Consider the following 121896-nt stretch of genomic DNA (forward strand, 5'->3'; position numbering starts at 1 on the left):
GAAGCACGTAGCTTAGTTGCACCTGCTCAGAACGAGGGTTAACTCCCCTTTTCCTTATCGCCAATCACCTTGCCCCACGCCTCCACGCTCACGCCCCACGCCTCAGCTCATTCCATAAATAGCCCAAGCGTTGGAGGGTGGAGGTTTGCTTGCTTGGGTGTCTCGTGAATAAGCCGTTTCTGTGCTGCAAAGCTCAGCGTCTGGGCGTTTCGCTTGCTGTGCTATGGGCGAACGAGCCTGGTTCCGTGACGCTATGTTTTAATTTTTTCGGGCAGACTGTTTCCCGCAGTGGCTGCACCATTTTACATTCCCACCAGCAAGGTAAGAGGGTTCCAGTTTCTCCATGTCCTTGTCAGCAGTTACTTTTTTTTTTCCGGTCCGCGGGCCTCTCACTGTTGTGGCCTCTCCCGTTGCGGAGCACAGGCTCCGGACGCGCAGGCTCAGCGGCCATGGCTCACGGGCCCAGCCGCTCCGTGGCATGTGGGATCTTCCCAGACCGGGGCAGGAACCCGTGTCCCCTGCATCGGCAGGCGGACCCTCAACCACTGGGCTACCAGGGAAGCCCCAACAGTTACTTTTGTCTTTGTTTTTAATGACGGCCATCCTATTTGGTGTGAAATAATATCTCATTGTGGGTTTGATTTGTATTTCCCTAATGACCGAAAATGTTAAGCAGCTTTTTATGTGGTTGTTGGCCCTTTGTAAACCTTTGGAGGATGTCTATTCGAATCCTTTGCTCATTCTTTAACTCAGTATTCGTCTTTTTGTTGTTCATCTGTAAGAGTTCTTTCCGTGTTTTGGATGCTATACCCTTATCAGATATGATTTTCAAACATTTCCTCCTGTTCTGCGGGTTGTCATTTTCACTTTCTTGTTCATATCTTTGGATGCACAGAGTTTTTCAATTTTGTTGAAGTCCAATTTACCTTTTTTTTTTTTTTTTTTTTGTGGTACGTGGGCCTCTCACTGTTGTGGCCTCTCCCGTTGTGGAGCACAGGCTCCGGACACGCAGGCTCAGCGGCCATGGCTCACGGGCCCAGCCGCTCCGCGGCATGTGGGATCTTCTCAGACCAGGGCATGAACCCGTGTCCCCTGCATCGGCAGGCGGACTCTCAACCACTGCGCCACCAGGGAAGCCCCTACCTGTCTTTTTATTGTTTACTTTGAGTGTCTAAGGAGCATTGCCAAATCCAAGGTCATGAACACATAACATTTATGTTTTCTCCTAAAGAGTTTTATAGCTCTAGTGCTTATACTTAGGTATTTGGTCCATTTTGTGTTTAACTTTTGTATATGGTATGAGGTTGGGGGTCCAGCTTCACTGTTCTGTATGTGGATATTCAGTTGTCCAGCGCTGTTAGTGGAAATGAATGTTCCACTGAAGTCTCTTGGCACCTTTTTGAAGAACCAGTTGACCTACAGGTAAGGGTTTAGTTCTGGCCTCTTTCCTTCCCGTTGATCTGTAGGTGTGTCCCCATGCCAGCACCCCAGTCTTTTACTGTAGGCTTGTAGTCAGTTTGGAAATCAGGAAATGTGGGTCCTCCCGCTTTGTTCTTTTTGAAGATGTCTTGGATATTCTGTATCTCTTACATTTGCATATGAATTTTAGAACTAAATTGTAAATTTCTGCAGAAAAACAAACAGATTTTGATAGGAATTGCATTCACTCTGATCAATTTGGAGAGTATTATCATTTACCAATATTAAGTCTTCTGACCCATTAAAATAGGATGTCCATTTATTTCGGTTTTCTTTAAACTTTTTCAATGAGGTTTTATAGTTTGCAGCTTACAAATCTTGCACTCTTTTTGTTAAATTTATTCCTAAAATATTCTTATGCTATTGACAAGGAATTTTTTCTCAGTTTAATTTACAAATTGTTCATTGCTAGTGTATAGAAATAAGCTGATTTGGGGGTGTTGATTTTTCATTTTATGAAGTTGTTTATTAGCCCTAAGGTTTTTTTGGTGGGTTCTTTAGGCTTTTCAATGTACAAGACAATGTTTTCTGAAAATAGTGTTTTCCTTTCACATGTGGAGGTCGTTTCAGTTTCTCGCCCTGCTGCCCTGGATGTAACGTCCAGTACAGTGTTGAGTAGAAATGGTAAGAGCAGATGCACTTGTTTGGTTCCTGATCTAAGGGGAGAAGCTTTTAGTCTTCCACCATTAAGTATGATGTTGGCTGTGGATTTTTCATAGATACCCTTTATCATGTTAAGTAAGTGCCCTTCTATTTCCAGCTTTTTTAGTGTTTTTTTTAATCATGAAAGGGTGTTGGTCTTGGGATTCATCCTCTTTTATATGCATACTTTTTCTGCATCTATTGAGAGAATCATGAGGTTTCTGTCCTTACTGTATGTGTATCATTAATTGATTTTTTGTACGTTGGACCACCTGTCCATTCCTGGGATAAATCACACTCAGTAATGGTGTATAATGCTTTTCATATGTTGCTATATGCAGTTTGCTAGTAGTTTTTCTGTTTGTTTGCGGTACGCGGGCCTCTCACTGTTGTGGCCTCTCCCATTGCGGAGCACAGGCTCTGGACGTGCAGGCTCAGCGGCCATGGCTCACGGGCCCAGCCACTCCGCGGCATGTGGGATCTTCCCAGACTGGGGCACGAACTCGTGTCCCCTGCCTCGGCAGGCGGACTCTCAACCACTGCGCCACCAGGGAAGCCCAGTTTGCTAGTATTTTGTTGAGAGTTTTTACATCTCTCTTCATAAGGAATATTGGTCTGTAGTTAATTTTACTTGTAATAACTTTATCTGATTTTGGTATCGGAATGAGAAAGTGATCTCTCCCAATTTGTGAAGAATTGGTGTTATTTCTTATTTAAATGTTTGGTAGAACTCAGCAATGAAGCTGTCTGGTTCTGGGCTTTTCTTTTCATGAATTTTTTTTTTAATTTCAACTTCAATATTTTTCTTGTTAAAGTTCTATTCAAATTTGTATTTCTTCCTGCATCAATTTAGATAGTTTGTGTTTTTCTGGAATGTGTCTATTTCATTTGGATTATCTAATTTGCTTGCATACAATTGCTCTTATCATTCCATTTTTTAAAAATTTCTATAATGATGGTAGTAATGTCTCCTCTTCTTCAGTTTAGTAAATTGAGTCTCCTTTCTCTCTCTCTGTCAGTCCAGCTAAAGATTTTTCAGTTTTTTCCTTTTCAAAAGAACCAACTTTTGGTTTTGTTGACTGTATCTGTTTTTCTATTCTCAATTTCATTTATTTCTGCTCTGATATTTATTTCCTTGCTTGATTTGGGTTTATCTTGCTCTTATTTTTCTAGGTTCCTAAGATGAAAGGTTATTAGTTTGAAATCTTTTTAATATATGCAATTATGAGTTTCTCTGTAAGCACTGCTTTTGCTACATTAATTTTGGTATTTTTATTTCATTCATCTCAAAGTATCAGTATTTTCTACTTTCCTTTGTGTTTTCTTCTTGATCCATTAGTTAAGAGTGTGTTGTTTAACTTCCACATATTTGTGAATTTCCCGAATCTCTGTTATTGAATTCTAATTTCATCCCATCATGATTAGAGAACATACTTTGTATGATTTCAAATCTTTAAATTTATTAAGACTTGTTTTCTCATCTAACATATATCTGTCCCAGAGAATGTTCTGCATAGACTTGAGAGGGTGTTGTATTCGGCTGTTATTGTGTGACATGTCCTATATGTTAGACACATCAAGTCTAGTTTGCTTATACTGTTGTTCAAGTCTTCTATCCCTGTTGGCCTCCTATCTAGTTGTTCTGTTATTGAAAGTTAGGCAGTTCAACAAAAATAGAGGCTTTAATACCTATTTCTCTCTCCAGTTGCGTCAGTTTTGCTTCATGTGTTTTGGGGCTCTGTTGTTAAGTGAATATATACCTATAATTGTTATTTCTTGATGGATTAACCCTTTTATTGTCCTAAAATGTCTCTAGCAATAATGTTTATCTTACATGTGCTTGATTTTTCTCCTATTAATGTGTATTTTAGGAAATATTAAACATGTTCCAACCATAGCACAAAACAGAAGGTAATATGAAGTTAAATTTTTGTTTTAGAGTTCATTTATTACTTTTTTCGTTAATGTACATTTGTGCTAGAAATCTGATTCTGCGTCATGTTTTAAAAATTTAGTGCTTATATCTCCCTCTAGTGGACAGCCATGTACACTGACACTTCCTTTAGTTACAGAAACCAGAAGCAACCCACCCTAACTCTTTCTGTTGGAACCATGAACTAGAATCCTAGAAAGCACTGTATAAACCCAACTCATAGAAACAGAGCCCAGTCTTGCACCCCACACTTTGGAGCCACCAGAACCTAGGCTTGTGGAGCCTCCGTTCCGTTGTTATAAGCCAAGGCACTGGTGTTCTCAAAGCAAGGTGGCAAGCCCAGGAAGGTGCAGGACCCTGGAGAAGCTCCGAACCCAGAGACACCAGGACCAGTCCACGTGAGCTTTTCTTTTTTTGTAGCATGCGGACAAAGATGAGAAACCCAGCAGTGGGTCAGGTTGCCAGTCACAGCTGCTGGTTGCCTCATGCTGACCACACGGTTGTTTGGCCAGGCGGTGGTGCTGGATCTCTATGTGATGTGCTTCCCCTGTGACTGTCTTCAAGAATTTTCCCTTAAGTGTGGTTCTCAGCAGTTTGGCAGTGATGTTTATAGGGGTTTGTGTCCTTGAATCTCTGGCTTGTGTTCTTTCATTGACTTTGGAAAATTCTTGCCTGTTGTATCTTCAAGGAGTCTTCTGCCCTGTTCTCTTTTTCTGGGACTCGAATTACATATGTTAGTTTGTTATCCCACAGTTACTCTTTATTTTTTTCTCTTTGTGTTTGTTTGTGTGATTCCTACTGACTTATTTTCAAGTTCATTGATTCTTCTGTAGTTTCCAGGCTGTTAGTAAGCTTATTTAAGAAATTCTTCATCTCTGATCCCATGTTTGTTTCTAGCATTTCCACTTGACTGTTTTATGGTTTCCATCTTTCTAATGAAATCCCTCGTCTGTTAATGCCCACTGTCCATTTATTCCACTAGATCTTTTAACATTTTAATCATCATTATTTTAAATTCCCTGTCAGTTCTAACATCATGGTCATCTCTGAGTCTGGATCTGTTGAATGCTTTATTTCTTGAAGGTGGTTTGATTTTTCTTTTTGTAGAATCCATCTATGATGAGATTTAAGTTATCCATGTTAGGTAGCAGGAAATAAAAACTCACTGTGAGAGAATCTATACTGGGGACTGTGGTTCAGTAGGAAGGCTTGAATGTTTCTGGTCAAGAGCTGACTCTGGTTGAATATATGACTGAGGCAGAAAATGGAAAATCAGAATCGTGAGGGAGAACTGGAATTTCTCTGATTTGTGCAAGCTGGAGCATGCAACCAAGGCACATACAGCCAGGACCCTCAGAAGGCGGCATCCTAAGACAAAGAATTAACAAGAAAAAAGTCGCTTAGACGTTTAAACAAAAATTTTTTTTTTTGTCTAGTATTTTAGGGGTTTTAGTGGAAAGGAGGAATTCAGGTTAGCAGTGAAGTTGCTCTGATACTTGTTGATGTGCTGAGTGCTCCCCAGACGATGGAAGGACGAGAGGTTTTCTTCCCTCACCTGAAACCAAATCAGGGGGTTTCAAAGAACTACTCCGGGAGCTTGTCATGTGCCCCTGGCATTCGGACGACACAGCTAATAGACTTGCTGGAGCCACGAGACTGAGAGGAGAGAGACCTTCATAGGCAGTAGCCTCTACCGCCAGAATTGGGCAGGGAGAGTCTCTAGTTTAGTCATCTTGAAAAGGACACACCCAAAAGGATGGTTCGGGGGAGACGAGGGAGACGGCTCCAGTAGGAAGGGTGCACGTGGGATGAAACTTCAAAAAGCAGGAGCTGAGGGCGGGTTACAAAAAAGGGCTTGCTGGTAGGAGGTCCCCCAAGGACGGGCGCTAAGACTGTACCGAGGGGACCATCGGAGAAAGCACCGAAACAGACGTTGGAGGCCAGATGACAGCCGCTCCAGCTTCTAAGCTCCACCCACAACGCTCCCTGCCTGGAGGGCGGGCGGGGCCAGAGGCTGTACTAAACCTCAGACCTGCAGTGCGGGGGGGCTGGTCAGGGAGGAGACAGAAGACGTGCGAAGCCCCTCCCTTTCTCGCTGCAGGTTTCCAAGCTCAAGGCAGACATTATCAGGTGGAGGGGAGAGGCTTAAACTGCACCTAAAGAAATCAAACTTTGAAAATAATCTGCGCCTAAGACAAGAGGAACTGTGGGATCTGCCCCCAACCCTCGGCTATTCAGGGAAAAAATGAGCTATTTTAAACTATCATCCCTAATAAACAGAGCTGCTTCAATAAGCCAGTTCAGTACATTTCTCTGGGTAATCATTTAATCTAAATTTCCAAGTGTGTGAATAGAGATGTACCTAGTGGGTTTTTATAACATTAAAAATCTCTATGGGGCTTCCCTGGTGGTGCAGTGGTTGAGAGTCTGCCTGCCGATGCAGGGGACACGGGTTCGTGCCCCGGTCCGGGAGGATCCCACATGCCACGGAGCGGCTGGGCCCGTGAGCCATGGCCGCTGAGCCTGTGCGTCCGGAGCCTGTGCTCCGCAACGGGAGAGGCCACAGCAGTGAGAGGCCCGCGTACCGCAAAAAAAAAAAAACAAAAAAAAACTCTATGCCTGTACTTACATCTCTTTCTTGTTTCTACTGTTGTTTATATGTATCTTCTTGATCAGATTTATCTATTTTAGTGAGTTTTTCAAATAACAAACTTCTGATGATATTGGTCAAATCTATGTTTTTGTTTCCTGTTTCATTTCTGCTTTTATATTGATTCCTTCTGTTTTTTGGGGGGTTATTTGATACACTTTGCCTGTCTTCCTGAATTATATGCCTAGTTCGTTTTCAATCTTTCTAGTTTTTTAATGTCTGTTTTTAAGGCTGTATTTTCATTGAATACTATTTTAACACTGTTTTTAAATTCTTAACCAAAGATTGCAGAAACACCCTTTTCCTTTTACAGTGTTCAAGTAAATTTTTTTCATAAGGCAGTGAAATTGAGAATGCCATGAGACAGGCTTCAGATGAAATAGTTTTTCAAGACAGTCCCATTTATTTTTCACTTAAGATCATTAAGAAATTGAATATTCTCTGCCGTGATTTCCCAACCATCTTATATTTAGACTTCTCCAACATCATTTCAGAGTTGTGTACAGTGAAGAAACTTCCCTTTTTATGTCTTTATGTCTTGGGAGAGACACAGAAGAGAGACCTTCACACACCAACTCTGTGAAAGAGCCCGGTCATTGAATCCAGAAATAATTGGCAGCGATAATGTTTAACTTCATAACTTTTCAATTTTTCTCTAGGAGTACCGAAAGACAGGTTTCTTCTGTTTTAGGATGTGGTCCAAGTCAGTAAGCAAGAGTGAATTTCCCTGACTTAGACCAAGCTATAATGATTCAGCAACACATCTCATTTGTTTCCTCCTTTTGCTATAATTTAAACTTCCTCTTGAGAAGGGCGTGGCCTCAAATTGTGTGGAACTCTGCTCTCCTAAGTGACAATTTATTTGGTCTACCCTTTTTCCCAAATGAAGGAAGTACTGTGACATGGCAAATTGCCAAGAAACCTTAGCTGGCGAGACACGATTTCTAAAGATTCCTTAGCCTAGTCTACTTTTCAGCATTTACTGATTGGAAATTGATGGGTGTATTTAGGGCATAATGAATCCTTGCATTTGGCCATTAGCCAAGATGAAGTGCAAGAAAATAGCTGTTATCTGGTTCAGCTGCAACAGTGAAATAATGACACGCAAAGGCAGGACTCTCATGCATGGGTGGCTTTACCCCGCTGCTTAGGGATCACCATCTATGAGTTCTAAACTGGTTACTAATTAGGCAATGTGTCCACCCTGTTTTTAGGTTTGTTTAATGAATAACTTTATGGCCTCTCTATATCGTATTGACTTTTTATACAGCAGTAGATAACATTATTTTATTTTGGTTTAAAGTGATAAAGATGATCTAAATTTTAAGCTGGTGAGCCCAGTGATGTTATTTCTGGCTCTAATAGTTTTGATCCAAACGTCAAATTCTCCTTTTGAGGTGTTTGATTTTCCTTCAGCCGATGAGGAGATATTTCCCATAGCCTCTCAGGCTGTGGCCTTCAAAGCAATATTGATAATTGATAATGACATTAATTGCTTTCAGTAAATCATCGTTCATCCTTCTTTGGATCAATGTAAGAATTGCCCAGCATTTTCCCAAGCAGTAGTGGTACAGTATGGCCCCCACTGTCCCTAAAGCTTAGAGCAAGGCAGATATTTTTCAGAAGATGTGGTGACAGAAATGCCAGAGTTCCCAAACTGAGCCAGTAAAATCTCCTGTAGGATTAGCCATGTAGAAAGGGAAGCCATCAATCACCAGCATAAGTTAAAAATCGAAGACCTCTGGTTAGAAGAAAAATAGAGAACTGGTACTTCTGAGCATGTGGAAACTTCCTGGGCAGATTTCAGATCTTCATATACCGTGAGACTCTGATATCATACCCTAGAACTGGGGCATAGCTTTTATCTCTTATTAGTTACCTGGTTGTTATCAATTCTGCTTCCTGTGTGACATATGTATTTAACATACCGTGACTCATTATGCAACACTACTTTCCAGTTTATCTGAACACGTTTCATCATTCCACAGGTTGTCTGTACCTGGTCCACTATAGCTATTGATTGGGCACAGGTGTTATGCTGGATAACTTAACCCACAAGGATAACTAAATACTGGAAACTCGGACACTACACCGTGAGCTGTGCACAGCTGCACCCCTGCCCAGAGATTCCCACAGTCCCTACCCACCGCACCTCTCCTCACCCACACCCCACCCTCCATCCGACCTCAGTCCCAGCCCATCCATTCCTACAGCCAGGTCAGGGTTTATTCCTTTCTATGCATTCTTATTCCAGGTTTGCATGTTTCTCTAGTCCACAGAATTTTTAAGGATTGGCTGCAATGAAACATTTCCACATGGCATCCCTGTTATATACTACAAATACAAAGTTGAAAAAGAATTTCTTTACTTAGCGAATAGTTTGCCTTGCTGGTAGAAATTTATTTATACTCGTTAACGCATATATGTGGAATCTAGAAAAATGGTGTAACTGAACTTGTTTGCAGAGCAGAAACGGAGACACAGATGTAGAGAACAAACGTACGGATGCCAAGGGGGAAGGGGGGTGGGATGGAGTGGGAGATTGGGATTGACATATATACACTAGTATGTATGAAATGGTTGACCGATGAGAACCTACTGTGTGACACAGGGAACTCTACTCAGTGCACTGTGGTGACCTGGATGGGAAGGAGATCCAAGGAAGAGGGGATATATTGTGTCTGTGTGGCCGATTCACTTTTCTGTACAGCAGAAACTAACACAACATTGTAAAGCAGCTCTACTCCAATTAAAAAAGAAGTTTATGCTCAAATATTGTTGGATATATTCCGGTATACCTTCTCACTGTGTTCACATTGGCAGTCATCCTAGCCATTGCTTTAAAGTGGAATGTGTAGACACCAATTACCAACATGATTTGTTTCAGCACATTGATTCCTCTTATCAGTTACTTCAAAGAAAAGTTTGATCACTTCTTTGCAGGTGGGTTTGTTCCCACACAGCTCAGCCTCTTCCCACAGGTACCTCCTAAACATATTACTGGGCATTTTAATACATAAATAGAGTCCTTGGCTGCTTCTCTGCATAGAGGCCACCGAATAAGGGGAGGCTGGTACACACTCAGTCTTTCCTAAATATAAGGGTGTATCAGATAGTTAAAAAGTCATGCCATCTCTCAGAGAGGGAAGAGTCTCTTCTAGATATGATACATGGAAGTCCAGCCTTGAAGAGTAGCTGCTATTATCAAGAGCAAGAGGATCAGGAAAACATACTGGAAAAGGAAAATAAAGGATCAACTTAAAAGATTGCCAGATCTTAAGTTATGTTTACCATACATTCTTTCATCTTGCATGTTCGGTATTACTTGACCATTAATTTTGCACTTTGTGGCTTAGTTCCTAGATAGTTCATTTGGACAAAGCGAAGTTTCCCTTTTTACCTAAATCTTTTTGGCACATGATAAGTTGTGAATTCTTATTCTGGTTTATTCGGTAGATTGCTATCAAATTGTTTCCCTGGTTTATGTAAACAAAAATGTGTAAGACTAAGCAAGTAAAGTTTGATTCTAATCTGAATAATGAATGATAAACATCAAGTCCATCAACTTTGTTAAAAATGGTTAGTAACTCAGTATTTGGTATGTGTTTTGTTTTTGTTTAATTGATGTAGAAAAATAATACACTAAGTAAATTTAAAACCCTTGTTTCTATTTTTTCTTTACCCAAGAGTTACAGTTGACCCTTGAACAACAGGGTTTGAACTGTGTGGGTTCACCTATATGCAGATTCTTTTCAATAAATATACAAAAATATACATGGAGAACAAAGTGTGTAAGACTTGTATTGAAGTGGATAGCCTATCCTTACATAGGCATAAGGTAAGCAATATTTAATATTTCCTTACTGTTTTATAACTTTGCTTTCAAAGAATTACAGTACAGTATGCCTCTCTGTCATAATTGGAAGAACTGCATGTCAGCCTACCATCACGAGTAAGTGTTCTTTTTTAAAGTGTAACAATATTTCCAATACTGTATTATGAATTTGACTGTAATTCTGTGTGCCATGAGATTTTTATAAAGATTCATTCATTAGTGTACAGGCTGAGCTACTGTGAAGCAATCGTACTGATTTCATGAGGCTACAGTAGAGCAGTCATATTGCTGCTGCTTCGTTATCAGTGCTTGAATCGTTATACTTGTAAATATGAGTATTTTTCTCATATTATAATACAAAACACTGCATGTTATATGTATCATCCAAGACTATTGATATAGGTACTGACAGATGATCATTTTGTAAACAGAGGATGTAAACTTACTGTATCCATAAATACAGTTTAGCACTGTAAGTGTGTTTTCTCTTATGATTTTCTTAACACTTTCTTGTCTCTAGCTTTATTGTAAGAATACAGTATATAATACATATAACACACAAAATATGTATTAATCTACTGTTTATGTTATCGGTAAGGCTCCTGGTCGATAGGAGGCTATTAGTAGTTAAGTTTTGGGGGTGTCAAAAGTTACACGTAGAGTTTTGACTGAGTTGGGGGTCAGCACCACATTGTTCAAGGGTTAACTGTTTAAAAGGATGATTGTAAGTCTTCAAAAGGAAGAGGAGGTGTGTTTTGTTTTGATTTATTATTTTGTTGTGAATTTCCACATTTTCTGCACTGTGGTCAGAAAATGTGATCTTTTATGAATTCTGTTTTTAGGGCTCTGTTTAAATTTTTTCAGTGTGGCCTAATCATCAGTTTGGTGAGTACTCCATGTGGATTTCATAATAAAGTACTATATATTTTTACACATTAAGAGTAAGTTCTGGGCTTCCCTGGTGGTGCAGTGGTTGGGGGTCCGCCTGCCGATGCAGGGGATGCGGGTTCGTGCCCCGGTCTGGGAGGGTCCCACATGCTGCGGAGCGGCTGGGCCCGTGAGCCATGGCCGCTGGGCCCGCTGGGCCTGCGTGTCCGGAGCCTGTGCTCCGTGGCGGGAGAGGCCACAGCAGTGAGAGGCCTGTATACCAAAAAAAAAAAAAAAAAAAAAAAAAAAAAGAGTAGGTTCTATATCTCTTTTAATAAGAATTATTAATTATACTAAATTTTTTAATATCCTTTGATATTTTGATTTCTGAGTTATAATAACCTTTCCTACTGTGGTTGAAGATTTTTCAATTTCTCCTCATCATTCTGTCAATTTTTGGTTGCTGTATATTTGAAGCTGTGTTGATAGGTATATTCAACTAGCCCTCAGTATCCATGGGTTTTGCAACTGTGGAATCAAATAACCTGGATCGAAAATAATTGAAATAAAAATTCCAGAAAGTTCGAAAAGCAAAACTTGAATTTGCATACTGCCATAGCATTTACATTGTATTTATAACTATTTACATATCTTATATTGTATCAGGTATCACAGATAATCTAGAGATGATTTAAAGTATATGGGAGGATGTATGTAGATTATATACAAATACTATGCCATTTTATATGAGACTTGAGCATCTGTGGATTTTGGTATCCATGAGGGGTCCTGGAACCTGTCCCCAGTGGATACCCAGGGACAAATGAATAGGTTCATGATTAAGGAATGACTATCTCATTAATAAAAGCTTTCTGCTGTATAGTCTAATTAGTTTTATATTTATGTTATTAACCTATCTTCTTTATATCAGTGTTTGCCTTGAATATCTTTTCCATGCTTACAATTTATAATTTTTTAATGTGTGGTTTTTAAAGACCAAAGAGCTGAAATTTGGTTTTTATCACAGTACGAATGAGAGCTTCTGTCTTTTAACAGAATGAAACTATCCTTTTCATGTTTATTTTGGTTTCTCATATGTGTCCATTCTTTTTATTTGTCCATCCTATGTTTTATTTTCCAGTTATCACTTTATTTCTTATCCCCTTCCTACTTTTATTGGCTTGAGGGGTTTTTTCCCCTCTATATTTAATTTTCATTCTCTTGTGGCATAGAAGATATGTAGGTATATATGCACATATATGTATTTGAAATTATGTATATTTGAAATAATGTATATATTATTGAAATTATATATAAGGAGAATATAGACATAGAAGCAAACCTCCAGGATTATGTCCTAATAGTTCTGTATTCCAATTCTTACACCTAGAAGCAACCTGCTCTTTCAGATGTTCACTTACTTTTAACAGCTAAGATATCTATCTGTATGTTTATATATTAGCTATTAGGAATTGATGTTTCAGTGTTAGTGATGCTCTCTTGCTTCTTGGATTTACTTACTTGGGCTTGGAGTTGCTGTGAAATGTGCTTGCCTTCATATCAGCTGTTCTGCCTATGTTTTGGGCTAACATTTCCTTCAGGCCTTTTTTCTGGTGGGGCAAGAAGCAGTTCGGCACCTGTGCACGTTGCCTACGTGCTTCTGAGTGTCTCAGAGGGAGGGGTCTGTTCCACTAGGACCTGCTTCAGTGAATTCCCAGCAGCAGACGGCCTGCCAGTTGAGTCACAGGTGGCCATGGGGAGTGGTGTCCAAGGCAGGAAGCTAAACAATCTGTTTTCACAGAGGCCACGTGTGCTAGGGTGGTGTAGTAGCCAGAACAACGACCTCCCAAAGACGTCCACGTTCCAATCCCCAGAACTTGAGAATGTGCATAGGCAACGTGCACAGATGCTGAGCTGCTTTTTTGCCCCACCAGAAAAAAAAGGCCTGAAGGAAATGTTAGCCCAAAACATAGGCAGAACAGCTGATTTGAAGGCAGGAACATTTCACAGCAACTCCAAGCCCAAGTAAGTAAATACAAGAAGCAAGAGAGCAGCACTAACATTGGAAAGGGATTTTGCAGGTGCTGTTAAGTGAATGATCATGAGATGGAAAGCCTATTGCGTAATCCCAGGGTCCTCATAAGAGGGAGGGGACAGGTAGGTGTGGTGGCAGAAGCAGAGTTTAGAGGGATGTACTGAAGACGGAGGAAGGACCCCTGAGCCAAGGGATGCAGGCACCCTCCCGAAGGGGAAGGAAACGACGTCTCCCCCGGAGCCTCCACAAGGGATACAACTCTGCCAGCACCCTGAGTTCAGCCCATAAAACCCATCTCTGACTTCTGACCTCCAGAGCAGCAAGATAATAAATCTGTGCTGTCTTAAGTCACTAAGTTTGTCATACTTTGCTACAGCAGCGACAGGACACTGAGGCAGGTGGCATCTTTCTCCAGTAGTAGTGATCTCTGGGTGTGGGTTACCTGTTCTCCATGCCACCTTCAGTGAAAGGTGGTCCCAGCCAAACCGGCCAGAGCTCTTCAGGTAAACCTGCTTCCTCCTTCCCTGCCCCAGACTCAAGAGAACAGACAGGTGCCAGTCACTGCACAGGTGGGGCAGCGTGGAGGTCTGCGTGCGCTTCCCTGGAGCAGCGCTGTTGCGTCCTATTGGCTGCTGGAAATGCAAAACAGCCCAGGCGTGGAACTGGGGCTGGTGAAAGATGAAATATGGTTCAGAAAGGTGGGGGAAACGCAGCAAGCAAAGAAGGGCCCTCTGCCCTGAGGGACCCATGCCTGCGAGCTGGGAGGAAGGCCTGGTCCTCCTGGCTCCCCCAGGGACTCTTGGCAGTGGGTCTACAGGGGAAGGAAATCTCTAGGATTATGTCTTTCCAGTTCTGCACCCGAGCTCCTACATCTAGAAACAACAGGCTCTTTCAGATGGGTGGGTGCTTCCCAATCACAAGGTGCCTTCTGGAGACTGGGCCCATCCCAGGGCCCGACCTCACAGGGCCCAGATGCACCATCCCTTCACCACTTCTCTCTGACTCAGTATCAGAGCTGGTCCCCCCTCTAACTTTGCAGTAACTCTACTTGATGGGGGGGGCATTTTCTATACCTAGCCCTGAAACTTTATCTAAGTCATCATTTTGATTCTAGAAGACTCCATAACTTCAAATCTTAGAGGATTAGAGTATAGCTTCCTCTCCTCCAAGAAGTCTCTGACTTCTTTAACTGAACTTGAACTGGGTCTTCCTCCTGTGTAAGAAATCTGCTTCAAGATGATTTTTCCGTCCCTGGCTGTGACTGGAAATCAAGTGGCAATCTCTCTATATAAAGAGGAAAGTTAAACAAGTGTGGGTTTTGGTGGTACACCCATGATTGGGCTTAAAATCCTCATCGTGTGACTTACCATGAATTTTTATGACTAACTTTGCACATCATATTCATTATCTCTAGTGACAGCAACCAAGTTTTACTTACCTTTGACAGTTTCTGACATATTAAAAATGCTCAGTACACATTAAATATTTTGAAGTAATACTGTGGCAAAGAATGCCAATTGCCTGTCAAGATGCATTCTCCCTTCTTCTTTAATGTCAAAACCCCAGGAAATGTGCTTGGCTACAAGACGCTATTTCTTAGACCCTTCTGCAACTAGATGTGGCCAATGAGATATAATTTAAGTGGTCTCTGAACTTTCTCAGAAGGCTTCTGTTGGGTAAGTGTGCCTCACATGGCATATTGATTATTTTGAATTCAAGTTACTTAGGAAATGGCCAACACAGGAGGAATACTCTGACCCTCCCTTCTGTCTACCCAAAAGCAGGAAATATACTCTCATGTGAAAGGTGCTCTCCCTGCATATGGAGGTGGAAGGACACGCTTGCCATCCAAGATCTGGATCTCAGGGCTGAGAAGCCTCTGTAAGTAAACCTTGTTACTTCTGTAATTGACGACTGCAAGCCCAAACTGAGTTTACATTCTTCACTAATTGGGCACCCAAATCTAAGCTTATTTGTCCTGTCAATTCCTCACAAATGTATTGTTTATTTGTCTAGAAAGTATAAAAGCTGCCTGCTTTGGCCACTTCTTAGGCCCCATTTCTATGAGGCCTCTGTGTGCACAATGAAAATTTTTCTTTTCCTCCTGTTAATCTGTCTTGTGCCAGTTTTATTGAGTCCAGCCACAAGAACTTGAGAGGGGCGGAGGGGGAAATTTCCCATTCCCCAACACTTCATAAAAAAGGGGGGCTTTTAGGCCCATCTGCTCTTCCTCTTCTTTCTGTCTGGGATGTGGATGTGATGGCTGGAGCACAGCAGGAATTTTGTATTATGAGATGATCTTAGTTCTGAATTTCTTTTATGTGAGAAAAAGTTAATGTCTATCTTAAGCTACTTTATTTTAGGTTTCTGTTTACAGCTGAACACAATACTACTAAAGCCTTTTTTCTTTTTTCTTTTTGGCTTGTAGAGCAAAAAAGAAAAGAAACATGGAGAGAGGATTGAGGAAACAGGATGCAAAAAAACAAACCAAAACAGTGTTAAGATTCTAGGGGTGGTGTTTGCCCTAAAGTCTTTCAAAGGACAATGTATGGTTTGTTCTGCTATCACATGTGTTTTGGGAATGGGAATTAGCTCCTACACAATTGATAAATGCGGGGTGATATCAGTGTAATGATGCTGATATGGGATTTCCAAGAGACTGGGAGCAAACTTTCCTCACAATTAAAAAGCAAGCCATAGGGGCTTCCCTGGTGGCGCAGTGGTTGAGAGTCCGCCTGCCAATGCAGGGGACACGGGTTCGTGCCCCGGTCCCGGAGGATCCCACGTGCCGCGGAGCGGCTGGGCCCGTGAGCCATGGCCGCGGAGCCTGTGTGTCCGGAGCCTGTGCTCCGCAACGGGAGAGGCCACAGCAGTGAGAGGCCTGCGTACAGCAAAAAAAAAAAAAAAAAAAAAAAAAGCAAGCCATAGCAATATGCAAACACCTTAAGAAAGAAATCCTACAGAGGTACCTTCCTTTAGTGAAAGCAAGGACTGGGTTAGTGGTTTCAGGAACTGCTATGCATTTCCCAATGTTAAGTTACCTGGTAAAGCCATGAAGACAGCAGGAAGTTGCAAAAGTGTTTTCCTTTGTGTTTAAAAAAAAAAAAATGAAGGCTCCTAAATCAGATTTCTAATTTTGAGAAATCTGGTCTCTTAGAAACAAATGCCCCTATATCTCAAAGGGGAAAATGCAGGCCCCCAAGTTCAAAGGCTGCATAGGGCAGGCTCTAGTGGAGATCGACTGAGCTTTTTTTCTTTTTCTCTTCTGAATAGTCTGCATAGGGCAGGCTCTAGTGGAGATTGACTGAGCTTTTTTTCTTTTTTTCTTCTGAATAGTTGTTTGTTGTTTTTGTTGGTGCTCGTGTTATAAAGTTGCGTGGTGTGGTCTGCCCCAACCCTGTTTATCCCATGTGCCCTGTTACTTTTAGTGGATGCTTTTGGAGAATGCAAAGCTTTAAATGAATGCACGTATGACTTTATAAAGAACTGGCTGTTCAAAGGAAATAGTAAGAATAGCATCAGAGCAAAGTATAACCAAAAAAAGACTCCTGTCACATCTCAACACTAATTCTTCAGTCAAGGTTGGCTTTCCAAACTGCCACTTCCCATGATTTTATTCTTTTGTCATCGAGAATAAAATCTTGAAAAATGCAAAGCCTTAAACACTTTACCCTTCACACTCCTTTTCTCAGGAAGCTACTGGAGGATGTAGCTCTTCCAAAGCCAGGAGGGTGTGTGAAGGAAGGCGTGCAGGAGGCCGGGATGCAGGAGACCAGGGATGTAAGGACCAGAGCGATGGTGATGGAGAGTCCCCAGAAAACAGCTCTGAGGCTGACAGAGGAGTAAATTACTCAGATGGGGCTTGGGAAGGGAGGTCCCAGGGGAAATGGAGAGGCTGTGCAGATGCGAAAGTCACGCCGTAAGGTCTGTTGCAGCTGGATTGGGGAAACCAGGAAGAGTTAGCTGGAAGACCACTCGGAACCAGTTCCAACTTGATTTAGAAACGAGATAGGATGGTACTTGCGGGTCACACATCCTGCGTCGGCTCTTAGGATTTCAGAATGAAAAAAGCCATGTCATCTTGTCCCTTTTCAAGAGTTCCAGTAACAACCCTGTTCTTCAAATAGGAGATTTACTTGTACTACGCACGTGGAGTATTTCCTGCTGTTGTGCTAGTGGCCAAGCACAGAGTGCGGCTCCGTCTCCCAGAATCCTGGCTGGAGAGCCCCATCTCTGCACCTTCCCACGGGCGTAAAACTCTGATCGTTCCTGTGGCTCTTCCTGAGTATCCTTATCCAGACCTTTGGCTTCAGGTAACAACGGTGCACCTCCTTCGCCCAGTTTCCCAAGTCCAGCCTAGATCTGACACCTCAAAGTGTCCCCTGCTCGTTTGATCCACCTCTTTTACAGATGTTAGGTTTACGGTCACGTATGCCCCCCTTGCAGAGGGTGGGCCTTCTTAGGGTCAATCTCTGGAGAAGAGGCTAATTGGAGGAAACGAGACCCCCTAAAAACTGCCCGGTGTGACGAAAAGGAATTCTGGCCTTTACATTCTCTCTGGCCTTGTTTTGTTGCCTTTAATTGCACAAGCCATCTGCTTCTCCCCTAGTGGTTTTGAGTTACTTCTCTGAGTAATCTTTTTGAAGGCATTTTCAGTGACAACGAGGAATCCAAATTTAAGTTAAAAATGTAACAGTTGGAGTGCTAATAATGCAACTAGGTGACTGTTCACAGGGTTGCCTGTGGAGCTGAAGGGAACACTGAGCTGGCAAAGAAAACTGTCTCAACTTCTCTTCTCCCGGCTGCTGAAATATTCCACTGACATTGATTATTACAGAAATCTGAAGTTCTGAGTTGTTAAAAATGTGGAAAACAATGTGGCTCATAGAACCAGGAAAATACGGTAATTCCAGAACTCCAGAAAACGTTTTTGTTTCTTGGGAATTGTGCCAGGCATCAAAGACGTTTTAAAGCATAGCCCTAGCCCTCAGGAAGTTTCTATAAGATGAAGTAATGATTAATACAGAAGAAACCACAGGGGAGAAAAGCAAAGACCACTGCTGATCACATGTAAAATGTGGTAAGGACTGTAACAAGAACTGCAGGACAAGGGTGAGGTCCAAAGGTCAAGTTAATACAATTGCCCTATTATACACACACACACACACACACACACACACACACACGGAACTAAATGAATGGAAATAGGGTTCAGAAGTTGTGCATTTTCCTGGCTGTGTAAACCCAACTAATATGGTTGATTCTGAACATCTGGAACACTTTTGGCCACGTGTAACTTGGAACAGAACATTTGGCATCCTTTCTAAGGGTGTGTGTATTCACAACTTGGGAAGGAATCTCAACTAGAATTCCACAGTTAAAAGCAAATACAATTTTTAACATACTGAAAGAGAACTATCCTGTGTGGTAGAGAAACACCAGCCAATAAAAGATGGAACCCAGGGCAACACAAATGTCCACGTGGCACATGTCCTGTGGAATGTGGATGTATTCAGAGACTTCAGTGACTTTAAATTCTTAATGGAACCCAGATGCTCTTAAGTATTCCAGATATTATTAAAAATTAAATGGAATAAGAAGTGGCCACAAAATACTGTAGTGTTCCTATAATAATTGTTTTGAACAGTGATGTACAAAGAGCTGCCTCCCTTTACCAACATGGCTGTTTCAAACCTACACTAGTAAAATTTTATGTATTATTGATTACTTTTTTATATTTCCTGTTATAGAAATCCTGTACCAAGGGGGGTAAGATATATTTAAATTTCTTTCCTTCTAGTTATTATCCATTATGGCCAATGCAAGAAGGTAGAAAATAGAACCTTGAAAATGACCCAAATGACAATTGAAGCTCCTTGTTTTTAAAGTCGCATGTTATTTTACCTTTGCTTTAAAATTTTACAGCAGGCCCACAAAATATTTTGTGGTGGAAAGAAATTTCTAAATATCATAAGATTTGTTTTAATTTTTTAAGAAAGCAGAATTCAACATACACCTTTGAAAGGGGAGACAAATGCCATATGGTAAGTTAATTTAACTTATATTTGCAAGTTATGTTTGAACTTAATGGGATGTCAACCAACCATATTTGTATCAAATGTCAGAGACATGGCTCATGACTGTGATGGAATCTTTAGAACAGTAGATCACTTCACTAGGGGCAAAATAATCTCTGATGAAAGAACTTTACAAATAGCTTCGTAAAAATGGTAAATACATGGGGAAATGGTAATTTAGGATGAGAGACTATCATCGTTTACAGAGGAATGTTTCTATTATCAAATAACCAGCTACACTCGATCCAAACTTAAAAAGTAATATTTACTAAGGAATAATTACTTGCCGTTCACAAATGTCTAGGCTGTACAAAATGATTTGCTTCAATGTTCTTTTTAAACAGCGAGCAGGCCTTGTGTATTTAAAAAGTGATCGAGTTGCCAAAATATCATTTACATTTTTTTTTCCAGGAACATATTCCCTTTTAAGTGAGATTCTCTAGAAGGTACATAAATTTGTTCCAGGAAAGTCAGCTGAGGAGTGTTTTGAGTGGCAGTTTCACTTCTGAACAAAGCATTGTTCATAACCTTGTTGATATAAAACCCTGAGGAGGGAAATGTATTCCGGAACAAAGGCTAACGTCATGAGTTTAGGGCAGTCTGGTTTGTCATGTGGCTGAGATTTTTAAAAGGAAGAAGTTACATAATTCAAGTAGATCAAGTGGTCTGCAAGGGTTTGACTATTTTTGGTCTTGATGGTGAAGTTAAATCTTGAGAAATAACAACACTACTAATTAAGATAGTGTTCCTGTTTCAGGAACCTTAAAAAGACAAAATTCTCAGTTCTGAAAATTGAATACAAATGTATTCGCCTCTTTACTCCTTCCCATAGCAACATTATCAACCAGAAAGATATCTAAGAGGCATCCTTTTAAGTAGGAGGCACTGTACTTCAGGTTTCCACTGTACATGGAATATTAAAGAGATGTTAATGTGCAGTAATATCCTTGGGTAGTCATACCCTCCCATGGTAATTGTTAGCATATATTCATATTTGTGGGTCTATTTTTGTATCAGACCACTGAAAGTTCTAAAGAAAGTAACATGTTCTGGAAAATAACTACATTTGAGCTGTAGCTAATGTATTTATCACGGTTTGACTCTAAACCAATAATATTTTGATCTTACTATGTCTACACAAATATTATTCAAAGATGAGTCATGTAGAGTGATATGATTATGTCTTGGTCAGTTTTCCTCACTTGTTTTTTCACTGCTTTGTACTCTAATTTCGTATCATTAATTCACCTCCCCGCTCCCAGAAGCAAGAATCCCTCCCAGCGTGCAAATTATTACTCTTTGGGGAATTCCCTGGTGGTTCAGTGGTTAAGACTCTGCACTGTCACTGCTGAGGGCGCGGGTTCCATCCTTGGTCAGGGAACTAAAATCCTGCAGTCTGTGTGGCATGGCCCCCAAAAAACAAAAACAAGTTATTGCTTTTTCTGGAACATTCCTCTTAGAGGCTTCTATCACCCAGTTTCATGTGGGACTGCATAGCCATCATCCTAGAATCTCCCTTCAACATCGTCCCTTTAACTCTTTGGGCCTCTCTCCAGTGCTCTGGGAACCTTCTCATCCCGTTTCCCTTTACTGTAGTGTTCTAAGTGCAGCAAAGTGTACATTTCCTTTGTCATTTACTTCCTGACAGAGGGAACATGAGAGAGAAGCTTGTTGATTCCTTGGTTGATATCAGTGTCTTCATTCTATCAAACTGGAATGACATAGTTTAGCCCAGTAGAGACTTCCAGGTTAGGCATCACTTTCCCTCATAATTTTGAAGGTATTGCTCCATTGTTTTCTAGCTTCAGGCATTTCTGTTGAGAAGTCCAATCTATTCTGATTCTCAGTCATGGGTATATGGCCTGTTTCTTCTACCTGGGAACTTTTAGGATCTTCTCTCTAATGTTTAAAATTTCACATCTTCAAATTTGCCTTCCTTGAACTCTTAGACTAATTTTTGTTCCCTTGTATCTTTCCATAGTCCCTTGACCTTTTTTGTTTTTTAATTTATTTTACTGAAGTACAGTTGATTTATAATGTTCATTTCTACAGTACAGCAAAGTGATTCAGTTATACATATATCTATTATTTTTCATATTCTTTTCCTTTATCACAGGATATTGAATATAGTTCCCTGTGCTATACAGTAGGACCTTGTTTATCCATTCTCTATATGCCCTTGAGCTTTTTCTTAAACACCCATCACAACTCTATTTGTGTAATTATTATATTTTAAATTACTAGACTTTATTTCTTAGAACAGTTTTAGGTTCACAGAAACATTGAGCAAATAGTACAGAGTTCTCAAGTACTCCCATCTCCCCACAGTTCACCCTTAATCTCTTGTATTAGTGTTGTACATCTGTTACAAATGATGAACCCATATTGATACATTGTTGCACATCAGGGTTCACCCTTGGCATTGTACAGTGTGTTCCATTCCATCAGCAATTCTTTGGCACCACCTGGGTGTCCTACGATTTCATTCAGTCTGGCCCTAGCTACCCAGAGTGAGTGTCAGATCCTACAGGTTAAGGACAAGGTCTCTAACAAGACTGCACCCATATCACACAGGAGCCACAGATGGCATCCTCATGACGTCGGCACTTCTGTCCAGCTTGGTTATGAATTCGGTGATTCCCACAATGCACCTTCACATTGGTGCTTAGAGTGACTCACTGGAAACACTGTACTTTGGATTATGGTTTTATTATAAAGTACACAAAGAGCCAGATGAAGAGATACACAGGGCAAGGTCTGGAAGAGTCCCAAGCGCAGAAGCCTCAGTCTCTTGAGTTGGAGGTGCATCACTCTCCTGGTACACGGATATGTTCACTAATCAGGAAGCTCCATCAAGCACTGGTGTTCAGACTTTTTATTTGGGGTTTCATGACATAGGCGTGATTGAGTACATTACTGGCCCATAGAGGAACTCAGTCTTCAGCACCCTCCCCTTGCTGAAGGTTGGGGAGTGGGGCTGAAAGTACCAACCCTGTAATCTTGTGCTTGGTCTTTCTGGTGACCAGCCTCCATCATGAAGCTTTCTAGGGCCGCTATTCCCCCACTCACATTTCAGCCATGAGCTACCTCCTTAGCATAACAAGGACAAACTGGCACTCATGAAACTCCAAGGGTTTTTGAAAGACTAAATATATATATATATATATATATATATATAAAATTATACCACGTATTGTCTGTAATGTCATGTATCTACCGTTATAGTATCATACAGAATAGCTTCACCATCCTAAAAAAAAAAAATCCCCTGTGCTTCACCTACCTTATCCTTCCCTGTATTTTCCAAACCCCTGGCAACCACTGATCATTTTTTTTTTTTTTAACTGCTGCTATCATTTTGCCTTTTTCCAGAACAGCACATGGTTGGAATCATATAAGAGGTAGCCTTTTCAACTGGTTTCTTTCACACACAATATGCATTTAAGGTTCCTCCATGTCCTCCACGGCTGCAAGTCTTTGAGCAGATACGTATTTTGCAAATATTTTCTCCCAGTTTGTGGCTTGTCTTTTCGTTCTCTAAACAGTGTCTTTCATAAAGAAGAATTTTTAAATTTTAATGAAGTCTAACTTGTCAGTTTTTTCTGTCATAGATTGTGCTTTTGATGTTGTACCTAAAAAGTTATCATCAAACCAGAGGTCACCTAGATTTCCTCCTATATTACCTTCCAGAAATTTTATTGTTTTGAGTTATAAATTTAGGCCTATGATCTATTTCATGTTAATTTTTGTGAAAGTGGTAAGTTCTGTGTCTAGATTCTTTTAAAAATTTTTTTTTTTCTTTTGCATGGGGAGGTCCAGTTGTCCCAGTACCATTTGTTGAAAAGACTACCCTTTGTCTATTGAATACGTTTGCTCCTTTGTCAAAGATTCATTGAATGTATTTGTGAGAGTCTATTTCTGGGCTCTGTATTCTGTTCCATTGATCGATTTTTCTAGTCTTTTGCTGATACCCCACAGTCTTGATTACTGCAGCTTTTTTTTTTTTTTTTTTTTTTTTTTGGCAGGCAGATTCTCAACCACTGCGCCACCAGGGAAGCCCTGCATTGGGTCTTTGTTACTGTGCGCGGGCTTTCTCTAGTTGTGGCGAGCAGGGGCTACTCTTCGTTGCGGTGTGCGGGATTCTCATTGCGGTGGCTTCTCTTGTTGTGGAGCACGGGCTCTAGGTGTGCAGGCTTCAGTAGTTGTGGCTCATGGGCTCTAGGGCGCAGGCTCAGTAGTTGTGGCACACGGGCTCTGCAACATGTGGGATCTTCCCGGACCAGGGCTCAAACCCACGTCCCCTGCATTGGCAGGCAGATTCTTAACTACTGCGCCACCAGGGAAGTCCCTACTGCAGCCTTATAGTAAGTTTGGATGTTGGGCACACACAGGCCCGTGACTTTGTTCTTCTTCTTCCAGTTTGGGTTGGCTCTTCTGGGACTTCTGTCTTTCCATACAAACTTTCGAATCAGTTTGTTGATACCCAAAATATAACTTGCCGGGATTTTGACTGCGATTGTGTCAAATCTATCAGGTTGGGAAAAACTGACATCTTGACAATAACAAGTCTTCCTATTCATGAACATGGACTATCTTTGCATTTATTTGTATCTTTGATTTCTTTCATCAGAATCTTAGTTTTTCTCATAAATTTTGTACATATTTTGTTAGAGTTATACCTAAGTATTGTTTCATTTTTTTGTGCTAATATCAGTGATATTGTGTCCTTAATCTCAAATTCCAATTGTTTATTGCTGTTATATAGGAAAGTGGTTGGCTTTTGTATGTTAACCTTGAATCCTCAACCTTGCTATAATTGCTTATTAGTTTTAGGGGGTTTTTTTTTGGTCAATTCTTTGGGACTTTCTACATAACCATGTCACCTGTGAACAAAACCAGTTTTGTTTCTTCCTTCCCATTGCAATTATTTTTTTTCCATTGCAATTATTTTAAAATGTCTATCAGACCACATTCTCTCTGAGGGCAAAGTTTTCATCTTATTGTCATCTCTTATGCTCAGATTTTAATTTTACCATAGATTAAATTATTATGGCACTAAATAACTTAGCTAGAAATAAAATGCTTCTAAGTTAATGCTATTTTGTCAAGTACTCTGTTACTCCATGGTAAGTACAGAAAACTTAGGCAAACTGTGCCTCAGTGTCTTTGCATGTTAAAGATGATGTTGTATCTGTCTTTGATGTAAGGACCAAATAAGACTGCTCTATACATCAAGTTCTTCGGACAGTGCTTGGAACGTAGTCCTTAAGAAATACAGTTTTTCAGTTTTTGCATTAGGATAAAGCTATTATTTTTGTGCACTACCACACATAACCTTCAACAACCGGCAAACTTCAGCTCAGACGGACAAAGAGTAATAAATGCCAAAAGTTGTAACGCAAAGAAGGCAGGAGTCGAGAAGGGTTAGCGGGAGGAACGTTGCAGAGCCCGTGGGTGTGGTGGAAGTTTAGGGCTGGCTGGGAAATGGGCGAACGGTAGGGTCTCGGGACTCTCGATGTGTCGGAGGTGATGGGGGACTAAGTGACCGTGAGTGCGGATGAACAGCAGTGAGCTGGGGGGCTCCCGGCCTTTAGGCAGGGAACTGTCTGGAGAGCGGAGCAGGTGGGCGGGAGCGGCGGAGCAGGCGCACGCCTCGCCCCGCCCCCGCCCTGTTACCATGGGGAGCGGGTCACCTGACCGAGCGCGGAGACGGAAGGCGTTGGGGGAAGGCGCGGCGCGGGCGGTTCTCGGGCGCGCACTGTCCTCTTCTCTCTGGGTCTCGGAAGTCTGAGCCAGTGACCGGCGGCGGCTGCTGCAGCGCGTGAGTCCCTGTGGCCTCGGTGAGCAGCCCTGGGGGGAACGGGAGACCCTCACGCGGCGTCCCGGGCGTGGGGCCCCGGGCCGCTGGGCGGAGGGCGTCTCGGCGCCGCCTTCCCCTCCGTGGGCTCCGCTCCGTGCCCTTCCCGGCGCCCGGCCGGGCCCGGGGCGAAAGTTTGCGCGAGCGGCGTCCTCCGAGCGCCCACTACCCTGTGGGTTTCGGGGTCCCGTCCGGGGGTGGAGGGCGAGCCTGGGGCCCGGCCGGGGGCGCCGCCCCCAGTCCCCGTCCGCCTCGACCCTTTTTGTTCGTGTCGGGTGAGCTCCTCGGGGCCGGGGAGGGGAGAGTCGCCGGCTGCGGGCCGTCCCGGTGCCGCGTTCCCGGGCTGGGCTGCGTCGCCTTCCTCGGTGGCCGCTTCGGAACGTCGGGACGTGGACGGAGGAAGGTGGTGTTCGTTACGCGGGCGAAGCCTTCCCTTTCGGGAGGGGGAGGGGGAGAGGTGTTCGCGGGGCGCTGGCTTCTGGAGAAGTTGGAGGAAAGGGAGAAACGCCCCCAGCAGGGTGCGCTCAGCAGGAATCCTCCCTCGAGGGTCGCGATTCTCAGCTTTCGTTTCAGGATTCGCTTGTAATACGAGGCAGGCGGAGGCATGTAGATGTGGATAAAGTTTTCCCTTTTTACCAAAATGGATTCATTTAAACAGGGAGTCTCTTAAGGTGCTAGTGTTTAACGGGAGATTTCTAGGTTTACCTGGTCTGTGTATATTATCTGTACAGCTGTTCACGGTTATTTTTAATATTATATACTTCTCTTAGGAAGTACGTTTGGTTTACGAAACTCACAACATCCAGTTGTTTCACAGAAGAAACAGTTGATTAAAAAGGAAAGTTACAGGGGAACGCAGCCGCAGCCTGGTTAGCTTTATCGCCAGTATATACAAATGGTGAAATAAAATGTGTCCATTCTTTTAAGTTTTTCTCTTTGAGGTTGAGGGCAAATGGTAAAAATGTGTTTTGTTTTTTTTTTTTATTTTCTGTTACCAATTTCGTTCTACGAACTTCTGTTCTTTGAACTGTGTGTAAATATAGATTAGTTTGTGCTGCAGAATAAAAATAAGGATATGGACTGTCTTTTTTTTTTACATCTTTATTGGAGTATAATTGCTTTACAATGGCGTTGGAATGTCTTTTAATAGTTTCAGGAAAGAGTCATTCTATTATAATCCACATTTAACTTTGGCACCATTAATTTTTAGTTACGTTTGGGCATTATAAGAAAGGATATGAAAATCGTGACTAAAACAGGAAGCATTTACTAATAGTTGGCGGTTGAGTGTGCTATTCAGTAAACAGTTCCTTTAATTGAGCATGACTCAACTATTTTTTCTTCCCTGTTTTTTTTTCGTATTTAGGTACTTCTTTAGGTAGTAAATGCCATAAGTTTCTAAAAAGAAAGATTCCCCCCACAAAACAACTGTTACATCTAGTCATAGTTATATTCACATTTATTCATTTCTCTCCAAGTGCTGCCAAGATTTTTTGCACATTTATTTAGTTTTTGAGGAGGTAAGCAGTTACAGCGTTCAACATTTAAGCAAAAAAAGGGTATACAGTGTAAATTTTCCTTCCTTCGAGGTCTTCTAGCCAACCGTATTCGCTTCCTGTAGGAGCCAACTGTTCGGCATTCCTTAGGTATCGTTCCAGGGATATTTTATACCTGTACAAACATATAAATATATTTTCCCCCTTCTGTTTTTTTTTTTTACTGTGGTAAAGTACACGTCAATTTTACCATCTTAACCATTGTTAAGTGTACAGTTCAGAGATATTAAATACACTGACATTGCTGTGCAGCCATCACCACCGTCCATCCCCTTGAGTCTTTTCATCTTGTAACACTGGAAGTCTCTGCGCATTAAACAGTAACGCCGCATTCTCTCCTCCCCCCAGCCCCTGGCAACCATCCCTGTACTTTGTGTCTTTGATTTTGATACTGCATGTACCTCATGTAAGTGGGATCACAGTATTTGTCTTGCTTGTGTTTGGCTTATTTCGCTTCGCATGGTGTCCTCAAGGTTCATCCATGTTGTATCAATAGCACATTGCAGAGTTTCCTTCCATTTTTAAGGCAGGATAAAGTTCCATTGTGTGTGTGTGTACGCATATATATGTGTTGACATTTTTTATCCATTCATCTGTCGATAGACACTTGGGTTGCTTCCACGTTTGAGCTGTTGCGAATTATGCTGCTGTGAAGGTAGGTATACAGGGCTTCCCTAGTGGCGCAGTGGTTGAGAGTCTGCCTGCCGGTTCAGGGGACACGGGTTCGTGTCCCGGTCCGGGAAGATCCCACGTGCCGCGGAGCGGCTGGGCCCGTGAGCCATGGCCGCTGAGCCTGCGCGTCCGGAGCCTGTGCTCCGCAACGGGAGAGGCCACAGCAGTGAGTGGCCCGCGTACAGCAAAAAAACAAAAAGAAAACAAAAAAAAAAACTTGTATATATTGTGTTAGGTAAGGGTCCACCTTCATTCTTTTGCATGTGGATATCCAATTTTCCCAGCCCCATTTGTTGAAAAGACTGTCTTACCCATTGAATGGTCTTGGCACCCTTGTCAAAAATCATTTGACCATGTATACGAGGGTTTATTTTAGGCTGTCTCTTCTGTTCCATTGGTCTGTTTGTCTTTATGCTAATACTATACCATTTTGATTGTTTTTTTTTTTAATTTTTTAAATTTTTGGCTGTGTTGGGTCTTTGTTGCTGCACCTGGGCTTTCTCTAGTTGCGGTGAGCGGGGGCTACTCTTCGTTGCGATGCGCGGGCTTCTCATTGCAGTTGGTGGCATCTCGTTGCGGAGCACGGGCTCTAGGCGTGCGGGCTTCAGTAGTTACCATTTTGAATACTCTAGCTTTATAGTAAATTTTGCAGTCAGGAAGTGTGAGTTCTCCAGTTTTGTTTCCAAGATTGTTTTCAATTTCTTTCAGCAGTGTTTTGTGGTTTTCATTGTACAAGTCTTTTACCTTGTTGATTAGATTCGTTACGTAGTTTATTCTTTTTGATGCTATTGTAAATGGATTTGGTTTTGTGTTTTCCTTTTCAGATTGTTTGTTATTTATGTATAAAAATGCAACTGATTTTTGTGCATTGACTGTATCCTGTTACATTGCTGAATTTGTTTTTTAGTTTTAATGCTTTTTTGTGGAGTCTTTAAGGTTTTCTAAACCCTAAACATATAAGGTCATATCTGAAAACAGAGATAATTTTATTTATTTTCCAGTTTGGATGCCTTTTATTTCTTTTTCTTGCTCTGGCTAGAACTTCCAGTACTGTGTTGAAGAGTAGTGTTGAAAGTGGGCATGCTTGCCTTGTTCCTGACCTTAGTGGAAAAATATTCAGTCTTTCACCATTGAGTATGATGTTTGCTGTGGGTTTTGCATATATGGCTTTTATTATGTGGAAGTTGTTTTTTTCTACTCCTGTTATGTTGTGTGTTTTTATCATAAAGCGGTGTTGAATTTTGTCAAATGCTTTCCCTACGTCAATTCAGATAATCTTGTGTTTTTTTCACTTCATTTTGTTGATATGTATTACTTTGAACAATTTTCATATGTTGAACCATCTTTGTATTCCAGAAATAAATCCTATTTGTTAAAAGGTGTCTAATCCTTTTAACATGCTGTTGAATTCTGTTTGCTAGTATTTTGTTGAGGATTGCATCAGTGTTCATAAGGGGTATTGGTCTGTAGTTTTCTTTCTTGTGTCTTTGTCTGGCTTTGGTATCAGGGTAATGCTGTCCTCATAGAATGAAAGTGTCCCCTTTTCAATTTTTTTGCAAAATTTTTGAGAAGGATTGGTATTCTTCTTTAAATGTTTAGTAGAGTTCACCAATGAAGCTATCAGGTTCAGGGCTTTTCCTTGTTGAGAGATTTTTGATTACTGATTTAGTCTCTTTATTAGTTTTGGGTCTATTTAGATTTTCTATTTCTTTCTGAGTTAGTCTTGATAGATTTTGTGTTTCTAGGAATGTGTCCATTTCATCTAGTTTATCCAATTTTTCAGTGTACAGTTGTTTATAGTGCTCTCTTGTAGAGAGACTTAATGTTTTATTTCTATAGAAACTCTGATAGTATTCTCACTTTCATTTTAACATGTTGAGTTTTCTCTTTTTATTTCTTAGTTCATTTAGCTAGCTAAAGGTTTGTCAATTTCATTGATCTTTTTAAAGAACCAAATTTAGTTTTCACTGATTTTTCTTTATTATTTCTATTCTCTATTTTATTTATCTCTGTTCTAATCTCTGTTACTTCCTTACTTCTGCTAGCTTTGGGTTTAGTTTGTGTTTCTTTTTCTGGCTCCTTAAGTTCCCCCTTCCTTTTAACACAAATTTGAGCATACTTTATATACTACACTAAATAATGCTTTGTTTTTTCCAGTTAATGTGATAATATTTTGGACCTCGTTCACTATTTTCTGTATCTAGTACTTCCTCCACTGTTTAAAGAATTTTGCTATTATAGTTGGTGCTTCAGTGAATAAAATTTTACATTTGTTGCTTTTTGTATGTAGGTATATTTATAGACTAAAACCTGAAGTGGTATTGCTGGGTTGGAGGGTATCTGCATATATGATTTTAGTAGATATTGCAAACTCACTCTTTGTGGAAATTACACTACTTTACACTTTGACCAGTAATGTATGAGTGTTTCTCAAAGCCTCATTATCAGAGAGTGTTGTCCAGCCTTGGATTTTTGCTAGTTCAGTAGATGGGAAATGGAATCTTATGGGTAAAAAGAAGTTATACTTAGAGTAGACTTCATATGACCATATTTCTTAATTGCTTATCATCATAGTCTCCTGGGATATTTATTAAAAGAATAATTCCTACGTCCTTCCATGAAATCTGTGTCAGCTTGGTAAAGTATTTTTAATTAGTGCCCAAATAATTCTGATCTGGTGGTGAGCCAAGTTTGAGAAACACTGCCATGAAGACTGTTTAGGACTTTATCAAAGTGTGTTGCTTGACACCATATGTGAATCGTCTGGAATGCTTATGAATCCACAGTGTACTAGAAAACATCATTACTATTTATCCTCTGGGTCCAGTGGATATTTTTATTTTTATTTTTTTTTATTTTTTTATTTTTTTTTATTTTTTTTTGCGGTATGTGGGCCTCTCACTGTTGTGGCCTCTCCCGTTGCGGAGCACAGGCTCCGGATGCGCAGGCCCAGCGGCCATGGCTCACGGGCCCAGCCGCTCCGCGGCATATGGGATCCTCCCGGACCGGGGCACGAACCCGTATCCCCTGCATCGGCAGGCGGACTCTTAACCACTGCGCCACCAGGGAGGCCCGATATTTTTATTTTTTATAATTTAGGTCATTTTATGAATAACTTGCAGAAGTGAAAATAAAGGCATAGGGAAACACGGTTTTACTAGAAACAGAATTTTAATAACAGCTTGAACATGAGAAACCAAAAATTTTATTCTCAGTTTTCCTGGTTTTGAAGGTATATATAGCTGAAACGGGCAACATCTTTGAGTACAACTAATTGCTCATCAACTGTCATCCATACAGTTGGGAGATATCCTTTTTATAAATACTGTTCCAGATTTCAGTTACATCTCTAGTATATCTTAGCTTATCATTACTTTTAGTTTTTTTTCATGCACTTGGTTGTAAAAACACAATACTGATTTTAGATTTCATATCCATCTCTAATAGGTTCTAACATTACTGTTTGGTAATTTTTGTACTTGCGTTGTCAAAATGCAGTATTTTTGCAAACTTTCATGGTTCATGATTTTGCAGGGATGACCATCTAACTTAACATTTGCAAAGAATTTTCATTTATACTTTTATAAATACCAATTAGAATAGTCAGCGCAACAGATTTTTAAAAATTTCCCTACATTGCTGTTTTCATCTGGTCACCTTTGTTTAAATACCTGCCTTCATTTGGCTACTTACAAACCAAATCAAGTAAGTTTTGCTGTAGAGATATAAAAGAGGAAAGAAGATGTTAAATATCCCTTTAAACAGGATCTAGGGACTTGTTTCAAAATATTGCATGATAAAGTGCTTCCTTCGGGATGACTAACTGAAAAATTGTATTTTTAAATTAAGTATAGGCATATTGTTTACTCATTGATCTTTAAGTTTGAGGAATCTCAATTAGGATATTTTCATCTGAAAACTCATAGTCTGAGGTTTGCTTTTGATCAATTCCCTCATCATAAAAGTCTAGAGTACAGCTATTTGTTTCTTTGTATTCATTTCTGATTTGTCTAATAAATGTTTTCCTCCAGTTTAGTCTCTGTGCCATCATGGGTGAAAAATGAAAAATCCCACATTTTCTACTGTGTTCAAAGAATACAGTTTAGAAAAAAGGCTACAGGGCTTCCCTGGTGGCGCAGTGGTTGAGAGTCCACCTGCCGATGCAGGGGACACGGGTTCGTGCCCCTGTCTGGGAAGATCCCACATGCCGTGGAGTGGCTGGGCCCGTGAGCCATGGCCACTGAGCCTGCGCGTCCAGAGCCTGTGCTCCGCAACAGGAGAGGCCACAACAGTGAGAGGCCCGTGTACCGCAAAAAAAAAAAAAAAAAAAAAAAGGCTACAAAGATGGTGTCTCCAGACTTTATACATTTTTGGAAGAGGATGCAGTACTTTGGGCAACACATACTGAAGGATGACATAATGTATTCCTAGAATGAATAAGAATGTTTCTACTTTTTGTTCCTATTGTCATTTTAGTTTTTTTTTTAGCATACTTGGGAATAAGGGATGAATAATGATTAAGTAATCCCTAGATAAAGTAGCAAAACTGTTTCAAGATATGGGAAAAATAAGTTCACTAAGATTCCATAACGGATCTTAGATTTATAAAGGAGTCCAGTTGAACCCTTGTGATAGTTGTAAGGTAGGGTGATTTTACTCTATTTAAAGTTTTTTTTTTTCCAGTTCATCCTTCCCTCCCTTTCTTTTGTCTAAGAAAGAATAAAAGTCGTGAAATAGAACTTCTGAAAAAAGAAACTCAAAATTTAAAATTGTGTCCATTGGACGCTGATGGTACACAAAGGGTTAAAGGGCAGATTTCTGGACTCTATTCCAGACTCACTCTTTTAGTTTCTGGGGCCAGGACTCAAGAATCTGTGTTATTAACAAGATTTCCAGGTTATCCTTATGGACTTGAAGACACGATGTTTTAGGACCTTAAGAAGGTTTTTACTTTACTACCATATGGAAGTACTTTAGGTTTCTTCTCTGATAGAGCATTTCAGTTGTTGCCTGTGCTGTGAGGTGTTATCTCACTGTGGTTTTGATTTGCGTTTCCCTGATGATGTTGAACACCATTTCATGTATCTGTTGACCATCTGTGTGTCTTCTTTGGGAACATGTCTGTTCAGCTCCTCTGCCCTTTGTTTAATTGGATTTTTTATTTTATTTTTTTCGTTGTGGAGTTATATGAGTTCCTTTTTTAGCTTGGCTGTTAATCCTTATCAGATGCGTGATTTGCAAATATTTTCTACCATTTGGTAGGTTGTCTTTTCAATGTATTGTTTCCTTTGCTGTACAGAACCTTTTTAGTTTGATGTAGTACCACTTGTTTATTTTTCTTCTGTTGCCTTTGCTTTGGGTGTTAAATCCAAATAGTCATTACCAAGACTAAGGTCAAGTGGCTTATTGCCAACGTTTCCTTCTAGAAATTTTATGGTTTCAGGTCTTATGTTCAAGTTTTAATACATTTTGAGTTGATATTTGTGTATGGTGTAAGCGAGGGGTCAGATTTCATTCTTTTCCATGTGGTTGTCCAGTTTTCCCACTTACTGAAGAGAATGTACTTTTCCCATTGTATATTTTTGACACCTTTGTCACAAATTAATTGACCATACATGCGTGGGTTTGTTTTGGGGCTCTTTATCCTCTTCTGTTGGTCTATGTGTGTGTGTTTATGCAGTATCATACTGTTTCAATTACTATAGTTCTGTAATATAGTTCGAAGTGAAAGTGTGATGCTTCTAGCTTTGTTTTTTCCCTCAAGTTTGCTTTGACTATTTGGGGGTTTCTATGATTGCATACAAATTTTAGGGTCGTTTATTTTCTTTCTTTTAAAAATGCCTTTGGAACTTTGACAGACATTGCATTAAATCGTTAGATTACTTTGGATAGTATGGACATTTTAACAATATTAATTCCTCCAGTCCAGGAGCATGGAATATCTTTCCATTTATTTGTGTTGTCTTTCATTTCTTTCATCAGTGTGCTATAGTTTCAGTGTACAGGTCTTTCACCTCCTTATTTAAATTAATTTCTCTGATGCAGTTGTAAATGGAATTGTTTTCTTACTTTCTGTTTCTGGTAGTTAATTGTTAGTGTATAGAGAGGCAACAGATTTTTGTGTATTGGTTTTGTATCTTCCAGCTTTACTGAATTTATTAGTTCTAACATTTTTTTGGTGATTCTTTCAGTTTTTCTACATATTAGTAACATTTCACCTGCAAATACTGACAATATTACTTACTCCTTTCCAATTTGGGTGCCTTTTATTTCTTTTTCTTGCCTAGTTGCTCTGGCTGGGACTTCCAAGAGTATGTTGAATAAAAGTGGCAAGGTGGGCATCCTTGTGACTACATTTTTACATCCCCCACCCCCGTTTATACTTTTGATGTCACAGTTTACATCCTTTTATCTGTGTTTTCCTTAACAAATGGTTGTCGTTAGTTGTGTTGTGTTTTGTTTTTAACTTTTGTCTTTTAACCTTTATTCTAGCATTGTGATTAATCCACCATGTTTACAGCTTTAGGTTACTCTGAATTTTTTTTATATATTTACTTTTACCATTGAGATTTATACTTTATGTTTTCCTGTTACTAATTAGCACCTTTTTGTTTCAACTTAAATCTCTATAAAATTTCTTATAAGGCTGGTCTAGTGATGATGAACTCTGTTAGCTTTTGCTTGTCTGAGAAACTCTTTACCTTGCCTTCAAATCTGAAGGTCAACTTTTCTGAGTGGAGTTTTTTTTTTTTTAAAGATTTAATTTATTTTTGGCTGTGTTGGGTCTTCGTTGTGGTACGCAGGCTTCTCCTTGCGGTGGCTTCTCTTGTTGCGGAGCACAGGCTCTAGGCGTGTGGGCTTCAGTAGTTGTGGCACACGGGCTCAGTAGTTGTGGCTCGCGAGCTCTAGAGCGCAGGCTCACTAGTTGTGGTGCACGGGCTTAGTTGCTCCGCGGGATGTGGGACCTTCCCGGACCGGGGCTCAAACCCATGTTCCCTGCATTGGCAGGTGGATTCTTAACCACTGTGCCACCAGGGAAGTCCCCTGAGTGGAGTAGTCCTGGTGGCAGTTTTTTCCTTTCAGCGCTTTGAGTTCTATCCTGCCACTTGCTTCTGACCTGCGGTTTCTGCTGAAAAATCTGCTCAGAGTCTCTTGGGAGTTCTCTTGTACATATTAAGTTGTTTTCTCCTGTCACTTTTTAAGGTTCAATCCTTGTTTTGATATTTTAATTATAATACGTATTGGTGTGGGTATCTTCATCTCTTTTTTGGAACTCCCTGAACTTCCTGGATCTAGATGTCTGTTTCCTTCCCCAAATTAGGGAAATTTTCAGCCATTGTTTCTTATGTGAAGGAAACTTTCTTCACGTAAGTTTTCTGCCTCTTTCTCTCCTTTCCTTCAGAGAACCTTACGATGCAGCTGTTGGTTACATGTTGTCTCCTAAGTCTATTAAGCTATCTTCACTCTTTTTGCTGCTCTGATCAGATGAGTTACGCTGCCCTGTCTTCTGGTTTGTTTCTTCCTTTCTTCAGATTCCTTTCTTCCTTTATTCTGCGTTGTCTAGTCTGCTGTTGAACTCCGTGTTTTTTAGTTAAGTTACTGTATTTTTTAGCCTTATGATTTCTACTTGGTGCCTTCTTGTATTTTCAGTGTCTTCTGAAATTCTTACTTTGTTCATCCATTGTTCTTCCGAGCTTGGTGAGCATCTTTATGACTGTAATTTAAAACTCTTTATCAGGTAAATCACTTTCATTAAGGTCTTTTTTACTGAGCTTTTATCTTGGTCTTTCGTTTGGGTCATATTCTTCTGTTTCTTCATTTTCCTTGACTCTCTTTGTTTAGATAAAACAACCACCTCTCCTAGTCTTCAACGACTGGCCCTCCTATAGCCGAGCCTTCTCGTTGGGCCCTGCACTAGCTCTTGGTTGTATCTCATAAGCTGTCGGCTTTCCCAGCAGCCTACTTTATTGCTTTTGGCTCCCAGTAGTTGAGGGTGTGTCAAGGTCTGTCACTGGCCCAAAGGGGAGGATCGCGGTCGGTCAGCACGTAGATTCAGGCCGTTGGGAAGCCACACTCTCAGGCAGCAGTTTTAAAAGTATGCGAATTTACCTGTTTCAGGGCAATATTGGGAAATAGGCATTTTTGTCTGCTCCCTCTGCACTGAGCCCTGGTAAGACTGCCAGTTAACTGTGGCTTTGTTTGCTACAGTCCTGTTGAACTGGTGAATACAAGCCCCACTGGCCACCAGGGCCAGGCTAGCCAGGGATGTCCCCTGTGGGCGGCAGACGTGTACACGGGCACTAGGTCCTTCCTCAGAGACGCTGGCTGCCTCGGGTGGGACGGAGGGAGAGTGCACAGATGGTACCTGCTGGCGCTCCCAGTTTCTGGAGAGAATTCTAGCCCCTGGGGTGTGTTTAATTACAAGCCTGCTTGCTCTTCAGGCCCCAGCTTTGAAGATAAGGTAATCGACCTCTTTTATAGGGAGTCTGGGGTGCATTTCAGTCTGCTGTCTTTACACTGTGCCCTGGGGGAGAACCTGTTAAGAACTGTTTTCTCGGTAGGCCAGCTGGTGGGGCACCAACTTGTATGGGTTCCACAGTTAGACCATCACTGGGCCGCACCTTTGGGCCGACGGAGCCAGATGATGGTGCCGTTGTCCTCTCCACAGATGCAGCACACTGTTGGCTTGGTGGTGGTGGAGGGGACTCAGGTCGGGTCTTCCTCACACCTGAAGCTGCCTTCGGGGTGAGCGTATCATACAGCTCCAGCCCCTTCCATGCAGCCGTCAGTAGGAGCCCTGTAGTCCTGTGGGACCTGTGAATGTACGCCCTGCTGGCAGCCAGAGCCAGGCGACCAAGGGGTTGTCCCCTGGGCGGCAGCTACAAAGACTGGAGCACCAGATGTGTTGCGCCGTATTTTTTTTTTTTTTAAATCAGTGGTTCTGCAGTCCTGAATTTTCATCATCCCAAGATTTTTTTAAAAACAACTCAGACTAAATAAGCTGAGAAACATTATTTTAACTTGAACGATCGCACCATTTTTAAGAGGGGAGGCCAGTTGTAGTGGGTGGTTTGAGAGAAGGAATGAGTGAGTCGCTGAGAAAATGATGAGGGCTGCCATTTAGGTGACATTAACTGGACATCTTTACGAGCACGTTTTCTACTTTGTTAATCAGAGCATTGCTGCCAGAAAGCAAATTAACTAGTTGTTCCAAAACAACACATACAGTATCTGAATTTCAGAGTTCTTTGGCCTGTGCACATATTTAAGGACTAAGGAAGCTACCCTGACATTGCCCTGAGGAGGTGGAGGGTGAGATGGAAAACTTGATACTGAGGCAGAATAGTCAAAATTGTTTTGTCTTCAGTTGTTCTGGAAGAACCCTGAAACTGTTCTAAGCACTGAGAAATCTCTTAGCAGTAATTGATTTGGGGGGTTATTTTCTAAAGGCCTGAACCCCGGCGTGCAGAGGTGGTCAGTGAGGTGTGAGATGCAAGGCGGTTGCCAGAAGCATAGAGTGGGCCAAGCCTGGGTTTAGGGGTCAGTGAAGAGCACCGGTTCTTTCCAGGAATTAGACCAATGAAACAAAGTTGTTACTGTGTCAGGAATGTTGGGAGCAGACTGTTAGAGTAGCTGGCAAAGGTGCTGTGCCTGCTGATCTCAGGAGCAGCGGGAGCTGTAAGCTCTCCCTTCTCACTGGTTGCTCCGTCAGCTGAAGGGAAGGCCTGCAAAGAGAATTTTGTCTTTAGTTGGTACAGTCATAGTGTTTGATAGAGTTTTAAGTGAGAGTAAGATGGGAATTCTCACGCTGATGTAATGAAATTATTTCAGAGTTCTCTTAAATCTCATTATTGATCATTGTGAAATTCCAAACATAATTGAAAGGCTTTCGAGAGTAGCTTTGTGGTTTTTCAAAAAGGGCTAAGTATTTTTTAAATATTTATTTGTTTATTTGGTTGTATTGGGCCTTAGTTGTGGCAGGCAGGCTCCCCAGTTGCGGCTCATGGGCTCCTAAGCTGCGGCACGCGGTCTTCCCAGTTGTGGCATGCATGTGGGATCTAGTTCCCTGACCAGGGATTGAACCCGGGCCCCCTGCATTGGGAGCGTGGAGTCTTATCCACTGCGCCACCAGGGAAGTCCCCAGGGCTAAGTATTTTTGACACTTAGCTTTAGTTCAAAGGTTTAAATATAGCATACAAGTGAGTTAATGGAGTCCTTCAAGAAAAATAATACAAAAATTTATTATTTTCCTGGAACGCTTTTAACAGTGTTGTTCAAAGTAGTAGATTTCTTGGGAGTTCCCTGGTGGCTTAGTGGTTAGGATTCCAGGCTTTCATGGCCCTGGCCTGGATTTAATCCCTGTTCTGGGAACTGAGCTCCCATAAGCTGCTCGATGTGGCAAAAACAAGCAAAACAAAGCAAAAAAACCCCCCAAAAAACATAAAAAAAACCAAACCCAACCAAGTAGTAGACTTGCAAGGTGAGACAGTTAGAACTTTCCAATAAAAGTTTAACCATATTTTATTTACTGTAATTTTGATACTGTTGGCTAAAATATTTAATAAACATTTGTTTCCTGTCACGATAAGGTATTGTGTTAAATAAAAAATTAAATGTGGGCCTTGATCTCAAGTAGCAGAGTTAAACATAAACTAGCTGTAATGAAAGGCAGAGTGAAACTGCTCAACTGAGAGAAACAAATAATGTCAGACTGAAGTCATCAAAGGTGACCTCACAGAAGTCACTAAGATTTTGATAGAAAAGTCCTGGGAGAATATTCCAGGAAAAAGACAAAGCTTTTATAAAGATGTGGAGACACAGAAACACTTGACCTGGGTAGGAAATGGCAAGTCATTTGTGGCTGGAACGTTGTAATGTTTGGAAAGAAGCTGGATGGAATGAGACCAAGAAATAGTTTGAAGTAAAAACATTGAGGAGTCCTTTGTACTTTAGAAGAATGGTGAGATTTAATTAAGGTCAACATACTTAAAATGAACAAACTAAATTTTTTAAAAAGTATAAGTTGGTGATATTTGTTATTTTTTTTTAAATTCTGGAGAGCCTATTTCTTTTCTTGGCCTGAGTGTGTGGGTATGAGTGACCTCAGAGTTGTTGAGACAACTTCAGTTAATATTAGTTTGAAGAAAAGCTTCTATGGGGAAAAAAATTGAGAAAACTACTCCGTGAGTTTTGAAATGAGCCACTCATCCAGTTCATTTTTCATGAGGAAAAATGGGATCTTGTAGTGACCAGTGGCAGAACCAAAAATAGAAATAGCACCTGGATTACTGGTCAACATTAGTTACAGTGAATTTAAAATGATTGTGTTTATGATGTTGATAAAATGGTTGAAAGTTTAAATAAAATGTGTTTAAGGAGAAAGCTTCTAGGGAAGTGATCTTTTGAGACGCAAAAGGTACTTCATTTTGTTTCCCCGGATTAATAGAGTTAAGCCATGTTTGTGCTTTCTCAAGAACTTGCGTTTTATTCACAAACCTAGGCCCTGTTTTCCTCTTCAAAACTGTATCAGGCTACTGCTATTCAGCATTTTATTGGAGGTTCTACCATCCCAGGGCAATTAGGCAAGAAAAAGAACATGGGCAGAGGATTTAAGTAGACGTTTCTCCAAAGAAGATATAAAATAGCTCCTAGGCACATGGAAGATGCTCACCATTATTAGTCATTAGGGAAATTCAGATCAAAACCTTGATGAGATGCTGCTTCACGTGCAGTAGGATTGCTGTAATAAAAAAAGACGAGAGCGAGTATGTACTATGCCGTTTTATGGAAGGGCCTTGAGCCTTCACAGATTTTAGTGTATGCGGGGCGGGGGGCGGGGGAGAGGAGCTCTTAGAACCAGTGCCCCCTGCAGATGCCGAGAGACAACCGCACTGGCCAAGATCGAGAGAAACTGGAACCTCTCACGCGCTGGTGGGAGTGTAAAGTGGTGCAGTCACTTCAGAAACCAGTTCAGCTCCTCAAAAAGTTAGAGTATGCCCATGTAACCTGGCAGTCTTACTCTTAGCTGTATACCAAGACAGTTAAGCATTATATGTTTACACACACATTTGGATATAAATGCTCATTAGCATTATTAGCAGCATTGTTCATAAGTCAAAGTGTAAAGCCATCCAGCATGTCACCGACCGATACCCAGAAATGTCATATCCATACAGTGGAATATTGTTCAGCCACTGAAAAGGAGTGAAGTATTGGTACCTGCTCCAGCATGAATGGACTTTGGAAGCATGATACTAAGTGAAAGAAGCTAGACACAAAAGGCCACATGTCCTGTGATTCCAAGTTAAATGTCCAGAACAGGCAAGTCGAGAGGCAGAAAGTAGATTCATGCTTGCTGGGAGCTGGAGGGACGGGAGAATGGGTGGGCATGGGGTTTCCTTCTGGGGTGATGGAAATGTTGTAACATTAGACGATAGGGACGGTTGCACAACTCGGAATGTACTAAAAACTGTCAAATCGTATACTTTAAAAGAGTGAATTTTGTGGTATGTGAAGTGTATCAGTTCTAAAAAGAACTGTCATTTAGCATCCAACTAGGAGACAGAAACCATATAGTAATTTGAACAGTGAAAGTTTAGTGTACAGAATTTTTAACGATACCATGATTGAAGAAACAGGGATTGGCCGGTCAGAAGTAAAGAGGACTTTAAAGAATACAGGAAGAGCACATTTAGTGAGTGTCTGCTCACCCCAGGGCTGAGACAGGTGCCCCAGGATGAGCTGTCCTCTTCCTGTATCGGGATCCAGGCTTTGTTGGAGAGAGTGCAGCCGTCACTCAGTGGACGGTGAAGTTGCTGAGATACCAAACTTACTGGATAAGTCTCCTTTTGGGGTGCTGCACCTTGGAACTCGCTTCAAGCCACAGGAAGGGGTGCCAGGGAAAGCTACTCACGGGGGATACCTTGCTGGCGACACCATTGCTGGGAACGTGCTCGACAGAGTATTGGGGACGGTTGGCTGCTGTGCACAGCAGAGGCTGGGTGCTTAGGCTGCTCCACGCTGGCGCCTGGCGGGAGCTGTGCACTGGAACTTAGAGAAGAAAACACCCCTTCTCCTGCGGTGTGCCTCCAGCTTCCTCTGCTGGCGGAGCTCAGCATCTTGCCACCTGGCAGAAGAGCAGATAATTAGAGGGCCCGCCTCCATTTCCATAGAGCAGCCAATCATGGGTGGATTTTGATTGGGAGGTAATAAATTGATATGTCAAACCCTGTACTAGTTTAGAATATATTCTGTTTTGTTGGGTTTAAAGGAAGTGTTCATCTCAAAACAGCTAAACAAAATTTTGGAGTGTATATCCCTGTAATTCTTTTAGAGAATTTTGTTTTAAATTACTACAAAAAGCAATTCATGGTCACTAAAAGTCATTGAACAATATAGGAATGTTTAAAATATAAAAATGTCCCTCTTATCCCTCAGTCCCTTACCATCTATTTCATTCATTTCTCTTAAAGATAGAACTATTGTTAACAGTTGTTGTGTGTTGTTTTTTTACCTATACATGCTTATGTAATATGTATATATATATATTTTCCTAATAATAGAGGTTTTATACATAGATAACACGTATGAGCTGTTGCAGATCTTTGTTAGAAGGATGTAATAATACTGGCCCAGTTGCCAAGCCCTTGTGTAAGCTAGATGAGTCACATAATCGTTCTCTTTGACTTTCTAAACTTCAGAAATGAAGGGGCTTTTTACTAAGGGAAGTTTAAGATCTGTAATGGATGTAGTTTGATCACAGAAGGGAGGGGGAGGTAGTTTGGCAACCATTCATCAGCCAGCAGTTTTTAGTATAGCTACACGCTCATATTTTTCCATGTGTTTTTGCGAATTAAATGTCCCTTGTGTTAAACATTTATACACGTTTATGTGTATGTTGCTGGCTGCATGTACTGTTTAAATTTCAATAAAATCTGAATCATAGAAATTTTTTTATTTTTTCTTTAGGAAAATCCTGCAAAAATGTCTCTGTACCCATCTCTTGAAGACCTGAAGGTAGACAAGGTGATTCAGGTATGTTTAAGACCTTTAAGTACTTTTTTTTTCCATGTACTCTGCCATACGTTCTGGTTATAGGTGAAGTGAAGCAAGAAACTTAAATAGTAGATGTATTTGTCCGTTTTTACACTTTATAAACTTTTCAATTTTTTCTAAAGTTTTTCTAACTAAAAAGTTAGAAAAGCTAGAGATTCTTCTTCATTTTACTGTGGATTAATGCGTACAGGTTATTATTTCTTTGAAACGGGACTTAATCTCTTCAAAGGTAGCTTGCTTTTATAACTAAGGTTTAAATTAAATACATTTTTAAGTTGGTAAAATATACTCCAACTTCTTAGACGTTCATTGTCTTGTTTAAAATTTGTACATTGTTCTTTTGGGTTTTCAGATATGACTAGTCTTTAACATAATTGTCTTCTCTGAAGTTAAAAATCATAGAAATAGGTACATGCTGCTTTAGGAAGAGTAGTAGTGTAAATGCAAAAGTGTAGTGATTTGTTTCTTTTTAAACGTAAGCAGCAGTTTACTTGTTCCTGCTCTAAGTGGCTGTATTAGTACAGTTTTTCTAATTTCATTAAGTCAGAAATTTTTGTATTCCTTTATGTAAGTATTAGTTTTGAAGGTAGATGCTTCTCCTTAAGTGAAAGTTTGCGATTGGGATCAATTCTTGCTGTTCTGTAAATTTTTATTTTTCTTTTTAACTAGAGATAATTATATTTAATGAACCCATTGTGTTTCCAGTTTACTTTCAACTTGTTCTCTCAAAGTCAGAATTTTTTCAGCTGTCGTTTGTTCTTCTAATTTGACAAGATAAATTGAACTCCCGGTTATACTTCTTTATTCCTAAAATCTTTCTGATATGATAAATGTGATGAAACTCTTTCATTTTGAGTTGTTTAGTACTTCAGAGCTTCTTCCCCTAAAGATCATTTTACTTGAGGTCTTGACCTCAGTTTACTCTAAATGAGATTTACTTTTTAACAATTATTTAATGAACATAAAAACGTTTATTAGAAACTTATGAGAATACAAGAATACAAGTATTTTTTAGGCAAAATGTTGGCCCTTTTAGGGTGAAAAACCCCCCCAGCAAAAATGGTAACAAATGTGTAGCTGAAATTGTTAGCCGTGTAGCAGTGATTGGATAAAAAGGTGGGGGGGGAGATCATGAGCACTTGTTTTCCATCATAGCTCGCCTATGGATGTTGATGGGTGGTTTGTAAAAATCTCTGACATCCGTTCAGCTGCAAAGGCTTTGATGCCGGACTGTTTTAAGTGAACTGTTCGGTCATCTGAAATCTCTGGTTTTTTCTTTGGTATTTTGTCATTGTTTTTCTCATGGTTTTTATTTCCACAAAGTTCATCTGAACAGGCACTTTCTTTTTAAAAAGCTTTTATTTGAAATATGTACCCTTCAAGAATAACAGTTAAGCCATTAATGTGATATCAGAGCACTAAGTGATAGGATTTGCAGGTGGGTCTGAGAAAACGACTAATTTCCTTTTCTTCCTTTTTTTTTTTGGTTTTTATGGAATTGAACTTAAAATTAACCATAGTAGACTTTGAGCAGAGGTTTTTTTATTTTGAAAGCAGCAGAAAGAGAAGGAACCAGTTGATACTGGCAAATGTTGGATTGGAAGATAAAGAGGGCTACAGTCTACATCAGGCTGACCTCTTTAAGGAGAAGCAAATTATATGGGTATTTCCATTAGAAGACTTTTTCTGTCCTGAGCAGAAAGCTAGCTGCCTGGAGATGTAACAGCAAGTAAGGAGGGGGACACACGGTTGTTAAATTCTCACTGGATTTAAAAAGATTCCTAACCCAGCCACTGCAGTCTGGGGCTGGTTTTGTTTTATTTTTTTTCTTCATTTTATATGGTAGGTGATACTTGGGTTTTTGCTTTTGAGATGCCCCTGTAAAGGTGGTATTCATTTTCTCATCTTCTGGCCTTCTGTACCACGGCAGAACTAAATTGCAGCAGTGAACTGGCAGTTCCTGTTTTGTAAACTGTTTTACAATAACCATTAGGCTTGTGGCTTTCAGTATCATACAGTCCCTGCACCTCCCTGTCCACCGTGAGTCTTTGACAGGAGCCTGTGGTTGCCACACCTACGCAAAATAAGCTGGTAAGAAACCGTGATTTCATCAGTTTCCTGTCACAGTGAGCAGAGATTGACGCCGCTGGTTCCACGAGCGTGGTGTCGCCACATGCGTTCTGTAATGGCAGAAACAACACGCTCGGGCATAACTGTGCGCTCCGTGGGGACTCCCCTGCTTCCAGACACCATCCCCCTCCCACCCTTTTTTTAAAAATAGTTTGAGATTTCAAGTATGTGTGAAATGATGTGCTACGTTTAGTGGCTTATAATCCTTAAGCCCTTATTGTACCATCTTTCTTTTGTTTTTACTACAGGATATATAGTAAGTATATAACTTTGTTTGCAGAGAGCTTTTTATATGTGTTCTTACTTCAGTATCCCTTGGATGAGAACAATAGCAGTGAAGGAAAGAACAGAAAATAATAGATCGGTGTAAAAAAGGAGTAACTTTTTAAAATTAGTAAATTCTGTTTTTTCAGAGCAGTTTTTAGGTTCACAGCAAAATTGAATGGAAGGCGGTTTCCATGCCAGTGACCCCTCCCATGCACCTCCCCCCACCGACTCCACCTACGCAGTGCATACAGTGCCGCCTTCCCCGCTGCAGCATCCTCACCAGAGCCGTGTATTTGTTACAGTTGATTAACCTGCCCTGACACACTGTTGCCACCCCAAGTCCAGAGTTACACTTGACGTTCACTCTTGAGGTCGTTCGCTCTGTTGGTTTGGACAGGTGTGTGGTGACATACGGCCACTGTTGTAGTGTCGTGTAGAGTATTTTCACTGCCCTCACAGTCCTCTGTGCTCCGTCCATCCCCCCTCGTTTTTTTCAGATTGGTGTCTTTTGCTTAGTGACGTGCATTTAAGGTTCCTGCGTGCCTGTTCACGGCCAGCTCATTTCTTTTCAGTGCTGAACAGTATTTTTTCCTTAGAGATCAGCCAGGAAGCAGTCCACTGGCCACTGGCTCCTTTTAGCTGATAGTTGGTGAAAGAATTTTCGTAATTCAGTATACTTTTGAGTCTGTGGATATGTTTAAAATTATAAAGATTTTCATGCTGCATTTTATTTCAGTTTAGATTGTGACAAATTATGAAACAGTAAATATTAAAGAATGACTCAATAACAAGCATATCAGAACATTTACAGTCCAGAGAGTGAAGCACCTTCAGTGGTTTTGCAGACTTTCCTTATTTAATTAAGCTTCCATCTCTCCAAGCATCTTTGGGACAACTCGTAGCATTAATTTCAGTGCTAGGTTGATATGTAGGTATAAACTTCATTACTTAATCGACATATTTCTGACTAAGTAAAAAATGATATTAGAGATGGATCTTACAACTTACTGCCAACCAATGCCATGTGTCTATTTTAGAAAGTCAGATGTATCTGTAAAGGAAAAAGGAGTTCCTTCAGTGGAACACTTAAAACGACACAGGCTGCAAAGGCAGCCCTGGGAGGAGTTCCTGGCGTGCTTGCGCATGAGTCGTACCGATAAGTGTACGCACTGGCAAAGTTTCTGCAAGTTTGACAGTTATAAATTACATTACTTTACCGTCATTTTTATGTCCGTGATACAGTATGTGTTTTGCATACTTTGTATTATTTATGTATTTAGTATAACATAACCCCTTCTCATACTTGCTAAAATGTAGATAAAGGTTATTTCAGTGGGATATGCTAAAATGGCAAAATAAATATAAGTAACTTAATAAATATTTGAATTTTTAGGTGTTTTTCTGATATATGACGTTTTATATAAATACGGTTAAGCTTTTTTCATATGTAAATAAGATACTTAGACTAATTAGCAAAAGAATAATGAAAACGTAATGTGTGTAACCTTCATTTTATAATGCATTTTGAAAATATTAATTTGCAGTAGCACTGTGAAATATTGATTATATGTAGAATGGTGCTAAGTCACATTTTATACGATAGTGTTAAATATTTATAACATGAAATACATTTTTGATTTGTGGATTTTCTTTGAAAAATATATTGCTGAAAGTGTTTGGAATTAAAATTTCTTGAATAAAACTAAAGTGTTTTTAGTTTCTTTTTGGAATTACTGGATTTAACTTATAAATTATATAAGAAGTTTAAGTATCTGTATAGCATTGGTGTTAGAATTTTCTTCTTTTCTTTTTCAGGCTCAAACTGCCTTTTCTGCAAACCCTGCCAATCCAGCAATTCTATCTGAAGCTTCTGCGCCCATCTCTCAAGATGGAAGTAGGTTTATATTTTGGGTTCATTCTCCTTGAACAGAGATACTTGTTAGGCCTTCTTTTGCTGAAGTAGGGAATCCAAGATTTTTTTTTTTTTTTTTTTAACACAAACGGCATGAAATGGTGGTTAAAGCTCTAATAGTAAGAAGAAAAAAAATGTTCATTTCAAAAAATAACCCTTTAATCAGGAAAGTGAACTGTGAATATGAAGGTGTGTTTTATGACTTAATGAAAATTAAGTTAAATGGAATTCGCTGGCTGAACTGTCCTCTGTCTTTGCAGGGCTCGGGGGTTGGTAGAGTTGAAATTTCCAGCCACCTCCTTTTGAGGGAACTTTCCAAATCCTGGAATCTCTCCCCGGGTTTCATATCCTTCTTCCTGGTCCCTTTTCCTTCTAAGTTCATAGGGATTCAGGACAGAACTCTTAAATAACATGACTTAAGATACAAAAGGAGTGTTAAGTGGGTTTTTATGGCCTGTCATCTTACAACATTGTTTCTTTTAGAAAATTAATTTTAAGTCACAAAGCATGTCAAAAAGAGCTTTTGGAAATAGTACCTGACTTTTACTACTCAGTTAAATACTGTCAGTATTTAAATGTACTGTTTCCAAGATTTCATTGGCATGTGGTTAACATTCTTAAAATTATATGACACTAAATAAATCTACAAGGTTTCAGTTTGTTTTTTTGTAGTTCAGAAGGATCATTTCATAGCTGTGTTTCCTGGATGAATTTAAAAAGTAGCTGACTGGACAGTGTACATTTTGGTCAGTTGTTCTTAAGTGGAGAATCAGTGGTATGTTTACAAAATTCCTAATCAAATAGGTTTAAGAAAAAGAAAAGGCAAGGTAATTTGGAAAAATTATTTCTACTCGAGTATTGTGAAATCTGAGGTTTCAGTTCAAATGTCTTATTTTACTTTCATCTTTAACTTTTTCTGTATTTTCCATTTCTAATTGTCATTACAGAGAGTGGGATTTTCCAAATTGCTAATTTAAATCCATCTTAGATTTTATAAGTTAAATGTAATTTTTTAACACAAGTAAAAGTCCATAATAACAACAGTTTTTGAATATTCTACCAATGTTTTTTCTTTATTCATTTATTCGTTTATATTAGATCTCTATCCTAAATTGTATCCGGAGCTCTCTCAGTACATGGGCCTGAGTTTAAATGAAGAAGAAATACGTGCAAATATGGCCATGGTCCCTGGAGCACCAAGTCAGGGGGTATGTATAGTGTGATTTTGAATTACTTTACACATCGATATAAGCTAACTCAGTCTTTGTGGTTAACTCACAAATTTATAACTTTCGCATTGACCTCTTCTCAGGAATTTTAGATTGCCTTCTGGATATCACTTTTTACATAGTCTACTTATGTGCTATGACCGCTTTTCTAATTTATTAGGAGTGAAAGATTCAGATGCCTCTGACTGGTCCATTCTCCTTCATCTTCTGCATTTAGTCAGTTGAAGACCTAGTGATTCTGTTTCTGCTGTGTTTCTTCTATTCATGTAATCCATTCCAGTCCTGGTATAACCCTATTCAGGGTTTCTGTACTTGTAACCTAGATTATTACAGTAGTCTCTGACTTCTCTAGTAACTTCTTATATCAAACAGTGTTAGGCTGCTGCTGGACTCATCATTCTGAAATATAGGTCTGTCATACCTTCTTTTTGCTCGTAATCATCTAACATTAGTCTAAAGTTCCTTGTAATTAGACACCAAATTCTTGGCTTAAATATAGTGTATCTCAGTCTTTTGTTAAGGTTATTGCGATAAGACCATAGAACTTTATAGCACTTGTTATAATTATAGGTAAATGCTTAACTTCATGAAGATGGGTCCACGTCTGTGTTGTTGCCATGACCCCAGTGCTTAACACAGTATCTGGCTTTTATTTATTCACCAGATGTTTATTAGAAACTTACTTACATCAGTCAGGACAGTTGGGACAATAGAAACCACACTAGATTTTTCAACAGAGATAACTTAAGAAATCACAGACAGGTTGTAGAATTTAAAAAAGCAAAAGTGGAACACAGATGTAATTGCAGAAAGTAGCTGCTTCTCCTAGGGCTGGGGCGCTACACAGGGTGGAGGTTGGAATTACCAGAGCTGACGAGCATGGTGGAAGAGCCCCGTGACCTGGGCCTTGGAGGCGGGGACCCTGGCTGTGGGTACTGGTGCCTCTGAGGGGTGGTACCAGGGAGGCTGGTCCTGGGAGTGTCAATAAAATCTGGAGAATGGAATCAACTGCTGTCGGCAGCATTAAGGGCTAGACCCAGGCAGTGCTGCCAGGGGGCAGGCAGGAGGAACGAGACACTTGCCCTCTTCTGCGTGTGCTGGGGTGCTGACCAGAAACCCCCGCAGAGGAGTATGTCATCTGCACGGTCAGGCCCCAGCCGCACCAGCTAGGGTGGGTTTGGAGCGGACAGTAGCTTATACCTGGTGCTGCCCGCTCCTGTGCCCATTCAGTATATCCACACGCTTCCTTATGGTTTCCCCTTAAAAGATGCAGTTCTTCCTAAGGTTGAGGTTCAGCAAATATTTTCTATTAAGGGAACCATGGTAAGTATTTTAGGCTTTGCTAGCCACATATGTCAGTGCAGAGAACTCGAAGGCCTTCAGGCAGAAGTGAACTTGGCAGACCCGAGAGACAAGGCCTAGGAGATGGGCAGACAAGGCAGAGCGTGGTAGCAGATGGCGTTGGCGGGGTGGGCGTTGGAAGGGTGGCCAGGGCCAGCTGGTCTGCAGCCTCGTAGACCATGGTAAGGGATCGGTCGGGCTCTGAGTTGTGGGAGTGACATAATCGGATTTATTATAAAAGGTTTCTGCGCTTGCTGTGTGGCGAATGAACCGAGGGCAAGATGGAAGCAGGGAGACTATCTGGAAGGTTACGGTAGCTGCCCGTGGCAGGAGCAGGCTGGGGTCACGTGGTAGTGATCGTGTGGTCTCAGTAAGAACACTAGGCAAGTGCTTAACAGAACTTGCTGGAAAGAATGAAGATTGCTAAAGTAAAGCCACTCCAGAGCTGCTCCTTGTCTTGTCCTATATTCCAGCTAAACTAAATAATTCATTTGCTTCTTAAGTTTTTCTTTTTCTATCCTATTACCTCATTTTCCTCTTATAGCTGTAATCATTGACTTCTTGTAACTCTTAAAGTTATATTTTCTGGTATTGTGTTCTAATTTGTAGTATAGCTCTGTGTGTGTTACTCCGATAGACCATCAACTTTAGAATATGGTATCATAATTACCATGAATTCTGAACGAACAAATTTGCAGTCTGTGGTATGTGTGTAACTGAGGTTCCTTCTTTCCCTATCATTGCTGCTCTGAGCATCGCAATTATTAGGTAGATCAGAGCTTTTTATGACAGATTCCAATTAAGAAGCCTTGGTAATAAATAAGCTCTTCCCTCACTGTCTCTGGTAGAGGAAAGGGTCCACTTAAAACAATAAACCGATTTTGGTCAAGAAAACTTGGAAAAAATGAGGAACTTAACAGTGGTACCTGACGGAGTCCCTAGTATAGCTATTCTAGGGCTGTTTGGTGTGTCTGTACAGTTGGTTAATCCATAGATGTTTATCACTGGGGACGACAAATACCATTTGACTGTCTTGTGTGTCCGCACTCGTATAACGTGCGCTTTTCATCCTCACAGTGGAGCTGGGAGCTAAGAAGTTTTCCCCTTTTATAGAAATTCTGAAAGCGTAAGTAGATTGTTGAAGATCAGGCCATATAAAAGAACCCTCTGGAAAATGCTGAGTGAATTTCAAAAGCATGATATGGCCTTTATAACGTACAAAGATAATTTGAGTTGAAGATAAGCCAAAGTACGCATGAAATAAATGCCAGTGAATTCAAGGCAGCAGACAGAGAGAGTCCCTTGGAGACATATATGTGGGAATAAGTTACCTGAAGAATTAGTTTTAAAAAAGTCATTTTTGCAAAAAAATCAAATTTTATCTGAAGGAAATAATTTTCAGATTATATTTTGGGAAACCACAACTGAATATATTCAAGTAAATGATCATTTTAGATATTTTCAGGGAGAATGTTTCTAAATATTGACAGGTTGTGTATGTTTCTGCCAGCAGGTGGTAGCAAGAGCTTCCAGTGTGAACTACATGGTGGCTCCTGTAACTGGTAATGATACTGGACTCCGCAGAGCGGAAATTAAGCAGGGGATTCGGGAGGTCATTTTGTGTAAGGATCAAGATGGAAAACTTGGGCTCAGGCTTAAATCCATAGATAATGTAAGTATTTTTTTTTACTATTTATTTGAATTTGTCTCAATAGTTATTAAGTGATCAACGTTAGAATAATTTAAAATGTAGATGCTTTAACTAGTTTTAATGGTGCTCCGTGATCGAGAATATTTTAAATCTGACTTTCCACTTGGAGATGCCACCCTGTTCTGAGGAGGCAGTTGGCACTTCCAGCTTTACCGTGAATGAAATTGTTTTTTCTTTTTTGAGTCCTTTTCTTGGAATAAAGTTGACTAGTCTGCATGTAAACACAACATAGTTTATACAGGTGGAATTCTGGCACTGAAATAGGGCAACACGTGTGGAAGTTAAGGGAAGACTGACCAGTGGGAATCAGTGGTCTTGTGTGTTTTTCAACTAAATGAAGATCATGTAACTTGTTGTAACATGGTTTTACAGGTCTGTTATTTCCATCCTTCAGTTTGGGTTTAATGAGGCATTTTCTAGGCACCAGTGACTTTCAGAAGTACTTTGGAGTTACTTTTGCCTCTCACCTTACCAGATGGAACCCAGTTACTCTGAGGAAACATTTAGGAATGTTGAGGATGTGCTGAGTCTTTACCCTGATTTGTGGGTTTATGCGTTATTTATTGGATTCCTTTTCAGTCTTTGGTCTTCTTAGCTCAGTGTGACCACCTTTGCACATAGAAGAGGATGGTGTGGCCCATGGCAGAAGGGAGCTGAGGGCATTGTGTTTGTCTTCGCACACTCGTGGCTTGTGCAGGACACATGAACTTGCTGCTCTGGGAAGCTCCGACTTCTCTGCTCTCCCTTCCTGTTCGGTGGATAGAGTACAATGCTGCCCTTTCCTCTGTCCTAAAGGAGGACCACACTCTTCACAGCCCGTCCCCCACAGCAGTTACCCTTGCAGCCGGTTTGTCCACTTGGCCAAAGCTCGTTGGTCCAGCCACTTCGCTGGGTGCCGCCTAGTTTTCAGGCACTGCCCTAAAGTGTAAGACATGCGACATCATGTCTGACCCAGCTTAAGATGAGAGAAAGGATCTAGCCTTATAAATGCTTCCTTTTCCTTTATGCTTACTTATTTATATTGTGCTCAACATCTGAGATTGAGAGTTTACATAAGTAAAAATATCCCTGTGGGTTTAGTTCTCAGTTAATTGTACAGTTTTCTGTATTTACTTCATAGTAGATTCCTTGGAATGGTATTGAATGTGCCCACCTTTTTAGGCTGTTAAATCTAATGGTAGTGATTATGCATCATTTAGCAAGTGGGTAAAGGAATTCTTCAGCTCAAAAGGTAGAGTTCTCACCTTAGACTCTCATTTTTTAAACTGTAAGAGAAATCACATAACTTCTAACACTTCACTCCCTTTCCCCTAAATAATGATCAGGTGCTAATACCTGTTTGGTATTCTATCAAACTCATAGAAGCTTAAATTTATTATAGTCATCTGACCTTATTTTCCTTGGTCTTTTTATTTCAAGATGGAGGGGGTGATGGAGGTTGGTTGGCTGGGTCATGATTTGAGGTAGAAATTACCACTGAGATCTCACTTTTTTACCTATTTCTTAGGGTACTACTGCCTTGATAAAATTTTTAGTTTTGTTCTTGGGGATAATGACACAATACTCATGTAATTTTTTTTTTAATAGGGTAGATTCCTAACCAGTTGGTTCCTAATTTTCCAGCATTTTTAAACATGCAGCAGTGGTAAATGACCAGTGATTTTCCTCTTCTCTAGGGTGTATTTGTTCAGCTAGTCCAGGCAAATTCTCCGTCCTCGCTGGTTGGTCTGCGATTCGGGGACCAGGTGCTCCAGATCAACGGGGAGAACTGTGCTGGCTGGAGCTCCGACCGGGCACACAAGGTGCTCAAGCAGGCTTTTGGAGAGAAGATTACTATGACCATTCGTGACAGGTGAGCTGGCTAAACCGTTCACCGGGAAACTCAAGACTCGTTTTCCTTTTCTTGGGCTTTTAAGATTCTGTGAATATAATATTTTGTTGCAGAAAATGATCAGATGTTATTGATTAGCCTTATACTCCTGCAGTTGTGCAGTGCAGATTGTTCTTTCATAGTTTGACTTTTTAAAAATAGCATTCTGGTTTAGCATACACTTTATTTCAGAGCTTATAGAAATTTGTCCTCTAAGAAGTACTTTCTATTTCTCTAGAAAACAGAAAAGAAGGATAGAAAGGTAAATAAGCAGCAGGCAGGCTTCTCAGCCTTGCTTTCCGGTTTTCTGCTCAGGGTAGACACGTGGTGCAGGGCCCCTGCAGAACTCCACAAGGTCTGCCGGTTCAGAAAACCCAATCTGGCCTTTTGGGTGGATGAGGCTCTAGTTGTCAGGTGGGAGGATGGAACGCTTTCTTTAGCTTGTTTATTTATAATGGAAACATTCAGCACATGTACTGCGGGCTTCCTTCCCGGCCACAGGGGTGTTGAGGGTGGACCTGTATCACATTGTTAGCTTTGGGGGTTTTATTTGTCTTAGTTAAACTTGTTTTATCTACCTGTGTGTTTCCATTTCTCACACATGGTAGGTGTTGAGTAAACATTTTGTAGACGAATGCCACTTTTGCTTATATCTAAGGGAAATTTCAAAAAGTAACTTGGACTAACACGAAGACATGACTGTTGTGATGTTTATAACGTGCAGTTCGTATTTTGTCGTGAAACCTGTGCAGTCACGTGGCGGCAGAGTTGTAGAGTGGGCAGGTGCGGCTGGTGGGCGGCGCATGCAAGCACACGGCCCTCTTTCTGAACCGCCTTTTCTCCTAAGGGGCGGGCTGGGGAGCTTCCATCTCGCTGCTTCTGTGGTTCTTCTAAAACAGCAAAAATATCTTCTATAAAGTTTTCAAAATCAAGATGTGAGAAATATTTTAAAGGTTCTAAATAAGTATTTCCTAAGAAAAATTAAGCTTCAGGAAATATTAAGAAGTTAAAAAAGATAAAAATTCATTTTTAAGACTGATTTTTGTTCAAACCTGTCTTCATGTTACATTACAGTGAGTACTGTACTGTCAAGGAAAGAGCATATTGATAAACTGCATGAAGCGTTAAGTCTTTGATGCTTATAAGAAGGAAATTGTAAGTTAGGCAAACCATAATGGAGAGAATTTCTTAGAAAGTCATCTTTTGCACTAAATCCGTGCCATAGGTACTAAGTAGCTCTTACTGGAAACAGTGAGTTTATTGTGACAAAGTATCCAGTATGTCAGAGTGGAAATCCATGAAAATGCTTACTTTGGAATTAAAGTTTTAATTGAAGCCATTATGTTTACAGGCCCTTTGAACGGACAATTACCATGCATAAGGACAGTACTGGACACGTTGGCTTTGTCTTTAAAAATGGAAAAATCACATCCATAGTGAAAGATAGTTCTGCAGCTAGAAACGGTCTTCTCACCGAACACAACATCTGTGAGGTCAACGGACAGAATGTCATTGGACTGAAGGTCAGGAGCAGAACTTACGACTCATTCTACTGCAGTTTTATTTTAGCAGGCGTCTTTCATGTCTATTTCACTGGTGCTGTTATTGACCAAAATGTAGAACTTCTGTGGGGTCCTGGGCTCTGGCTGTGCTCTCAGGCTGGGGCTACCACCTGGAATTGTGGCTTCTGTAGCAGAGGGAGGGCTAGGCTAGATCTCTGAAGTCCCTCGACCTAGAACTGTGGAGACCTGAGAGCACTGAAGATTTTGAGGACACTCTGGATGAATGATTGCTTTTTTCAATCCAGGAGTTGTAGGAAATGCGTAGTAGTTTATGTTCAGATTAGTACTTCATTCTTATGGCTTATTCCCTCTACCTGTTCCTAAATAGAACTATTTTGAGGTCTAAAGGTTTTCATTAAGACCTGCTCGTTTCATTAACCTGGGTTAAGAATACACAGTTAGCCCAGGGGCTATGGTAATATTGTATATGGGGACAGTGATTAATTGTAAGTAATGAAAACAATGATTTGTTGACTGATATTTTCAACTCAGTTTACTTAACAGTTACCACTGATGAAATTGTGATTCTGTTTAATTAAAACTTGGTAAAGAAACTAGAAAAACTATAAATACCAAGGGTCAGGATTTTAGAGACATTAGCAAAACCTGAAAGGACATTATATATATATATATTTTTTACCAAGAATAACTTACGTTTTATATGTATTTAATAAAGCCTCAGTAGAACTAATTTTCATTGTGTTTTCAACAGGACTCTCAAATCGCAGACATACTGTCAACAGCTGGGAATGTAGTTACTATTACAATCATGCCTGCTTTTATATTTGAACATATTATTAAACGGTAAGTAGACAAATTCTTCAACCTGATGCTACGTTCATGTGACTTCATAGAAGCACTGTGCTTCTTGTAATTCTCAAACCTTTGGGTTTTTTTTACCTAAGAGATGACATTGGCATTATCTAGAAATTTGAAGTAAATTATTTAAATCAGAGGAGGTGGTTGGTAAGGATGACCCCTCACAAATTCCCAAGTATGGGATAAAATCCACTTCCTAAATTTTGATGTTTCCTAGTAGAAAAAGGTACACAGCAGAGGTGGGCAGGCTCTCGTCTCAGTTTTCAGTGAAATCGTAGATTGTGGTCTGCCTGCAGCTCCTCCACACCTACTTGTGGTTCACGAAGAATTCTTGCATGTGGGGTGCTGGAGGAACAGTCGTCTTTTTTGTTTTTTGGCTGCGTTGGGTCTTCGTTGCTGCGTGAGGCCTTTCTCTAGTTGCGGTGGCTTCTCTTGTTGCGGAGCATGGGCTCTAGGCACGCAGGCTTCAGTAGTTGTGGCTCGGGGGCTCAAGAGCCCAGGCTCAGTAATTGTGGCTCATGGGCTCAGTAGTTGTGGTACACGGCCTTAGTTGCTCGGTGGCATGTGGAATCCTCCCAGACCAGGGCTCAAACCCGTGTCCCTGCACTGGCAGGCGGATTCTTAACCCCTGTGCCACCAGGGAAGCCCTGGGGGAACAGTCTTGATTCCCGGGAGCATCTCAGGAGGCGGCAGAGCGTGTGGGGTGTGCTGTCCGTCCTCAGGAACGGGGACTGGAAAGCTGAGGAGGGAGAACAGGAAGGGGGCGGCGGCCAGGGCTGTCTGCCCAGCAGCGTTTACACTCTGGCTTGGCTAAGCCAGTGTAGAATTCTTCTGTCAAAATCTACCTTGCATGTGGAAATAGAATTTAAAATATTAAAAACATACCACCTGTAAATGGTTTGTTTCAGCTTCTGGGTACAATGCAGCTAGCCGCTCTCGGGGTCTTCACGGGGAGAGTTGTCAGGACTGATCCTGCAAGAGCTCACTTTTCTTAAATGTAATAGCTCCCACCCACTTGCTGCCAACAATAGTGGCATTGTCGTTTTCTGTCTGTCTTTCTTCTTAACTATCCAGCCTTACTATACAAAGATACAAGGACTTTTCTGTATCTTATCTAACTTCACTAGCCAGGATGCAGATAGCTTTTCACACTGGGTATTTTGCAAACAACTAGATTACCTGAAACCCTTAGATCTGAACTCATTAAGAAAAAAAAAAAAAACTTCCCCCCACATTCCAACTTGATGCTAACAGTGCTAGTTTGCATTGGAGTTTTCTGGGAACCCAAACCTCAGTATTTAATAAAAGTGACTCTCTTGTAGGATGGCACCAAGCATTATGAAAAGCTTGATGGATCACACCATTCCTGAGGTTTAGAAGTCACGGCACAGTGGAAACTTCACTGAAGTCCTCCCGTTTACGTCTCTGGCAACTTACCTTATATTATGCACATGAAGCTTTCTAGGAGCCAGCAAGCATATGCTGCATGAGGACCTTCCTGTCTTACAGTAGGGCTGGGAATCTTACTGTTTGATCTGATATCTTGTTCAGACTTCAAGATAGTTGTAGCCTTATCCTGATTTTACATCCTGATTTTACAGTTGAAAGACTTACTTTCATAGACTAGTGTCTTTACTGGACTCCAGATGCTTTTACAACCCATGTCATTAGGATGACTGATGCTTTGCTGGAACCTGGGTATCAGGTAGTGCTGTTCATATCACTTTAGTTCTATGGTATATGTGCATTTTTACTGTTACCATAGTACATTTAGAATGATTTTTTTCTTTCAGTTCTGTTTGTATAAAACACCAATTAAGTAACACTGGTTTCATTCCATGTAAGCATTATACAGTGTATGTAGGCTGCAAGAGAATTGACTATCATAACTTTTAACTACCTGTCACCTTAACAAACAACGTTAAGCATCTAGAATACAGCCAAACTATTGCTGCCTTTCTAAAACCCCAAATGCAGTCTCTGTTACACTGAAATGGACACTAGCCCAGAGCAGTGGGACGGGTACATACTTAGCAAATGGCACAGCTGCTTAGTTGCATTTGAGAGTTTCTAGTCCTTGTGCAATGGAAACGTTTCCTCTGAAGGTTACTGGTTCACTTTCTGAGTCACTATATGTAATGTAAAAATTCTTGTACTAAATAGGATCAACTTTGACTTCTCTTTCATGTGTAGATTAAGTGGGATAATACCTGGTTTGGCACTTACATGTAACCTAGCTGCTCTGGGATGTCTTACAATGCTGGCCTGGGAGTTTGTTCCATTTCCTGACCCCTCCCTGCAAACAGAATGACAGTGACACTTCATCCTGATTTGTTTTCCCTTCTCTTTGTGCCTATTCTATTTTAATTGAAAATGTATAAATAAACTTAGATTTTAGTCTGTCTGTTATTTGCATCATTGGAAACACTAGGCCTGTGGGAGAGAGTCATCTCCCAGAGCGGCCGCCACCCGGGAGCCTGAGGAACGCCCCTCTGTACTGAGAGGGCCTGAGTGTTGGGAGAAGGGCCTCCAGCCGGGAGGCCCAGCCACACTTACAGCTGAGCAGCGGGACCGCACCGAGCCTAATGATTCTCCCTGGAGGCACCCAGGCCGAGTCACAGTTAACATTCAAGATCCACCAGGGTTTTTAAACAGTGTAGAAAAATCTTACGTCGCATACTTTCTGTGGTTCGGAGGTGGTCAGTGCGACTGCTTCACAGCTTACCTCGTGCGAAATTCAGAGAAGCCAAGCACGGCATGTTTCCCAGTTTGATTCTCTACCTCGTTACCTGGACCGGTCTGAAGATAGTTACAAAAGTACAGGATGATGTTCACGATACTCAGTATGGTTTTCTAGAAGGATCAGTACTTAAAGTACCCAGTACTTTGTTAATAAATCATTTAAATGAGAAAATGAAAACTGCTTTCATTACAGAAAAATATTTTTAATGTCATAGAAAAGATAAGCATTAATAGCTATAATGAAATAAACTGTTCCCATACACAGTAAACTGTTATAAGAACTGCTAATCCTTCCCCAGGTTCTTAGAATCTGGGGCCAGTCGGTTATAGAAAAACCACTCCGTGGAAGCACACATCCCAAAACCCAGTGGGCAGCAACTGTGTCGATTAGGAAGACATAACAGAGGGACTGGGCAGCAGAGAATACTCACATTTTCTTGGAAAGTCCTTAAATTGTTCAGTGCTTTGGGAATTCCCCAGCTGGTTTAGTAGCTCTCAGCTACGCTCTTTGCCACCCAAACTTGTCTCCTGACTGTCGTCGTCCTGAGATGACCACCTGCCTTACAAACGTTAAGTTTTTCTCCCCAGTGCTGACACATCTACATCTGCCTTAGAGGATGACAGCTAATGGCTTTCAGTGAAGTCACCATGATTTATAAAGTTTAAAACCACAGATTTCTCATGTGGTAAGACTTCTGATTACTATAATTGCACATTCACCAGTTCATTTAAAAGTTTGGTTTCAAAATGCATTACATGGAGTTGAATAATATTCGAGGAAAAGGCACTTAATACTGCAGTTTCCAGAACATAATTTGTCTGTCTTCCCCTCCCGTGAGGACACTGCTACACTGTTCGTTCATCCACATACACGTTACGGCACCTGCGAAAAGAGACGTGTGGTTAGGGGGTGAGCTGACCAGGAGCTACCACGTGGTCTTGTCCTATAATACAATCTGCATGAACCCAGAACAACTACGCAGTACAAGGAACTTCGGAGGAATAAGAAACTATTGGAATGTAAAGCTAAAGCAACTGGGAATTGCAGAACAGAATACAAATATTATATACACCTGTGACAAAAGTCAGGCAGCAGATGAGAAGTAGGGAATTGGTGTGAGTTTGCCGGTTTACTTCCATTTCTATCAGGAGTCAAAGTGTTATTTAAAGCTTGTGAGCTGGGGAAGAAAGGCATAGACAAGTCACTTTAATGTATAATGTAACGAAGTAATAACCACACACAACAGTGACAGAGGGAAGAGAGTAAGGTGGGCAGTCAGTAGATACTTAGAACCGTAGCCATTACAAGAATTAACCATAAATCCTCCAAGGGCTCCAGAGGAGAGGAAGATGTGCAAATGTAAGCAGAGTGAAAACCCGACGGGCAGGACGATGACGCACACAGCAGCGCGTCCTTCAATAATACAAGACACCTCCAGAAACCCAGCTGCAGAGTCTTCCCAGGAGGAGGCCCGGGAGGGGGGGGTCTGTGGGAGGAAGACTTCATTTCCACTGTAATTCATTACTTTTGTATTGTTCCTTTCTACCCTGTGCTGCATGTATTAAATGCACATGCAGCTTTTACTTGGCTTTTAATTCTCCATGTGGAAGTTAAAAACTTCCATTCTGGAGTCTAATGTCTCTCAACCCAAGAGATGCAGATGGCCTGGCCAGCCAGGCTCTGGAGGGGAACGTCCACAGCACAGAGGACACACGGGGAGTTTTCTGCTTGAGAAGGGCACGTCCGCTGGTGGGAAAAGCAGGTTTGGTGGAGCCAGGTCAGCGGCAGACAGCTTACCTGTGTGGCCCTGGATTCTCTCCCTGATCTTCCCCCCGAGAAGGTCCCAGACAAGCAGCTCACCGGACTGACTCCCGGATAAAACAGAATTTCCGTCCCAGAGAAAGCACCTGCAAGAAGGATTCAGAAATCATCGTTGGTCGTGAAGGAAAGGCCAGAGCAGGCCCTGCGCCGTGATCGTGAGCCTGTCCGTAAATGTCTGCACCCCGAGTAACTCGAGAAAGTGCACCTCTGGGGCTCGTCCGAAGTCATAGAAGAGATGAGCATTCCTGTCTGCACATCGACGACATTTAGACAGCCGTCTTCTCCTGCGCTGAGGATGTGGCGACTGTCTGTAACACAAGGCGGAACGTGGATACGGGTTACAGCTTCACAAGTGTGGTTTAGATTAATCTGAGATTTTACTTCTGAATCCAGGGGCCAAATGTTCACTTGAGCTGCAGCTACTTGTTGTATTTAACCAATGATGACTAGCCTCTCCCTGAAATGCTTCTGTTCTTAAGACACTGGGCTGATGACCCTTTGGTGTGAATTCATTTACACCTTATAAATTAATTTCTCCAGTGAGGTGAGGAATTAAGAACAGTACCTGATACTGCTTTTCTAATAGATACAAATACCACATAGACCGTATTTTACCACGAAGCAGCCTTACCCATAGGCAAAACCTCTTTTATCAGCAAACAGTGCTTTTCTTTTTATATTCTTATATATTTCAAAATAATAATTCCAGTTCCCCTGGTGTTATCTGTATTAAAAAGGCTAATACTACCTGGGCTGAAAGCAGTATCACATACAGTCCCTGAGTGACATGGAATCTGGTGCAATATGGTGGCTGCAACAAGGTCCCAAATAGTCACTGTGCCTTCTTTGGTGCCTGAAACCAGCAGTGTGCTTGCGGCGCTTAAACTGATTGTATCGACCTAGAGAAGAAAACGGACGGTACTCCATTTAGAATCATGGTCATTGAGCTGCGTTTCCCCAGCCCATTCTTTTAACACCACCTACTGAATGATAGTTCATTTAAAAGTGAAATTCTTCATATGTCAGTGAATACAATGAAGTATTGCTGGGGTAAATGTAACACTGTTTTAAAAAGAGCCTAAAATTGACCGTCTCAGAATGATAACTCCATGAGTAATAAGCGGTGGCAGGGTGCAAGACTGCCTGAAGCCCAGCGGCTCCACGATCATCTGGGGAGGTGGGGACCTCTCCGGGTTATACTCGCATGCCCTTCTTGAACTACACAGTAAATAATATGTCTCAACCCCAGTCTGCTGACGGTGCAGATCAGGTACCAGTTCACAACCTCAGAGGAAAGGCAGTACTGCAGGCCACGGTATGTGGCCATGACCTCGTGAAGACAGTGGGTGAAGAGGACGCGGTGCCAGCCTTGTGCACCCACTGCATGCACCATGCAGACAGGTTGGTGTCCTCACCCTAGACAGAGGGCCCCCTTCTCCACCTTTGGTGTCAGAAAACACATCTAGTTGCCCCAATAGTGTGAGGATACCCAGGTATTCAACGTCGTGCTCAGACACTGGTCTTTTGGAAGTCTAGCTGGATGGTAGCTAATTCTCAAAGAAACAGCAAACTGGAGGAAAAAAGACAAAGAAGACTTGGAAGCCCAAAGAGTCAGCTCCAAGAAAAGAGCTGAGAGTTCGCCTGTGCTCTCCCCTCTGATGAGCAGAATAAGCAAAGCAAAAGATCATAAACACCCAAGTGAAGCCAAGAACCTCCACCACCCTGGACGGTTCAGCCGGGCTCCCGTGTGGCTCTGTTGCCGGTACTCACACTGACGTCGTGCTCCAGCTCGGCCAGCAGGTCAAACTGGTGTCTCCTGGAGCCTGGCGTCTCTGCAGGAACCCCGGACCACACCTAGGACGGGACCCATAGCAGAAGGTAGTTGCAGACACTATAAAAGCATTTCTAACACGTGCAGGAAAAACTCTCCCGACTGACCAACTCCCCAGCTGCCAACAAAATGAAATGCCGTGAGGCTCGGTCCCTCTGCCACCTGCCTGAGCTTTTATTCCCACCACCACGTGCTTCCCGAGAGTCCGCTGTACCCGTGTCTGCTTCCGTCTCTTGCACTTGCTGCTGTGACTTAAGGATTGTGTGAACTAAAGAAATCAGAGTGCGGAAGTGTTGTGTCTTAAGGTTTTGAGAAAACTCAAAAAGGCAAGTCACCAAAAAAATTAACTGAAATCACACGTAGGCAAGAAAACTTAACCTACAAGAATGCCCCCCTCAGGGGTGGGGGCACAGAGATGATGAAAACCTCTTGAAGGAATTCTAATGGTTTTAGGTTCTTGCTTTCTGTTTATATAAATGCAAATTGGAAACCAAAGAGGATGAATACTGCTGTGGTTTATGCAATAAAGTTGTGCAGAATTCCGAAGAAAAGGCCAAGTATGGTCCTACGTCAATAATGGTGAAGGAATGTGTGTTTCTGTGTTCTGACTTTAAATACAATGTCTTGCCTTTCAGTGATTCTCCACTTTAACTTGATATTCACTGATCAACTGCTAGTTCCGTAGCTGCTGCGTGAGGTAAGAGGGGCTGCTGTATGTTTCCCTCTAAGTCTGCTGTCTAATGAGCCACCCAACCCCCAGTGGAACACACAAGACAAACTCAGGAAAACGTCCTTTTATATTAAGACGTGCTCACACTAAACACAGGCAGTAACCTTCCACATCCTTATACGTCATTCACACTTTGTGAAAAAGTGACTGAACAGCAGGGAGCTGAATGGCTTATGATATTTGTATTATCCAAACATTTTAATTTAGAAATTGTATATAGACCTTCACGGTAGAGTCCCATGACGCAGAATACAGCCTGTTGTCACGCCAACAGATCTTACTAACAGCATCATCATGTCCCATTAATGTGTCTTGGCGTCTTCCAAATGCAATGGAATAAAAATAGCTAACATAAAAGATAATGAGAACTATTAAGACAGCATTCCAGCTTCATGTTAAGACTCTTAAATACATTTTCAAGAAACTTTAGATCATTTAATTCTATACTTATTAAGGCCCACTGGAATTACAGATTACTTGTTCTCATGTTATTAAACCAAATACTCAAAATATGAATTTAAAACTAGAAATTTCCAGGTCTGGCTCATCTGTGTTTTCACCTCAATTTAAAAGCTTAGAGGAAAATAGAGTCCGGCTGGAGAAATTACTAGACTCAGATAATCGCGTCCAAATCCAACTGTCCTCATCGGCTCCCTTTGAAAACAACGGGAGACCCGCCCTCTCCTGCTTCACATCCACACAGGGAGCTGTGCTGCGTGTGGGGTCGCGAGGGGGCCCGCACAGATACATACACGTTGTTATCCCACGAAGAGCTTACGACGGTGGCATCTCCTGGTAAAAGTAAACACGATGATAAAGCCTGAAATACAAATGATCCACCATTAATAATTTACAAAACTTAGTGAATCCTTAACGGGGTAAAGCTATCTTACAGGTTCCCCCAAAATTAATGCTCAAATTCTGTTTATGTTGACCTTCCTCATATTCATGAAGTGTCTTTTCATCTGGCTAATTCCAGATGCCTAGTTTCTTCCCAAATGTAGGAAAGTTAAAGGGTGTCGAGTGCATGAGGACCTAGCCTGACGGTCCTCACTGCCCTGGGCTGAGGGACCCCTACTGACATCAGAGCGAGTCGGGAGGGGTGCAGGTGGGGACTGTCCTCAAGAATCCAAACACCGGCTCTGGGTTACAGACTCAGGTGGGGAAGGAAAGCTTCCAAAAGTCCTTAGGGAATTTCAAAATCTTTCAGATGCTTTACATTAACAATAAAATGTATTTTTTCAGAAGAACTGATTTTCTAGTATTAGGTATCCTATCAACTCAGAAATGCATTAAGGGGCCTCCCTGGTGGCGCAAGTGGTTGAAGAGTCCGCCTGCCGATGCAGGGGATACGGGTTCGTGCCCCGGTCTGGGAGGATCCCATATGCCGCGGAGCGGCTGGGCCCGTGAGCCATGGCCGCTGAGCCTGCGCGTCCGGAGCCTGCGCGTCCGGAGCCTGTGCTCCGCAACGGGGGAGGCCACAACAGTGAGAGGCCCGCATACCGCAAAAAAAAAAAAAAAAAAAAGAAATGCATTAAGTTATATAAGCAGCACACAGACATTTAGTCTGACAGTTCCAAAAAAGGCAAGATTTACTAAGGAGAATTCTACTTTTTAGGTTACAAATAAAACCACAATAACATGAGAAAGAGGCAACTTGAAAAAATTTCTAGTTTAGAAGGAATCTAAGGCATTTGGAACAGAAATAAACCCGACTGTTTGGGAAGAAACAAAGTGTCATATATGTGTGTATATAAAACAAACTGCTACATGAAATTCCACCATAACACTGATGTAAAATTAAAATGAACTCACCATATTTGAAAATGATATACTTCTTTGTAGCATCTTGGATTCTTTGGAAAACATCTTCAAGGTGGAATCTAATTTAATAATGACAAAGCAAACATATAAGAAAGATTTCCTGACCCTTACAGATGACCAGCACACGCAGAGGTAACAGGTGAGGTGACCGAGGGCCATGTCCCCGACGAGGACGCTACGGTCTGTGGAGTTCTGTGATCTGTGGCTCCACCACAAGGAGGTCAACTTAAAGCCATGACTGAAGGCAGAATGAAGCCTAATTACTGACAGAAGCTAAAGAGGAAGAAAAGAGCAATTTTAATATTAAAGAAAACAAAAGGATTTGGGCAGTGTAAGTTTCTCTTTTTCACATAGCCCAATCATGGTGTGATATCCTTGTCGCGCATGACCATTTATGGAAGAGAAGCACTAACTTTCTAAATAATAATAAACTAGGGATTACAACGTCCAAGCTCTTAATTTCCTTGCCTAACAGAAGCTTTTAGAAGTGCATCAAGGTAAACCTCTTAAACGACAAGACTGCAAATTACAGTGTGCTCCAAACATCCCATATTTGCAATATGTAACATTACGTTTCCTAATTTGAAAACATACAGCATGATAAATAAAAGGTCAGATGAGCTTTAAATAATGTCTTCTGTATAGTAAAATCTAACATTTCCACCTAATTTTTGCCAACACCAACACGCAGACATGCACTGGGGCGTCCTACAGAAAACGGTCAGCCAGCCTGGTGTGTAAAGCTGCTTTTCTCAAAATCAGAGGTTCCCTCTTGTACTAGAGGTAATCACGTCAGAGGCTGCTGAGAGCTGGTCCCCCAGGTGATGGGGTCACCCGTGGGGTCGCCCATAAGCCTGGATACACACCACCTCTGAGGAAGAACCGTAACTCGGGGGTGATCATCAGGGTATACGTAAGTCAGTAATGCAGGTGTAAACAAAAATGCATATAAATCAGCAACATGAGTTATTAACAGTGAAGAAACAAACAGAAAAAAGACCCAAAAGCTTTTGACTGAAAAGAACCCCCCCATGCCCCCTTATCTGGCAAGTTCACAAAGAAGTGCTAGGCTTAAAAAGCCTCAGAGGATTAAAGCCCTGATGCTCGTAAAACTCAGGTTTACAAGGTCAGACCAGTACAGGGAACGGAGGGATTTAACAAACCATGACAGACAAATCCAGCCAAGAATGCGGGCTCTGCTAACAGGTCAGGGTGTCGTCTCGGGTGGTGGCGCTGGCAGGAACCCTGGCAGAGCGCGACTGCTCGCTCGTGCCACCGCGTTGTCGTCTCGGTGACCCTGGAGCGGCCCCGTGTGTACACTGCGTGTGAACCAACTCTGGTCCACAGTGGGATCATTTTCTGTGCTTTGTGGAAAACTCTGGTTTACGAAATCTGAGTTTTTTTTTTTTTTTTTTTTTTTTTTTTTTTGCTGTACGCGGGCCTCTCACTGCTGTGGCCTCTCCCGTTGCGGAGCACAGGCTCCGGACACACAGGCTCCGCGGCCACGGCTCGCGGGCCCAGCCGCTCCGCGGCACGTGGGATCTTCCGGGATCGGGGCACGAACCCGTGTCCCCTGCATCGGCAGGCGGACTCTCAACCACTGCGCCACCAGGGAAGCCCTGAGCTCATATTTGAAAGAGAAAGGAAGGACGCTACGGATGTGAAGCCACGATCCCAGAACCTGAGAGCAGTAACTGATTTACCCGGAGGTGTGCAGTTGGACAGCACCTTCCCTTAACTTAATGGATGAAAAGTAGAATTTCCTACGATGACGACCAAAGCGCCAGTAGCCAGCCACTCACAGCCAGGTACGAACCCTGTCCAAACCAGGTGTCTTAAAGCTCAAACAGGGCAGCTAAGCTACTCGCTTCTCATCTCCGCTGTCCCCGGCGCACCTGTCAGCACGCTTCAAACAGGACGGGGACGAGATAAACCATGACTTACGGTGTAGACGGCGGGAAGGGCAGCGCTGTGGCTGCCAGCAGAGGCTTGACGCTTAGCCCTTTTGTAGGATCAAAACAGTGAAGTTTCGGTGTGGCATCAAGCTACAGTTACAAGTCCTATCAACCAGCCGCTGCAGGGCTTCTGCGTGATTTTGGTAACGTGTAAGACATTAACAATGTGTGAGTTGGATTCTGAGCTAAATCCTCCAGTCAACACCCAGAAGCACACACCAAGTGACGAACGTGAAAAGCTGACAGCACGTGTGCCCTGTGCCGGCGACGCCCCGTGTGGGGCTCGGCCCTCAGGGCGGGAAAGGTCCCAGCACACGCTCTCGCCGCCCCAAATCCTGGGAAACCTTATCAGCAACAGAGAGGCATTTTTCATTACTGTTTTTGGCTAATCACAGTGGAATGTTACGCAATACACCACAAACTAACTGCTCAAAATTTATTTTATGTGGAGGCGGCACATGAAGGTACAGCCCTGGACCGAGTGAGGAAACTTGGATATTTGTGATTCCAGGTAACCCTCCTTTCAGGTAGGAAAACCTACCTTGTGAGGTTGTAAAGATGGACGACCCACTGCGAGAGACTGCTATGCCCGTGACTGCCCTGTTGGAAAACAAGGTTTCATAAATTACCGTCAACCACGTGCTAGGACACCAGTCTCCTTCAAGGCCTTGATTTAATTTAATTCAGCCCAAGTTTCTGTCATCTTTTTCGTCACAGCTTGTTCTGCTGGACCTGTCCCACCTTCCAGCAAGTCATGGCTTGGCAACTCCTAATTCTGTCCTGGCAACGCCTGCGGCTGGAAAACACCCCGACCCTTAGCTCCCGGGCTGCCCTGCCCAAAGGCTGCCTGCCCATGTCTGCCCCCTGGATAACCAGTAATGCTAGGTGACCGCCACCCAAACCACTGACGCCCCCCGAGCAGTCACTGCACTCGCTTCATCACTTAGCATCTGGCCAATGACGATGTCACCGTCTGGTCCTGAGGCAGGCTGGGACTGGGGACCCTTTGCCGCAGTGCCTGCACCTGGACAAACGTCTCCTCCAGCCACAGATACAAAGAAACTGTGAAACTATAAGGGACTGAAAATAACTGCATGCATACCCAGCTGGGGCACATTATGGGCAGCAAGATACAAAAAGACCAAAAAACCCAACGGCCACTTCTGAAGAGCTGGGAGCAAAAGCAGGGCACCGCCCGTGCCCCCTGCACACAGCACCACCCAAGGGGTGGGCACGCCACCTAAGCCCCACTCCAGCCGACCCCTGGACACGCCCCTGCCCTCACCCCAAAGAGGGGACCAGCTTGCCACTGCCTGGTGGGCCCAGCAAGGGCACCTGCTGTTTGTTCCCCTTGCCCCACGGCAGCAGGAGCCCCAATAAAGCCTTGCCTGAATCTCCTGTCTGGCCTCTTATCAATTTCTATTGATTAAGGAGGCCACGGACCCTGCCTGGCATCAGTCCCGGCACGTCCTCTTAAAGGTTCACTCATGTCTTCACTGCCTCGGGTGACAAGGCCCCTTTCTATGTGCCGTTTAGAGAAGGTGACAAAGGAAAGCCGTTGTTGTAACGAATAAGGTGGGACTTTGGGTTGCTTTGCAGGAGGCTGTGCTCTGATTTGGAGCCACCGATCGGAAGGGGACCGGCCCGTTCCGTTCCACCCATGACCAAGTGTACGTGATATCAGACAGGACGTCGGTGGCCCTGGAGCAGAACAGTGGGCCTCGTCCCTGGCCCTGAGTTTTCTTTTCTGGAACAGGATGGGTCAGCGAGGTCAGTGCTTCCCCAGCCTTCCCACCAAAGTCCATCACTATCCCTGCAGACAGGGGACCAGGGACACTCATGACCCCTCTAGGGCCAACAGCAAGCCTGATTTTGGGGAAGAAAAGGTTTGGTTTTTTAATAGATCTTTATTGGAGTATAATTGCTTCACAATAGTGTGTTAGTTTCTGTTGCACAACAAAGCAAATCGGCCACATGCATACACATGTCCGCATATCCCCTCCCTCTTGAGCCTCCCTCCCACCCTCCCTATCCCACCCCGCTAGGTCATCGCAAAGCACCGAGCTGATCTCCCTGTGCTATGCGGCTGCTTCCCACCAGTGAACTATTTTACATATGATAGTGTATATACATTGATGTCACTCTCACTTCACCCCAGCTTCGCCCTCCCACCCCATGTCCTCAAGTCCATTTTCTACGTCTGCGTCTTTATTCCTGCCCTGCAACTAGGTTCATCAGAACCTTTGTTTTTTAGATTCCATATATATGCGTTAGCATACGATATTTGTTTTTCTCTTTCTGACTTACTTCACTCTGTATGACAGACTCTAGGTCCATCCACCTCACTACAAATAACTCAATTTTGTTTCTTTTTATGGCTGAGTAATATTCCATTGTATATATGTGCCACATCTTCTTTATCCATTCATCTGTCGATGGACACTTAGGTTGCTTCCATGTCCCAGCTACTGTAAATAGTGCTGCAATGAACTTTGCAATGTTCTCTCTGTGTGTGTATACACACACATCTGTTACCATGTTTTAAAAAAGATACATCTTCCCTGACAATATCAGTAAATGCAACACGTGGGTAAGACATATCTTGTTCCTCCCCGAAGGTTCCCACCATCAAGGACTGGAGGGCCGTGTACTTCTCTGAGAGGCGCACAGCCGCCTGCTGTCTGCAGACCCCATCCCGTGCTCTAGAATGACCGACAGCAGAAATGACACCCATTTTGTGCCAAGCTTTCCCGTGCCACACTGACCCCTGGTGGCTGATCACTACTATGGACAGTTTAGGGGGATAAAAACCAATCAAGACCCCCAGGCCAAGACCCCGGCATGTGCGAAGCCGCGGCCGAGATGTTCTTACTCTTTGTGGATTTTGTGCTGCTCGTGGAGCTGCAGTCGCGTGATGTTACTCCAGGCCAGCGTTCTGCTTTCTTCAGTCAGGTCTTCAAAAGACTCTTCACCTGGAGAGACTACGTTAAATTGCAGCTCAGTCAGTCAGCTAAATTTCTGACCAGTGTCGGAGACGACAAGCATCAGAGGCACAAGATTTTCTATTAAAATCAAATAACCAAGAAAGCAAAATGCCCACCGAAACAGAACTGCTTCGAAAGGTACTTGTTAGATAGCTCCATGTTAGTCAAGGGAGAAGAATGAGGTGCATAATCGAAATAAAATAGCAATCATTGGGAGAAAGATTAAAAAGTGTCTTTGAATACTGTGGGTCTTTGTATACTTTTATCAATGTTTGCAGAGTTTTCACTCCGCCCCTAAACTGGGAACTTCAGGAACTATGTAGCCATTTCCTTGTCAGCAATCTTTGTAACCACCTGACAGTTCCCTAAGAACACTGCCCTTTGCTTTTGGTTTCCAGACAGAGAAAGAAGAGATGAAACCAATTACTACCGCGCTCCTGGACAGGACTAGCTAAGCAGTCCCTTCACTTCTGTTTTAAGAAAGGCTGGAACAATTTCCCTTTTAAGCTAATCCTCGTGGATGGGCCTGGTGACTAGGCAGAGCACGGGTTTAAGGGCATCACGAGATAATCTCCAGCCTTCATGACTTAACCTGTGGGGCTTTCTCCCCAGAGAAGCGCTGCCGGCCAGCCCTGGGTTGCGTGACCGCGAGAGGCCCAGCTGTGTGGCCCAAGAAGGCTGGACGCTCCTGGGACACAGCGCAGAGCGGGAGAAAATGAGAAATCCAGCGATCTGCTCCCGAGGTTCCAGACAGTGTCAGACTCCTGGGAGCCTGGGGGGCTGAGGCTGTCTTGTGTGAAATGTAAAACGTGGATTGACTGGATGAAGGCGAGCATCTCCTCCTCCCTTTCCAAATACCAGATGTGAGACGGAGTCAAGTTCATTCTAGCACCTGGCATAGACACTCTGTAAATGTCTGTCAAGTGACTGAATAAGAAAAGAGAATCAAATGAAGAAAACAGAGCGCCCCGAATTCAACCTGTGTGTGTCGGGGCGGAAGAGGAGAGTGAGGACGCCAGAAGTCATTCCTGGGCAAGAGCAGGAAAGAGCAGGGTGCCGGGGAGCTACAGCAGCCACGGTCAGGGCGGGCCAACAAGAACACAAGAATGGCTAGGAATCAACCACCAGCCGGGCAAACCTCCGAAGAGAAAGAACATAACAACAGTGAAAAATACTGCCAAGTCTCATTAAATTACCAGGAAGTAAAAGTGATTTGATTCCTTTAAGGTCAAAAGTTAAACAAAACAACAAACAATAAAACAGAAAAGATTTGTTTGTTTGAGGAGAAATGCAGTGAGACAGGAAAACAGAATCATCTCTAAGCTGCCCAGGGTTCATGACTGGTCTTCTCTCCAGAATCCACAGAAACATCTTAATCAGACAAGAGAAACAGAAGGTGCTCACACTGTTTATTCTCTTTTCAAAATTTACCTGGAGAATCTGCCGTGGAAGCGTTATAACTGGAGGGCTGGGACAAGCTTTTAAACTTTGGGGTGATCCTTCGAGGATGCGGGGTCACGAAGAGCTGCTTCGGTGTCTGCCCAAACTCCAAGATCTGGGTGAGCATGGCTACCTTCTCGTCAGGATCCTCAATGCTTCAGGACAGAGCACAGACCACGTGGTGACCTCTAGGTGCAAAGCTCCTTGATCTGTATCACTTGAAATTCGTGCACTCAACAGGAGAGAGATTAACCCTCAAACAGTAATAGACGCTACGTGCCGGGACTGTCTAGACCATATCACACATCTTTAATTTCTGAGGCTCGGTAATTTACATAGTGGTGAAAGCAAGCTGTAATTCACTGTAACATTTCCATACCTTAATATCATCAAATGACTGCACTAATCATTTAGACAAAGAGGTCATTTATCCTCAAGTAGAAACTCCTTACTGACATATAAATACCTGTTCAAGTCGACACCTCCTTCGTAGGTCAGGGGATGAAACACTGAAAAAAAGAGATGTAAAACACTATTGAAAGATATACTGTTTTGTTATAATATACACTCTTTATTTTAAAAACTCAACAACTTTAAACTTTTATTCAAAGAAACTGATTTTCACTTTGCGAAACAGCCTAATAATATCCAGCTTGGGTAAATATCAAGCTGAACTATTATCTTTTCTGAGCAGTGATCTAACTGGCCGTGAGACGGTCTGCTCCCTCGGTGTACTTCTCGGTCAGCATGCCTCTCCCCGGGAGAGCACAAAGCACCCTGTGCGGCGTGTGAGGGGTCAGGTCCACACCCATCCCCGTCGCCAACACTGAGAAGCCTGGCGGAGGAAGGACGGGCCCCGAAGAGGAGAGGGCGACCGCGGGCTTCTCTCTGCTGAGTCACAAAGACGCTCTGGGGCCTCGTGGGAACCAAGGCCACTGTTCCATCCTACGCTGACTGAGCTTTAGTAAAAGTAATGGAATGGGATGGAGAGTACATGCTAAAATTAGAAGACTCTGGCAAAAGACCTCCTGGGACCACGGCGAAGCGGGTATTTTTAGACAAAAGCACTTTCTCTCCCGCCTTTTATTCAGTATCTAATCTGGGGTCGCTGAGCCAGGAGGCACCGCCTGCTGAGACAAGATGCTTCTGCTAAGGAAATAAGCTGCTCTGAGCTCAGTTTGGGGGTTGCTTTTGTTTCCATCAAACGCTAAATGGAGTTTCAGCGACTGTTACACACCATTGTGGGCTCCGACAGCATCCCTCCCCTTCTGCTTGTAGCCAAACACGAGATCGATCCACTCGTGAAGGTGCTCTGACACGTAATCGCTTTCCAGTGCGTCTCTGCTCTTCTGGAGAAAGTCCTCGGGACCTAGTAGGTTAGACTCGATCAAAACACCCCAAGTCGCCACTTTACTTTCTCCCGTTCCTTTCATCTATTCATATGCAGACAGAGCTTCTGGGACAGGCACGAGGGACATATTTCTTAATGAGTCTCCCCCCAATCATGTAAAATATAAATTTGGGGGGTGGGCGGAGAGGCAAAAACCATTGTTACAACACTTAGCTCTCTGGAATGCATAATTATGGTTTTACATCACAGACGCATAGAATACTTACAATTTGGAATAAGACTTTACCATCTCATTTAGATAGAGGATTATACCGTTATTTTGAAAAATCTAAGCAAGTAAATAATAATGCTGAAATTGCACGACTAAGCAGAGAATTTCTATAATTCAGTGCTTCCAAGGTGGTACTCACTCCGGGCCCAAGGGGGGAGTTCTACGTCATCAACCATCTGCCCTCCTTGTCTCTTTCCCAAATCCAGCTTCAGACTATTGACTAAAAAGCTGACATCATCACCATAGAATTCCGGAATCAGCTGAAAGTTTCAGGGGAAGGAAAAAAGAAGAACAGTAACAAACATTTTTTAAAGCAGTTACAAACCACAAGCCCAGTGAATCATTGGCTTGGTAACTGCTTACCTCTTTAAAATCAGTTGCACCATCCAAACAGTTTTTCCAAGTTTCTGCAATACTAAATATGAAAAAAAAAAAGTCAACTGATTTTAAATCCAGGGTATGGAAACAGCAACAGCAGCACTTTCGAGGCTCCTGGGGGCTATTCTACACTTTACCTAAATTACGTCATCTCGCTCATTAATTCACAATCCCCAGTATTCACATGAGCTGCCCCACCGGAGGAGCTCGTGTGGATATTGGAGATTCACAGAAAACTGGGCCCACATAGGGAGTGAGCAAGGAGTCGGGATGTGGACCTGGGGGTGTCCCCAAGTCCAGGCCGGGGACCTCCCCCAGACATGGCCTTATCGAAGGGCCACTCGGGGCAGGTGCTTAAACATGAAAAATCAGCAGTTCTTTTAAGGACTCATTTCGAAAATGGATTATAAACAGACATGTGCAGAGCTTAGAAAAAGACTGGAAAGACACAGACCAAAAGATGAATAATGAGTGTTATCTCAGTGTGGTCAGGTGCCACATGAAATTTATTTTCTTCTTCATATTCTGATTTTTGGGGGAAAGAAAAGATTACCTTTATAATAAAAATATTATTTGAACACTGACAGGGATTGTATTCAATTCACAGCAAGATTATTTAGAATAATGAGATGTTGGAAACAGCCTAGGTGTCCAACCATAGAGAAATAGTTAAAATAGTTAAATTATGGCATATGTTAGGATGTGATACATTAAATTAAAAAAAATCACCATTTTGAAGAACATCCAATAATATGGGGGAAAACTTCAAGATCTAACAAAAGGCTATAAAATACAAAAGGCAGGACAAAAATACTGTATTTAAAATTTGTTCTCCATCACTAATCACTAGAGAAATGCAAATCAAAACTACAATGAAGTATCACCTCACACCAGTCAGAATGGCCATCATCAAAAAATCTAGAAACAATAAATGCTGGAGAGAGTGTGGAGAAAAGGGAACCCTCTTGCACTGTTGGTGGGAATGTAAATTGATACAGCCACTATGGAGAACAGTATGGAGGTTCCTTAAAAAACTAAAAACAGAACTACCGTGCGACCCAGCAATCCCACTACTGGACATATACCCTGAGAAAACCATAATTCAAAGAGAGTCATGTACCATGATGCTCATTGCAGCACTACTTACAATAGCCAGAACATGGAAGCAACCTAAGTGTCCATCGACAGATGAATAAAGAAGATGTGGCATATATATACAATGGAATATTACTCAGCCATAAAAAGAAATGAAATTGAGTTATTTGTAGTGAGGTGGATGGACCTAGAGTCTGTCATACAGAGTGAAGTAAGTCAGAAAGAGGAAAACAAATACAGTGTGCTAACACATATATATGGAATCAAAAAAAAAATTGTTCTGAAGAACCGAGGGGCAGGACAGGAATAAAGGCCCAGACGTAGAGAATGGACTTGAGGACACGGGGAGGGGGAAGGGTAAGCTGGGATGAAGTGAGAGAGTGGCATGGACATATACACACTACCAAATGTAAAATAGATAGCTAGTGGGAAGCAGCCGCATAGCACAGGGAGATCAGCTCGGTGCTTTGTGACCACCTAGAGGGGTGGGATCGGGGGGTGGGAGGGAGACGCAAGAGGGAGAAGATATGGGGATATATGTATATGTATAGCTGATTCATATACAGCAGAAACTAACACACCATTGTAAAGCAGTTATACTCCAATAAAGATGTTAAATATATATATATATAATACTTACACAATTGAACAAATATCAAAAAGAAAAATAAAGATGTTAAAAAATAAAATATGTTCTCACATTTACACACACACACGACTACACAAAGCCTGAGAGGAATAGATACAACAATTACTGTAGTGGTTTTTTTCGTTTCCTTCCATTTTTGTTTAAATCTGGTTTTCTGAAATGAACGCATTGCACGTGCATGATGAGAAAGTTTACAAAGCGCCAAGTGAGGTGTTTATGCCCAACCTGTTGAACATTCTGTCTGCGTTGTCGAATCTTCCGTTCTGCAGACACAGCATATACTCTGGTGCTAGAGGGGAAAAAAGTCAGAGTTAAGCAAGACCACAGAACCACTGAAGAGTCCACGTGAAGTAACATGTCCCTGGGAGAGACGGCGAGGAATCTTACCAATCCTGACCAGATAAAACAGCACGTAGCCCGGGGAGGAGTAGTGGCTGCCGTACATGAACTTGGGCTCCGGCATCTCCTGGTAGCGTGCCTACAACACAGGGAGAAAAAGTCCTGAGTGCTGGCTGCTGTGAAGACAATAACCGACTCCAGTAGTAAAAGCCTAAGGAAATCATGGCCTGGACACATTCTAGCCCCTAATGTCTCTCCTAAAGAGGAAAAGGGGAAGATAAAAAAGCGGGGGGAAAATCTGAGCAAACACAGCATTCTTGCAATAAGCATCTTGGTTTTCTTGGCCTCATGGTAACAATGCCTGCTGGGGCAGGACTGAAAAGAAGAAATTTTATGCATCTCTTGTGCAGTTCACCAGAGAGCCCCTTCGTGAAAATAAATGGGTAAACCTGTGACCGGCTCAGCTTCCTACCTCCTGAATTGTAAGCAGAAATGCAGACGATGAGCAGCTAAATTCATAGGGAAGGCAGCGGGCAGAGGGAGAGAGAGAGAGAATACGTTCAGAAACGTCGGTCTCTCCAGATATACTTCCCCTAAGTCTTGAAGAAACGAGTTTCAGGTATATAAAAACACAGGGGAAGGGGGTTCAATCCCTGGTCAGGGAACTAAGATCCCACATGCTGTGTGGTGTGGCCACAGAGTAAATAAATAAAATTTTAAAAACCAACAAAAACAATCAAACAAAACATATGCCAAGGCTCCCGGGTTGCTTAGACACCAGGAATCCTTGAGTCCACGTACCAGCAGCCTCTCCAGACGTTCCTTGTTGAGGGCCCCTACTGGCTTACTGAGATCCCGGAAGGTCCCTGGATTTGACAGATCTATAAAAGAAATAAATTTTTAAAAATTACTTACAATAAATAAAGCAAACAAGCTTACCCTTAATAACATTACCTCCCTGAATGAATTCACATGCACACATTTATTTCCAAATAATAAATAGCTTTTTAAAAACAGATCCATTAGAATTAATATTTCTGATGATTATTAATATAGCTGTAAAGGTTAGAATTTGAAGACCTACTGATAAAAAAACTATATTCCAAGTTAAACAACGAAAAATAAATTTCAAAAGCCATTATTGTACCCAAATTTACTTTTTAAGTTTGAATTATAGTGACTATTATTATTCTGTGATAATAGCATAATCTGAGAACTGGGGACCTGAATATTATCAGATAAATCAATTATATTCCTAGAAAATCTGCTACCTTTCAACGACAAGGGTGCAATCAGTGAACTGTCAAAAGTAATTCAGTGTTCACAATATCTAATTTTAAGATATTACAAAATAAAATTACAGTACAATCACATTGTTGGTAAAATAATTTGAGAGAGAGAAAGAAGTATATATACCACAAGTTAAAATGGTTCTCTCTAGGTAATGTAATTATTGATGAGTCTTGTTTCCTCCTTTCAGTGTTTCAGTACTTTCTAAGTGTTCTTTAATGAACGGCTATTATGTTTGGTAATCACATATTTTAATGTGAATTGAAAAGTAATACGGTAACCTGAGGCGCAATTTTCAAAGTGAAAACTGAAGTGTTTGGAAACATAGAACTTATTGGTAGCAGTGGTAACGCTAGCTGAAGATCCCATGCATGTCTTCTGGGTGTGGCTTTCAAGAAGTGTGTGAGTACTTTTTTTTAGAATTAAAAAAAATTCAGAGACAGTAGAGAAAACATATAGAACACACGTAATTCCCATGACACCCATCCAGTATTGTGGCACGGAGACGGACCATCGTTGGTAATAAAATCAAACGGGTTCTACTCTGTTCACGAATCACAACGTGGTTCTAAGAGGGAATGTGTTCTTTGCTCTAAAAGCCCGGCTCTGTGGCACGCACCCAGCTCGGAGCTGCTGTAGTCGCCGATGACCCAGGGGAACACCGGGTACTGGGAGAGGTCATTGCAGCTGCGGTCGGCCAGCGTGTTGAGGTGCAGCAGGTACTGGTAGTTGGACAGCAGCCCGCGCTGCCACTGCAGTGTGTAGCCCTCGGCCGTGCGCTCCGCCACGTGGTGCTCTGGGGGGACAGGTGAGGACAGGCCCGGGTCACACTGAGCTCCACGTGTGCGGGCAATGGTCACTCAGCATGTGAGGGCGCTACAGAGGCTTTCAGTGTAGACCCTTCAACCCATTTTTGAAAAGTACATTTTAAAAAAAGAAAAGTAGGCTACAGTTTGTTTTTACCAAAGAGTTGTTCTGTCAAGTATGAATGAGCATCTCCAAGATCCAGGAGGGAAATTATTAAATGTATGACATAAAACATATCTATTAAATATATAAAACATATCACATCTATGAAATATGATATAAAACAAATATTAAAGTATGGAGCAAATACATAAATATGACATGGTAATATATATAACATTTGCTATATTTATATATAGTCTACAATATGTACTAACAAAGAATCCTTCCAAACGTGCTTGAGTTTTAATGCCTTTAAGAAGCCATGACCATTTGTAAAAGCTCACTTCCTCCATTTCTTATGAAAGTAAAACGAAACAATCTTTTAGTTTTCTTTCAGATCTGGAAGCAGGGTACACTAAGGCTGATTTGTCACTGACTACGTATTATTTATGCAAGTGAGGAATAAGGAAAAGAATAGAAACTGCTGAAGGAGAAAACAAGTATCTGTCAGAGTTCTCAAACTAGAAGGACCAGAAAGGCTGCCCAGAAATAACCTCAGGAAAGATGGAAGCACAGATGGTGTGGCACCAATAATGATAACGTTCCTGTAAAATGAGTCAACTGTTCTATTTTGTTTAGAAAATTCTGCTTTCAGCTTTGTATTGGCTGCATCAAACTTATCTAACTCATTTGCTGGTTCAATATTTATTCTTATATACTTTGCCAAGTTTCTTCTCTAATCAGCTACCAGGAAAGGGCTTAAAAACTCACAACACTTATCCTCTGATTTTCTGCTCTCAGAATGTCTCAGAGAAAGTCTGAACAATCTCAGGAATGAACTCAGAGAGAATAAACGCTTCACAGAAGCAGACCTTTTAGGCCACGGCAAGTTTTTTGACTTGAGATTTTAGGACTCACCATGAAAGTTGAGTTTTTTGTTGTCATCTTGTTATCGTTAGAAAAATTAAATGAAAAAAATTAAATCAGGAGGCAGGAGATAACAGTAAACTTATACCAAAGCTATACTTAAGCATTAAGTTAAAGTGAACGCTTAGTGTGAGAAGAAAAAAAATATGAACTCAAACCTACTGTAAAATATGCTCTTTATTGAAAATAAACTATTCCTCCTTGAGAGAAAACTTCTTTTCTAAGGGAGTAAGTCACTACACATCTCATAAATGATTTCACTGCAGACGGGAACAGCGAACTAAGATGGTATTAATAAAATCCCAACATTGATTTTTAAAAATTCCATTCTACTCATCTGGCAATTTTGAAAACAAGAATAATTCAACCATACAACTTAATATGTTTATGCTTGAAAAGAAAAATACAGGTGTTCTCTCTGATAAAAGTGGGAAAATTCACATTTCCCAAGGAAGACTGAGGAAATATTAGTTATAAGCAAACTGAGTCCCACGGTACCATACTGAGCATAGAAGGTTCCTATGTTCCTTTTGTACCGTTTTCCAGCTTTGTGATTAAGACCACAATTAAGGATCACAGACACACGACTGGGTAACCCACCGTCTCACAGAAAGAAACTGAGTCCTGGTTTTCATAAACTAACAGAAGACAGGACTGGACATAAAAATAATTAGGTGGATTCGTATATAATCCATTCAACTTGGGGGTTGTTAAGATACAAAAAACATTTAAATATATTTATCAAAAGTTTTTAAAGCACAGGATTGGAGTGAACTATTACCAAATTTCATTTATATTTCCCGTAATTTTCAGTGTGCCATTCTGCTAACTGAAGTTACTGATGAGAAGGACTAAGTAGGACCACAGAGATGATTCCAGATGCAGCAATGCTGTCCTCTCACTTCCCACCCCAGTTACTCGGGAGCTGAACCACCTTCACACGAACAGATACAATGAAGAGTGAGCCCCAAACCTAGATATGTAGCAATGTAAAAATAGAGGTCATCTCGGTCTTGACGTTCATAGAACTTCAGGTAGACGTCGGAACACAGATCATCTTCTGTGCAAAACACTTCCAAGCCCTACAAATCCAGAAAGAGAAGAAGAAAACAAACGGCATCTCAACGTGAGTGACGCAAGTACAAAAGCCTTTCAACTAAACACTTGCTTTTTTTTTTTTTTTTTTTTTTTTTTTGCGGTACGCGGGCCTCTCACTGTTGTGGCCTCTCCCGTTGCGGAGCACAGGCTCCGGACGCGCAGGCTCAGCGGCCATGGCTCACGGGCCCAGCCGCTCCGTGGCATGTGGGATCCTCCCGGACCGGGGCACGAACCCATGTCCCCTGCATCGGCAGGCGGACTCTCAACCACAGCGCCACCAGGGAAGCCCCTGCATTTTTTATTTGCAGGTCTTGTATGCATATTCCCCAGCAATGAATTTGATTTATAAGGACAAGACGTGTCTCAGCTAAACTTTACAAAATCCCTTTTGACCTCGAGGATCTTTATTGATGACAGCATTTGTGAGTTTAGTATGTTGAAATTCAAAACTGGCTGATCCACGTCTTCACCTATCTTCTTCAGAGACAAAGGTTTAGCTTTCTTTTACAAATTAAGTCATAATTATGTCAACTTAAACTGATAATTGAATAACTCATTTAATTAGTAGGATGCAATTATTTTAAGAAAACTATGAGCTGCGTGAATGTTGTGAGGGTGAAGCCGAGACGGGACAGGAATAGACAGAGAAAGGATGAAAGTGCAGCGCTGTCCCAGGTTCAGATACAGGCTTCCAGCGTTACTAGTGAGGGAGCCGAGGGAGTGAACTCCTGGAGTCTCAATTCCTTTGTAAAATAGGGTATCATCGACCTCACAGGGATTGCGCTGATAAACGAATATTGTACATAAATTGCCCAGTAGGCAGAAGGTACTTAATCAATGCCAATTTCTTTTTTTCTGACTGCATCTCTATACCCAAAGGAGGAGGAGATTTTTAACAGAATCTGTTTCCCTAATCCTCTGTTGGCACTCGAAATGGAGAATTGCCTTTTAAGTAAAATAGGCAGGAAAACAGTTAAATTTCATAAACACAAAACACCACCATGAGATGCTGAAATATCCACAATGCTCTTGTAATGCCACCTACTGGTTAATCTCTGAAGGAGAACAAACAGATTTATATCGATGTGAAGCTAAAACCCCTTGGAGTCACACCTTCCGTGGTGACTGGTTTCTACAAGAAGCGTGTGAGACTCACAGAAGTGTGGACACGGGCTTATTCAGGAGAATGGCGGGGAGGGCCGCCCAGGGGACTGAAATGGTTATTTTATCCATTTCTCCCTCTCAGCAAGCCTGAAGGCTGAATTCATACAAGTTAACCGTGAGGATGCTACGGTTCCACTGAGACCTGCTGTCGCCGCTTCCCAACTTTGCCTGGAGATGTCGCCGCTGTAACTGGACCAGTTCTGCGTCCATTATCCCCACACAAACCCAGGAGGAGCCTGAGAACTCGGCAGGGAGAAACTCAAGGGCACTGGGGCCCTCCTGCTCTTGAAGCCACAGCCTCTTTCCCAACAGCCCCCCCCACAACAGGAGGAGTCGCTCCTTGATAAACCTCCAGCGCAGCCAAAAGAAAGGGCGGCGGGCCTCAGGGCCCCTCTGCTCACAACACAAACAGCCGCGCCTTTCAGACGAGCCCGAGTGGCCAAACTGAAGACCAGACAGTCATCCTCTCGAGGGGATGTTCCCCTCGAACTCACCAGAGGCATGAGACCATGTCTCCTCTTGTAAATGCGGCGGACGTCGTGGAGTGTTATCTGGACCATGGGTTTCTTTAAAAGTAGAAAGACAAAAAAAACAGTAGAAAGACAACCTCAAACGTCAAGATTCTGACACAATTAGAAGCCGCCCTTCGGCTGCCCCACCTTAACTTCCTGACGGGTCACACCTGGACACCTGGAAAGTGAGCTCTGAGAACAGGGCATGCCTCACTTTACACGCCGGTCTGCCCTTTTCACTAGCTTTGTGACCATGGACCAGTCCCCCTACCCACCCCCCCAGCCGGTACCCCCCAGGATGATAATGCAGGCATCTAGCTTTCAGGTTTCTGCAGGGTTGCTGAGTGGTAAGAAATATTAAAGGATTGGTGTAGACCTCCTCTCAGGAATGTTCCTATTTTATAGACCTACGGTTTGCTCAGAACTGACATACAGCTTTTTTTTTTTTTTAGAATCCTGTCTTTTAGCTCCTTAAAAGAGTAATAAGGTGTAATAAGTGTAAATAAGTGTAAAAGTGTAATAAGGCTCATAAACAGCTATAGTATAAAGCAGGGCCTCTAAGCTTTATAAGGAGGAAAATTTTCTCGCTTCTCTGGAGCCTTAAAATGCTAGTGAGAGAGAAGCAAGGTCGTAAAAGGTACTGAGATTGGCTAAAAGGCGACAGGTCCACCCTCCTCCCTCCAAGTATGAGGGAGGGAGAACCTGCAGACGCAGGGTATGTAGCCGTGGAAGCTGCCTGAAGACCGGCCAAGGCCCCCAGCCCAGACCTGGGACCCCGAAGCTGTGGCTTATACTCAGATTGTTGCTCAAGTATTGACCCAAGCCACAGCAACAGCGTTGGTCCAGCCAATTGATGAGGCCACAAAGAATGCCATCAGCAACGTGTGCTGTGTCCGCTGGAGGGCCCGGCGAGTGTGCCCTACCACCTGGTGGACAGAATTGTTATAGCATCACCTTTCACTTCGGAAAGTGTTGACGTTTCAGTGACAGGTAATGCCTGACCAGCCTGGAGAATTTCTTCCATGGCAGAGAACACTCCTGTTCTTGAAGCTACCTGCCAAGCGGTCCAACTGCACTAGCAGAGTTTTAGGGTTTCTGTTCTTTCAGTGAAACCACTCTGAAAAGGGTCCGTATCTAGATAAAGCCGCCAATCTTTCCACGTTTTAGTGCAGAAATCTGAATTCATCTTTACTGTGTGGCCTCGTGAGTCTCCAGTCATCGTGCAAGAGAAGGTGTTTCCAGCATCACAGCAGCAGAACTGCAGCTGCCCAGTGATAGAAGTGCCACATGCAGCTCTGCACTGGCTGGAGGGGCCCCTTCGCACTGCTCCTCTGGGACAGATGCAGATCTGCTGATGTGGTTTGTAATTAAGGGAAAACGGGAGATACAGCTTAGGGGTACATATAAGCAGATACACAGAAAACATCCAGCTCTCCTTAACCTTAGTATATTTCATTGCTCTCTTGCAGATGTGCTTCCGAGTAGAAAGGCATAAACCTCTAATGACCCTTTACTAAAATCAGAGGGGGCAGGGTTTCTTTTCCCCCGAAGTAACAGAAAGTAAGTCAGAAGAGCTCAAACACGGGTGAGGGTGCATCAGGATTACACGGGGAGCCGTTAAATACCAGATGCTGGATGGGGACGGGGGGTAATTCTGACCCTCCCCAAAATGTGAGAACACTCTAACCGTCAAGTCAAGTTCACAGGCAAGAGAGCTTGAAGACGCAAACGGGAACACCGAAGGAGCCCTCCGCTGGCCTACAGACTACTTACCGGGTACCCGTTGAGAGGCTGGAAATACAGGTTGGTGTCAGTGATGCACACGTGGCCAGGATTCGTCACCAGAGGTGTTACCATTTCTGCTTTGCATTCCATGTGCAGCTTTTCAGAAACACTTTGGAATCTGAGAATATGGTTTTTCCAGTAAAAGCAAGAAAAATCAGAAATCGATCTACTTTCTAGATTTAACTTTATCTGAGGGAGCTACAAAGTGACGCTGCAGAACAGGTGTCTAAACGCTGCATTTGATAACAAGAAAACTGGTGATAGAAATCAGTCACCTAAATAAAACTGACTTTCTTTTCAATGGTATAATGAATACTTGATTTTTTTAAAAGCAGATGAGGTTACGTATCAAAGAAGAGAAGACAGACAAGTAAAAAAATACCAAATAACCCTGTTATTGGCACTCTTCATGCCTCCCCAAATAAGGAAGTCGGCCTTGAAACTATTCTTACATTAACATAATTTTCTATTTTTGTGTCATTAAGACCTATTTTATTGTCATAGAAACTGTTTTGGCATGGGTGGCACTTACTTCACACCACATTCTATAAGGCTATGGGCACATAATTACAATTACTTGCAAGTCAGTTCCAACGTATAGTCTTTTGTGGATCTACTGCAGTAAAACCAGTCAAAGGTGACCACCACTCCCTCCTAAATTATGTTAACTCATCAAAAAAGTCCATTTTCGTTCTGCTTCACTAATTTAAAAAAAATAGAAGGGAAATAACCAAATCATCAAGAGTTTAGGCAATTACTTAGTTAAATAACTGAGCTAAAAATAAGGTGGGAAACCACCTGCCAATGCAGGGAACACAGGTTCGATCCCTGGTCCAGGAAGATCCCACATGCCGTGGAGCAACTAAGCCCGTGCGCCACAGCTACTGAGCCTGCACTCTAGAGCCTGCAAGCCACAACTACTGAAGCTGCGCGCCACAACTACTGAAGCCCACGTGCCTAGAGCTCATGCTCCACAACAAGAGACGCTACCACAATGAGAAGCCCATGCACCACAACAAAGAGTAGCCCCCGCTTGCAGCAACTAGAGAAAGCCCACGCACAGCAAGGAAGACCCAACGCAGTCAAAAAAAAAAAAAAATGTCTCCTCTGTAAGTAGTAGAACAAAATCAGGGCTTCCCTAGTGGCACAGTGGTTAAGAATCCGCCTGCCAATGCAGGGGACACGGGTTCGAGCCCTGGTCTGGGAAGATCCCACATGCTGTGGAGCAACTAAGCCCATGCGCCACAACTACTGAGCCTGTGCTCTAGAGCCTGCGAGCCACAACTACTGAAGCCCACAGGCCTAGAGCCCGTGCTTTGCAACAGGAGAAGCCACCACAGTGAGAAGCCCACCACCAAAACAAAGAGCAGCCCCCGCTCACCGCAACTATGGAAAGCCCGTACGCAGCAGCGAAGACCCAACACAGCCAAAAATAAATACATAAAATAAATAAATGTATTTAAAAAAGACAAACACAAAATCACACAGAAGCAGGCTCCCTCTTCCAGTTTGGACGTGAAGGAGACCTCACAGCTCTCATCCCAACCACAAAACCTGCCAAATGAGCTACACAATCCTTGCTATGTTTAGAAACCCATCAGAAAGCTCAGGTGCAGAGAAACCTAAATGAAGGGACCAGCAGTTGAGTGGCAGGAGGAGGGGCAATCTTCCACAGGGGGCAAGGGCTGCAGGATGAGAGAGACGCCAGACAGCAGGAGTCAGGCCTGGAGGGCAGAGATGCTCCATGGGCAGAGAGCTGGAGGCTCAGCTGTGAAGCACAAGGATATCTCCAAATCCTTCAAGGGCACCGACCCCAAGCCCCATTGAGGACAGTTTTGCTCACTCCCGCCGTGGAACCGGGCATGCGGACCTGGATTTAACCCAGCTCCACTCATTACACTGACAGAGTCCCCAGGGCAAGCAGCAGGCAGGATGGGAGTGGGCATGACCACCTCCAGAGGCAAATATTCCTTAGGTCAGTCTCTACAGTTCCTCTAAAACAAACTTCCCAGCACACAAAAAATTACAAGAAACACAAAGAAGTGAGTAAATATGACCCCCACTCATGAGAGAGAAGATTCCATAGAAGAGGACCCGGACTCAGATCCATCAGAGGGAGACGTTAAGATAACTGTAATAAATGTACTAAAAGATCTAGAAGAAACGATGGAAAACACATGTGAAGGGAAGGAAAACTTCATCTGAGAAGTAGAAACTGTGAAAAAGAACTGAAAGGAAATGCTAGAAATGAAAATCTGGGCGAGAGGAAATGAAGAATGACTTAAACAAGCTTAATAGACTGGGCACGGCAGAGGAAAAGTCCAATGTGGCTGAAAACAAGGCCAGTAAAAAAGTCCTAACTGAAACAAGACAAAAGAAGAAGAAGAAGAATTTAAAAAAACAGAACAGAGTGTCTGAGATCTAAGTGAAACTATAAAACATACTAACATGAGTGTAACTCAAGTCACAGGAGAAGAGACAGGAGACGGGGCAGAAGAGACACTGGTGGAAAGTGGTGAAAACTGTCTAATGTAAGACACCAGATCACAGGCTCCGTTACCCGGAAGCCCCCAGCAGGACAGGCGCAGAGAGACTACACCTTAATTCACAGTAACAACAGGACAAATGATGCGACTTTTCACAGGAAACAATGGACAGCAACATACAATGGAACAAAAACCCTTCAAGTAGTGAAAGAAAACCCTGTGAACCTAGTATTTTATCTCCAACGAAAACACCCTTCAAAAATGAGGGTAAGATAGAGGTATTTTCAGAAAAGCTGGGAGAATCCATCCTGACCAGATATGCAACGTAAGAAATGCTATAGGAAGTTCTTTGGGCTTAAGAGAAATGACACCAGATGCAACACCAGTTCTGCAGGAAGGAAAGACAAGCATCAGGAAACATAAGTATTCAAATATCCAAGTAAACAGAAAAGAATTATTTCTCAGTATTTTAATTTATGTACCTATAAATGCATGTATCTCAATTCTTGGGACTGGGAGTTTGGGATTGACATGTACACACTGCTATATTTAAAATAGATAACCAACAAGAACCTACTGTAAAAAAAAAAATCTTTAAAAACCTAAAATAAGAACACCATATCATGGGTTTTATAGTATATGTAGAAATTTAATATAAAACCACAGATGAGGGCTTCCCTGGTGGCGCAGTGGTTGAGAGTCTGCCTGCCAATGCTGGGGACGTGGGTTCAAGCCCTGGTGTAGGAGGATCCCACATGCCGCAGAGCAACTAGGCCCGTGAGCCACAACTACTGAGCCTGCGCGTCTGGAGCCTGTGCTCCGCAACAAGAGAGGCCGCGACAGTGAGAGGCCCGCACACCGTGATGAAGAGTGGCCCCCATTCCCCGCAACTAGAGAAAGCCCTCGCACAGAAACGAAGACCCAACACAGCCAGAAATAAATAAATAAATAAATTTATTTAAAAAAAAAAACAACACAGATCACAAAGGGCAGGAGGGGTTATGTAGAAACACACTGCTGTAAGGCTCTTGAACGACTGTAAAGGAGTGTAATATACTCTTACCTGAAGGTACACTATGTACAAGGTGCATATTGTGAGCTCCAGAGTGACCTAGTACTAAGAATGACACCAAGCACTACAGCTAAAAAGTAGAATACTTAAAAATACCAGATTTACCCAAAAGAAGGCAAGAAAGGAGGATCAGAGAAACAAAGAACAAATGAAATGCTAGGAAACAAGTACTAAAATAGTGGGTTTAAAAACCAACTATATCCATAATTACATAATTATAAATGAATTAAACAATCCAATTAACAAGCAGAGACTTTTGGACTGTATAAAAAGACTCAACTATATAAAGTGTGTTTTCTGGAAACAGAATAAGACACAGACAAGTTAAAAGTAAAAAGGATAGAAAAAGATATAGCATGCAATCACAACATGTAAGAAAACTGGTGTCTTATAAATGTATGTAAACCTAATAACAGAGCCTGCCGGTGCACAAGGCATAAATTGACAGAAATACAGGGGAAAATAAACAATTCCACAATCATCACTGGTAATTTTAACACCCTTCTCTCAGTAATTGACAGAGCAAGTCAACAAAAATTCAGTAAAGTACAGATGATCTGAACAACCATCAGCCAACTGGCCCCAAATGACGTGTACTGAGCACTACACTCCACAACTTCAGAGCACACGTTCCCTTCACGGGCCTGGGAAACCCGTGTCAGGACAGACTGTACGCAGAGCCATACAACACATCTCAACAAACCTCAAAAGACTGAACCAGGGCTTCCCTGGTGGTGCAGTGGTTAAGAATCCGCCTGCCAATGCAGGGGACGTGGATTCGAGCCCTGGTCCGGGAGGATCCCACATGCCGCGGAGCAACTCAGCCCGTGCGCCACAACTACTGAGGCTGCGCTCTAGAGCCCACGTGCCACAACTACTGAAGCTTGTGCGCCTAGAGCCCGGGCTCCGCAACAAGAGAAACCACTGCAATGAGAAGCCCACGCGCCACAACGAAGAGTAGCCCCCGCTTGCCGCAACTAGAGAAAGCCCGCACGCAGCAACGAAGACCCAACACAGCCAAAAATAAATAAATAAATTTATTTAAAAAAAAAAAAGACTGAACCATGTACTCTCTGAACCAAGAGAGTATTAGATTAGAAATCAATAACAATACAACAGTAACAAGATCCCCAAATACAGAGAAGATAAACAACATATTTCTAAATAACCCAAAGAAAACCCCAATGGGTCAAAGAAGAAATGACAAAGGAAATCATGAAATATTTCATATGAATAATAAAAACATATTAAAATCTGAGGGATGCAGCTGAGCAGTGCTTAGAGGTAAATTTATGTTCTAGTCCTACTTATAAAAGAAGGTCTAAAATCAGTGATCTAAACTTTGTAGGAAGCTGGAAAGAGAACAAGTTAAACCCAAAGTAAGCTGAAGGAAGGAAATCATAAGCATGGAAATCAATTTTGTATAAAATGATTTTTATATAAAAATAGAGAAAAATCAATAAAGTCAAAAGTTGGATCTTTAAAAAGGTTAATAAAATTGGCAAACCTCTGGCAATACTGATAAATAAAAAACATAAAGCATCAACGTAAGGAATGAAAGAGGGACCATAACTGCAGATCCTACTGAGGTTCAGAGGACATTAACAACTTGATGCCAGCACCTGACAACTTGGATGAACTGGACAAAGGTTTTGAAAAATGCAGCTTGACAAAATAGACACAAGAAGAAACAGACAATCTAACTAGTCCTATGTGTCAAACAAATAGATTGACTAAGTAAGAACACCTCAAGCCTACATGGCTTCACCAGTAAATGTGGTTAAAAATTTAAGCAAGAAATACAATCCTACACAAACTCTTTTGGGAAAAAGAAGATAAAGGGAAATTTCTAAACTCATGTTATGTGGCTAGCATAACCCTGATGGCAAAACCTCACAAATACACTAAGATTTACAGAGTAATATCCATAAACAGAGATGCAAAAATCCTTTACAAAATACTAGCAAAGCAAATCCAGCAATATGTAAAAAGAACAATATATCATAAGCAATTTGGATTTATCCCATGAACACAACGTTGTTTTAACACTGAAAAAACAACATAATTCACGATATTAACAGAATTAAAGAAAAAAAAAGATCATCTCAATAAACGCACAAAAAGTACTTAACAAAATTCTAAACCTATTTTTGAAAATACTCTCAGCAAACCAGGAATAAAAAGAAACTTCCTCACTCTGATAAAGGGCATCTATGAAAAACCTACAGCTGGTAACATTCTTTAATGGTGAAACATTAAATCCTTTTCCTGTAAGACCAAGAACAAGGCAAGAATATGTCTGCTCCCGCTGCGTCTATTAATCAAACTGTGCAATGAGGCAAGAAGTAGAAATAAAAGCCACAAGTATTTCTGTGAAACTGTCATTATTCACAGATTAAATAATTATGGATATAGAAAACTCTATGGAATCTACAAAAAAAACCTGCTAGGACTAATGAGTAAATTGTGAATTTGGAAAAGTCACAGGATACAAGGTCATTGTTTCTAAAGAGCAGAAAAACAAACAACAACAACAACAACAAAAAACTACTTCTATATACCAGTAACAAATAATTGGAAACTAAAATTTCAATAGCATCAAAAAAACAAAAACTAGGATTACAGCCAACAAATCTAGGATTACAGCATCCACACCCACTAAACATATAATAACGGGGGAACTGGATGAGGGGAAAAGAACTCTTTGCACTCACTGTCTTTACATCTTTTCTTTAAATCTAAAATTAGTCCAAAGTATTTTAAAGAGGACATTTTGGGGTACAAATGGGGAAACCTGAATATGGAGCTATAAATTACCCGGCATACAGAATATTGCTACTTGAGTGTTATAACAGTACGGAGGAATGTCACAGAACTTTCTTGTGAGAGATACATGTTGAAGTAGTTATGGGTGAAGTGTCAGGAAGTCTTACAGTGTCATTTCAAATGGTTCAGGGAAAAGTTGTATGCATATATTTTATATGTATCATACAAACATACATATGCACATCAGCTATACATGTATACATACATACAACATATATACAGACATATATGCATTATTTATACATGTACACACACACACACACAGAGCAAGCATGAGCATGTAAGAACCAAAGCAAATTCAGCAAAATGTTGACAAATTGATGCTTGGTGACTCATAAGGTATCTGTGTTCACTATATTATCTTTCAACTTGGGAAGACTTGAACTTTTTCAGAATGAACAACAGGGAAAAATAAATATAGTTTCAATGAAAAAGCATTTCCTTGGAAGTATGATGAAAATGTATCTCAGCAAAAATTTACCTTCTTTCTTTTAGAGGAAGTATACAATCCTGAAATATCTCACTTCACGCTGCAAAAAAGTCTTCCCCAAATTCTTCAGCCTAACACTTTGGAGACTGGATAAATCAAAAGTTTCATAGTGAACCATTTTTAAAATTAATGTCATGCTGAAGTCCAGGATTAAAGTCTAAATCGCTACTTAGAAAAATTACACATTCTAAGTGGGTCAAAAGAAACTAATTCTTATTACTCCTTTTCCTTCCTAAAATGGAAGCTATTGTTTCCTCCCAACAATCCATTTAACTAATATATCCTACAAGTACAAAAATGAAAAGAAAATTAATGCTATATAGGTGAAACAGAAAAAGAAGTAAACAAACATAAACACAGAAAACACGTTATTGGCCAGATGGCTTTTCTGGCAAATTCTTTAACATCTGAAAATGTAGTGTAAGGGTCACAAATCTCACAAAGGTAGCAATAAAACAGAATATTACAAACGAATCTCATTTATACACATAAGCTTCTAGCAAAAGCCTAGCACATAATAATCCATAAATGAATCTATTCAACCAATACTTTCTACTTTGTCCTAGGCCTGAGGATTCCAAATACAAAAATCTAAAAATAAACATCTAAAATAAAAATGATATCTAGTGATTAGAGACTGAAACAATCGCTACATAAGATTTTGTACATATTAGAGAATCTATGTATAAAGTTAACGGAATGGGTCACAATGTGTAGCAGGGTTGCAGGTTTACACAAAAATCTACTACATTCTAAGTATCAACAATAAAATGAAATATTTTAGGATATCATTTACAACACCATCAAAAATACGAAGTACTTGGAATAAATGTAGCACAAGAGAAGAAAGAACTTTATAAAGAAAAATCATAAAGAAGACTTAAATAAATGGAAAGTTTCACTGCAATCACAGTCAAAATCCCAGCACGCCTTTCCTTTATGAAACTTGACAAGCTGATTCTAAATTTATACAGAAGTGTGTAAGACCAAGAACAGTGAAGACGTAAGTTAAGAAGGGGAAATATGGTGCAGGACCCTGTACTGCCTGATATTAAGAGTTGTCCTAAAGCTACAGTAATTCATACAGTGAAACTGCAGATGGAGACAAATAGCCCAAATCTACTTAACAGAAGGAAATCTACTTAAAATAAGGCAAGAAACGAATAAGAGAACAGGTTAATATAAAAGTATACTTACTTGCAGAAAATATATTGGATACTTAGAAAAGCCAAAAACCCCCCAAAACAAACAAAAAACCCAACACACCCCCAAACCAAAAACCGAAACAAAACTCCACTAGATCAGTAAGAACGTGGTCTCTAGGTCCCTGCAGGACACCTTAGGAAGGGACCTAACAGCCTGATGGGTCGGGAAAGACTTTCCAGAACAACTGCCAGCTCAGCTGAAACGAGAAGAGCAGGAAGAGCTGGGCAGGTGCAGAGGAGGCAGGAGGCCGAGCATTCCGAGCAGAGGCTCAGAGGCAGGAGGCCACAAGGCGCCTCGGGAACCGCCCAGAATGCAGAGATCCAGAGCAGAGCCTTCAAGAGCCACCGGCGGCCGGAACAGTGACAGAGGCTAAACCAGGGCGCCCCGTGTGCAGGTGAGGTGAAGACTTTACCCCGAAGGCACTGGAAGTCTGGAAGAGTTTCCAACAGACAAGCGATATAAAGAAATAAGTTCTTTAGAAAGAATGGATTTTAAAAGTACATTAGAGACAGTGGCATGGACATATACACACTACCAAATGTGAAATAGATAGCTAGTGGGAAGCAGCCGCGTAGCACAGGGAGATCAGCTGGGTGCTTTGTGACCACCTAGAGGGGTGGGATGGGGAGGGTGGGAGGGAGGGAGACGCAAGAGGCAAGGGATATGGGAACAGATGTATATGTATGACTGATTCACTTTGTTATAAAGCAGAAACTAACACACCATTGTAAAGCAATTATACTCCAATAAAGATGTTTAAAAAAAAAAGTACATTCGACACAGTGCAGAAGACTGGATTGGAGCAGGGAAGGCTGGAGTTGGGGACAACCTAAACGCTGTCACTGTGATCTTAGTGGCAGGGGCTGGTGGCCTGAAAGGAGGCGCTAACGTGTGAAAGGACAGAAGCTCGTAGACTGGGAAGATCGTGGAGAGCAGCTGGCACCAGGCCTTTCTGATGGACAGATGTCAGCTGGGACAAGTGGCAAGGAGGCCCCAGACCCTGCTCTGGCACTGACGCCAGGGCCGTCCCCCCAGACGAGCAGGTCTGGGGTGAGGCAGGTGGTAACGCCCACTATAGGTTCTGGACACACTGAATGAGGCACCAGGGGACGATGCCACAGCTTTCGTAATCAGGGAACAAAATCATTGAAAACTTACCTGTTTTTGTCAAATGACGTCCTAGCCAAACGGGACTGCAAAATGGCTGTTATCTTTAAAACAGAATCATTTAAAAAGTATGGATATAAGGATTTAAAAGTGACATATCAATACATGTTCATTCACAATAAAGATACAGATCTTTAGAAACTCTTACCATAGCAGTTTGATCCCCAAGTTTATCCAGACAGGATGCTCTGTGAAGCTACGATTATATAAATATACATGAATTTATTTTTTCTCTCAGATGCTGTGAAGATATTTCCTTAGAAACAATGAAACACAACCACCATTCTGTTACTTAGTAACAGGTAAGAATGACTCTGATATGTCTATGGCTTCTTCCTAATGTATAGTTTTCAAGTTCAACATATTCAAGTAAATTTGTTTCAGATTCATAAAAAAGGTTATGGTTTTGGTAAGACATATGAGTATGAAATTCTTTAAAAAAAGAGTTTATGCCTCAGTTTGCCAGTGAATGTCTGAGAAAAGCCCTGGCTTACCTGAAGCAATGTCTCCACGACACCTTCCACCTTCCCTGAAACATCCAACTCGAAGACATATTCCATCGTGCCCTAAAAAAGAGGGAGACCAAGCACGTCAGGACCCATCCCTTTACGACATTTGCAGCCCCCTGCTGACCTGTGCAGGGACCTGCCTGGCGTGTCCTCCCACAGCCCCCACGGAATGAGGGCCCCGGGGGAGCAGTCTGTTGGATTTACTGCTATATTTACTATTTCCTTCCTTCGGCTAAGTTTGGGCTTAGTTTGCTCTTCTTTTTCTGGTTCCTTGAGGTGTATAGTTAGGGTTTTTTTTGTTTTTCTTTTTTGGTGGTACGCGGGCCTCTCACCGCTGTGGCCTCTCCCGTTGCGGAGCACAGGCTCTGGACGTTCAGGCTTAGTGGCCATGGCTCACGGGCCCAGCCGCTCCGCGGCATGTGGCATCTTCCCGGACCGGGGCACGAACCCGTGTCCCCTGCATCGGCAGGCGGACTCTCAACCACTGCACCACCAGGGAAGCCCAATACAGTTAGGTTTTTTAATTTGAGATCTTCAAGGTAAGCGTTTAACACTAAACTTCCCTCTTAGGACTGCTTTTGCTGCATCTTTTCAGTTTTGGTATGTTCTGTTTTCGTTTTGATCATCTTGAGGTCTTTTGGGTTTTGTTCTTTTACTTCTTTATTGGATTATAATTGCTTTACAATGTTGTGTTAGTTTCTATTGTACAACAAAGTGAATCAGCTATATGTATACCTATATCCCCTCCCTCTTGAGTCTAATTTCTCTTTTTTATTTCTTTGACCCATTGGTTGTTCAAGAGTGTTGTTTCATTTCCACATACGTGTGAATCTTCCTGCTGCCATGGATTTCTGGTTTCACTCCATGGTGGTTGTAATCTTCTTAGATTTGTTGACTTGTTTTGTGACCCGACACGTGACCTGTCCTGGAGAACGTCCCGTGTGCACGTGAGAAGAGTGTGTGTCCTGATACTGCGGGGCAGGATGCTCTGTATGCGTCTGTGAGGCCCCTCTGGCTGGAGTGCTGGTCGAGTCCTCCGTCTCCTGAGTGACCCTCTGTCTGGATGATCTACCCGCTGTTGAAGGCGGGGCTCGGACGGAATTCTCCTCTGTCCTGTGCTCCTGTCAGTCTCTCCTTTCAGTCCTGTCAGTGCTGGCTTCATACGCTCAGGTGCTCTGAGGCTGGGTGTGCAAGTGTTGTGACGGGTAATTTTATGTGTCACAAGCTGCACTCCTCTCTTTCCCGAGGGTGAGTCTGCTGGGCTGTATCTGCCCGTGTCTCTGGCGCAGGGTCCCCTGGAGCGGCTGCACAATGCCCAGCTCTTTCCTGTTTTCAGGGGTCCCCAGGCATCTAGAGCATTATGGGTCCTGTCAGAGGTCCAGGACAGGTGAGACAGAAGCCAGTCCCTCAGGCAGCTGCCCCCAAAAGCCAGAACATTGGACCTACGGTCCCATCTTGTCTTTCCCTCCGCAGGGAGAAGATGGGAGCTGGGAGTTCCCTCCCAGCACGTGGCACAGTGCCAGGGGAGGGGCTACAGTGAAAGGATGCTACAATGTTCCCACAGCCTCAGTGCGGCTCATTTCATGCTCACCTGGGGCGCAGGGCACTCTTCACTGGTTTCTGGATTTCTCACAAAGGGAACTGAGTCAGTCTCTCCATAAGGGGAGAGATCAAGTCTCATGATCATGGTCCAAGTCACAACCCCACCCCTTTAAACCTGAGAATCCTTTGATGTCCTAATTCACAAGAGCTTTTCTTTGCTTCAGAAAACCTTACTCATTTCCTTCTATGTAACTTTTCAGCAGCTTTGCACTTCAAGTGGGTGACAGGAGAGCCTTTGCCAGAAGAGTACAGCAGGCAGCGGTTCTCAGCTTGGGGGCAGGGGGGGCAGCATTCCACCACCCCTGCGGGGCACTTGTCAATGTGTGGTGCCGCAGGACCAAGGGGGACAGTGCAGAGGGGGCACTCCGTGCGTGGGAACAGCCCCTCACAGTGAAGAACCGTCCTTCCCAAAGTGCCAGTAGCACCGCCTGTGAGTGACGAGATCTCACTATTCACCGTTTCTGAGTGACCGGCGCATGCAGATGTTTCTTGTACATAAACTCAGAGCGGGCTGCACATGGCTGGCGCGTCCCCCGCAAGCTGCTGCTGAGAACCCGCAGGCTGGCCTGTGACCGGAACTGCCATCCAGCCTGTCGGACGTCTGCTCAGAGAGGGTGGCTTTTCCTAATTCAGAGGTGTCGTTTATAGGAGCACTAGTCCCATCTCTAGGTCTCGTAAAAACTCTTCTGCTAGGAGTTATCCCTTTACTGCATACTAAGCTGCAGCATAAAGCATTAATTAAAGCACAGAACGGTTGGATGTAACGTCTAGTTACAAGTCTTGTGTTCACGGCCCCTCAGAGCTTCTACCCAATCAGCATTTAGAAATTATTACTGAGCTCTTAAATAAGGGTATTTTTATAGTCTGTAAGTATTTCTCAAACATTTAAAAGAAGTTCTCATTGATATCCAGTAAATAATCTTTTAAATGATGCATATTCTGATTTCAACTTTTAACCTAATAATTTAAGCTTTTTTTCCCCCTAATAGACACACCTATTTTGAAGTTAAAAAGTTAATTGAAATCTCTTGGACTAAAGTCTGTCATTCCCTTGGGTAATTTTTTTTTATAACTGCTAGGGAACAAGCTTTTAAATACCCATTACATTGCGTTAAAGAAGTTAACAGAGACACAGAATCTTATTGCTCAAAATCACTATGTAAATTGCTGGGGATAAATGAAAAGCTTTACTTACCCTTTCTATTTTATATGGTGCAACAATGTTGTGTTCTTTAATGAAATATACCTGAGAAAGACAAATCAAAACTTGTAAAATATTAAACATCACAGTAATGAGTAACTGTTAATTAGGATGTTATGAATCGAATTTAAATCGTTACATAATGTTTCCAAAAGCACTTGCATTAATATTAGTATGGCTTTAAAGTTCTGATGTTAAAATAACAAACATTAAATTAAAAAGAGATTCATCAAGGCAACAAGGTAGCAACCACTGCTGGATAAATACAATGTCTAAGATGTCTTATGAATGTCATCACTTGTACCCAGTAACCAGACAAGTGAAGGAAGCTAATCTAAGGCTGATTTTCTAAGAAATGAGTAAAACAAAGTCACTGTGGTATGAAATCCATTCATCAACATAAAGAAAACTCTCTTCTCTAGACAGACAGACAGACACACACACACACTCATTCCCCTTTATTCTATCAGCAAAAGAATATTTGGAAGCAAAATTCTAAAAGCCTAAAGAACCATAACATATTTCTGAAACACTGTGACCTGGTAAGTAATCAAAAAACACAAAAGTTATGTTTATTTGGTTGTATGCTTAACCCAGGAAGCTTAATACTTGAAAGAGTAGCTTATATCTAGTCACGCCTTGATGTAAAGCTGATTTTGAGTTTATTTGATACGAGACCTCTTATACAAACTATTGAAAGGAGGTGAAAGGATTTGGGGGCTTTATTCTTAAGTTTATTAAAATTATACTAAAATGTATATTTTTATAATGGAAACCATACTTTCAACTGAAAAAGTACCTACTCCTTTCAAGATAAGGACTTTCTAGAATAAAGCGACAGTGTAGAATGATACTCTAGAAATAATGAGAACACAGGTGTGGACCGGAATCATCAATAGTGGTGTCCTTCCCCAAATAGATGGCCATAACTGCTTTCATATCTGCCAGTCAAAACAACATGAAGTCAAAGATAGCCCCTGAAATGTTTTCTTCCCTAAAATTATTAGAATCATGGAAGGCAGACTTAGAAAATCACCTAATCTGATATCTCCCAGGCTTCATAAAATAATTTTCAATATGCATTAAAAAGAGCCATGAACAAGAGGGCTAAGTGATCCAAAAACCACCGGAGGCTGGCCCTTGAGAATCTCAACACTTCGCGTCCAGTCCTAGCGTAAAGAAATCTCTGCCTCTGTGTTTCCCACAGCTTTTCCCGTGCTTGCTCGATCACAGCACTTGAGCACGTCAAGAAGCTGGAGATCCGCAGAGAGTGGAGCCAACGCCGACCTCCTCCATCCGTTCATTTCGAAGGTGAAGAAGGTGAGACTCACAGCAAAAAGGCAGTGGTATGAGTTCTACTCCTCTCTCATCTATAATTTTGTAAAGATCTACAGGTGAATTAAGTGCAGCTAACCCTTGAACAACGTGGGGTTGAACTGCATGGGTCCACTTACACGTGGATTGTTTTCAGTAAAAATACTGGAAAAGTATGTGGAGATTTGGGACAATCTGAAAGAAGATGAACTGTGTAGCCTAGAAATATCAGAAAAATTAAGAAATTCTTATGTCATGAGTGCATACAATATATGTAGATACTAGTCTATCATATCATTTACAACCATAAAACATACACAAATCTATGATAAAGAGTTAAAACTTATCAAAACGTATGCACACGCTAACAGACCGTACATGGATGGCACCAATCTTAGTCGAGAGAAATGTAAATAACTATAAAGATGCAGCATGAAATCACAGCTGCATACGTTCACCGTGGTTCACACTGTATCACGGTCATAACTTCACAGCCGCCTCCTGGGATACTGCGCTGAGGTCGAGTGCTGAGAGGAACCTCCGAAGCCCGCGGACGCTATTCATCTCCGCGTAAGCAGCAGTGAATCGGGCATCGCGGTAAAAAGTGGCCCCTCCTGGTTCTCGTGCATTTTTCATCGTGTTTAGTATAAGATCGCAAACCTGGAATAACACCATGGGACCCACACAAAGTGCCACTAGTGATGCTGGCAGTGCTCCCGAGAAGCAAAGTCATGACATGACGAGAAAAAGCTGAATCACTTGATATGTGTACCATTGATTGAGGTGAGGTCAGCAGCTGCGGTTGCCACCATTTCAAGAAAAATGAATCCAATGTGAACACCATTGTAAAAAGGAAAAGGAAATTCATGAAGCCATCAGGCAGCTACCCAGCAGGCGGGAGAACCTGGCACTTTTTGTCAACTACCTTTTTATCACGTACTGAAAATGCAGCTGTTATGTGCGTGCAGGGTTGCTGCGTGATGACTAAATATGAAGTCATCATATGACAACTTAAAGCAAAAGGAAGGTGAAGGATCTGAAGCTGGAAAATTTAATGTCAGCAAAGGATGGTTTGATAATTTTGGAAAGAGATTTCGCTTTCAAAATGTCAAGATAACAGGAGAAGCAGCTTCTGCCAACCAGGAGGCGGCAGACGAGCTCCCAGACACCATTGAGGAAATCACGGAGGAGAAAGGGTATCCGCCTGATCAGGTGTGAATGCAGACGAAAGTGCCCTCTTCTGAGAAAAAAAAAAACCCACAAAGGACATTCATTAATAAGGAAGAGACACGAGGACCAGGATTTAAGGCAGGAAGGGATAGGCGAACTCTGCTGTTTTGTGCAAATGCAATGGGGTCGATGACCAGGACTGCCCTGATCTATAAAGCTGCTGACCCCCAGCCTTGAAGGGAAGAGGAAACCCCAGCTGCCAGTCTTTTGGTTGGACAACAAGAAGGTCTGGACAACAAGAACCCTTTTTCTGGATTAGTTCCATCGATGCTTTGTCCCTGAAGTCAGGAATTATTCTGCCAGTACAGGATTGCCCTTTAATGTTCTTTTAATTGGACAATACCCCTGGCCACCTAGAACCCCATGAGTTCAACACCAAAGGTGTCCAAGTGGTCTACTTGCCCCCAAACCCAGCATCTCTAATTCAGCCTCTAGATCAGGGGTCACAAGAACCTTTAAGGCTTATTACATATGGTACTCTGTGCAAAGGACCGTCAACACTGTGGAAGAGAACATCATGAGAGTCTGGAAGGATTACACCATTGAAGATGCCACGGTTGTTATAGAAAAAGCCATGAAAGCCATCAAGCCCCAAACAATACATTCCTGCTGGAGAAAACTGTGTCCAGATGCTGTGCATGACTTTACAGGATTTACAACAGAGCCTATCAAGGAAATCATGAATCAGATTTTGGATATGGCAAAAGAAGGTAGGGGGTTGAAATGTCTCAAGATATGGATCTTGGAGAAATTCAAGAACGAATGGACACCACACCCTAGGAATTAACAGAAGACAACCAGATGGAGATGAGAGCTTCCAAACCAGCGCCAGATGATGAGGAAATAGATGTAGAAGAAGCAGTGCCAGGAAACAAACTGACATGAGACCACCTAGCAGCAGGCTCTGATTTCTGAGACTGCTTTTTGACTTCTTTTATGACATGGACCCTTCTAGGACACAGGCACTGAAACTAAAGCAAACGGTGGAAGAAGGATTGGTACCGTATAGCAACATTTTGAGAGAAATAAAAAAGCAGAAAAGTCAGCCAGAAATCATGATGTATTTCCGTAAAGTTAAATTGAGTGTGTCTGCCTCTCCTGCCCCACCCGTCTCCCCTCCATCTCTGCCACCTGGGACAGCAAGACCAACCCACACCCTCCTGCTCAGCGTGAAGACAGACAACAGGAATGAAGACCTCTGTGACGCTCCACTTCCACCTAATGACTAGTAAACCATCACCCTGTCGCGCAGTTAATAAATTCACCTGTTGTGTTTGTCTTCATGTGAACATCTAATAACCATGTGGAAGACGTGTATGATACATTTCTGTGTTCATCACGGTCATCACCGCCTAAGTATTCACAGTGTAGAACAGCGTGTGCGAGACTTGCACTGAAGTGGACAGCCTACCCTTGCATAGGCATAAGGGGAGTGATTTTAATATAAGATGAATCATGTGTTAGTTTTCTGGTTTCATAACTTTGCTTTCAAAGAATTACATGACTGTTCAGATGTCTTTCTCTATCATCACGGGTTTAAAAAAAATGTAATCATGTTTGGGGCTTCCCTGGTGGTGCAGTGGTTAAGAATCCGCCTGCCAATGCAGGGGACACAGCTTCGAGCCCTGGTCTGGGAAGATCCCACATGCCGCGGAGCAACTAAGCCCGTGCACCACAGCTACTGAGCCTGTGCTCTAGAGCCTGCGAGCCACAACTACTGAAGCCCGCATGTCACAACTACTGAAGCCCGCGTGCCTAGAGCCCGTGCTCCGCAACAAGAGAAGCCACAATGAGAAGCCCGCGCACCGCAACGAAGAGCAGCCCCCACTCGCCGCAACGAAGACCCAACACAGCCAAAAATAAATAAATAAAATAAATAAATTAAAGAAAAATTTTTGAAAAATAAAATGTAACCACGTTTCCCATACTGAATTACGAATCTGATACAACACTGTGTGCCATAACACTTTTAGCACGATTCACTCAACAGTGTACAGGCTGGGCTACTGGGAAGCAATCGTATTGATGACACAGGCTACGATCAAGCAATCATCCTGCTGCTTCTTCATGATCAGTGCATGAATCACACTTGTGAATAACACGTTTCTTTTTCACATTATCTTTTCATTTTTGATGTCTAATGTTAGTAACACATCTAACATCTACAGTGTTTTGTAGCACATTAAGACAATACTGATGTAGGTACTGACAGACATGATTCATCTTATAAACAGATGACATAAACTTACAGTATGGATAAGTACAGTACATACTGCAAATGCATTTTCTCTTCCTTATGATTTTCTTAATAACATTTTCTTTTCTCTAACTTATTGTAAGAATACAGTATATAATATATATAACATACAAAACATGTGTTGTCAACTGTCTATGTCATCAGTAAGGCAACAGTAGGCTATTCGTAGTAAGTCTGGGGGAGTCAAAAGTTATACATAAATTTTCATCTGTTTGTGTGTGTGGGCGCGGGGGTCAGTGCCCCCAACTCCCGCTTTGTTCAAGGGTCAGTTGTGTATGACAGGAGGAAAAACGTGTGATTTATCTCCGTACTGCCAGTGTTCACACAGTACTGGATGCACAAATCTATATTGAGTAAATGTGAAATGAAGAAAAGGTCATGACCCCAAGCATTATACTATAATTAGACAAGGCTACACATCTTGAGCCGTGGCCTCGGTTGTCACCATGAGTCCATCTGAGCTCACTGAAGCGGGGGGCGCTGGCCTCCCACCTTCCAACTGCAGTCCTTTATCTCCACCCTCACACACTGTCAGGACTCCTCAGGACGGACCCACACAGCCTGCAGGCACCACACGCTTCATGAACATTAAGGAACGCATCAGGGATCACAGCTTCTAAGACATATAGTTCTCAATGACTAACTTTAAAAGAATTTAAACATCATTCCCTGTGGCCTTCATTTGAGATTTCTACAAATAATTTCATTGTGCTTAAAAAAATGTGTATATATATGTATGTATATACACACACACATACATATGTATGTATTTATTCATTTAAATGTTCGTTCAGGTCAGAAAAAAATGTTTACTAGGTGCTTCTTACCTGACTGAAAATGAGTGAGATCCCCCCGGATACTGCCCTAAAATGCAGATAAAAGTTATTAAATATATGTAATCTTTTGGTAGAAGTAAAATTACACAGTTGTGACAATGACGTACTTTGCGAAGTGTCTATTGGCTCCATTTTCTCCATGTTTTCCTATTTTTATACAATCTCTCAAAGGAATCTGGATAAAATTGAGAGAGAAATATTATAAAAAATAAGCCAAGGTAAAATATATACAAAAAAATAGGACCCTTTCTGTTCACATTTAAAATGCATTTACCTTAATGATGGGCTGGGATATTGCATCTGGTTCAAAAATAACTGATTTTGAACATATTTTTAAGGAGCCTCTGATTTTCCTAGAGATGAAAGTACAAAAGGTTATTATTAATGAATGTAACAAAAGTCACAGAAGAATCATAATACATTTTAACTAGAATGTAGATGACTAAAGTATCAACTAATAAAAGATCAACAGAGAGAAGGGTATGAAAGGCTGGAAAATATAGCAAAAATATTTTCCTCATCTCCCCCTCCCTAGAGGTTAAAGGATCTGCATGTGTTGTAATACGGCCTCACTGGTTGAGCAGCGTCTCACGTATTTTATTCGCATCACTTCATCTGGTCCTCACAACTACTGTGAAAGGGAAACAGTTTTCTGATCCTTAAGAAACGCGGATCCATCCTGTCTGTGGTAAATTCTTTTGACTTTTAATTTCCTATATCTTAAAGAACTATTCAGAAAGCAATACTAAGTATCTAACGTTGATTAGGTAGGGGATTTTTTGTTTTCTTATTTATAATCATGCAAAAATAACAAGCGTTTGAATTTAGAACACAGAACGCTTTTACCGGTGATTCTGGGGTACAAAGGAATTCCAGGAAAAACTGGTTCTATGATAATAAGCAATTTTAAAGACTATCTGCCTACTACTATAATATCAAATAAATCAGTTATCGGCTTCACCATTCTCCTTTCTTGGGACATTTATAAGGCTCCAATGAGTTTTGGGGAAAAGCCTGCCTGAGCATGTTAGAGGCCCATATGCCTCACTTGCCTGAAGCCAATAAAAATCTATACACTTGATTGTCTTTTATTGACTAGATGACTTTTATCAATTGATCAAACCAAGGCAATAACTTATTATATAATCAAAACACAGGTTAAGAAATGCTGGAACATCATCTTATAAAAAAAATCACCTTAAGATTAGTTTCCCAGAGTACATTTTATCTGCAAGTGAAGCTCTAAGGATCTTACGTTTTTTAAAATCACTTGTATGACATCTGGACTTTTTCTCCAGTCATTCCTCAGTGTCCTAGTGAACGCTTCTTACTCTGGCCGTTCCAGGGCCTCTTAACTGAAGCAATTATGTTACTTATACTCTAGAAAGACCGACCTGCTCTTCCTGCTTCTGTACCCACCCCACCACCACCACCGCACCTCCCACCCCACCCCCGGCTGAGTCAGTTCTTCTTCTATCAAAGAAACCTCACATCCTTCCTGGCTTACAAATACACCAATGGCGTTCTAACCCACAGGATAAAGTCCCATCACAGTCTGAGAAAGGCCTACCTCTGTGTACGTAGATAATATGTACCCAGTGCACAAGAAGGCTGGTCATGCTGAAGGTCATGATTTAGCCTGCAATTCTTCTTCCTCAAAAGCTCTTTTAAATTTTTATTTTATATCATTTCTTTCCATGCTGTTATCTGCATTTACTTTCCTAACACCCTAAATTACCTAATAATAACTTAAGAAAAGTACTTTTATGGCAATTGCTAAACAAATACAAATAGAATAGAAAATTCCCAAGTATCAATCACCTAGTTTCTGCAGTTGTTAACATGCAGTCATTCTTGTTTTGTGTACAACACCTCAGAACCCTGCTGGATTTTAGATAAATTCCCAGACATCCTATACTTCATTTATATATACTTTAACATGAATCTCTGAAGATAAACTCTTTCAATAAATGACCTATCATTGTTGTACCTAAAAAAATTAATAATTCCTTAATATCATCAAGGATACAGCCAGGATTCAAATTTTTCTATTTCATAAGTGTGTTCTTATAGTTGGTTTGTTCAAATTGGAACACAAAGTCCATATTACATTTAGTTGACATGTCTCTCAGTATCTCTTAATCTAAGGCAACTTTCATTTTCCCGCATTACAAACTTTGCTAAACGCATCTCTGTGGTTTTCCTCTATCCCATTTCCTTTATATAATTGGTAAGATTAAAAGACTTGACCAGTGCAGGTTTGATTTTCTGGTAAGGGTTCGTCAGAGGCAGTGCACATGTACTTCCCTCATATCAGGAGGCCGCAGTGGGTTCAGGTAATGCCTATCTTGATACGTGCATTAAAAAATTTCTCAGCAGCTTTTCATCTGCTGGTTTAGCAGCCATTGAAGATTCTGTCTATATCAGAGGTTGGCAAACTTCTTCTATAAAGAGCCAGATAGTAAATATTTTCGACTTTGCAGGCCATTTGGTCTCTGTCACTATTCAGTTCTACTTCCGTGTTGCAGGAAAGCAACCACACACAATATGTAAACAAGTGGGTGTTCCAATAAAACTTTATTTACAAAAACAAGTAGCAGGCCAGATGTGACCACAGTTTGTCAACTCCTGATATAGATCCATTATTCACTAGGGGTTGAAATTTTTAACCTTCCCTCTGTGTTTATTATCTAGAATTCAACAAAGAGCAGCTTTAACGATCTGTGATTTGGTTACCCTAAAGTACAATTTGTACAAGGAAAGCAGGAAAAATGCTTGATTCTTTACGTTTATCAAGTTTTAGAAAAATGAGGTGATGTCCTAGTATCCTTCGAAGGTAACTGATACACATATATATATACACACACACATGAAATAATATATCTCTATTACATATGCGCCACTATGAACTCATGGATTTGAGCCCTTCGGATACACTTCGATCCACTGCCCCCATTATTCTTTTCTGGTGTTCAATCTGTCCCATATTTTGCCCAGCTCTTCAGGGTGGCCTTGTGCCCTTTTAATTCACATGCAGTCATTTTTGATACCTTCCTTCCTTGCCAGTCTGACAAGATGGTCCAGGCTCACCTCCCACATTTCCTCCCCTGACTGAGACACTTCTCCAAAGAGCCCTCGTCCCTTTTAGTGGAGAGTCGCATGCAGAGTAGCTCACTGCTGCTGAGTTCTAACCAGGCCTTTTCAGAGATCCGAAAATCTTCCTTACCTTTCATTCTGACTGCCCTTGTGCTGAATATGACTAGCTGTATGCTGTTCAAAGTAGTACTCCTCCAAGTTAAGCAGCAGCAAGGAAAATCTTAATTTGGAAAAAAAAAAAAAAAACCACATGTTTATTTTTTTTTTAAGTATAAGAAAACAGAATATTTCAAGCATGTGTTCCCACAGTGCTTTTCCATCCATTACATCAACAAACACTTATTAAGTGTATATTATATGCCAGGCACTCTTCTCTATCAAGACAGACCTGCTCAGCTATGCCAAAAATAAAATAAATAAAATTGTTTACCAGGTGGATTTATTATTCCTTTACAGAAACTCCAAATTTCATGAAATAAAACCATGTGTAAAACAGATAGCTGGTGGGAACCTGCTCTGTGACGACCTAGATGGGTGGGATGGGGGTGGGTGGGAGGGAGGTCCAAGAGGGAGGGGCTGTATGTATACATACAGCTGAGTCACTTCACTGTACAGCAGAAACTAACACACCATTGTAAAGCAATTATACTCCAATAAAACAACAACAACAAAACTTACTGTTGCCTGAACAGAGCTCGGAGCTTTCCCACCTACAGAGCTCGGAGCTTTCCCACCTACAGAGTGCTCCCCACGACTACACACGAGGCTTCCCCACCCCTCTTCCCCAATACACACCGTTCCCCACTGTCATGGCTCGTGGGTGGGTGAATTTCTCTTGCTACTTCCACAAGACCAGTGCCTCTGAGAGGCAGAACTTTAGATATTCCTGTTACAACCAATCTAAGGCTTTGCACACAACAGGTATTTAATAGATAAAACAAGTAAGCTGAACCAAATGGGAATGAAAATCAGTTCTTTTTAAAGCTTTAAGTGATTTAAACTTTTAAAAACAAAATAAAGAAGATAAAGTAACAGGAAAAGTATTAATTTAGTTGCATGGCCACAGAAACAAATATATGGCAAAGAACTGAAAACAACGGTTTTGTTTGTTTTGTGGTAAGGACCAGGAAACATCAACGGCATCCAGAGTTATGGGGAGAAGTTTTCATGAAAAGTGTGGTACTTGAGATGCGTCATGAAGTTCCGGTGTATTAGAGGAAGAAGACACCTAGATTAAATACGGCAGAATAAACATAAGTATTTATTTCTGCTCCCTCTGGAAAAACACTACAATGTAAACAAAAATATTTTTTAAATAGTACCCCCACACACAAAAAATAGTAAAACCCACAGACTAAAGGAAATTGGAGAGACGTAAAAGCAGATGAGAGATACCAGTAAATTTGTGAGACACGGAAAGCAGATGGGAGGAATCAGCAGTGATCAGAAGCCAGAAGAGCAGATGCCTCCAGAAAAGGTACCAACCAGGAGAAAACCAAAAGTTCCACAACTGCAGGTATCAGGTACCAAGAAGGTAGGGATGGAGCCTAGGGGGATCGTTGAAAGTCCAAACAAGGCCAGCAGCCAAGATTCCTCCCCTGGTGGTTCACCCTACACATGGTTTTTCAATACCAAAATTAAACAAGAGACTCCAAACTAGGCATCAAGCACAGTGGAGAGCAGCGCTACTGCATGAAAAGATAGTGATTAAACAGAAAGCAGGAAGACATGTAACACTCTAAGCAGCAGACTGTGGGTTATTTTTGGAAAAAACTAAATAGCCCTAGAGAAAAGACCTATGGATACTAACATTTCAAAGAACCTTCTACAACATCATCCCACAGTGAAGCCCAACAGAAAAGGCCTACCCACAGTGACACAGAATTACATGCCTCACCCTTAAATATGAATGGACACCCCAAGGTCACCAGCCTCTAATGTGAAAGAACTAGACCAAACAAGCAGAAGAACACAGCTTGAAGGACTAGAGAAAATGAACAGAAGAAAAGGTCAAAAGACTATAATACCCTTACAAAGAAGAAATTATATCCATGAAACAAGATACTGCTTGCTTTAAAACAAACTGAACCAACAGAAAAATAACTCATAAATTAAAAATGATGACAGCGGGAACTAGCTTTACCATCAAAACAGGCAATTTTTATTGGCCTGTTCTACATTTTAAAAGCCATGAACAAGAATTAATCATAGGCTAAAAAAAAAAAAAAAAGAATTAATCATAGGCTAAACTGCCAGAGCTCAGTGTAAAATACTCACTATTAATACTTATTCTGAATTTCAGTGCAACCACAAAAGTTCAGATTGGTAGGAGCGTCCTTTGACGCCCGAGATAATTTCCAAGAAGGTATGAATCAGAGAGATACTAAGTACCTTGGCCCTTATTTTTAGCTTGTATATTAATAAGGTGAAACCTTTTGCTTGGGCTGGAACTATGCAACCCTCTCTCCTCCTTCTTCCTCTCCCCACTCCTCCTCTTAGAGAGAGGGTAAAATAACTATTCGTCAATAAGACAATGGCATAATTTTGTTGCTATAAAAACAGCCTTCATATGGGCTTGCCTGGTGGCGCAGTGGTTGAGAGTCCGCCTGCTGATGCAGGGGACACGGGTTCGTGCCCCAGTCCGGGAAGATCCCACATGCCGCAGAGCGGCTGGGCCCATGAACCATGGCCGCTGAGCCTGTGCGTCCAGAGCCTGTGCTCTGCAACGGGAGAGGCCACAACAGTGAGAGGCCCGCATACCGCAAAAAAAAAAAAAAAAAAAAAAAAAAAAAATAGCCTTCATAGACAACCAGCTCTTCCATATAATTTTTAAGATATAATCCTATCTTTAATACTGTTAAAATGTCCAGACCAGCCAAAGTCATCTACAGATCCAATGTAATCCCTACGAAAATCTCAACGGCATTTACTGCAGAAATAGAAAAAAAAAAATCCTAAAATGTATACAGAATCAGAAAGTCAAAACAATCAAGAATGAAAAACAAAGCTGGAAGCCTCACAGTTCCTATATCAAAAGATATTAAAGCTACAGTATTAAAACAGTGTGGTACTGGCATAAAGACAGACAGAGAGACCAAAGGGACAGAATGGAGAGCTCAGAACTAAACTCTCATAACTCTGGATCTTTTTGACAAGAGATTCAAAGCCACACAATGGGTAAAGGACAGTCTCTCTTCAACAAATGATGTTAGGAAATCTGGATATTCACATGCAAAAGAATGATATCGAACCCTTCATACTATATATAAAAATTAACTCACAATGGACTAAAGACCTAATTTTAAGACCAGAAACTATAAAACTCCCAGAAGAAAACATAAGGTGAAAGCTTCATGACACTGGATTTGGCAATGATTTCTTGGCTATGGCACCAAAAGCAAAACTAGATAAATGTGACTCTACATCAGATTTAAAAACTTCTACGCAGCCAAGAAAACAGTCAACAAACTGAGAAGGCAGCCTATCAAACAAGAAAATATTTGCAAACCGTATCTGATGAGGAGTTAATATATAGAACATATAAAGGACTCCTACAACTACTCAGCAACAACAATTAACCCAATTAAAAAATGGGCAAAGGACTTGAATACGCACTTCTCCAGAGAAGAAGATACGCACATGGCCAGAAAGTGTATGGAAAAGACACTGAACATCACTAATCATCAGGAAAATGCAAATCAAAACCTCATACACTATTAAAAAAATAACAAACATTGGCGAGGATGTGAAGAAATTGCAGATGGAATTGTAAAATGATGCAGTTGCTATGGAAAACAGTATAGAGGTGCCTCAAAAAATTAAGAATAGGGCTTCCCTGGTGGCGCAGTGGTTGAGAGTCCGCCTGCCAGTGTAGGGGACGAGGGTTCGTGCCCCGGTCCGGGAAGATCCCACATGCCGCGGAGCAGCTGGGCCCGTGAGCCATGGCCACTGAGCCTGCGCGTCCGGAGCCTGTGCTCCGCAACGGGAGAGGCCACGGCAGTGAGAGGCCCGCGTACCGCAAAAAAAAAAAAAAAAAGGCTAAAACAGTAAATCTTAGGTGTGTGTTTTTTTTGGATTTTTAAAAATTTTATTTAAGTATCTTATGTGTTTTTTATGCCAATAAAAATATAATCACATCAGCTCTTGTACAACTAAAGTCATTACTTTGGTAAATGAATTATATCCTCCTTAATTTACCAATATGCCTATTTTGTAAGTAATGTAAAACACATGCTAAAGGGATATAACCAAATCATATTATTCAAAGTCAAAGGACTAAGAAAGTTTTTTGAGTTTTTCTTATTACTGAAGTACTCAGTTATACCTACTTGAAAATTTTTGTATGTAAAAAGTATTACTGTAAAGTTTCATGGTGTTCTGAACAATGATTTTCAAAGTGCATTCCATGGAGTAAAAGGTTCCAATCTTTAAAAAAAGTAAAAATAAAAACAGTTTTATAATTTTATGATCTCCCTCGTTAGTGGTGGCTCAGACTGTAAATTATCTCTTTAGGAGACTCGGGGCCCTGCTCCTGGGTATTCCTTAGTTTACTCCACCTTTTCAGAGGCGTAGTGATATTTTCTTTAGATAAACTGACTCATTCTGCAATTTAACTTTCCTGAAAAAGATGCTGTCCCATCCTCATGTCACCTAAATTGCAAAGCATACCGTTCAACACTTAACCAACAACGTAAAACAAGTCCACTCCAGGCCAGCCCTCAGAGTTAACCCTGCCTTCACGGCTACCCAACAATTATTCAACACTCTGTTGATAAACAGTATTTATAATGGAGCCAGAAGATTTTGCTAGTCAATCATTTCTAGTTGGAGATGTGAAACTAGCTTCACTGTGCTGAGGAGGATTGTGAGACTGCAGGAAGTGCCAGGACACCTTAGTGACATGTGCATGGCGGCAGAAAGGGCCCGAGTGGCCTGTATGTACATCTCTCCTCTGAACACCCCACTATCCTTGGATTAAGCTAGACTGTAGGGCCCCCACTACCTAGAGAGCTGGTTGAACTAAACAGGGCATTTTTGGTAAACTTCTTAAAATGGCCTCTGAAACAAGGAATGAATTAAGAAAATGTTTAAGAGACAAGAACATGGTCCTGTGACCCACTGTTAGAAATGTGCCCCCAAGAATACATCTGACAGCAACCTCTGAATAGTCAAACAAATCTTACCTAACTAGACGAACATCAATTTCTCCTTTCTCAATTCTGCTATTAAGACATCACAAAACCAAACCTTTTTCTCTGCCAGAGTTCAGCTGAACTAAATCTACTGAATTTTCCTGACCTACCAGTCAGAACTCTGTCAAAAAAGATCAGATTAGCATGAGATGACTTCATACTGAATTCATGCTGGAGACGGATGATGACTTCCTCTTCTAGCCATTTACAAAAATCTGTCTGATCTAGAATTAGCACTGAACCTACTTATGCACATATGCTCTTTCTGCACCTTTCCAAGTTCCTAGATCATGGAAACAAGCTGTGGTTCCAAACTCAAACTCTCCCAGGAGTTTACACCAGGAGACCTAGGCACGTGGGTGCCCTCTTCATCTTTACCCATCTTCTGAAAGTCTAGCCTGTCACTTTCAGTCTGATGGTGTCATTAATAGAATACAAAATAAGAGCCACTTCCTCTGTCATGAGTAATATTTTACACTGCTGGGCTGGGCCCTAGGCAGGAGTCTAGTTTTACACACAACTCCAGGAGACTTAAAAAATATATATATATGTATATATATATATATATATATATATATATTTTAATCTGTAGCATCGTTTAAAGCAAGCACTCGTCTGGGGCTTTAACTTTCTTGATGCTCACTTACAGGAACGTGACATCCTCTTAATCTGTCCTTGGTTGTTACCCTTCTTGCTTTATATATATATATTTTTTAAATTATAAGCTCGGAGGAACACTACGTGTACCACCATTCTATGTTTATTTGCTTGTCTGATTATTTTGTAACTCTTCACCAAAGACCATTTGGATTGGACGTTCTGAATTATATTTCTGACAGTTTGACAAACTTCCTAGGTCAATATCCTTTTCAGAACTGTCCAGTAATGATCCTGGTTTTTCCCCCTTCCTTGAAACTTATAATATCTGCCTTCTGAAAAATTTAGTTTCTATGCATGTCAGAATCCTTCTTAATCCCCCTGGGCTTCAACAATAAATAACTTGATAGGACTGCCTTTTCTGATGGTTTCTGTCATTGCTACTTGGTTAATGACTCTTTAATATTCAGAATTTTGAAAAGTTCTCCAGTTCTCTGCCTTAAAATAATTTAAAACTTCAACAAGGGAAGGCAGGAACGGGAACTAGATCTCATCAAGCTTTGGCTAGGTAAGGTCTCTCATGTTCTGTGTTGCCACTTCCTGTTTTCAATCTCTATCAGGTACACATCCACCATTTTTTTCCACCCACTTAGGTGGCCTGTAACAAATGAACACAATTATGTTATCTCTGTTCCTCTTTCCAATAAGTCCTCTGGGTTTTTCCATGTGGTTCATGGACTCCCCCTGCAGACACAGATCTTCTTGGCCTTCAGAGCCCACTGACTCCCCTCCTAATGGGTCTCCCCTTTTTGAACAGGTCTACAGCTTTTTAGCACTAGATTCTGATCTTGAGTCCCATCCCATCAAGCTTCAGTGACACCTAAACACATATTAATCCCCTTTTGTAATAAAACTTGACTCATTTTATTATCCATGTTCTATGCATTTTTCCATAGAGACATCTGAGTGATTAAATATTATTTCTAGCCCCTGAACCAATTGTTTTCTCATGTAAATTACTGGCCCTTCCCCGCTGGAGCAGCATTTCATGCCCACTGTCCCCCAGTGTAACCAATTTCACTATTTCATCTGGCCTTCTGATCCCTTCCCTTGGGCGTAAGTTTACAACTCTCTCTATCAGACCCTAGGAAATTACATTCTCCTTTGACTATGTGAAATGCAGTTACTTCCTGGCCAAGATGGTTCAGATACCGAAATCCCTTTCACTGACACCATCCATACAGCCAGTCATTTCTATTTTCAAGTCTCAACAACCTGTGAGAACAAATGGCCAAAGTATCACCTATGCTCTCAGTCTTTCAATTTCTTCACCAAGGGTCACAGCCCCAGGGAGGATACTTCCATGAGCCTTCTCTACACTATCAAGAAGATAAAAGGTGGAAGATAAGTTTGAAGGAACAGACAACAAGAAATCTAGATGAATGCTTAATTACTGTAATCTACAACAGTGCTTCTCGAACTTTAAGCATCTGGAGATCTTGTTAAAATGCAGATTCTGGGGCTTCCCTGCTGGCGCAGTGGTTGAGAGTCCACCTGCCGATGCAGGGGACATGGGTTCGTGCCCCGGTCGGGGAAGATCCCACATGCTGCAGAGCGGTTGGGCCCGTGAGCCATGGCCGCTGAGCCTGCGCGTCCGGAGCCTGTGCTCCGCAACAGGAGAGGCCACAACAGTGAGAGGCCCGCGTACAGCAAAAAAAAAAAAAAAAAAAATGCAGATTCTGGGGGACTTCCCTGGTGGTCCAGTGGTTAAGACTCTGTGCTCCCAATGCAGGGGGCGTGGATTCAATCCCTGGTCAGTGAACTAAGAGCCCACGTGCTGTGTGGTGCAGCCAAAAGAAAAGAAAAAAATCAAATTAAAAAAAAAGCCAAAAAAAAAGCAGATACTGATGCGGAAGATCTGAGTGGAGCCTGAAATACTGTATTTTCTAACAAGTTCCCAGGCAGAGCTGATGGGATGGCCCATGGACCACACTTAGTAACAAGGTACTAATGTCGCCATAAACCAGGCGTGGAGCATTCCTGAATCATACTAAGTTTCAGAGATACCATAAAAATAATCACTGGCCTAGGATTTAAAACAGAAGCAGCATGCTGTGGCAGAGAAGGGGCTGGACTGCATCAGAGGACATTTGCTCTAGGCTTAGTGCAGCCATGTCTTGGCTTTGGACTTTTAGTGAAACCACTTTGCTTACTCAGGCCTCCAGCTATAAAGTGAGGGGAGGGAGCTATAGATTAGATTACCTCAGAAGTCCTTCCTTAACCAGTGGGTTTATAGATTAAATAAACCTGGGCTTAAAGAAATCAGCAGGAATTCCATTTCAGGCATCACGGCAGATTATATGTCCAAAGAAACAATCTCGATACAGATCCTCTAAAACTGCTGGATAAATTGCTAAAAATTTCAAATGCTTGGCTGAGGTGATAGAAAAGTAAGGGAAAATCTTAGAAGAGAGAAACAAAAGTCAGCAGGCACTGGAGCAGTCTTTTCCCAACTCTGAGTAACAGAGCCTGATTTCAGGAGGGGCCAGTCATGGCGGGAGGAGGAGGGAGTAGAAAAAGCTAGGATCCCAAAAGTAACACCCTTTGAGGGTGGAAATAAAAAGCCACCCACCCTACTTTCCCCAGAGGGATATGGTAGGACCTTGGCTCTGGGCTGGGGACAAAATAAGTTTCCTTTAGAGTCTGAAACCACAAGCCTACCTTGACACACGTTTGGGGCTAGCATTCACACTACCTTTTTAGCCAAATAAAACTCAAAACAAACCACTGTGGTCTCTACCCCAACCCCAGGCAAATATACATGCAAACACTTTCTGGAAAAATACACTTTAAACCCAGATCTCCAAGAATTCCCGAAAATAACTCAAGGAACAAAAGGCCACAATCCAAAATCATAAATCAAGTGAGGAAGTAAGATTACTGAATGGAGGTCAGTACAAGTAGCAAGCTACTCAATGAAACCTGTAAAGGCTATAGATAATTATTTTCTGTATCTGATCATTACAAGGATAAGTTTAAAGAAATAGAAGGATATCAAAAGTACAAGAAAGGAACACACTTTTATCAAAAATGATCAGGCAGAGCTTCCCTGGTGGCGCAGTAGTTGAGAGTCCGCCTGCCAATGCAGGGGACATGGGTTCGTACCCCGGTCCAGGAAGTTCCCACATGCCGCGGAGCAGCTGGACCGCTGAGCCTGTGCGTCCGGAGCCTGTGCTCCACAACGGGAGAGGCCGCAACAGTGAGAGGCCCGCGTACCGCAAAAAAAAAAAAAAAAAAAAAAAAAATCAGGCAATTGTAAGCAACCCAAACAAAGCTAGAAATTTAAAAATGTAATAAGTGAAATTAAAACTTTCGAGGGATAGACAGCAAATTAGGCAACTAGAAGAAAAAAATTAGTAAACTGTAAGATGGATTTAAATAAGCCACAATGCAGCACAGAAAAAATCAAGTATTAAACAGTCATTTTGAGATATTAAAAGAATGGGGAGAAGCAATATTCCAAGAGCTAAAGGCTTGGCTACAAATTTTCCAAAACTATTCCAGCTTTAGGAACCCCATCCAGGAGAGAGGAATAGAAGGAAATGTCTGTATAGACAAACAGCAAAACACTACAAAGAAGAGATCTTAAAAGCAGCCAGGGAAAAGGCAGATTCCTTACAAATAGCAATGAGACGAATGACAGGGGTTTGCTGCAGGCTGGTCTCCCAGAACGGAAGGTGGCCGCCCACAAAGCTCCATAGAGACCTGCCCTGACCTGTGTTAAACGCAACAGTCTGGGTCAACAAGATTGAACCCCTGGGACTTCCCTGGTGGCGCAGCGGATAAGACTCCGTGCTCCCAATGCAGGGGGCCCGGGTTCGGTCCTTGGTCAGGGAACTAGATCCCACATGCATGCTGCAACTAAGGAGCCCGCCTGCCGCAGCTAAGACCCAGCACAACCAAATAAATAAATACATAAATATTAAAAAACAAAACAAGGTTGGACCCCAGTACCTTAATCATGCCAGAGGAAGTGTTGGCAGCTCCCTAACCATGAACACAGACACGTGAACCTACCCGGCCATATTATGCAGACTCAAGTGCAACGCTTAGACAGCCCCCAGTCAAGCCAGGGAAGGGACCAGGCCAACCCACAGCCACAAATGTTGCACTGGGCCTGGCGAGCAAGGTTCCATCACAGCGTAACTCCGCTGTGTCCCAGCCCTGGGTCACCCCATGGGGTCCAGGCTTCTCCTGGAGTCTGAAGCCTGACCCTGCCAGGGAGCTAAGAGCCACACCAGGAGGGCACGGCGCATCTGTTACTGACCTCTCTCTCCTGTGTTGAGTCTCCCCCACCAATGTGGCTCCAGCAAAAGCCTGATGCATATTCCTGGCCATTTGCCTTCATTTGCAGAATCTTCAAAAGGCTGAGAGAAGTATACATCCAGCAAAACCGATTTTCAAAACAAGGGCAATATAGGGACATGTTCAGACAGACAAAAACAAACATAGTTTACTATCATCAGACCCTCATCAGGGGAACTTCTAAAGGACATTCTTCAGGAAAGAGAAAATTCTGGAGGGAAGATATTATATGCAAGAAGGAATGCCAAGACAATGGTAAATATGCATGTAAACTATACAAGCATTAATAATTATAATGTCTAATTTGTAGGGTTAAAATATATTGAAAATACTGGACAATAACAGACTATAATTTTTTTTTTGTGGTACACAGGCCTCTCACTGGCAATTGTAAGCAACCCAAACAAAACTAGAAATTGAAAAATATAATTTTTCAATTTATTTGAGTTGTGGCCTCTCCTATTGTGGAGCACAGGCTCCGGACGCACAGGCTCAGCTGCCATGGCTCACGGGCCCAGCCGCTCCTCGGCATGTGGGATCTTCCCGGACCGGGGCATGAACCCGTGTCCCCTGCATCGGCAGGCAGACTCTCAACCACTGCGCCACCAGGGAAGCCCCAGGCTATAATTTAAGATGGGCCAACAGGAATTAAGTGTTCCAAGGTCCCAATATTGTTAGGAAGGAGGGTAAAGAGAATGATTAGCCTCAGACCTTAAGTTAAATATTAATGTTAAAATTTCGAGGGTAAGCACTAGAGAAACAGAAACAGTATATAACTTCCACACTCTTCAGGAAAAATGAAAGGGAACAAGGGGATCTTAGTTAATCCAAACAAAGGAAAAATAAGAAAAAATTAAAGAACAAAATAAAAAAGTAAAAATGATTCCAAATAAATTGGTAATATTAACAAATGTAAATGGACTAATCTGTCAAGACAAGAAGTATCAGAACAAATTAATAAAAAGTCCAACTACAAACTATTTATAAGAAATAAGCCTAAAATCTAAAGACAAGTTGGAAGTAAAAGAATGAAAAATTATATATAATGCAAATAACCAAAAGAAAACTAATATAGTTATATTAATATCAGACAAAATAGAAAAAAATCATTGCTAGGAATGAGGAGGTCGTTATCTACTGATGAAAGATTCAATCTGCTAAGAAGACATCAATTCTAAGCTTAAATAGACTTAATAACATACTCCTGAAAACAGTTACAGCAGAAATTGATAGAAATACAAGGTGAAGTTAGCATCATGAACCCTCTCTCAATCAGAAAAAATTCATTCAAGATCTAAACTAACAAGCTTAACGTAATAGATATATATACAGAATCCTGTACCAATATTAATATACATCTATTTTCCACCTCACATCAAACATTTGTGAAGACTGACTACATACTAAGTCACAATACAAAATTTCAGAGTATTAGTATTATACAGACCCCAATCACTGAACACATGTTAAAAAATTTTTTTTAAAAGATAACTTTCAAAATCTATGAGTTGGAAATGTTAAATATCTGATGAGCAAAAGATGAAATCACAGTGGCATTTAGGAAAAAAACAAGCGATGAATTCCTTAAATGCCCATTTTATATCACATTTGAAAAACCATACAGCCAACACACTCAGAATCCATTTATGGAAGATTCTGGTGTCTTCTTAAGTGGTAGCCATTTTGGAAGACGCTAATTTGAGACAGTAATAAGGGAATAAGGTGATAGGCTAGTAACGGATTTTGGGTAAAGCCAGTATAAATTCTAAGTTAATCAAAAAATTAGCAACATCTATTTCCACTTTCACTGGTTTTTTTTGTTATGTAAGAATAACTATGATGTAAAGAAATAGGATTTATGTCGATTTCTCTCAGCCCATCAGCAGTCCTGACTGAGTGCTGATTCTGCAGTTCATCTCCATTTTCGACACCTGGCAAATCCCAGAGAGGTATTAAAGGAATAGGATGACCAGTCTTAAAAACGAAAGATTAAACCAGAGTCTAACAAATCATTTTGCCATCTCAGCAAGTATTTTCAGTATAACAAATACAGAATCAATTGACAAAATAAACCTATTAAGTAAAAGATATGTAATATCAGCCAAGAAATTTAATATCAGCATAAGCAAGAGAATTATCCACATGGAATGTTTGAAGCAAAGTTGAAGTCTAAGGAATGCCTGTAAAACGATTAATGTAATATGTGAGCCCAATACAGAACTCATCATCATCATGTTTTATCCTGGAATGGCAGCTTACAAGCCACAGCTAAGTAATTTGTTCTGTGACACTTAGAGAGAAAACTGACTCTCTTCCAGTGCGGACATGCCTCAACTATCTCAATTTCTATATCATCCAAAAAGAAAACAGCTGTGGTTCCACCACACCACTCTTAGATGTGAAGGTAAAAAATATACAATTAGCTTACCCCTAAATCTTGAAATAGAAATATCTTAAATAGCAGCTGTTTGTAGAATATCCTCATATGCTAGCCCACTGTACACATCTGCCATTCCCAACAATTCCAAGGGAAGCTATGTGAATTGTCTTTTTAGATTTTTTTGCATTTATCTTAACACCAGCAATGGACATTCTAGAACACCAGTAAGATCAATATGGTTCCTTCCCACTAAGTCTTAAGCGGGATAACAGGTTACTTAATCTGAACAGCCAGTACCTCTTGTTTTCTAATACTGAAAACTACCCAAAGCATTTCCTTATAGCATCACCAATAAATGATACCACTGTATAGTTGTTTAAATCAGAAACCTGAGAGTAGGACTGCTATGTTTAGCAAGTAAAAATACAGGACACCTAGTTAAACTGGAATTTCAGATAAATTACAAACATTTTTTTAGTGTAAGTACATACCAAATATCACATGGGACATACTTATATAAAAGGTTACTCACTGTTCATCTGAAATCCAAGTTTAACTGGGCATCCTGTATTTTATCTGAGAACTCTAAGCTGGGATTCTTCCTCTATTGCCTTCTACATGCAGTCCACTCCGCTAAGACTTATCAATGCTACTTCCTAAAAACATCTAAAATCCATCCACATGGGCTTCCCTGGTGGCGCAATGGTTAAGAATCCGCCTGCCGATGCAGAGGACATGGGTTCGATTCCCTGATCTGGGAAGATCCCACATGCCGCGGAGCAACTAAGCCCGTGCGCCACAACTACTGAGCCTGCGTTCTAGAACCTACATGCCACAACTACTGAGCCCACGAGCCACAACTACTGAAGCCCGCGCGCCTAGAGCCCGTGCTCTGCAACGAGAAGCCACCGCAATGAGAAGCCCGCGCACCGCAACGAAGAGTAGCCCCCGCTCGCCACAACTAGAGAAAGCCCGTGTGTAGCAACGAAGACCCAACACAGCCAAAAATAAATAAACAAATAAAAAATAAAAATAAAATCCATTCGTTTTTCTCCATTTCTTCTGCCACCACCTTGGTCTAAGCCACAATCTAAGAATCTCCCAACAGCCTCTCTGCTTCTACTTTTGTAGAAATATCACTTATTCTAAATATATCAGCATTTATTTCTCTTAGTATGAAGTTGATGCTAACTTCAAGTTTCTCCTTTCTGGATCATTATTGGGTAGCAGTAGAAATCTCAAATCTCTAAAGCAGTGTGACAGGGACCAATGAAACTGCAACTCTGAAGAGGTGAGGCTTTCACAGTGACCTCTGAAACAGTTCCAAGGAAAGTAACAGTTCTCTTGGGTGTGCCGGAGTCAATGACCTCTGTCAATCATTTTGCTAATTGGTGTTTATTGCCACAGAGAGATAAGCTAGGGGGAAAAACCTGTGCAGCTACGGTAAATTTGGGGCTCAATAAAGTTGGTTTAAAATACTCGTCTTGAGACTTCCCTGGTGGTCCAGTGGTTAAAAATCCGTCTTGCAATGCAGAGAACGCGGGTTCGATCCCTGGTCAGGGAACTAAGATCCCACATGCCGCGGCGCTACTGAGCCCTTACACTACAACAAGAGAGCCCATGTGCCTTATCTACAGAGCTCACGTGCTCCGGAGCCCGTGTGCCACAACTAGAGAGAAGCCCGCACGCTGCAACAAAGAGCCCACTGCAACGAAAGATCCCATGTACTGCAACTAAGACCCAATGCAGCCAAAAAAAAAAAAAAAAAAAAAACCAAATAAATATTTTAAAATAAAATACTCTTGTCTTTCAGAGAGAATTCTAAGATTTAGAAAGAGACTGCTTGTGAGACATATTCCTGTCATTTAAACTGCTATTCTAGGGACGCCTGGTTAGTGTACCCATCAACCCATGGTTGCAAAGCCACGGGCAGGGCATTAGAGAATTTGGGCAGAGTCAGGAAGCAGGATTCAAATAAAAATATGTGGCACCGACTTTGTCCAATTACCGATGCTTTAAAAACAGTTGCTGCCTCCTGACTGATGCATAATTATTTTGTTGTGAGAGCTACAGTCATCCCTGAGTGCTGCTAGCCTGTCACGCTGCCCAATCAATGGACACCAACAAAGCAGCTTATACACAGAAATGCCAGTGCAGACTTTAAGACTTGTGTGACGCTGCAGAGCCGTACAAGCTAACCAAATTAAACACAAATTACTGTCGTAGAAATAACTGGCAGGTCTAAAGAAAGCAGGATTCCCTGTATATCAAAGAGGCCATAGAATTGTTACAAATGACTCTTAGATCATAGAACATGATGGCAATTCAAGTGTTTCAAAGTTCTCACAATGTAAATTTGAACATTCATCTATTTAATACAGAATACCAAGTCAATGTTGTTGGTACTGAACAAAGAAACTATTCATACTCTCTCCACATGAAACAAGCATTACAAACGAAGTCCCAAAAGCCTCTTACAAGAGTGAGTTACTTCATTCAGGATCCAGTTATCATTACTCAATAAACAAGCCTGTTTGTGGATAAAGCCTAATCACGCTACCAAAATCGTTCTTGGAAGCCCTATCCAAGATACGTTTTTTTGGTATATCTCCTTCTCTACAGTGGAAAATGAAATGCCAGGCTATGGATATCCTGGCAGAGGTCAACATTAGAGATGAGAAAAGGGTATGAATGTTTACACCGGGGTCCAGTCAATCCCCAAAGAAGTGTGGGCGCTGCGAGATCGCACAAGCCTTAAAGTCTGCACTTGTTATCTCATGTATAATCTGCTTCGTTGGTCCCCACTGATCACACAACATCAGGGCAGGCTAGCAGCACTCCGAGATAACTGGCTCCCACATCCAAAATACTCTGTAAAATGACTCATTCCCAGCTCCTTTTGGCACCTGGGACCACAGACCCAAGGACCAGCAAGCTGTTTCACTAGAAATGCACTGGAAGTCTACTTAGAAGTGAGCTTTCTCATAAGGGACTTCCCTTGGAGGCTGAGGATCAGAAACTCTTGAACGTAACTGCTTCGAGGCCATTTCAGCCTTTGCTCGTGGGACCCCAAATCCTCACCGGGATGCCGGTGATCATGACCGCTGTGCCTCAGGGCTCAGGAGTTCAGAGCCTCCACATGCGCTTACAATAAGGTCCACTGCTCGGCAGACAACGTCTGGCGGGTTGGACCCGGGCTTTTCTCAGAATCAGGCCTCCCTCAGAGGCCCTCTCCCAGCCCAGGAGGGCTGGGATCTACCCAGGCATTTGCTTGAAGGCTAAAGTCCGCGGTAACAAGACGCGGTGATGGGGGGCACCTGCGTCTACCCCGCAGGCGGGGGGGTCCCCGAGCCGCGCGGTGCCGTCCGAGAGTACAAGCCGGCGACAGGGGGCCGAGCGCTGGAACCCGACGCCGTGGGCCTGGGGGTGCGCATCGGGGGTCCGCCGAGCCCACTTACACCCCACGCCCCCCCACACACCCGCGCGGCCCCTTCCGGGTGAGCCGCGCCGCGGCGGCGGGACCCGCGTGGCCGGCCGGGCTCCGCCTGCGCTCGGCTCCGCCGCGGGATGGGCCCCGGTCCGGCTCCCGCTGCTGCCCCCGCGGCCTCGAGCCCCCAGCGGGCCCGGCCTCCGCCCGCGGCTCGGCCCTTCCCCGGGGCCGGGCGCTCACCTCTCCTTGGAGTAGAGCTGCAGCTGCTGCTCGCGCGGCTTCTTCCGGATAAACGCCATGGAGGGAGGGAGGGAGTGCCGCGCGGGCGGGCGGGGCGCGCGCGGCTCCGGCTCCGGCTCCGGCTCGGACTCCTCCCGGCGCTCCGCTGCGCCGCCGGCCGAGGAGGTCGGGGAGCCGCGGAGGCGGGCCCGGCAGCCGGCCTGCGAGGCCCGGCCGGGAGAGCGCGCCTGCGGCCTGGCGTCCCGAGCGGCGGCGCTGGCGTCCCGGAGCCCACGCTGCGCCCGGCGTCCGGCAGCGCTCACCGCCGCATCCTCTCGGCGTGGGGACTCGGGGCGCCGTGACTCAGGCCGGAGGAGGGGCGCGCAGTCACCCGAGGCGCCCCGAGCTCAGCCGCCGGGTGCCAGGGACCCAGAGGCCGGCCTAGGGTCTCTCCTTAGGCCCCAAACGTCCGCGACTTCACCAGCTACCCCGCAGCTCCGTTTTACGCTTGAAGACGGAAGACGGAAGGCGGCCCGTAACCTCTGCCAATTTGTTGGCCACAGGGGTTCCGAATAACATTTGGGCCTTTAATCTCTTGGTAATTGAAATAATTAGTCACATGACTTTCTCATTTTCTTAACAGCTTTATATAACTCACATGCCAAATAATTCAGCTATTTATAGTGTACCATTCAATGGGGTTTAGTATATTCACAGGTATGTCCAATTATCATTAGAGTTGAAACTAAGCAGGACCCGCGGGGCTGGAGGATCCTGGGTACCAAAGCCTTGTCGTGCTCCTTGTTTTTTGTTTCAAGAAAAAGGCTTTGGTCTCCTAGGCCTTCGCTGAGTTGCAAAGGGCAGATTCAAACAGCTACTAATCAGGGAAGTGAGGGAAGGCAGAAACAAAGGAAAAGCGGTCAAACAATAGTGCTTGTACCAAGCAAAGGCCTAGTTCCTCCTCAAGGGAAACACATAACCTATCTCTGAGCTCAGAATCCTGTAGGAACTAAGGCCCCCAACCAGGTGGAGGATGGTAACTTCAGGCTGAGCCCAGGATTCCTGGAGCTCCGCCCTGTGACCTCCACCAACCAATCAGATAAGTCACACACCCTTCGTCGCTCACCCCAAATTTCGCCTATTAAAAACTCTTCCCTGAAAACCATCCCGGGAGTTCAGGTCTTTTGAGCACGGGCCACCGGTTCTTCTCGGCTGGCCCCTGCAGTTAGCCTTTCTCTGCTCCAGACGTTTCCGGTTTGCGCGGCCTTAACTGTGCGTCAGGCCCACGAACTTGGGTTTGTCAGCGCATTTTGGAACATTTGCACCACCTGAAGAAACCCACCCACTAATACCCTTTAGTTATCCCTGCAAGCCTCCCAACCCCATCAAACACTAATCAACTTAGTCTCTAGGAATTTGCCTATTCTGGACATCTCATAAAATGCAATCATAGATTATATAGCCTTTCATGTCTGGCTTCTTTCATTTAGCATAATGTCTCCAAGGTTCCTCTCCATACTGTAAACAGATAGGGTGAGGGGGTCCACAGAGAAAGTGAACCAGGCATGGCTTTCTAGACATAAGCCTAAGCCATTTAGTGATCTAAGCCTGGACACAATGCTTGTCCTTGAACCGGTCTCAGTAATAATGAACTTAAGAGAACAAAAGGACAAACTTGTCAGGCAGGAGAAGCAACAACAGCAAAGATAACAAATCAGTTGTAAAGACTCCCAGTTCTATTTCAATGGTAAAGACTAGCCTAGAACACTGCCTTGAGCTGTTCTGCAGAATTTAAATCCCCTCCTCCGGTGCCCAACCACCAGATCAAGTGGAATCTAAAGGATGATGATGGTGACCTTTTCTGACGCTCGACTTCCATCAACTAAAGTTTGCACTCTGCCTGCGGCCCAAGCCCCTTCATGAATATGCATGTACCCATAGCACAGGACTTCCCTAATTTTGTTGTTTGGAGAGACTGCTTCAGGAAACACTCGCAGTGTTCTCCTTATTCACTGCAGGTCATAATAAACCCTTTCTTCTCCCAGTCTTTGGCTTGGTTGTGTCTTTTGCCTCTACAACCACCAAGAGGTGAACCCAGTTTTCGGGTAACAGTACGTCATTCCTTTTTATGGCTGAGTAATACTCCATTGTATGGATTTACCACATTTTGGTAATCCATTCAGCAGTTGATGAACACTTCAGTTGTTTACACCACTTGGCTATGATGAATAATACTATGAACATTCGTACAAGTTTTTGTATGGACATGTGTTTTCATTTCTGTTGACTACACACCTAGGAGTTCCATTTCCACCAGCAGTCTATAAGGATTCCAATTTCTTCACATCCTCGGCAACACTTGTTATTATCTGACTTTTTGATTATAGCTATCCTAGTGGATGTGAGTTGTGACTCCTTAATATATCCTAAGAATGAGCCTGTGGTGGTTCACCTTTGAGGGATTCTTAAATAACAAACTTTAAGTTGTATATATGCTGACACATACCTAATATTGTCTTACAGACCAGGTTCTGAAGGGTTAAATTTTTAAAGCTTCAAGGTCAATGTGTATTTCAGCTCTCTAGTATGTGGAAAACAATATGCATAAGGTGGCCACCATTACAATTTTTTGGAATGAATACAGGTACATGAGTGCCCTGTGACCTGGATTGAGTCTAATTGAAACCGTGGACCTCATATTAGGACTTGAACCCATGTGCCAGGACTGGAACTCAGCCAAAACCCAAATTGGGACTTGAACCCAGAATCTTTTGAGATCACACACCTGGTCTCAGGACTTAATGAAGCTCAGGTTCTTTTTTTTTT

The 121896-nt window shown here is 42.0% G+C and overlaps 2 protein-coding genes across 9 annotated transcripts; one reads left to right on the forward strand and one right to left on the reverse strand.

The window, feature by feature from the left end:
- The first annotated feature begins 25200 nt into the window (after positions 1–25200).
- On the forward strand, positions 25201–56903 carry SDCBP (syndecan binding protein). Of its 5 annotated transcripts, none has more exons than XM_060116445.1 (9): positions 25201–25358; positions 41572–41637; positions 45871–45949; positions 47066–47175; positions 50048–50209; positions 51925–52100; positions 53470–53641; positions 54393–54484; positions 55822–56903. In XM_060116445.1, exons 2-9 carry the CDS (start codon positions 41587–41589, stop codon positions 55874–55876), a joined length of 897 nt encoding a protein of 298 aa, XP_059972428.1. In that variant the 5' UTR covers positions 25201–25358; positions 41572–41586; the 3' UTR covers positions 55877–56903. The 5 variants fall into 5 exon arrangements, with proteins under 5 accessions (XP_059972428.1, XP_059972430.1, XP_059972429.1 ...); XM_060116447.1 differs by having other exon boundaries at positions 50051–50209; XM_060116446.1 differs by having other exon boundaries at positions 25201–25339.
- Positions 56904–57454: 551 nt separating this feature from the next.
- Positions 57455–119263, reverse strand: NSMAF (neutral sphingomyelinase activation associated factor). 4 transcript variants are annotated; one of them, XM_060116443.1, is made up of 32 exons: positions 119092–119260; positions 113004–113103; positions 103018–103107; positions 100066–100144; positions 99899–99966; positions 99783–99819; positions 94149–94199; positions 91337–91408; positions 90991–91038; positions 90834–90886; positions 81584–81713; positions 79793–79864; positions 78010–78118; positions 75820–75996; positions 74712–74791; positions 73959–74049; positions 73797–73860; positions 71813–71864; positions 71589–71709; positions 71065–71196; positions 70294–70336; positions 69819–69982; positions 68276–68375; positions 65945–66003; positions 63440–63507; positions 62377–62444; positions 61847–61970; positions 60834–60917; positions 59812–59962; positions 59269–59371; positions 59040–59149; positions 57455–58124 (listed from the first exon to the last, which is right to left on the reverse strand). In XM_060116443.1, the coding sequence occupies exons 2-32, from the start codon at positions 113072–113074 to the stop codon at positions 58030–58032; spliced, it is 2766 nt and encodes a 921-aa protein (XP_059972426.1). In that variant the 5' UTR covers positions 113075–113103; positions 119092–119260; the 3' UTR covers positions 57455–58029. The 4 variants fall into 4 exon arrangements, with proteins under 4 accessions (XP_059972426.1, XP_059972425.1, XP_059972423.1 ...); XM_060116442.1 differs by having other exon boundaries at positions 68276–68384; XM_060116440.1 differs by lacking the exon at positions 57455–58124 and having other exon boundaries at positions 58870–59149; positions 68276–68384; positions 119092–119263.
- Positions 119264–121896: the final 2633 nt, after the last annotated feature.

Source organism: Mesoplodon densirostris, chromosome 13 (genome assembly GCF_025265405.1).
Source record: "Mesoplodon densirostris isolate mMesDen1 chromosome 13, mMesDen1 primary haplotype, whole genome shotgun sequence".
Classification (NCBI taxonomy): domain Eukaryota; kingdom Metazoa; phylum Chordata; class Mammalia; order Artiodactyla; family Ziphiidae; genus Mesoplodon; species Mesoplodon densirostris.

Excerpts from the sequence above, each read along its gene's own strand:
- NSMAF (XM_060116440.1), bottom strand. The coding sequence starts at position 113,074 with ATGGCCAGGAATATGCATCAGGCTTTTGCTGGAGCCACATTGGTGGGG. Across the intron at positions 100,145-103,017 it reads AAGGGCAGTCAGAATGAAAG|GAAAATCAGAGGCTCCTTAA; the intron begins GTAAGGAAGATT and ends TTTCATCTCTAG. Across the intron at positions 91,409-94,148 it reads CACCATATAAAATAGAAAGG|GGCACGATGGAATATGTCTT; the intron begins GTAAGTAAAGCT and ends CCTCTTTTTTAG.
- SDCBP (XM_060116445.1), top strand. The coding sequence starts at position 41,587 with ATGTCTCTGTACCCATCTCTTGAAGACCTGAAGGTAGACAAGGTGATT. Across the intron at positions 41,638-45,870 it reads AGGTAGACAAGGTGATTCAG|GCTCAAACTGCCTTTTCTGC; the intron begins GTATGTTTAAGA and ends TTTCTTTTTCAG. Across the intron at positions 54,485-55,821 it reads TTTGAACATATTATTAAACG|GATGGCACCAAGCATTATGA; the intron begins GTAAGTAGACAA and ends ACTCTCTTGTAG.